The following is a 144,179-nucleotide window of genomic DNA, read 5'->3' on the forward strand; positions in this document are numbered from 1 at the left end:
AGGCAGCCTCTCCTTCTTTGTTGTGGATCTCCCCACTCATGGGTATCTGCGTGCCGAATAGAGCTACCACACACACACACATTCTCTAGGAAGGCGGCCCGGCTCACTTATGGCTCCCGCTCAGAGGAATGACAGTCCCTCCTCCTTCCACTATTTAAACAGGTGAGGGTGCATCTCTGCCCCTCACTTAGCCAGTGTTGTTCTGTCGTGTTTTTTCTGAGGAAACTTATTGCTTGCTTCACAAAGGGAGCTATGGAGCTCACCACTCAGGTGTCTCAGGTTTTTTTCTACCCTTGCTTACTTCGTTACTGGTTGTGTTGGAATTTTTTGTTGTAGTTCTACATTGAGCATTCATCGGTTATTAGTTTCCACAGTAAGGTAAGTATTAAATGTATGTCGGACAATGGCATGGTGGCGGTTTATACCTTGCTCAAAATACCTTGCCTCAGGCGTCTACTTCTTGTGATCATGTGGTGTAAGGACTGGTTTTTTTTGTTACGGCTGTCGTTAACTGTTTTTTTGTCACACTGTGCGCAACATGTGTAAAACCTGCTCCTATGATTGATATGTGGTCTTGGTATTACCATGGTACCTTGGAATTTCTTAGCTTCTGCAGGTTTTTTTCGTCTGCAGACTGTGTCGGTTCATACTGTCTGACTGGTTTTTTTGTAAAATTATGGGGTTGATCTTGGCAGTTTTAACACCGGAAGCATCAGGGACTATGGGATACTGGGCATCTGAGTTGGAACTATGGTTCTTTATCAAGGCTACTCTAGCCGTGTGATTGGAAAATCCCACCGCTCTGGGTTACTAATGTTTAAGAAAAAGGGTTTTTCTGGCACTGAATTGGAAGGTAAGTATATGGCCGCTTGGCTTGACATTTGTATGGTAAAGCATCCGATCTGGGCTTGGAAAGGGGTTACATTTCGAATGTGTATTCTATCCTACAAATGGTACTGTAGTTGATTTGATTGGGTTTCTTGTTGTTTGTCGCTTCTGCAATCTATGTAAAACCTCTGTGTAAGGCCGCGTATGGAATTTTTTGGAAAAAAGAAACCATATACTCTTTTGACCCTTGTAAAAGGTAAGTTGGTTACTTTCTCTAAACCTTGGAGGGAATATGGTTTTGTGGCATTCATAAGACCTGATCAGTATTAATTTGGATTATTTGAGACAAGGTAATACGATATTGGCATTCACTTTCTAGTCGCTATTTTTAGACCGGCTATGCCGCTACCTTTTTGGCTAGCTATGAAATAGTGATCTGTTTTTTTTGGAAGAAGGGAACTCCATTTGATGAAAAACAAAAAAACATTATCAGTTCTTAATTTAGAACCTACTCGATAAAAAGTATTTAGGCTTGGTTACTATTATAACCTCATTAATCCAACAGAGTATAACTCAAGTACTTTGTTTTTTGAAGGAATATACCACTTGTGGTTTAAGAAAAGACGGAAATTTGATACTTGGATTAGAAGATATTTAGGTTCTCTCTGATTAGAAACACTGTGATAATATATATAATTGATTTACTTTGGACTTAGCTTGTAAAAAGTACTTTCTAAAAAAAAGATGGACATGGATAACAATTGATATAGTCCATTAATACCTGTAAAACACATCCAAGGCTAACTGAATTGTTGTCTTGTTTCGATGGATGCAAGTAAGGACTCTATCTTGTCTTGGAAGATTTTTTTTAAAACTTTGGCAAGCTGTCTTACACTGGACGATGGAACACTCACTTATGACTTGGGAAGTTCCTTTACTATCTGCATACTGAAAGGGGATCTTTTTCCCACAAACATTGTACTTAAATGATTCCAATACTGAGTTGTATTTGTACTTATCTATTCCTTGTTCCATTGCCACCTGTCTTTTGAATGTAAAAATTCAATGATGTCTTATTATCTAAGATTTAACAGCTACCCACACATCCTATACATAAGGTTTATCTTTACAGAGAAACTGGGATGCTGGCTTTGGAAGTTTTCTTCGAAATTGAGTTCTAAGTTGGACCCACAGTCTGTAATCCCTTGACCGGTTGACTGCTGTTAGGTGGTCCATCGTAGACTCTTTTTCTGGTCCCCTGCTCACGGCTACTATAGTCTTTCACTTTGCCGGTCGAAGGTTTGCAGGCCCAAAATATTACAGTTACTGTTTCTACTTTTATTTATGTTTACAATGTTCCCTTTTCAGGACTGGTTAACCTATAGAAAGACAGCTTGCATGAGCACTAATCACAACCCTGAGAATCGTGCAAAGATTCTCGAACAGATTAAGCTATACCTTAAGGACTGTAAACCAAAGAATGCTTTGGCAATTAGAACTAGATCCTTCCTCTCTAGGAAGGCCAAAGATTGTGTTGCTTACTATGGTAAGTATAAGTGAACCTCACCACACTCTTTTGAGAAACTGCAGACTCTTGCTCTCTCACAAGGATTGGAATTTTCCTCGGAGCCCCTTTCAGTGGCCACATCTCTTGTACTCAGATGTATTAGTAGCTTGGATGCTTCTCAACTAATATATGATTCGGCTCTTACCTCTGACTAGAAACTATCTGTCTTACATATGCTATCTTTTAATGATTGGATCAAAATTTTGGCGACTTTGGATAAAGACTCCATGGAAGGAGTGAATTTAATTACCCATTACATAGCCCATCTTCCTCTATTATCCTCACAATACCAGCAAGAGCTTGCCCTATTTTCTTCCTCTGGTGTTGATGTGTCTAACTTTCTTAGGAAGTTATGTGGGCTTATCCTTCGTATTTCCTCGCTTAGGAGAACACCCACAACATCATCAAACTTAAGAGTATTTGTGCCAGAAATAGAATTACTTACAGCCATCACAAGGCTGTCCCAATTATCCGGTAGAGATGATAGTATAAGGAGAGCTCGCACTTCGTCATCGAAATTGATTTTCACCAATCGAAGTTGACTTATGTTTGTGTTAAAGTCATTTAGGTGTTCTGCAACTGAACCATTCTCTGCCATCTTTAGATTGAACAAGCGCTTCATAAGAAATACCTTATTGGATGCCAATGGTTTCTTGTAGAAGTCGTCAAGTGACTTCATTAAGTCCTCCGTGGTCTTCATCTCCGAAACATTGAAGGCCACCGTTGTCGCTAAGCTTAACCGGATTGTTCCCAGTGCCTTTCTATCAAGGACAATCCATGCTTCATCTGCCATTGTTGCGGGCTTCTTCGCAAGACCGCCTAGTGGCAAATAGATATCCTTCTGGTAGAGATAGTCTTCAATCTGCATCTTCCAATGTTGGTAGTTTTTGCCGTTGAACTTCTCAATCTTGAGCTTCCCTTCCTTCGCCATAACTCCCACTCAATTCAAGGAATCCTTTCCTTGAGATAATTTAGCTACGAGCAAACCTTGCTCTGATACCAGTTGTTAGGAAAAAAGACGTAGCTAAATAGATAATTGAGCATATTACTTAATGGAGAGAGATAGATTTCACACACAAGAGATTATAGAGTAGAGAGAGAGAGAGAGTACACACGATATACGTGGTTCACCCAATGTGGGCTACGTCCACGGGAAAGCAGCCACTCAATGGCTTTAGCACTTCAAAAGAAGAAGTAGTTTACAAAGGGGTTAAACCCTTGATAGAGCTCCCGCCTTGCTTCACTCTCACCATATCACACTCACCTTGTTGCATCAACTTCACACTATGAAATGTGTGTAGAAATGGCCTTCTTTTATAGGCCAAAAGGGCTGCCCTCTCTTATGAGAGGCAGCCATGTGTAGCCGCCCTTGTGTGAATAAGTCCAAATCGGACCCTCCAATCCGCCCATGTGTGGCCGCCCTTGAGAAGACAAGTCCGCTTTTGAATTCAGCCACCGGCCACCGATCATTGACTTCCGACCACCGGCCACCGGCCATTGACTTCCGACCATCGGCCACCGGCCATTGACTACCGGCCACCGGCCAACCGACCGGTTGTTTTCCGGCCGCCGTCCGGCCATAATATTCCGACGAAAAAGAATCTTCCGGCGAAAAAAAGTCTCGGGGGCCTCCGCCCCCAAGGCCTCTAAAGTTGCCCCTGATTCTTGTCCGTGAAATTTTTGGTTTCCAGTGAGTGATTTTCCTTCACGCACGATGGCTTCTCCTCATAATGGGGGCCTTACAAATGTGCGCTTTTACCACAAAAAAATTACAAGGGTAAATCAGGCTCCATACTTAACACCATCTTCCTCTATTATCCTCACAATACCAGCAAGAGCTTGCCCTATTTTCTTCCTCTGGTGCTGATGTGTCTAACTTTCTCAGGAAGTTATGTGGGCTCAATACCTCTTTTGTCTGTGCACCGGCTACTCCATCTATTTCACAAACTGGTGGAATCTTCTGTCGGGTTAGTGTAGCCCTTGAAGCACTTAAGGAATTTCAGAGTAATCTTTGCTCCCTCAATGACTCGAACCTCCTAGAGATGGTGCCTAAAATATCCAAAGTTTTTCCTGTCTTGCCTGTTAGACAAATTGAAATTGAATCCCTCGGGGTTGACCATTAGCTTTGGGTCCTGCCCAACAAAGTTTCTTAGCACCCATTTTGAGTGAAACTTGGGTATACCTTGCCAACCTCCCTACCTCTACTGTGAAAGATTGCAGACTCAAGATTCTAAAAGGAGGGCAATTTCTGGACACAGGGGTGCTTATCAAAGCACCCTTCAATCTCAATCTCATTGACCACTCCAAGTGCCCCTCCAATACTGGCCTCTACATCCGTACCAAAGGAAACATGGAATTTGCCAAGAGTAATCCTGATTTTTACACTGAGTCCATCTGGAATTTCTTTTGTCCTTATGTAAAATGTGCCTGCAGATTTCATGACCCTAAAGCCTCTTGTGAATCCAGCATCATGTGGTTCAATCATACCATTTGGTTTATTCTCAACCATCTGGAGTTACTTTTCCCGGAAAAACCTATGGACTTTCATCTCTCCCTCATTTGCTCTTGGTTAGGCGGCCAAGCCAAGCAAATTGTAATTGCACAGATTGCGTTCAACATCGTCCGTGGACTAATGCTTGATATCTTGAAGGAGTTGAAATCTGATGAACCCGGAATTTACTTAACTACTTATGCTAACTTTAAAGGTGTTAAGCTTATCAGTAGTCTTCTTAAACCTTGTATTGATGAGGATGACTCCCCTGCTCTCAAAAGGGCTAACTCTTTGATTACCCCCAGCTCCTTCACTTCCTTCCCAACACCTAGTTCATCCTCTAACCGAGGAAGAGTTCGTAGCTTTACAAGAGGTAGAGGCGGGTCTACCCCCATCAGGAACTTCCCTGAATTGTAAACCTTGGTGATATTGCAGGTTACTACAAGCCCTTGCGGAAGAAGAACTCTCAACAAAGTGGATCCGGACAATGGTTTCATCTACATACACTGTCTCTTTCACAATGTATCGATTGGATTCAACCAAAAATTCTTTTTTGTGAGTGCTTTGATCTGATTTTTAGTAATCACAGATTACTCGACTCGACAATATATTCATAGGATGGTCTTCAACATGATTCTGTTCCTCATTGTACATGCTTTTAGTTTATAAGCTTTTCCAGAAATTTTAAGGCTTTTGGTAACCATGTTTGCACTTGTGATCTTAGCATTATTGAAAATACTAAAATACGTAGAATTTTGGCCAAAGGGCTCAATCATATACCTAACTTTTCCAAAAACCTCTACCTTGCTCTATCAGCTATACTAAGCTGTCTCATTGACCTTGTCAGTGCTCTCCGGCTGGAGATGACAGTCCTACCGGACTTAAGGGAAATTGTGAAGGAATGCTTCCTTCATAAAATATCACAACTACCTAGTAAATGGTTACTATCTGATGATTCTTGGCTTACTTCTCAGCTAACTCTTGATTTTCAAAAAACTCTCTGATAAATGGTTTGTTATCGAGCTTGACAAAAGCTCTAACTATCCCACTATCGTATGCAAATACCTTGCCTGGAAGGCCGCTCGTAATCGAGTATCTGGTAAGGAATTTTGTAATATTAAATCTCCACTACAAACAGTTACCAATAAAATTGCTAAACACTTAGGAATTCTAGGCTACTCTGTGCTGAACACTAAGATACCTCTGTTATTTCCCACTTATAAAAATTCATAAGCATAAGTTCAGATGGATATCTGATGCCTCCAATAGTATTTTTATGGATATCACCAAGGATATTACTTTTTGCCTTGACCTTATATTATCTGATTTAAGCTTATTTGTGCCACTAACAGAAAATCTGCCAGGACTTCTTACATATTCAATACAATCCCTTTTGGCTTATGAAAAACTCTACAGAAGTCTCGCTTAACCTTCCTCAGCATATCTTCCACATTTTTACTGCTGACATTACACAATGTTACGAAAACATTCCCCTTGAAGGGGATCTTGGCCTTACGAAAACATTCCCCTTGAAGGGGATCTTGGCCTTAAGACTATTCTTGCCAAGGTGATTAAAATGGTTTTCTCCAATGCTAGAAAGAAGAAGCTTTTCTACATCTCTCTTTCCAAAAAACCTAGGAGGATAAATGTATCTTACTCCGTACACTACTTAGTACCAGGGCTAGAAAAATACCTTTTTCTACTCGATGAAAATAAGGGCAAACTTGAAATTTTCCCGGTTTTTAAGTCAAAATTTGAAGCTTTTGTCGGTAATTACAATAAAATTTGTCTAAATTTCCCGGTTTCTTAAAGGCAAGCTCCAAATTCAACCGGGATTTTACAATTTCAGCCGGTTAAAATACATTGGACCCCGATTTTTTTCTAACACTTCTCCTTACACTTTAATGAAGCTAAACTTTGCTCTTACATCTCCTGGCTGCTGTGTAACTGCACTATAGTTTCAGGCGGTCTTTGCTTTAACCAATGCCCAGGCATCCCCATGGGATTCTCATGCTCTCCACTTATGTGTAATATTTACCTTGCTTTCTTTGAATGCAAGTGGTGTCTCAAAACCCTGGAATCTTACAAAAATAAGTTTTCACAGTTCAGACGTACCTATAGATATATGGATGACTTACTTAGTGTCAACAATAGAGACTTCCCCCATGAAATTTGTCTGCTTTACCCTCATTGCCTAAAAATTGAACCTACTTCTCTCCATGAGATCATCACACCCAATGGGGCTGTCTGCACATCTGTCCAATTCCTTAACCTTTCTATCTCCCTTCACATCCCATCTGTTGGTGGGTATGACCTAAGGTTTGTGTGGAAAAGGGATCTCCTGAAACTACCGCTTATAGAATTCATAAAAAAGAATAGCAACAGGCCTTACAAGGCTGCTATTAGCTCTTGTATCAGCCTGCTACACTTAATTTGCTATTCTTCTTTTAACTCTTTTCTTGCCTGGGAGGAGGTTTTTTTACTAATCAGAAAGTATTGCCTTAACGGGTTTAATAGAAACCAGATCTGTAACACTATTACACAAGCTCTCACCCAACATAGTTGGATTGGGTTACACTTTAAACAAGAGAATCTCATTTCTCTAATTAGGTAGTAGGCCCATACACAATGGGCCTACTACCGACCCATTGTGTATGGCGCCTGGGTTAGGGCGGGTACACAAACACACACACACACACACACACACACACACACCACACACACACACACACACACACACACACACACACACAGTGTTACTATGGTATTCTTGTTGTTTTCAAACAACCCTCCGCCCCCCCCCCCCCCCCCCTTCCTTCCACCGCCACCACTTTGATCTAGCCCGGAAAGAATTGGGTCACTTTAGGGTTACTACTCAAGAATGCCATACTTTTTAGAGACCATGGGGCATAGCCCTTGTTATTAAACTAAGGATCTAAGTAAAGATCTCTCTGGTGTGGCCGAGCATGATTGTGTTCTCCTTCTTCATTACACCGTGAAGGCGACCTCTCCTTCTTTGCTGTGGATCTCCCCACTCATGGGTATCTGCATGCCGAATAGAGCTACCACACACACACACATTCTCCAGGAAGGCGGCCCGGCTCACTTATGGCTCCTGCTCAGAGGATTGAGAGTCCCTCCTCCTTCCACGATTTAAACAGGTGAGGGTGAATCTCTGCCCCTTACTTAGCCAGTGTTGTTCTGTCGTGTTTTTTCTGAGGAAACTTACTGCTTGCTTCACAAAGGGAGCTATGGAGCTCACCACTCAGGTGTCTCGGGTTTTTTTCTACCCTTGCTTACTTCGCTACTGGTTGTGTTGGAATTTTTTGCTGTAGTTCTACATTGAGCATTCATCAGTTATTAGTTGGCACAGTAAGGTAAGTATTAAATGTATGTCGGACAATGGCATGGTGGCGGTTTATACCTTGCTCAAAATACCTTGCCTCAGGCCTCTACTGCTTGTGATCATGTGGTGTAAGGACTGGTTTTTTTTTGTTACGACTATCGTTAACTATTTTTTTGTCGCGCTGTGTGCAACACGTGTAAAAACTACTCCTATGATTGATATGTGGTCTTGGTATTACCATGGTACCTTGGAATTTCTTAGCTTCTGCAAGTTTTTTCCATCTGGAGAGTGTGTCGGTTCATACTGTCTGACTGGTTTTTTTGTAAAAATAAATTGGGGTTGATCTTGGCAGTTTTAACACCGGAAGCGTCGGGGACTATGGGATACTGGGCATCTTAGTTGGAACTATGGTTTTTTATCAAGGCTACCGTAGCCGTGTGATTGGAAAATCCCACCGCTCTGGGTTACTAATGTTTAAGAAAAAGGGTTTTTCTTGGTGCACTGAATTGGAAGGTAAGTATACGGCCGCTTGGCTTGACATTTGTATGGTAAAACATCCGATCTGGGCTTGGAAAGGGGTTACATCTCGAATGTGTATTCTATCCTACAAATGGTATTGTAGTTGATTTTATTGGGTTTCTTGCTGTTTGTCGCTTATGCAATCTATGTAAAACCTCTGTGTAAGGCCGCGTATGGACTTTTTTGGAAAAAAGAAACCATATACTCTTTTGACCCTTGTACAAGGTAAGTTGGTTACTTTCTCTAAACCTTGGAGGGAATATGGTTCCGTGGCAGTCATAAGACCTGATCAGTATTAATTTGGATTATTTGAGACAAGGTAATACGATATTGGCATTCACTTTCTAGTCGCTATTTTTAGACGGGCTACGCCGCTACCTTTTTGGCTAGCTAAGAAATAGTGATCTGTTTTTATGAAAGAAGGGAACTCCATTTGATGAAAAACAAAAAACATTATCAGTTCTTAACTTAGAACCTACTCGATAAAAAGTATTTAGGCTTGGTTACTATTATAACCTCATTAATCCAACAGAGTATAACTCAAGTACTTTGTTTTTTGAAGGAATGTACCACTTGTGGTTTAAGAAAAGAAGGAAATTTGATACTTGGATTAGAAGAGATTTAGGTTCTCTTTGATCAGAAACACTGTGATAATATACATAATTGATTTACTTTGGACTTAGCTTGTAAAAGGTATTTTTTTTAAAAAGATGGACATGGATAACAACTGATATAGTCCATTTATACCTGTAAAACACATGCAAGGCTAACTGAATTGTTGTCTTGTTTGGATGGATGCAGGTAAGGACTCTATCTTGTCTTTGAAGGTTTTTTTAAAAAAACTTTGGCAAGCTTTCCTACACTGGCCGATGGAACACTCACTTATGACTTGGGAAGTTCCTTTACTATCTGCATACTGAAAGGGGGATCTCTTTCCTACAAACATTGTACTTAAATGATTCTAATACTGGGTTGTTTTTGTACTTATCTATTCCTTGTTCCATTGTCAGCTGTCTTTTGAATGTAAAAATTTAATTATGTCTTATTAACTAAGATTTAACAGCTATATGTATAGAGAGAGAGAGAGAGAGAGAGAGAGAGAGAGAGAGAGAGAGAGAGAGAGAGAGAGAGAGAGAGAGAGAGAGAGAGAGAGAGAGAGAGAGAGAGAGAGTGGCTACGTGCTCCCTAGGCCTCCCCTGCTCACCCAAGCATGGCAAAAACACATGCCCTGTTTAGAGAGAGAGAGAGAGCATGATCACAAGAGAGAAACTATCTCCATGCTTACATCATAGAGAGAAACATACGTGAATAGAGAGAGAGAGGACTTTCATTTCCCTCCTCTTCCTTTTCTACTCTCCCCTCAAAGCGAATCTTGTGAAATTCTCACTAAAACTAGTGGTTTCAAAATTTGTCCAATTTACCAATCTATTCTCAATTCATTATACAAAATCTTCATGAGATTCCTTGGCTCCCCCCATTTTCATATGGATTATCCCATCCCCCTTGCTGTCGTCGTTGCCTTATGCAACAGACCATCGCATCCTCCGCCCCTCCCCTCGTTGTCGTGTGAGATCACCTCAGCATGCTAGTCGCGATTATCTCACTGTCCCACCATCGTTTGCGCCTCGCCAGAGCACACTATTGTGCCCCTCATAGTGCCCTTCTCTCTATCACCACGTGCGGACTACTGCTGGGTCCACTTTGATTAATTTGTTTGCCAGATTCCCTTGATTTTGTGAATTGGAAAGAGAAAGTTGTGTCCCCCCCCCGACGCTTCCCGCCATGGCTTCCTTCCCTCCCACCTTTGTCTGCCTTTGCACAACCCTGTTCTAACCATGGCATGGCATCTCTCTCTCTCTCTCTCTCTCTCTCTCTCTCTCTCTCTCTCTCTCTCTCTCTCTCCCCCCCCCCCCCAAGAAGCCCATTGAGGACTCATCTGTCCCCTATCTCTTTTCCTTTGCATAGCCCTGCTGCCACCATCACCTGCCATCTCCCCTCCTCTCTCGCGGCACAACTGTAGCACGACCACATGAGGGCAACCCAAAGTGGCTCCAAGGGAGTCCAAGGCTTCCTCCTTCCATGTCTACAATGGTTGTGCCGACAATGAGGCACACTGATGGATGCCTCAATATTGGTGCCATCAACAAGTTGAAAACGATGGTATCTTGACAAGAGGTGGTCACTTGCTAACAATGTCATCACTAGAGGTCCTCTCCCACCATGCCTCTGCACCCCTTTCTCCTATCTGCACCAATGGTGACGCTGCTCCCCTTGCCATCTCGAGGTCGCGACACAGGGAGAAAGAGAGAGCTGTCTGCACTCGAAGTCGTGAGACAAAGAGAGAGCCGTCCTTGCCCTGCCCTTGTGCACCTACCTTGCGCCTCCAACCTACCTTGCACACAAACAAGAGCGAGAGAGTCATCTTGTAGTTCTATCCCAGGCCTCCTCGACCCTACACACCAGCGCGAGAAGAGGGTTTGCCTCATCAAAAAATCTACCCCAGCCTCTCTCTCGTCCACGTGCCACTTCTCCCCTTTTCCCTTTCAAAGCTTTGCTCCTCAAATCAAGTGAAGGGATCTTTGTTGATTCCCGTTAAGAAGAAATTTGTCCAACTTACTCCCCCTTGGGAAGATGTTACACGTTTTAATGCTGTATTAGCTTTGGAGCTTCTACCAATGTCTGCTTAGGAGACGAGTAGTAGCAATGGTGGACAAAACGGCAGACGTGTTCAGCAACATCTTTGGCACTCAAACACAGGAACTCTCTCTCTTCTCTAACAATGCCTTTCGTCGACCAAAACACACAAGGTCAGTGGTGGGACTAAGCAGCTTTGCTACCATACCCCCGAGTCCTGCTTCCAAAGAGGGGGCTCCAGGACCAGTAAAAGAAGAGGGGAAGAAGACCAAAAAGAAGGAGCAGGTTTCCTTAGAGCTTCTGTCCTCTCACGATGGAGACAATCAACCTCTAGCTGGTAAAAAACATAGCGTTGTGGGGGCTTTTACAGCTGACGAATTTCGGGCAAAGAACGTGAAAGGGCTACATGCGTCCCCTGCAGCTGTGCTGAAGAGAAAGCAGCAGATCCATTCCAAAGAGCCAGTGGAGAATCACGTGGCATTAGCAAATGCTGAAAGCGGTATTAAACATGGAAAGAGAGCTTATCAAGATGTCTTGGAACAGCAGAAGCCTACTAAAAGGCAGAAAATTAGACGCAAAGGTGGCCCTGATGCCCTCATCCCTACACAACATAGCAAGAGCCCTGAAGGTGGCTCTGAAAGGGCAAAGCCCAGGACAAAAAGGGAGAAGGATGATAGTAGCCCTGATGCCAAATCTGTAAAAAAGCTAAGGAAGCTGGAAGATAACCTCGAAGTGAGGTATGAGAAGAAGCTTAGAGGTACAGATGGTATCTCAAATGAGGAATCTGGATTGACTTCTAAAGGCCAGGAGGAGGAGAAGTCGCTGGACAGGCGAGAAGGTGTTGTTACTGCGAAAAGAAAGAGGATTGGAGGTGATGGGCAGGTAGTGGATGCAACTGCTCCACGAACGTTCGATGCGGAAGAGAAGCTGAAGAGGACAATCTTTGTTGGAAATTTGCCCTTGACAACGAAGACAAAGGCTTTGAACCAGGAATTTTCGATATATGGGCCTGTGGAGTCTGTTCGCCTACGATCTGTACCGCTGTTAGATGTAAGAGTTTCCCTTTTTCTCTTTGCATTATGTTGGGCCCAATTTTTTTTGGTCTGGCTTGGTTGAATTAATCTTTACTCTTTGCGGTATTTAATGAATCAATACAGACAAAGATTCCTAGGAAAGGAGCTATTATAACAGGACAGATCAATGAAGCTGTCAACAGGTCTGTTTTTGGACCAATTGAGAGTGTTTTGAGTGTTGCATGATTCCTGAAGTGCTGTCTTTTCTCCTTCATGGATCCTGTATATACTGATTATATTACGAGCATATCAGTATCTCTCAACTTTGAACAACAGTGCCATGCCAGCTATTTGGGAAAGAGCGCCTCCAGGGGTTTGTTGTAGCAACAAGAATTGACTTTATATGTGCTGTGCATGGCCGCCATGGTGATGAACTGGGGCTGATTTGCTAATTTGCACGGTGCATGTGAGAGGACTCTTAAGGGCTGAAAGCTGGCTGCAAAACGCAGATCTGGCTGCACGTTCAAGGGTTGGAAACGCAGCATATCTGACAGTCTCACTCTCTTTACCGGGACTGATGGAAGAGATGATGGCTGTAATGGGCAGCAGCAAGGGGCGCCTACCGTGCCTCCAAGGGCCAAGGATGCAGCTGAATGAAGAGAGCGATATGCTGCCAGAAATGCCAGAGGTAGAGGTTAATGTGAGGGTGATCTGTAAGAGGGCAAAATGTGAGGGTGGATGGAAAAACACCAAAGAGGTCCTCTGATACATAGCGCTAATGAGCGATGATGGGGCTGTTTTTATAGGGAAACTCCTCCTAGAGTTTTGCTGCCGCTGACTTTTGCCAATTTTAGCCACTTAAATATGCTATGTGCACACATAGTTTTTGGCTGTTGCAAGCTCAATATCTTGCAACCGAGTGTCACAAAGGTGATGATGTGGCACTAGGATTTGTCGGAGATAGAAGAGAGGACAGAGAAAGAGATCACAAGCTTATAACGTGGAATCTTGTGAATCACGGTGGAATTTCCGAAAGAGAAAGAGATCACAAGCTTATAACGTGGCATTCTGTGAATTGTGGTGGAATTTCCGCCTGCTGATGTGGTAGTTCCGGCCGGTGGTCATAGTATTGTGGAACGGTGGAACCCTTAAGTTGGGCGTCCTATATATCAGCAGTGGCTTTGGGGGTTAGTGCCAACTTTTTGTAACAGTTTCTTTTGGGCCTCAATGCCTTTAAATACGAGCTTCGGGGGTCAATTTTGTCAGATCAGTGCATGGTTGCATATCTGCAGAGTGACTCCCCGGTAGTTGGTACTCTGTGGATCATTTAATATAAAAGGAATACCAAAAGGGTTGCCAGACTTTGGGCACATATACTCCCTTTGTTGTAACTGGCTTCCTTAGAATTGTCACCAAAACTGTGTTTTCCACTTGTATTGAAGAGAATATACTCACTCAAATCTGCATTCAATATCTAATACACAACGTAACACCAATACTCATGGTAAGAGTAAAGGAACTGCCCAAGGGACCTGACTTGCAATATGCCCACGAAGATCGGAATGGGTTGCCCTAAGGTTGGAGCTCTCCAAAGGGATGTATGGGAGAAGCATCCAGATGTTGTTGATTGTGGAAGTAGGAACCAGATGTTGCCACCAATTGCCGACATTCGGTACTGACAAGCTCACAAAAGGGCAAAAGATTGACCAAATCTATAGGGCCACACTACCATCGGTGAAGAGAGAACATGGAGATAGGGGTAGTCCACACTCCAACAAAACCGCCTCAAATTGTTGGCATAGTTGGCTAAGTATCTGGGCACCACATGCTCCACCGCTAGGCCTTATCCTTTGAAGTTGGATAACCACACAAGAAGTGGTACTGGAGATATAAGAACCCTCCTGTGCCTGTCAAAGCAAATTTCAATACATGCACCTGGTTTGCTGAATACTGGATAAACAAGAGTTGTCATGTGCACATGGCTATGTGTGCCACGTGGACATGCTTCATCGACCTCCAAAGCCAACTTTGCACCTATCCCTAGACAGGAATGTCTAGAATCCTAAGAGGATTAGTACTGGCAATTTTGTATTTGTAAGCTTGTTCGTAGGACTTGCATGTCCGGATGAGCATTGAGTCCATTAGATTAGGTTTTCCAGTTTTGGAAGCCTCTTGCATAAATGGATTGTACAAGCGTTTTGACAAAGGTTACACTACGATGGGCATCTGGCATGAGGTGCATGTAGTTTTAGGTTAGAGAAATCCAACGAGCCATTTCCCGCGTCAATCGGATTCGCATGTGGACAGACGTGCTACAATTTCACATGAAAACTTAGCCAAACTCAAGTTTATTAATAAATCATTTTAATGATTTATTTGTATAATTGTCCTCAACTTTTGTCCTACCTAAGCCTTAAAAAGGGTTTTAACCAATAACTTGGCCGATGAAGGCAGCAGAGGGGCTAGCGTTTTGCATTAGATGAGCGAGCACCAAGTAAAGCCCTAGCATTTTTGCATCTCCATGCCCAACGTTTTCAGTCCTCATTGCAGATCAGCCCCAACACTACCATTGGTAACAGATCAGCCCAGCGTTTTCAGATTTCAGCCCTTTCCCTTGCTGATCGCGGGCCGGATCTGCTAATGTTAGCCCATGTCATTCTCTCTCTCTCTCATTCCCTCTCTTCAGGGAAATAAAAGGAACCATCTCTCATGCTAAGTAGTGCACATTAATGCAAGAAAGAAGTAGAGATTTGTGGTAGTATAAAGTCTAGATCTTCACCATTTCAATTCCGTTGCACTTGACATTGGTATCAGAGAGAAAGAAGTAAAGGTTTGTGGAAGTGTAAAGTCTTGATCTTCACCATTTCAATTCCGTTGCACCTGACATTGGTATCAGAGAGAAAGAAGTAAAGGTTTGTGGAAGTGTAAAGTCTTGATCTTCACCATTTCAATTCCGTTGCACCTGACATTAGTATCAGAGCTTTGAAGGTTTTGCACTAATCTGCTAATCCCTTAAAAGTTTTTTTTATCTCTCGTGTTTTCAATTGTGTTTTGCAGCACTTGGTGCAGCACTTCGGTGATACTCTCCCCACTCTTGGGACAGTAGGTTTGTCATAGCATGTGAGACTGTGCGTCTTGAGTGTCGCAAAATAGCAACCAATTGTATATTGGGTGTTGTATTCGGGGTGCACCAACGAGGGGGTATACAGTCTCCCAAAGATTAGTTTGCGACCTTCCTTGAACCAAGAGTAGAAATGCTTGGAGACTCGTAGCGGTTTGGAGACAGAGCAAGTTCCCCTTTGGATCCTCCCATAAGTCCTCTCCCTACTCCTCCATCCTTACCACCAAATCCCATGGATTCCATGACATGGATGATGATGGAGATGGTGATGCGGCAAGAGGAGGCGTGTCCACAAGAGCGTGTGGAAGCGGCGGAGCGAGAGGAACGTCGATCTCATCACAACTCTGGCGGTCCGTGTAACAGACTTGGACACTCCAAGTCAAGAATCAACCGCGACATCACCAAATAACCACTTCAAAACAAGTCACATATCACAATAGATGTACACTGGCCCGACGGAGTTCCGTGCCTAGAGATATTGGCCCCAAAGACTGGCGCCCCTTTCGGTATTTCTTTTTGTATTAATCAATCATCAAAGTATAAGAGAGCGGTTAGGGTTTCACTCTCAGACTCTGCGTCCAGATGCTCTGAGAAGTGAGGCCCTCACCACTAATTTAAAGATTACAAGGGATGCCCAAAAGCAGAGCCCCAAAAGCTTTTAAAATAAAAAGCATCAGTTCTCTCTCTCTCTCTTAGAGAGTCTTTTCTCTTTTATTATAAAAAAAAAGCAAAATTCGCGTCACTCATCATTTTTCAATTTTTTTTTTTCAAAGCCTCCGCGATTTTCGGAAATTAGGGTTTTTGGCAAAAATTAGGGTTTGCAGGAATTTTAGGGTTTCTGGCAGAAATTAGGGTTTCTGCTGTCCGCCACGTCATCACTTTGTGACATATCCCCCTCTTGAAAGCATTGTAATCGACCACGAGTACGCCTGCAAAACCGACAAAAGCCATAAACTGTCTTAGCAGACACTGACTGTTAGTACCTACGTACTAGGAACACACATCCAGCACATGTACAAAATTGACAGTCACATCACACGACATCACAGGACATCACATGACATTCAACATTCATTCGGATCTTAGACCATGATTTATCGGCAATGTAGCTAGCAATCACATCTAGGTCCAATCGGGACCTCATCGATGTCGATTGACTAACCCCTATTGCAACCATGTCTATTCGAGATCAATCAGACCAAAATGCTGCAGTCATTTCGGCTATCAGTTCTTGCACTGACAAGAAGTCAAGAACAACTCAGTATCATAATCAAGAATTCCATTTCATAAAGTCATCCAGCAGAATAATGTCAGCTCTTAGTATCCCAAAAGCTCAAAGAGACATCAGTCACTTTAGTATCAAAATCAAGGCATCTGTTGACAAGGGAGCGGAGTGACTCCCCTCTTGTGCATCCCACTGCACCAGATCTCCGGCCAAGCTGAATTCTGGGTTCCATTTGGAGTAGACTATGCTAAACCAAAACATCGAGGTAAAGTTTCACAATCCGAGGAGTATCTGCTTGGTCCTCCTCCTCCATCCACTTCGCATCAAATGTAGGAAATTTCTTGAATTTAACCAAGAACCGCTTTCGGACTTTACCTTTCTTCGTATCCGTATGTGCCAAAATCTGTTCAAGAACAAGGGTCTCCTCGTTTTCTTCCACTGCGGGTTGCTCATCAGGCTCCCCATCATCAGGCACATCACCCTTAACAGGGTTCAAGAGACTCACATGCAATGCATTGTGAATCCTCCAAGTATCTGGCAGTTTCAATCGGAAGGAGACATCATTTATCTTTTCAGTAATCTGGAAACGTCCGTAGTATCACATACTAAGCTTTGGAAAAAGCCTCTCCTTTCCCTTTTTCTTTCTTAGGCGTGCCTTCTCAAAAGTCAGAGCACCCAATCATCCTCCTTCAGTTTCAAGTCGCAACGATGGCGATCCGCTACCTTTTTCTGTCGTTCTTGAGACTTCTGCAAAGTCTTGCGAACCTTGGCAAAAGCCGTATCCAAACTCGCGAATATTCATCCGCTTCCAATATCTAATCTTTCGTGCTCAGGAAGGATGGAACCTTCGCAGCACTTTCAACAATCTCACATGGCGTCTTCCCCGTCGAAGAGTGTATCGTGTTACTGTAGGCAAATTCCACCAAAGATAGGTTCTGTTCCCATTGAGTCTTCTGATCCGAGATACAAGACTTCAATAAATCTAAAATCACTGAGTTGGCAATCTCAGATTGCCCGTCAGTCTGCAAGTGGAACGATGACGAGAACTGCAACCGCGTGCCAATGTTCTCCCAAATTGCCTTCCAAAACAGACTCATAAATCTGGGGTCATTGTCGGAGACAATCGTCTCAGACGTGCCATGTAATCGGAAAATCATCGTGATCATTTTGTGTAATCGGGAGATCAAAAATGAAATCCATTTCAATACTTTCCCAGGGGCGGGTGGGTATGGGTAAAGGGTGTAACAATCCCTGTGCCTTATGCCTGTCAAACTTGACCTTCTGGCATACTGCGCACAACTCTTCCACGTCCTTTTTGAATCACGGCCAATAGAAGTATGTCTCTACCCCTTTCATGGTGGTAGCAATGCCGCGGTGACCCATAAAAGGTGGACAATGGCATTCAATCATAACCTTTTTCCTCAACAGCTGTGTAACGCACAACATAGTCTTTTTCATCAAGTAGCCTTCCCGAAGGGAGTATCTCGCTACTGTCTCCCCATCCCGTATCCGTGTGAAAATATCTGCAAAATCTGTATCTGTGGCATACTGATCGACCATATCCTCGAAGCTCCTATGATGTATCGCGGAAATAGCCAGAACCAACGGTTTCCGAGACAAAGCATCTGCCACCACATTCTTCTGTCCCTGCACATGGACAATCTGGAAGTGGAACTGTGACAAGATGTTCGCCCACCGCATCTGCTTTTCCGAAAGTTGCTTCTGTGACAAGAAGTAGCGCAAACTCTGATGGTCTGTAAAGACAGTAAAATCCGCTCCGAGTAGGTAATGCCGCCACTGAGTAAGAGCATGGATAACCGCCAAAAGCTTTCTCATAAATCTGTGTTGTCATCTCCGGCCTAGAGAACAAACGGCTCTCGTAAGCTATGACATGGCCTTCTTGCATCAAGACCGCACCCAGACTACGACCACAAGCATCACAATATACTTCAAATGACTTATGCAAGTCTGGCAAAGTCAAAATAGGTCCCGTAGTCAATTTCTCTTTCAATGTCCGAAAGGCAGTCACCTCTGCGGGTCCCCACGAAAAAGGTACTCCTTTCTGTGTCAAGGTATGCAAAGGGGAAGCAACCTCTGCAAACTTTCGTATGAATACGAACACAGTCCCAAGAAGCTTCTAACTTCATGGACATTCCTCAAATCACGGATAGTCTCTATCTTGGCCGGGTTCATTTGCACTCCTGCTCCTGACACAATGTGTCCCAAAAAGTGTATCTTTGGTAGGAAAAATTAACTTTTCTTTGCATTAATCACTAACGTGTGATCTCGTAATGCCTGAAAGACTTGAAGCAGATGATCTCTGTGTTTTGTCTCATTCTTGGAGAAAACAATGATGTCGTCAAAGAAAGTGCCAACAAATAGCCTGTACTCTCGAAAAATCCTGTCCATCATCTGGTTAAATGTCGCAGGAGCATTGGTTAAGCCAAAAGGCTTACCAAAAACTCAAATAACCCAAAAGTCGTCCGAAAAGCTGTCTTGTAGACATCTCTTGGCGCTATCCTGATCTGATGATATCCACTCTTCAAGTCAATCCTGCTAAAGCACGAGGATCCCTGTAACCTGTCGAGTATATCATCGATCCTAGGAATCGGAAATCTGTTCTTGATGGTGATTTCGTTGAGAGTGTTATAATCGATGCACATTCTCCAAGATCCGTCTTTCTTCAAAACCGTCAACGCTGGAGAGCAATACGGTGAAGTACTAGGCTGGACAAGACCCTTTTCCAAGAGGTCTTTCATTGGGTTCATAATCTTTTCATCCTGTACTCGGCTCACACGGTAAGATGGCCGATTCGGTGGCGTGCTTCCAGATATCAGATCAATGGTTTGATCATTGATCTTCAAGCCATCTGAAAAGCAATCGGCATGAGTGTGGAGAAAAATCTTGCCGTTCTTTTGATCAGGTCAAAACATATTCAACCTTTATCCATCGTTCAGTTCTCTCCCAAAAGAATGAGTAAGAAACTGAAGTTCATCAAGTACAATCTCTAAGCCCTTCATTTATCAAAGTCGCTTTCTCGGCCTGGTAGTCAACCACGGCGTAGTTCTTGTGGTACCAAGGGATTCTGAGTAGAACGTCACTTGCGTGCCCTGAACACCCCTGTCATTGCAAACGAAGTTTACCAATGCTCGGTGTAATGGCAAATCCCATCCGGGTGCCAGTCGAACTACCTCCGCCTGTGGCGTCAGTCTGTCGAGCGTAATTCCAAATCAAGCCGCCAATTCCAAGTGAAAAGAAGTTGGCCTTGGCTCCTTCAAAAGAGCTTCCTGATCCTTCACTTTGCCCCAAAAGCGGCAAAGTTTGTACTTTCATTCATTAGATTCGGTGCAGGTCCCACGCCATGTGGTACCAGTTCTGCTTTTCTATCCGCCTTTTCTGCCACGTTCCTCAGCTGCTCTCGAACTCTCAGGCCTGTCGTCGTCTTTATCATTCTGTTCTTTTGTGCCTTTTCTGCCACGTTCCTCAGCTGCTCTCGAACTCTCAGGCCTGTCGTCGTCTTTATCATTCTCTTCTTTTGTGCCTTTTTGGGGCACTTCGCGGAGATATGTCCATGTTCCCCGCATCCAAAGCACTTCCCCTCTCTGATGAAGCGAGCTCTCTCTTGAGGAGTAAGCTTGGGTCGTGCATCCTTTTTCTCTGGGTTGCTCTTTTTCTTTCTACTTTCATTCCCAGAAGTCTGTTTGGCTCGTTGTGTCATAGCCTCATCTGTGGGGTAGGTCAGACTGCCAGAGTGAATGGCAAAGCCCCGCTTTGCATGACTCGTCAACTCCTGAATAGAAACTGACTTCTGTTCCAAGCAGTGATCTCGGATCTCTGTAGGTAGACCCAAGGTAAACCGCTCAATCTGTTCTCTGAACGAGATCTTCTTGAATGAAGAGGCGGGTAGAAAAGAGCTCCAGAATCGTTCACAATAAGCATTGATTGTATCTTTCTTGGTCATCCGCAGATGGTTCCAAGCAGCTCGTATATCTCGTTCATATTCTTGCGTCAACCAAGAAGAAATAAAAAGCTTATAAAATTTCAGCCATTTAACTGGCGCAGTCTTGTTTAAAAGAAGTGTGGATCACCAAGTACGAGCATTCCTCTTAAAGTAAGAGGTAGCTCTGCGAATCTTGGAGTGCTTTGAATAGCGTCCTCCCGCGAAAGCGATGTCAAACTGCTGTATAAAAGACAAAGCCTTCGAAGCATCTGAGTATCCTGAAAAAGTATCAAACTTGATCGAGTGGCCACCTTCCTTACACTCTCGGACTTTCTTGCTTTTATCTTCGAGAAAGTCATACTGGTTAGCTTTGTAAAAATTCTTCTTGTTCGCATAAAACTTTCCGTCATCGGAATCTGAGCTGTCTGTAGATGAGTCCACAGTAGAACTGTCAGTCTCTGGGCAAGACTTAGACTTCCTTGCCTTTTTCTTGCCCTTTCCGAAGCGTTGTTTCTTGCTTCGCTTTGTGGTTTTCCTGTCTTCTTCGCTCGAGTCTGAAGAGCTAGAAGAACTGTCAGAAGAAGAAGAAGAAGAAGAACTGGGTAGGCCTTCAAACTTGACGCGCTTCTTCAGTTTCTTTGCCTTGTCGAAAGTCGACCGACGACCCAAATATCCCGGGAAGTCAGTGCCTTGCTTCTGCTTTTTTGCCGTGCTTTTTGCCTTTCTTTTGCTCGTCGAAAAGCTAAGCAATCCGTGCATCAACCACGCTCTCTAGTTCCTTCTCCGTATATTTCTTGGAGGCAGAAGGTTTCTTGAGAGCGGGTTTCGGGAGTGGTGTTGTGGTTCTTTGCCACTCCATCTGTACCTCTTCCAACGAGGTCTGGTTCATATATTTTGCCATCTTCGGGTCCTTGGCAAAATTGAGCATCATCTTTGTTGCATCGCCGATCAGGTGGCGACGCTCCATCTCTCGCCGCTCCGCTTGAGCAGGCCAAGGCGGGCCATACTCTCTGCTGGAATCTTCGTTGTGATCCCTGCCCGCATCTCTAGATGCAGAGGGAGTCGACTGATCCTTGCATGAAGCCATAGGTGCCGTGGAAAAAAAATTGGGGATCGGATTTCCCGTAGAAGAGAAATCGGCCGTGCTCTGATACCACTGTAACAGACTTGGACACTCCAAGTCAAGAATCAACCGCAACAACACCAAATAACCACTTCAAAACAAGTCACAGATCACAATAGATGTACATTGGCCTGGCGGAGTTCTGTGCCTAGAGATATTGGCCCCAAAGACTGGCGCCCCTTTCGGTATTTCTTTTTGTATTAATCAATCATCAAAGTACAAGAGAGCGGTTAGGGTTTCACTCTCAAACTCTGCGTCCAGATGCTCTGAGAAGTGAGGCCCTCACCACTAATTTAAAGATTACAAGGGATACCCAAAAGCAGAGCCCCAAAAGCTTTTAAAATAAAAAGCATCAGTTCTCTCTCTCTCTCTTAGAGAGTCTTTTCTCTTTTTTTATAAAAAAAAAGCAAAATTCGCGTCGCTCATCATTTTTCAAATTTTTTTTTTCAAAGCCTCCGTGATTTCCAGAAATTAGGGTTTTTGGTAGAAATTAGGGTTTGCAAGAATTTTAGGGTTTTTGGCAGGAATTAGGGTTTCTGCTGTCCGCCACGTCTTCACTTTGTGACAGTCCGATCCGATACCTCTTCATTGGAGCCGGATAATGAAAAGCTTGCCAAGATCATCGCGGAGGCGACCAATGCTACACAGATGATCAACGAACCACTTCTCGAGAAGGTTATGTTCAATAAGTATGACGGTAAGATGGTGTACGGTGTAGCGGAAGTGAATGTTGAACTTTGCTCAAGATGAGTGCTCTGAACTATGCTCAAGGGTTCCTTTTACTTACGGAAGGGAGAGCCTTCCGTTCCTTTAGTGAGAGAGTGCAATGATCACAATCTAAGTGAATGACACTGAATGAAGGTGCTGCAAGAGTGAGAGAGAGAGAGAGAGAGAGAGAGAGAGAGAGAGAGAGAGAGAGAGAGAGAGAGAGAGAGAGAGAGAGAGAGAGAGAGAGAGAGAGAGAGAGAGAGAGAGAGAAGAATACAACACCAGACGGTTCACATACCCTCCTCCAAGGGCCCCCCTCTCTATGGCGAGAGAGGTCTATGCTATTGATTGCACAAATCTGGTACAATGGTCTAGATGCAATGGACTTGCCGACGATGTTGACGACAATGATGACGACGACGAGGACGGGCTGAAATCTGAAAACGCTAGGACTGAAATCTGCAAATGCTGACTTTCTGCTGAATTCTGACAATGTGTCGGCGAGGATGGCGATTGCGACGATGCTACGATGATGTGTTGAAAACGTAGATGTTGAAATTTGCGGACAGCGGTTGAATCTGGAAACGCTGGCTGATCTGATGATACGACGAGGATCTGTTGCGGATAGGTGAGATCTGCGAGGCTAGGGGTTGATTCTGCGAGGTTGAGTGCTGAAAACTGAAAACGCTAATGATCTGGGGCATATATGACGCTGGAAACTGCAAAACGCTAGGTAGAGTCTGCAAATTGAAAATGCTAGGTGAACTGTAGCAAAAACGCTGGTCTTGATCTACTATCTGCTGAAAACTCTAGGCTGAAACTGTGCCAAAAACGCTATTTGCTATATCGATGGTTGGAAACGCTAGGCCTTCTGCCGGTCTTGCTGAGAAGGTGCATTGCAAGTTGTTGGAACTTCTGCTGCCTCTTCTGCCAGAAAGTGCTTATATAGTCACTTAGCAAATTTGCCCTACTCAGTTTCCCAACAAAGTCACTTATTAAATAATAAGTGAAAAATGGATAAATTGGGAAAATGGGTTCTGTGCACTGTAAAATGCTCATGATGGGTACTGACTGTCATGCTAATGATCATGTTGTGTGTAACCAGAGTATATGCAACTACTTTAAGTGCTTGGACATGCACGGCCTGCTCACGTGCGCACGAAGGTGCCAAAACACTTCCTAAGTTGACATGAACTGTGGACTTGAAGTAGCTTGTCCACATACACATAGGGTTAGATGTGCACGTGGCAGATGGATGCTATTGTCATTAATTCATGGTTTTATCAATTTACATCTTATTTTGCTGTTGTTAAAAAGTTTAGTAATAATAAAGTTCTCTTGGCTTCCATGCATCTCACGGGTGATGCCATCACCTGGAAGGATGAGTGGCATAGAGAAGGAGGAGAACGCCCACAAGGCGTCCCATTCCGAGTCTCTCCGCATTCCCCCTGTTCAAGGAGGATCTAAAGACTCGTTTCTTACCTCCATCATACCCGAAGTGATTGAAGGAGGATTTTCGGGCTTCGTGACAACAAGGTAAACGTGTGACGTTGTATGCTAACCGTGTGTCCTTGTCATAGTCACAGGGGATGCCCATTTTTGAGCTTCCCATCCCCTTTTTTCCGTCCCCACTTGCCGTCCTGCCCTCTTTTTTAAACTAAAATTTCATTTGAGCCTCGTTCCTTGTCCCCTTGCGTGTCCCTTGTGACTATGGGACTCCCAGTTAGGTGGACAATTGAGGAAATCGGATGAGAAAAGGTTGGAGGCCTTTCTCTTTGGATTGGACCACTCGATCAAGTTTGACATGGAAGCCGGTGATCCATACGGTTGGCTCAACTCCAAGAGATGAAGCACAACAAGGGTAAGCTCAAGACGGCCTACGATAATTGTAACTCTTCCTCTCATGACTCCTCTAAAGACAATGACAAAAATTCTAATGGGAATGGTAACAATAAAAAGAACACTCCAAATTCTTTATCTCATCTAATTCTCCATCTGTATCTCAATCGAAGAGTGACAGAGTGACAAAGCTAAGGATAAGGGTAAAGAAAAATACGATAATCCTCAACTCACACCGGATGAGGAAGTTGCTTAAGGAATCGTAAGTGGTCAATTAAGTAATGAAGAACAGACATTATATGCAAAGGACCGTAGGTGTTTTCTTTGTCACGTAGTAGGTCACACGAAAAAGGAAATTTCCTAAGAAAGAATCTAAAGATGAATCTGCTACTCGGCTCTAGGAGTTGATGAAGCATGTTGTCACGTGCGCATCTAACCCTATGTGTACGTGCACAAGCTACTTCGTGTCTAGGGTTCAATTCAGTTAGCTTAGGAAGTGTTCTGGCACTTTTGTGAGTCTGTTCGCAGACCGTGCATGTCCAACTACTTAGAGTATATCCTTTGGTTGCACACAACATGATCATCAGATTACCATCAGAACCCATCAGGAGCATTTTTACAGTGCACAAATTTATTATCCCTATTTTAGCCATTTTTCACTTTAAGTGACTTTGTTGGGAAACTGGGTAGGGCAATTTGGCTAAGCAGATATATAAGAAAACTTAGCGCTAGCACTTTTTGGCAGAAGAGGCAGTAGACCACAATTGAAGTGCACCTTCTCAGCAAGACGGCAAGAGGACTTAGCGTTTTCAAGCCACCAAAGACAGCCAGCGTTTTCCCAAAGTGCAAATCAACCCCAGCGTTTTGCCACTTGCAGATCAGCCTGGTGTTTGCAGTTTTCCTAGCGTTTTTTGCAGCAAATACAGATTCAGCCGTAGCGTTTTTGGACCAGCATTTCAGCCTAGCGTTTTGCAGATTCCCGGTGTCATAACCATTTTCTGCATCAGCGTTTTCAGATTTCAGCATATAGACTCCGCACAACAGCCGCCAAACCTCGCAAATCTCACCTTCCCGCAGCAGATCCTCGCTGCACGGTCAGATCAGCCAGCGTTTGCAGATTCAGCCCGGAAAACGTAGATTTCAGAATCTGCGTTTTCAGCACGTCGTCGTCGCATCGTCGTCATCGCCGTCGTCACCGACACAGTGTCAGAATTCAGCAGATACAAGATTTGCAGATTTCAGCCCCTAGCGTTTTCAGTTTTCAGCCCGTCTCGTCGTCGTCCTCATCGTCGTCGACATCGTCAGCAAGTCCATTGCATTGTAGAGATTTGTGCAATCAATAGTAGACTGCTCTCGCCATAGAGAGTGGGGCCTTCGGAGGAGGGTTTGACAACATTCTGGTGTCGTATTCTTCTTTCTCTATCTCTCAGTCTCAGCACCTTCATTCACAGTGTTTGCCACTTTGTTTGTGAGCATTTGCACTCTCTCACTAAAGGAACGGAAGGTTCTCCCTCTCGTAAGTAAAAGGAACCCTTGAGCACAGATCGGAGCACTCATCTTGAGCAAAGTACAACATTCACTTCCACTGCATCTTACATTGGTATCAGAGCTTTGGCAGTGTTTTGTATCACTCTAGGAAAGAACCACAATATTTTTTTTTTGCTTGTTGCGGTCGCACGTAACCCAAGTCCACTTGGGCGTGTCGATTCTTAATCGTGTTTTGAAGAGTGACAGGAAACCCAAGAAACAAGGGCTTGTCCAGCCTCCCTTGTTCTCTTTTCACTCATTGAGAGCGGACCATGTACTTAGTGGCCGGCCAATCGACGTGAGGTGGGAAAAAGCAACCTTGGCGTGAGGCCGCCAAGGGGTGTGCCCGCAGGAAGGAGTAGAGCTCGGGTAAGAGAAGATCCTTCTTTAACATAGATCGCAAGTGAAAGAAGAACCTCAAGAACCTCAAGAACTCAACAACACCAAGAACCACAAGCTCAAGAGACATACCTCTCCACCAAAAGCTACACTCCTTCGACGAGTGGTCACACCCCTCCACTCTACGGTTGAGACTCTTCGTCCAATGGTTGCAGCCCTTCGCCGAAAGGATGTGTCTTTACGCCTAAAGTTGCGTCTCTTCACCATGAGATGTGTCTTTTCATTTGTGTCTCTTTGTCTCCTATATAAGGAGCCTATTGTACTCAATTTTTAAGCATTCGTTCAATCAATCAAACACACATTTAGTCTCTCGAGTCTCAGTTTGATCTTAAGTATGAAGTTCTAAGTCTTAATTATAGGATTAGCACCACTAATTCTCACACTGGAATCAGAGCAAATTTTTTTCCCAGGACCGAAGGTTGTGAGCCCCTCACCCTCGTCGCTACACTCTATCCCCTTCCCGGAGTTGCATGGAAGCAGCAGACATATACGAGCATATGAGGTAACTTGAATTTTATCCCTCCAATTCTATATAAAAGACAAAAGAGAGATGTGTGTGCGTTGCGTACCCGGAGAACTGGGGGCACCCTTTCATGCGAAAGGGCACTGACTCGGCAGAAGGCCACCCACCTCTCCCTTGCTTGCACCTTTTCCTAAGGCGATGTGCCCCTTCGCGACACCCTTCCCCACACAACCCGAAGAGCTGATTGCTGAATTTAGTGCTGGCTGATTTTCTGGGTTGAATTGCACCTTTGCTCTCGCACCCCTTCACGCGAGCACACTCACAGTAGGTAGCCTGCCCCCTTTTCTTCTGAAGCGACGAACCCCCGAGTTGAAACACTGCCATGCTGAAACGTTGGGCTGAAACGACGCACCCCCCAGTTGAAACGCTGGCTGAATATCTGTGCTGGAAAAAATGGACGCTTGGCTGATTTCAGCGCTGGATAAATTCTCACGGTGGTTGAAGTGTTATGATTCAAAGTTTTTTACGATGGCTGAAAATTTAGCCTTAGAAACTTACTTTTAAGTTTTGTCCGCTAGATATAAATAGGTGCACAGGCGAAGTGGGCTGGCCTGCCCAAAAAAAGAAAAAAAAAAAACAACCTCATATGAACTTACCCTTGCAATTCAACTTTGTACAAACACAAAATATGCCAGACAGCCAGAGATTCCAGAGATTCAATGCTGTCCTTCTCCCGTCTGCTACTCGCGCTGGCAAGTTTCTTGCATGTGTGCCATGGCCGACGATGCCTTTCATGTTCCGATCCCTTTATTCTCGTACATAGACGAGATTCCCGAAGAAATTCTGCCAGAATGCGAAGTGATCGTCATATCCCCTCGGCTCTCAAACTCTGCGGCTAGGCCCCATGCCACTGTAGACGTGATGGCAGGAGGGGGGGAGTGCTCATGGAAGAGTCGCCATGCCTCACCCGAGTCCTCCGAATCTTATCAATCTCCTCCATGGTCAGTAATTTGACCGGGCGTCGTGCATGTCGGGCCAGGGTGACCCGAACCCTCTGATGTGGCCTCCGTCGATGCTGTGTAGTCCTCCTTAGCCGTGGGCATATGGATATCCCTAGTTCGGTCGCTCGATCAATCAGCATGCCTCTGGTGTGAGGAGAATGTGAGCTCTGCTGTGGTGGTTGCTCCTTTGGTTGCCCAGTGTCCTTTCTAAAGAAGTGTGTGATCTGTCTCTGAGACTGGCTAGCCTCTCCTCTCATCAAGCTCTCTTTGTGTCTGCGTAGCTCGAGCAAGAATAGTAATAAACTGGGCAATGCCATATGTAGTGTAATTCTGTCTGAGACTCCATGTGACATAGGGGACATGTCCTGGCCTCTGCTGATACTCCGCTGTATCTGCCAGTCTCGACTCGAAGCTGGTGTGAGGATGTGCGTATCTGGCCAATAGCACACCGTATCCCATGAGATAGGGCCTCGTCACAAAACCATCCTCAATAAGCTGGAGAAGATGCTCTCTATAGAAAGCCATCTTCGTGACCAACTCTTGTGTCGGCTATATCCAAGTCCTCTGGGTATCCAACTGAATCAGGTTCTGGCGGATGAGCTTGTTGATCTCAGACTATGCAAGAGTCAAAGAGGGGGCATCCAATGAGTATTGGAAGGGGGGCAATCTGTCCATGTTGAATCCATGTAACTCAAACCATGTTGTCATCTCCCCATACCAGCATGTCGTATCTCCTTGCATAGCTAATTGTCAAGAGGACTGCTAAGCGGGCATATCTAACTGTGGGGAGGTCCCACAGACGGTGTATAAAAGGAGATTGGTCTGGTAAGCGCCTCAACCACTAGTTTTGGGGGGGGGGGGGGGGGGGGGGGGGGGGCAGCTAGCTCTTCCAAATAATGTCATGTGGTATTTAAGCCCCGGCTCTAATAAGCCGTGCGATCATAGAGACCAAAGGGCTTCTCCATGCCTCCCCATCCATCAATGTGACCCCTCCTCCCATGATGGTCCACAGAAGGTCCCCATATCTGAACTCCATAGAGCAGTGCTGAAGCCACGAGAGTGTCAAAAAGCAAGAGCTTTGTCTAAGGCTCCTGAAACTGAATCTGTGAACACATCCTCTCCAATCCACCCTATGTTGCATAGGCTCTAGTCAATCTAGGCTATGCTGCTCTCAATGAAAATATAGGCCCTCTAAAGATCATCCCAAGGTAATGTAAGCATCCGTATACTCCACTGTCTCATGACCGTATGTAAATGCCGGTGCTGATCTCCTAGTCCATTGTGGGGTGGTGTTAAAACACCATAACCTTGGTTTTACCAAGGTTGACAGACAAACCACTCTTGGCCTGAATTAGGGGAGAGTGCAAACAAGAGCTGCTGAAATTCAGCTAATTAGGCAATGGAAACCAAGAACAGTTCACCTATGTGCAAGTCTCCCCCTGCCGTGACAAAGGCAACATTCATGGTCACCAACAAGAGGATAACACAGGTGAAAACCTAAAAGAGATGAAAGAATGGAAGACATAGATGGAAGGATTGTGGAAAGAGAAGGCCCAACCTCATCCAAATGGTCTTCAACAAAGGCACACAATGGAAGAAAGAGAAAGAAGACCTACAGGCTGAAGTCCAAGCGCTCCGAGAGGAAGTCTCAACCCTCAAACAAGAGCTTGCGAAAGCTAGAGCGGGGAGTGGACTTGAAGAAAAAGATATCCAGCCGTCAATGATAGAGTAACTCAACGACATCAAAGAACAAGTGCGAAAATCAAGGAGGAAGAGAAACATGAGGCAACGATGTCATCATGGGTGGATGCAATCACGAGAACACAAAAGAAGGTAGATGAGGTTGAAAAGTGGATAGAAGTTGCCAAGAAATGGAAAGGGAAAGAACCAAGAGCCATTCCCACTCCCACAATCATCAACATGACCTTAGAGGAAGAGCAAAGAAGGAAGGCTAGTGCCTTACATGTATGAGTGACCGGTCTAAAAGACCGTGATGATTTGGAAGGGGAAGTCAAAGATCTTCTACGTATGATGGGTGGTGAGGCCACTCACATTAAGGCATGGAGAGTAGGGAAGAAAAGAGAAGGAAATGGGGAGACTTCACAGGAGAGGGCATTGAACCCTTCGCTTCCCCTCCATGCAAGCAAAAAAGGACTTCTTGAAGAGGCGTCCTACACGGGGGTATTCCTTGAGGATGAACTCACACTCTCATAGCTTGCTCATATGAAAGAAGTTATGCTGGAGATAAGGATAGCCCAATAGAAAGGAAAAGTGGCATTTAATAGAGATGGACGAATTGTTATTATGAAGAGGCGTTCGGCATGATGGCATGAGACCTATGGGACCATACTCAAACTTGCTGCCCGGAACTGTAATGGATCTCTACGCCTCAATGTGGGTGCTTTTGAGGATAGTTTCACTGGGAGGGACATCATCTTCTACTCTGAGACACATCAGGCCCCGGGGCAATCTATGCCACATGTTAGCAGATGCAAATGGGAGACATGCAGACATGAGACTCGATTAGAGCACAGAGGACGGGCTCGGGGGGAGTGGCAGTTTTATTCAGGGAGGAGTTGCAGCCATTGATACATATAGCCCGTAGAGATGAGCAGGCTAGGTACATGTGGGTGAGATTGAGAGTAGAGACAAGCAGATACCTCTACATTGCTATTTGCTACTTTCCTCCTAGTACGTCTGTCTATGCACCACCCTAGAGGATAGTCCCCCTTTTCTATTTTGGATGATGACATATGGGAGTCCTCTGGATGGTGACATTATCATCCTGGGGGACTTCAATGCCCGGACTGCCCATCATTAGACAATATTTTATGATACTTTAGAGGAGATGCTGAGGGAGATGGATGTTGCAGAGATGTGTCTATCTAGATTGTCACAGGTTGTGGAGAATTCTGAGTATGGACGGCACTTGATAGACATGGGGACTGCACGTGGATTGGCCATTTTGAATGGCCTACAGAGATTTCCCGCTGCAGGCGGTTTTACATGCTTGGCACACAGACATGGAGCCAGCACAGTGGATTATGCCATGGCACAACCCAGCTTTATCTCTAGTATCCAGAACCTTACAGTTGGAACAGACCTGTTGGTGTGACAATAGATCATGCCCTTTTGTCGATGACCATCTCTTTCCAGTTTAGTGCAGCACAGAGGCCACGGGTAGCAGCCCTCACCCGCTACACCTTTACTCGGGAGACTGACTCTATCTACATAGATGGGATCTACAGACGCCTGTGCACTGAGGAGCCAAGCGACCTCTGGAGGAGCTCACTTCTATACTGACATAGACATTGCATGATGCAGCAACAGAGGCATACCCACACAGCCTGAGCAGAGATGACGTTTTGGGAGCATGCCCCAGAACAACTGGTATGATGAGGAGTGCTGTGAGAAGAGAGCCAGACTTCAGAGAGAGGTACGCTTGGGAGACATGAGCCACTGACAGTCACGGATTGCTTTCCGACACCTAGTGCGGCGGAGGAGAGAGAGAGAGAGAGAGAGAGAGAGAGAGAGAGAGAGAGAGAGAGAGAGAGAGAGAGAGAGAGAGAGAGAGAGAGAGAGAGAGAGAGAGAGAGAGAGAGAGAGAGAGAGAGAGAGAGAGAGAGAGAGAGAGAGAGAGAGAGAGAGAGAGAGAGAGAGAGAGAGAGAGAGAGAGAGAGAGAGAGAGAGAGAGAGAGAGAGAGAGAGAGAGAGAGACCTCATTGTTTATCTCCTTCACTAGATCCTCTGCACAGAGACGAGACTGCCGCATCCCTGACAGTGTTCTCACCACTCAAGTATTGCAGCAGCAGATTCGTGACTTATGGTCCACGGATGCTTCTTATTGTGGACCCCCTGGAGAGTTTCTTGCTCATTGCATTGCTCAGTCTAGTATTTACTGCCGTGACCAGACTGCTATTATTCATCGTCAGTTGAGAGTACGCGAGTCTGATCTTCACATCCCTCTTGGTTCCACTCAGCGCTTGCTTGAGGAGTGGCCTCAGGATGCTTATCTCGCTGCTAGACAGACATAGCTCACAGAAGAGATTCGTCGCGTACAGGAGGCTAGGTCTGAGTTCACTCATCATGCTTCAATATCTCATTGGATAGCTAAAGCTGATCGAATGAATAAAGACTTCTTCGCTGCGCATAAAGAACGCCCTCCTGGCACCACCCTGCGGAGTTTGTGCGATGCTCAGGGGACACTACATATGCATCCTGATGTTATTCTTGATATGTCTGTAGATTATTTTGAGACAGTGTTCACTACTGATGTATGCACTCCTGAGGTTTTACTTACCCGTGAGCAGATCTGGCAGCACACTCGACATCGTTGTACAGACACTATGGCAGAGATCTTGTTGGCACCAGTGGTGCACTCATTAACTGGCATAAATCCTATGGGTTACTGGTTGGCAGTGATGACATACCTACTTGGGGGGTAGCTGATGGTTTCATATGGCTGTAGCCGGGTTAGACATGCAGATATCTGGGCTTTCAGGTTGGATTTGATGTTTCCTCACAGCAGCAGTTTGCACCCGTACTACAATCTATTCGCAGGAAGCTATGCCATTGGTCTTCACGTCGTCTGTCGTTGGCTGGCCGTGCATTGGTCGCCAACCAGGTCATTCTGGCTACAGTATGGTATACGGTCTCTTGTTGGATGTTACATTCCGGTGTGATAGCTCAGCTCCGTCGACTAGTGAGGAACTTTTTATGGGGTGGCACAAATGGGACTATTGATACTCGTGCTCGAGTTCACTGGTCCACGATCATTCGACATAGGTCAGAGGGAGGCCTTGGCATTATTGATCCAGAGTTACAAAGCCGCGCACTTCTTACCAAGCTTATTGTTGGGGGTCTTTTTCCCGGCCAAGAACCTTGGAAGATGCTTCTTTAGGCCGCTCTTTGCACAGTGACTCCACGACTCGGCACTAGAGACGGTCATACTTGGCATTCAGGGTATCGTTTTCTCTTTACGGATGCCCCCTTGTCCACCTCCACCCTCTCACCCTTCCTCCGATCGCTCCTTCACATTTGGGTTTCCATGCGACGGGCTATCATACGCTCACCTCCCTCATGTCGTGAGGAGATTGAGCGCCAGCCTCTCATTTGGAATGCTACAGTTCTTGATTCTTCGATTAATCCACCTCGTCAGCTTGGAGAGAGGACTCACATTGATTGGGCTGCTTGGGACACTGGCCCTGCTGCCTCTATGGAGTTGTTTCATGAGACACGTATGCTGGATGCAGATTTTGTGGCGGAACATTATGACATTGGTCGCGGGGTGACAGATAGACTGCTTGAGATTGATTCTGCCGTTCCTTCACAGTGGGATGCAGTCATGCGAGGCACGGTTCACATGCCCCCCCATTGTGGCTTGGAAGGCCTCTTTGATCAGAGCACTCTCTTATTAGTTCGTTTGGACACCATGCTGTTCACAGTTGATACTGACTACTCTCAGGGGACTCATGCTAGATTGACATATGATGCCACCTCTCCACAACTTATCTCCCCTGGCGCTCGATGGGAGGCCATACGAGTAGCTGGCTCACGCGGGAAGCGTCGTTGTGTTGACCCCCGTTTTGCTTCCGCTGATGCTGCACTTTGGAGGCTTTGGGTGTGGGAGGGTCGTGCCCTATCTCAGCTTTATTGGGACCCAAGAGTGGCATTGGCCTCACTCTGACCCCACCGGTGCACCTGTATCATTCTTTAAGTACACTGTCAGGATTGGAAGGTTAGCATTGATGAGACAGCAACCAGAGCAGCCCACTCGTATGCGTTTCTGGTTATATTCAGGCCTCTCCCATGCCTATCTGCAGCAGTTTTGGTCCGCCATCTGGGATTTACATGCGGCTCGTCGTATTTCCTTTTTCATGTGGATGATTGCACATGCGGGACTTCCAGTTGGGACTTGGCTAGCTGCTATGGGTCATGATCCGTTATGTACTTGCTGTCCTTTGCGACTACTTGAGTCACCTGCCCACTGTCTTTGGTCATGCTCAGCTTCCCATGTAGTGTGGCTTGCAGTTTGCTTTCTACTCAGCAAAACAGGTGTTCAGCATGGATTTCTCACTTGGGGATCTGTCTCATGGTTGATGCCGATGCCCGGCCCGCATCTTTTCTACGAGGGCTCAGACACAGATCCAGCCTTCATGCTTACCTCGACTGGTTATCGGCGAGGGACTTTGGCTATGCTACCACAGATCGCTTGGCAGGGGGATTCTTAGACACGTGACGAAGTTTTTTCAGTCATCACTAGTATTACACTATGGAATGTTTGGAGAGCTCGTTGTCTTCACATTCTTAGTGCGGCTCCACAGCTCCTTCAGGATATCCTCATTGCCATTTGGCTGGACATCATTCACACCCTGATTTGGCAGTGGGATTCTTCCTCAGGTACATCTTGAGCAGCCGAGGCTCGTCGATTTGCCTTCCTTCGGCGTTGGGCTCGATCCCCACTCTTCTTCACACTGACAGGTGGTCAGATTACTTGGCATTATGCCCCTCCTCAGTGGTTTCTCCTCCACTCCTCACACCGACCACCATGAGATTGTTCTAGTCGAGTAGTCACTGTAGTGGCTCTCCTCCTTACATTCAGCTTGTACACCCCACGTGATAGGCTATTTTGGCATCCGCTGGGGATTATATTGTACTCAGTAATATACAGCCCTGACTTTTTCCAAAAAAAAAAAAGAGAGAGAGAGAGAGAGAGAGAGAGAGAGAGAGAGAGAGAGAGAGAGAGAGAGAGAGAGAGAGAGAGAGAGAGAGCGAGAGCTCTTTGTAATTTGTAACTTGTACTTGTAGTCAACATGCTTATGTGGTGTTTGAGGAAGCTGCGTTTGCAAATGCTGCTCTTGCTCACAACATGAAAGAGGTACTTCGTCAAATAGTGTTCAAGCTCTAGAGTGCCATGATGTAAACCTAAGATTCAACTCTAGCATCATGTTGTTATGTCATGTTAATTCAATCAATTTTTGGTGCTTTACAGTTCTGTGGAAACCATCTGCGAGTTGATGCTGCATATGCCCCTCATCAAACCTTAAATGGAAAATTTGCTGTTCAGTATGACCCGAAGCGATCGATTTTTGTTGGGAATATTCCATTTGATGTTAAGGTGTGCTTTTATTTAGGTGACCTGCACTATTCCTTCTCATGCTAAACGCGATTTCGGACTTGATTTCTTACCTGTTTGGTAATGCAATTGAGGAAGGCTAAAAGGTTTAGAATGACATTAGGTTATTTGATCCTTTTTGAACTTGAACCTGCAGGATGAAGAACTGTATCAGACCTTTGGTGCAGGGAAATCACCTGAAATGGACATCGAAGCTGTCAGGGTTGTCAGAGATCATCAGACTAGTGCTTGTAAAGGCATAGCATATGTGATGTTTAAGACAACAGTAAGAGCTAATTCCTGTTTTTGTAAATGATTTTGACACTTGTTTATCTGCATTCTGTTCCAATGTTGAAATGAGGCTTTGACATGCAGGCAGGTGCACTTTCCTTTCTGTCAACTAAGCGACAAGTAAAGTTACGAGATAGGATTCTTCGGATTTGTCATGTACGGATCTCTCAGGCTAATAAGCAGAATCAGCCTAGCCGTTGGGAGCGCCCGAGAAGAGCGTCAGACTTGGATAGAAGCCAGTCACACAGAAAACGAGCGAAGCTTTCAGCATCATATGAAGGTATGAGAGCCACTAAGGAAAGTGTACATTCAGGCCAGGAGAAGCGTCAAGGTGCAGGCAGCCAGCAGCTTAAAAGAAGCGCTCGGAAGAAAGGGAGCACAGGGTCTGCTATTGCAGTAGGAACAAAACGGAAGCGCATGGAAAAACACCAAAGAGGAATCTCAAGATCAAAAAAGATACGCAGAACGTAGTTGGATGTGAAGGTAAGATATTACTGGTTCTTTGCCACAATGATACTGGTTCAAGTAGGCTTCTTCCTTGATCACTTTATTTCCATTGAATTACACAGCTTCTTTCTGTCTCCTGACAATTTGTCATAGCAGTGGCATTAATTGTCACTCCTCAATAAGACAGATGGGACCCGTGCTTGAGTTGGGTTCATGAACAGATTCAAGCCAAATTCATGGCGGCGTTTTCTGAGGTGGGTTGCCTCATCTTAATATGGAATCCATCACCATGGAGGACGCTGCTTGGGAGTACTTTACATAATGTGGAGTAACGTCTGTCTCTCATGTTGCTTGTCATCAGAGATTTGAAACAAAGGAGTAAAATACTTTTTGGCCTACACAAGGCCTTAGTAGAGCATGGAACCAACCAGAGCAATTGTGTAAAATATTTTTTAGCCTACGCATGGCCTTAGTAGAGCATGGAACCAACCCATGAGAGCAATTGTGGACTGTTGGATAAACTTGTTGCTTAGTGCCACATCGCGAGTTAGTGATGGAAAACCTTTTTTCTTGCAAGAGGGGCATTACCTAAACATCGTCTTATGTGTAGAGAGAGAGAGAGAGAGAGAGAGAGAGAGAGAGAGAGAGAGAGAGAGAGAGAGAGAGAGAGAGAGATTGAATTATCGTCCATGGAGGTTAGATACAACCCATGGGACCAAAACAAAATGTTACAATGGTTTCTTCTAGGTGAAGGCAATCGATGTATATTAGTTTTGGACTGAGAGTCCATCAATAGGGTAAAAGAAAAAGAACAAAACCGAAGGGGGGGTCCTGTGAGGGGAGACCTAGGAGTTCGACACTCCTGGATGATGGCTTTATCGCCTTGATAAACTGTCCATTTACCTTGTTTGCGGGCTTCGTGCATCTTCTAGAGTTCACTTGTTTTAATCTTGAGTTGATTCATGGTCAGTTACCTCCGTGATCCAAACGCTTTTCTTCATTAAGAAGGCGGGATTAGCATAGCAGCTTCATCCACTCTTCTTTATCCTTGAAAGTGAGGATATAGTGCCAAGGTGGCGCGAGCTTATGTGTGTCGTTGATCCAAGAGACAATTTCGGGCTTGATGTTAACTGGTTGCAGGATGTCATTGAGCTTGGTGATTGCTTCTTCAAGGGTGTCCTCATTGGTGTGCCATGGGGATTGGAGCCCCCCAATCGTGACCTTGAGACATTCTTGTAAGTTTGCTTGTATCTTGGTGCCAATCTTCTTATGTGTTGCCTTGTGCCCTTCTTTCTGATTAGGCATCTCTTTGGATTCGTCCAGTTGGTCTCAGTTTCTCCCAGGGACAGGTGCTAGGGAGTGAGGGCTGTTTTGTGGTTGTGCCTTGCCAGTGTGAGGTAGGTTTCTCATGTCGGGTTTTTCTAGCCATGTTTAGCCTTAGGTTTTGGCTTTGTTCCATGGCCATTAGGCTCCTGCAGGCTGGGGGTATTTTTCCTAGCCTTGCCAATATTTTTTCCTATTGCCCATATGGCTTCGCGGTGGGTATTTCTGCTATTTCCCCATTTTTCCCAATCATAGGATCTGGTGGACAGCTGGTCGACCTGGACTGTTGGGGGCATATATGTGTGAGTAGGGGCACATGAGGAGCATATGGTACACATGCCTAGGGGTCCAGGGCGCCCCTAGGGGGCAGCTCTAGCATGGGCGATGGGCAGGAGGGACAGTTCAGCCCTAGCGTTTTTGTTTTTCTTAGATCTGCCGAGCGTTTTTCCTCCCCAGCAGAAGGGCAGCACCTCGATGCGGTTGATGGATCAAGAGATCAGCCTAGTGTTTTTCGTTCTCAGAGCAGATGCATGGAGGCGCAATGATCATGTAGATGCAGTGAAACCGGCCCGTAGGTCGGTAGACTTTGGCTTTCACCCGAAACTTTAGTTTAGACTTTAGGACATAGAGAAACTTTGCAAATAAAAACCTGTAACAGGAAGAATTGACACGTCAAACACACGGCTTGGAAGCTAGAGTGCTACCAAGCAAACGCCGACACCTGTTGGCCCCAAAGACTGGCGCTCCTTTCGATATTTCTTTATTCTTAATGCAAAGAAACGATCCGATCACTTTCACCTAACTCCCACTAGGCTGTCTGGACCTGTCCATGGCTGTAATCACAGGTTTTTGACCCAATTTCGCCAGCACCCCTAGGACGCTTTTCCTCGCATTCTAGAAGCTTTACGGTGAGTTGCAGATCAATTTGAGTGTGCTGTAATTTTTTGTTTTGCCACTATTAGGTGCCTACAACCTTGTTCACGCATCCCAAGGCCTTTTCGAGGCTCCCCTGGCGATTCCCTGCTGTTTAGGTGCGAAACCCTAAACTTGCAGAAAAACACAGTAGATTGTAATTCTCTGTTTTGGACCGTTTCGAGCGGAGCGAACACGTTTAGAATAAAACCCCCTATTTTAAGACCTTTAAGCTGTGGACGAGCGGAATTTTCCTGAGGTGCTTCATTTTGGGCATAGAAGGGTGCAATCCATAGCCAATATCAAGACCGAGTTGCAACAAAAACTCTGGCGCAAATAACCCTTCACAGGCTGCGATCGTCGACAGTCTTTGCAATCGTGAGTATCAAAAACCGGTGCCATTAGCAAAAGTGTCGCGTCCCAATTTAAAAACCAACTTGCCAGCTCGATTTGAACCAGGATTCTACGGACAATATCTCATTTCCGCTTTGCTAACCATGGAAGCATTCACTTTTCGGTGTCTCTAAAGTGGTCCTAACATTACTTATATTTTGGGGAGTCGCCTGTCCCAGCAAAGGACCCCGACCCATAACTGACCCCCGTACCCTACGTGTGTCTCAGATGCTTCCGCACGCAATGGGACAGTTCCCCTTCAAATCAAACGAGTTTTCACGCGAGAAGACTCTTCGATTTCGCGATCCTTTGCGATGGAATTGTGCGTACCTATGGGGGATTAGCAATTAGCTAATCCGGTTTCTGTTCAGAAGGCTCTTGCCTTGGCAAACATGCATAAACCCTCAGATTGTACATGGTCAACTGAGTAGCCCATCTAGTGGGGCATTACCATACATGCCAAAGGGGAGAGAGAGATACGCAAGCGCAAGTCATCGTGTTGCATAAGACAAGGGAGAAGGCAAGCTTTCCATTAAAGCTGTGATCACCTGCACCCACTACTCACCCACACTGTAAAGCACAATGAGCTGCAAATCAGCCTCCTCTCTCAATTTGGGCGCCCCCTCTTCTCGCTGAAAGTGGCAAATTGGTGCAGAGTCGCCATGTGTCCAATTTTAATTCCTAGTACCCACCGACTTATAAGTGTAGCGAGGGGGCCTAAATGACTTTGAACTGAGCCTAGACACCCTTTTACTGCTTGGATTCCCGACTGGCCACGCAATGTCTGGCCATTTGTGACTTCAAAAAGAGGGTCCCAAAAATTAAATAAAAATCATCGGAAAGAAACCAACAACTAAGGTTAGCAGTTGCCACATCCTCGTGACATACCCCCCTCTTGAAATTGCAAACGTCCTCGATTGCATGCCATATATACATGCCATTGATGATCTTGTGTTGTTAGCACGCTTTTATCATTTTATCATTGCATGTACACACAAGAAAGGTCATAACACATAGATACAAATGACTTAATGGGACCTTCATGCTTTTGTTATTTCCATCTATGATAGAAGTGAGCATAATACCTTTAACACTTGAAGAGCGATGCACACTTCTTGCACTGAATCCGTATGTACATTTGATTTGCTAGCTCCATCATTACCCCTCCTTTGAACATGTTGGGTTGGGGCATAGGTAGGCTGTTACCCAAAGGCCTCAAGGTAAAGCTGCAATACATTTGGTGACTCTTACAATTCATGCTCTTCCATCCACTTTGCATCCATAAGTGGATAGTTCTTGAACTTCACCAAATAGCGTCTTGCAACTTGTCCCTTAACTTTTCTTTCTTTATGTGCCAAAATCTGCTTAGGTACCAAGATCTCATCAAGTTCATTGACTTCTGGCTGATCCTTCTGTGGCATATCTTGTGGCACATCACCCATAAAGGGTAACGCATTATGAATCTTCCAAGTGTCAAGCAATTTCAGCTTATAAGCAACATCGCTGATCTTATCAAGCACTTGAAAAGGCCCATAGTAACGCATGCTGACTTTCGAAAACAACCTTTCCTTGCCCTTCATCTTCTATAACCTTGCCTTTTCAAACCGTAAAAGTACCCAATCGCAAGGTGAAAACAATAATTCACGACGGTGACAATCAACATCCCTTTCTGCTTTGCCCCAGTCTTCACCAAGGCAAGCTTAATCTTCTTATACATTTCATCCATGTTCTCAACATATCGATCTGTCTCAAAGTTTTTGTCCTTTGTATGCAAAGGAACCTTTTTGCCACCTTTAACAATCTCAAAAGGTGCCTTGCTTGTGAACGAATGCACCGTATTGTTGTACGCATACTCAAGCATATGCAAATACTATTCCCACTTGCCCTTATTATCTGACACCTAACATGTCACAGATCGAAGACAATAGAAGTAGCCTCTTCTGACTGTCCATTAGTTTGTGGATGAAATGAAGACGAGAACTTGAGTGTAGTACCCATGTTCTCAAATAACCTTCTCCAAAACAAACTCGTCATCCGAGGATCATGATCACTGACAATCGACTATGGCATACCATCGTACTTAAACACATTGTACATGAACAACCATGCCATTTGGTCGAATTTTATCTTCTTCGTGACAGGAATAAAATGGGTCTGCTTGCTGAACCTGCAAATAATGGTCCATATACCATCATTCCCTGTTGGCGTTCTTTCCCCCCCCGAAAAAGAGATCCTTCTATTAGTTAATGAAACTGCCCATAGGGCTACAACCACCTCTACAAGAGAGGGCTACAACAATCATGATGGGGAGACTCTCCCAATGAAAAAATAACATACAATGAGGCTAAATCAAGAGATGGGAAGAGGGAAAAGCCACAAAGGTGGACAGTAGTGCCATCTGAGCACACCTTGGACCATGGTGAAAAAAGGCCCAAGGCGCCAGAGTCAAAGGAAAGCCTCTCTGCGCTCCCGCATGCAATTGGAGCTGCCCTCGAGTCTCTCGAACTGTCCTTTGAGAGCATGGATCACTCTAGCCAAAGATCCCGTACAGTCTTTGCAGGTGATACAGGGCGAACCTCAAAGATGCGGAAGCAGCGGGCCCGCCAGATGAACCAGAGTGTTAGGCCAGAGATGAACTCTCAACACTCCCCTCTCTCATTGCACCACTCCTGTGGAGTAAGCTCTATAGTAGGTTGGAGTGTAGGTCGACCCCCCTGCATCACTATCATCCTGCTGGTGCAGGATAGCTCAAACTGAAGTGCCGGGCCCATGAGAGTGGACCAAGCAGCTGCCCCCTAAGTGTACTGCCGAGTTGTGGAAAGAGCTGGCATCAACCGAAGAACACGAAGCCAAACCTCCTATGCCAAAGGACAGTCCCAAAGATAGTGACGCCGACTCTCCACAAGATGGTCACAAGCTGCACATGCTGCCGACAGACCACTATGTACAAGCCAGCTCCCAACTGCTGTAGCTTGGTGCGCAACCAGCCACTGGAACAAGGTGACTTGCCGCGACTGTCTGGAGTCCCACAACCTCTCCCAAAAAGCTTCCAAGAACTCAGCTATGAGACCCCTCTCTTGCCAATGAGGTGCTGCAGCAGGACGAGCCTCTCTCTGTGCTCCCAGTATGTGACGTCCCAATCGAGCAGTGTACTGAAAGAAAGGGGCACTTGGATGGTCTGATGAGGAGAAAGGGTCCCTCCAAAACCACTCTCCAGGATCCCACTGAACTCGTGCCAGTGGACAGCTCTCCCAAGCCCACAATCTCCAGTGGCCAGTCTCAAGAGCTGCTGGGTCAGGATCTATGACATAAGTCCTCCCACAGATGCCCACCACTCGAATCCTCTGAAAACAGCACTCTTCCACTTGTGGGGCCTCTATTGAAACTCGGTGTAAGTGTCCCTCACCCTGTAGCTCGAAAAACAAGGAGGGTACAGTCTCTGAGCAGGCCCGAACTAAGATAAGAACCTCCGGTCGCGTGAAGGCCCCCATCCATCTGGGCGCTGCTAACTCGAGAGGTGTGAGCCACTCAGCTGGTACTGCCTCTGAGATGCCGTGACACATGCTTTGCACCCCTCTCATGCCCTGTAGTTGGATGCCCTTAAGCTCCTTTGGCAAGCCTGAAAACTGTAGCCAGTCACCTAAAGTGCCTGCTGGACCCTCTGCCATGGGACCCCAGGAAACATGAGGCCGACTACCAACCAAGTTGCCTCTCTGAGTGCTAACCATGGGGTTCCAAACAAGGGGTTGTCTCAAGCGCTCCTCCGTGCAAGTAGGCTGACGTTGCTCCAGGCCTTTCCGCAGCTGCTCCCAGGATCGGAGCAGACTCACAGCAAAGCGGTCCTCCAGTCTCCTGCTCAAGCCAACTCTACGCATCTCTGTGAAAATCCATCCGGTCGAAGGTCGCCAGGGGCCTCCAACTTGAGGCACTCTAGCACTAAGCCGCTGAAGCAAGAACTCCTTCCCGGGATCCTCTTTGGAAGAAGTCCTCTGACGATAACGATAAACTTCCTGTCACAAGACGGACACCACGTGCCAATAGAAAAGAACAGACTGAACAGATTTTTAGCACTTCAATAAATACAAAACTGAGAGAAAGAGAGAGACTACACGCGACACGGAGTGGTGGAATTCCACCCCAGAGAGTATTGGCCCCAAACCTTGGCGCCCCTTTTGGTATTTCTTTATATTGCATCAACACTGTACAAGCCGGTACTCTAGACTCTGCATCTTTGCCGGGAAGCATGCCAGAGAATGAGCCCTAACCTCATATTTAAAGACCTTTGGCCTGAAAAGCAGTTACAGTGAAAAGCAGTTATAGTGAAAAGCCTTTAAAACTCAAAAGCTCCTGGTCCAAAAGCAATGCCAAAAAGCTGCCAACGTAATTTACGAAAATCTGTACAGTTGCCACTTCAGCAGTCAGTGCAAAACGCGGAAATCCGTACAGCTTGCCACATCATCAGTCATCGTATTTTTTGAAATTCTACCAAGCCATCTGCAGCTACGCAATTTGTGTGTGTGTGGATCCTGCTTTATTTCCTTTATGTCACTTGGGGCCCCATCAGATGGGGTCCCCAGAAGTTGGTAGGACTTCTTCTTCTGTTACTTGTTCTTCTTAGGGTTTAGGCCCCTCCGCCAGCATCTGCAAGTTGGCTCCATTCTTCAGGGCTTTGACACGTCAGCAGTTTGTTACATTTCCCTAGAAGGGCTCTGCCCTGTTGTGTTGGGTCTATAATCCCCAACCCTCCCTGAGAACAAGGAAGAATGATGACCTGCCATGCCACTTTGGCCCAAGCTATTTGAGTGTCATGCCTTGACCAAAGGAAGTTCCTGATCAACCTTTCTATTTGGTTGATGCAAGAACTCGAAAAGATCCAACAAGAAGTGATGTACGACATAGTAGCCAACAACACTTGGTTGGCCACTACAACTCTGTCTGCCAAAGAAAGTCGTGCGGAGCTCCAATGTAACAACTTCCTCTTGATGGACAGGAGGAGGGGAGCAATCTGCTGCTCGTGAGACAAGTCCAAGCCAACCTGACAGCCCAAGTATCGAACTGCAGTCCCTGGGGGAATCCATGTGAAACCCTCACCTGGCATCCAATCAGGCGTAGGAGCACTACCAGCCGAGAAAGCCACTGTCTTTCTCCAGTTGATCAGTGCGCCTGATGCACAACAATAAGTCTCAAGAGCCTGCTCACACTTGTGAAGGTTGGCCTATTGGCCATCCAAGTACAAGGCTGAGTCGTCTGCAAACTCAACATCCAGTAGCTCATCTCCTCGAATAGGGAGCGCTAAGCCACGCAAGCCAACCTGCTGTGAAACCAAAAACCTGCTCATCGCCTCAGCATAGAACAGAAAGAGGAAGGGGGCAAGAGGGCACCCCTATCTGACCGAACGTGTGAGCATGGAACGATCACCTCTACCTCCTGACAAAAGTACCTGATTGTGTGCCCGTCTGTACATAGCTGACACACCTCTGATCCAAGCATCTGAGAAGCCCATCCTGCGTAGAGTGCCCTTTAAAAAGTCCTAGTCAACTCTATCGTAGGCCTTCTCAAAATCGAGAAGAAGTATCACCCGGAGCCGCACGAGGGCAGAAGCCTCCCAAAAAGTAAAGATGTTGTCAAGGATACTACGCTCCTTGACAAAACCTGTCTGTGTCCCATGTATAATGCTCTCTAGAAGTGGCTGAATCCTCAAACTCAGAGCCTTGGCAATAATTTTGTAGGATGAGTTGAGGATGGTGATGGGTCGCCACTGTCGAATCTCATCCAAGGAGCCACCCTCCTTGGGAATGAGGTAAATGAGGCCCTCACTCATGTTGTCAGGCATCTCTCCTGTCTGCAAGATGTACTAAAAAGTGCTGCAGAGATCTGAGCCAAGCAAGTCCCAGTACTCCAAGAAAAAGCTGGGAGTCAAACCATCCTTACCTGGACAGCTACCACGGGGGAGTGCTCTAAGAGCCGCGTGTAGCGTCTCTAGCTGAAGAGGTAGCTCAAGCCTCTGGCGCATCTCCTCAGTCACAAGACAAGGCATCTGCGCCCACACCTGCCCTTTGCATGCATCTTGACGCTCTGACTAAGTCTCTGCAGACAGTAGATCACGGTAGAAGTCAGTAGCAATTGCACGCATGTCCTCTGGCTCTTAAGCAACTGACCCGTCGGGCCTCCTCGACCGACTGACCTTGGCATGCGTATGCCGGGGTCCTATTGCATCAAAGAAAGCGCCTGTCACTCTGTCACCCACCTGGGTTCACTGAGATGCCTGTCGATGGAAAGCAAACTCATGGCGCCTCTCCTCCTCTATGCTGACGAGCTCCTTGCGAGCCTGTTGCAAGTGCTCCTCGAACCAAGGATTGTCTGGATGTTGCTCCTGCATCCTTTGCAAGGAAGCAACGCCTATCGGAGACGTTGCTCCTCTTTCTCTGTAGCCAGGCGAGCGGTAGACTCCTGAAAAAGAGACGACTAAGTTGAGCCAGTCCTGAGGCCACACTATCAGCAGGAGAATCCTGCATGTCTAAGCTCTTTGTCCAAAGAGCCACCATACGCTCCCTGGCTGCAGAGTCTAGCAAGACCCTCTTAGGGATGCGAAGCATCGTTCTCCCCCTCCTCTGCCTATCAATCACTGTGAGGATCATTGGTGCATGGTCCGAAAAGGAAGTCCCAGCCAGAATGCCAACAGTCCCACCCAAGTCACAGAAGTGGTCACTAGTGTAGAAGCGATCTATCCGAGATAGATTCACTCCTTCCACTCTGCGGTCCAAACGAGAGAAGGCCAGGCTGTCTGGGTGCCTCACAAAGCTAGAATGCTGCCACACATGTGAAACCCGCAGTCATACAAAACCTCTCTCAAGCTGCCAACTCAACTCCATGCACAGTAGTATGGCTACCACCAATCTTGTCAGAGGGGTCCTCCAACATGTTGAAGTCACCCCCCATGCACTATTGCTTTGCCTGCGGCACAGATTGAACAATCTGAGACCAAAACTCTACACGTGCACTCGCCACATTGGGCGCTCGCCACATTGGGCGCATAGATGTTCAAGAAGTCCACGAGGCAACCCTAAACCTGCATAGTGATCCACTATGCCCTGCCTGGCACATATCCCTCTGTCCACAATGGCCTGCTGCAAAGAATCCACAATAGTCATACATACCCCGCCCTGGATGCCTCCAGGTCCAAATGCAGCTGACCAAAAAATCTCATATCGTCCACGCAAAAGCTGACAACAATGTGTAATGCGGTTCTCACACATATGATGCTCCTGTAGCATAAGAAGGTCAATCTCTCCTCCCACAAGGCATTGCTGAAGCTCCTGACGCAGTCGGCCCCTCGGACGTTGAAACTGGGGCCCACCTAATCCTTGTACGTTCCATGAGACGATCCTCATGGGGACCGAGAGAGAATTGATGCTGCAGCAACAGCTAACCGTGCTATCTTTGAGGCAGGCTTGGATGGGGAGTAATTTGTATCCAAGCGTCCTCGAGATAGGCGTGACTGCAAAGAGTATCTAGCCCAAGTCCAAGTGGAACGAGCCGTGCGCAAAGCCCCCTCTGTCTAGGAGTCCTCATGTATGTGTACATAACATGGCAGGCTCTGCATGTCAGCAAAGAAGTGAACCACATTGTGTCTACATCCTGCTGCGTCTGGAGGTGTCATAGAAAACTTGGCCAACGGCCATAGAGTCTGAAGCAAGTCTGTAACCCTAGGTCTCCCATGTGATGAGAGAACTCTAGGGCCTATGTCTGCAGCCACTCCGACACTGAGTCTATAGTCCACTTAGCCTGGTCCTTGCTGCATAGGGGAAAAGAGAAGCCAACCGCTGAGTCCAAGGCCTCTATTCCCTTAGTTGCAAGGAACAATACATGGACTCTGAAGCAGGCTGCCTCAAGGTGTGGTGAGGGGTCGCCGAGAAACCGTGTAAAGTCGTAGGCAAAGAAATCCCAACGATGACGAATGTTGAAGCTCATCTGACCACGAGGAACTGCTGCAAAGGGGGGCGTCTGCACCAGAAGAGGGGGTCGCAAGAAAGGCTGTCACTCTCTCGCTAAGCGACTCGTGGCAAAAGTGATGCCAAGAGATCTCCTAGCAGCCGAGGAAGGCCTTGCCCCTTGGGATGGCTGCGGGACTGGAGCAGGAGGAGATGGGGGAGAAGGGGGGCGAGGGGGAGCGGCAAAGGGAGAAAGGGGGGAGCAAAAGAGGGGGGAAAACTCAGGGGGAGGAGGGGCTGTTGAGGGTGAGGCTGGAGTATGAGCCTCGTCCTGTTGGAGAGGGTCGAATCGGTTTCCCGTGGGAACCCACTGTTGCTGGGCAGGAGCGTGGGGACCACTCTGAGTGCCAGGCTGGCGCGGTGGCCCCTGCCTACGTTGACCACGAACCTGCTACTGCCAGCTCTCCTGCGCTTGAGCCCCAGGCTCCGAGGGTGGCTCTGCCTACAACTTTGTGACGCTGACTGCTCTTACTGACCAGTCCTTAGGGGGCTGGGGCTGGGGCTGGGGCTGGGGCTGGGCCTGTGGTGTAGGTCGGGGTCTCCTCCGTGGACAGGCCTTCGCAAGATGGCCCATCTATTGAAAAATGAAACACTAATTTGGGAGGCCCGAATACTCCACGCTCTGTTGGAACCAACCCCCACTCACCCAAGGAAGTAGGATTACCTTCGGGAGAGTGTGGGTGTCCCTAAACAGAACACGTATTGAGGGGATGCCGGCCGCCTTGGCAGCTACCGAGGGTGCCGTGCGAGGTGTCTCCAGGACAGTCCCAATCTTTGAGCCTATCCTGGACAGAAGTGGTAGGTACTTCCTCCTCAAACCAGGAAAGCAGACGGAGATGGGAAGGTCTACCTCCTCTACGAGAACATCTGTAGCTGGGTCAAACCCATGCCTCCACTGTCGAAGGTAGGCTCGAACTGCTCGGATGGCCAAGGGGCTCATCGCGATGACCTTAGATGCCATCTCGGAAGTCTCGAACTCTATCTGATAGTAGCCGCATCCGAGGAACTGAACATCCAAGATCTTGCCCACCTCTGTGAGAAGGTGGGCCTGGAGAAGATCATGTAGCTCTTTTTTGCTGGGTCTAGTGCTGAGAGCCTTGCAGATGACGGAAGTCGCCCGAAGGCGTTCCACCCCTGTGGCTAGGCTTGCTTGCTGTGTCGGTGAGAAAGCAAGTCGAATGGTGGGCTCAACGGGGTCGGGCGAGGGGACTTCATTGGAGTCCCTCTGTCGTGGAGCTTGAGCCTCCATCTGTGTCTACTGCTGTGAAGAAAAGACAGAGAAGCGTCGGCGAGCGGAAAACCTCCTGCTGGACCAAGCACGTCGAGAGTGCTATCGAGGCCAGTCAAGCAGGATTGGAGAGGCGAAGGATTAGGGACAGTGTGCAGGCGGGCGGGGCAGTAGGCAGGCAGCAGCAGCAAGGCAGGGCCCGATGGCGAGCAGGGGGCGATGGCGAGGAGAGGGGGGGAGGGAGAACAGCAGGAGCGAGCACCTTTTTTCCCCCTGTCGTCGTTCTTGGAAGATCAAAGATAAAATCCATAGCAATGCTTTCTCATGGCTTATTCGGAATCGGCAATGGCTGTAATAACCTTGGTGCCTTTTGCCTGTCAAACTTATCTTGGAACCTAATTCACTTGAGTGATAATCTTGCTTACACAGACTCACACACTTGCACTTTGTTTCTCTTTCATCCACCCTAGCCAGCAGGATCCCATCCCATCACAAAGTAGGCCAATAAATAATGTCTCTACCGCTTTCACTGCCACATCAATTCCACGATGACCTGTATACGGTGGGACATGGTTTTCTACCATAACCTTATGTCGCAATGGCCTAGAGACACACAGTCTGCCATGCATCATCATAAAACTGTCTCTGAGGAGGTAGTGCTCATAGCATGCCCATCTTGCAACTTTCAAAGATCCTTGCAAAATCTTTAGTAGCATACTATTCCTTCATGTCATCAAGCTCATAATGATAAGAAATCGACATAGCTGAAATTTGTGGCTTTCTTGATAACGCATTAGCCACAACATTCTTCTTGCCTTCCACATGCATAATTTGGAAGTGGAACAATAGAAAGAATGTTTGCCCATCACATATGCTTTTCGGATAACTTTGATTGTGTCAAGAGGTATTGCAAGGTCTAATGATCTGTCTGGACAACAAAAATAGTACGTAAGAGGTAGTGCTTCCAGCTAGAGAGCGCATGAATGATGGCCAAAAGCTCTTTCTCGTAGATTTGCATAGTCTTCTCTGGCCCTTGCAAGATTCTTCTCTCATAAGCTACTACCCGACCATCTTGCATCAACACCGCTCCGATGCTATTTCCACACGCGTCACATTGGACCACAAATGACTTCATGAGGTCTGGCAAAACAATCACGGGATTTGAAGTCAACTTTTCCTTTAAGAGACTGAAAGCTGAATTCTCTTTTTGGGTCCATCTGAAAGTGACCTCTTTCTTTTGCAAAGCGTGAAGAGGTGAAGCTATCTCTGCAAAATTCTTGTTAAACCTTCTATAGTATGAGCACAATGTCACAAAGTGATGACGTGGCAGATAGTAGAAACCCTAATTTCTGCCAAAAACCCTAAAATTCTTGCAAACCCTAATTTCTGCCAGAAACCCTAATTTTCGGAAATCGCGGAGGCTATTAAATTTTTTTTTTTGGGAAAATGATGAACGACGCAAATTTTGCTTTTTCTCTACAATATGAGAAAGAGAGAGAGAATGCTTTTGCTTTCAAGTTTTGACTCTCTGTGAGAGAGAGAGAGCAATTGCTTTTGATTTGAAGCTTTTGGGGCTCTGCTTTTGGGCATCCCTTGTACCTTTAAATATGTGGAGAGGGCTTCACTTCTCAGAGCATCTGGACGCAGAATCTGAGAGTGAAACCCTAGCCACTCTCTTGTACTTTGATCTGATTAATATAAAAAGAAATACCGAAAGGGGCGCGAGTCTTTGGGGCCAATATCTCTAGGCACGGAACTCCTCCGGGCCAGTGTACATCTACTGTGATCTGTGACTTGTTTTGAAGTGGTTATTTGGTGCTGTTGCGGTTGATTCTTGACTTGGAGTGTCCAAGTCTGTTGCAATGGTATCAGAGCACGGCCGATTTCTCTTCTACGGGAAATCCGATCCCCGAATTTTTTTTTTCCGCGGCACCTATGGCTTCAGGCAATGATCAGTCGACTCCCTCTACATTTGGAGATGCAGACTGGGATCACAACGAAGATTCAGACAGAGAGTATGGCCCGCCTCGGCCTACTCAGGCGGAGCAAAGAGAGATGAAGCGTCGTCAATTGATCAGCGATGCAACAAAGATGATGCTCAGTTTTGCGATAGATCCGAAATTGGCAAAATATATGAGCGAGACTTATTTTCAGGAAGTGCATGCACAGTGGCAGAAAACCACTACACCACCCCCGAAATCTGCTTTCAAGAAACCTTATGATTCCAAGAAATATACGGAGGAGGACTTGGAGAACGTGGTTGATGCACGGATTGCTCAACTTTTCGACGTGCAAAAGAAAGGCAAAAAGCACGGCAAAAAGTAGAAGAAAGGCACTGACTTCCCGGGATATTTGGGTCGTCGGTCGACATTCGACAAGGCAAAGAAACAGAAGAAGCGTGTCAAGTTTGAAGGCTTACCCAGTTCTTCTTCTTCTTCTTCTGACAGTTCTTCTAGCTCTTCAGATTCAAGCGAAGAAGACAGAAAAAGTAAAAAGCGAAGCAAGAAACAAAGCTTCGGAAAGGGCAAGAAAAAGGCAAAGAAGACTAAATCTCGCCCAGAGACTGACAATTCTACTGAGGACTCGTCTACAGACAGCTCAGATTCTGATGATGGAAACTTCTATGCGAACAAGAAGAACTTTTATAAAGCCAACCAGTATGACTTTCTCGAAGATAAAAGCAAGAAAGTCGGAGAGTTTAAGGAAGGTGGCCACTCGATCAAGTTTGATTCTTTTTCAGGATACTCAGATGCTTTCGAGCTTTGTCTTTTATACAGCAGTTTGACATCGCTTTCGCGGGAGGACGCTATTCAGAGCACTCCAAGATTCGGAGAGCTGCCTCTTACTTTAAGAGTAATGCTCGTACTTGGTGGTCCACTCTTCTTTTAAACAAGACTACGCCAGTTAAATGGCTGAAATTTAAGACGCTTTTTATCTTCTTGGTTGACGCAAGAACATGAACGAGATGTACGAGCTGTTTGGAACCATCTTCGGATGACCAAGAAAGATACAATCGATGCTTATTGTGAAAGATTCTGGAGCTCTTTTCTACCCGCCTCTTCATTCAAGAAGATCTCGTTCAGAGAATAGATTGAGCGGTTTACCTTGGGTCTAGCTACAGAGATCCGAGATCACTGCTTGGAACAGAAGTCCGCTTCTATTCATGAGTTGATGAGTCATGCGAAGCGGGGCTTTGCCATTCACTCTGGCAGTCTGACCTACCCCACAGATGAGGCCATGACACAACGAGCCGAATAGACTTATGGGAATGAAAGTAGAAAGAAAAAAAGCAACCTAGAGAAAAAGGATGCACGACCCAAGCTTACTCCTCAGGAGAGAGCTCGCTTCATCAGAGAGGGGAAATGCTTTGGATGCGGGGAATAGGGACATATCTCTGCGAAGTGCCCTAAAAAGGCACAGAAAGAACAGAATGATAAAGACGACGATAGGCTTGAGAGTTCGAGAGCAGCTGAGGAACGTGGCAAAAAAGGCAGATAGAAAAGCAGAACTGGTACCACATGGCGTGGGACTTGTACCGAATCTAATAAATGAAAGTACAAACTTTGCCGCTTTTGGGGCAAAGTGAAGGATCAGGAAGCTCTTTTGAAGGAGCCAAGGCCAACTTCTTTTCACTTGGAATTGGCGGCTTGATTTGGAATTACGCCCGACAGACTGACGCCACAGGCGGAGGTAGTTCGATTGGCACCCGGATGGGATGTTGCCATTACACCGAGCATTGGCAAACTTCGTTTGCAATGATAGGGGTGTTCAGGGCACGCGAGTGACGCTCTACTCGGAATCCCTTGGTACCACCAGAACTACACCGTGGTTGACTACTGGGCCGAGAAAGCGACTTTGATAAATGAAGGGCTTAGAGATTGTACTTGATGAACTTCAGTTTCTTACTCATTCTTTTGAGAGAACTGAACGATGGATAAAGGTTGAATATGTTTTGACTTGAAGAAAAGAACGCCAAGATTTTTTTCTCCACGCTCATGCCGATTGCTTTTGAGAGGGCCTGAAGATCATGCCTGAAGATCATACCAGTGATCTGATACCTGGAAGCACATCACCGAATCGGCCACTTTACCGTGTGAGCCGAGTACAGAATGAAAAGATTATGAACCCAGTGAAAGACCTCTTGGAAAAGGGTCTTGTCCAGCCTAGTACTTCACCGTATTGCTCTCCAGTGTTGTTGGTTTTGAAGAAAGACGGATCTTGGAGAATGTGCATCGATTATAGCACTCTCAACGAAATCACCATCAAGAACAGATTTCCGATTCCTAGGATCGATGATATACTCGACAAGTTACAGGGATCCTCGTGCTTTAGCAGGATTGACTTGAAGAGTGGATATCATCAGATCAGGATAGCGCCAGGAGATGTCTACAAGACAGCTTTTCCGACGACTTTTGGGTTATTTGAGTTTTTGATGATGCCTTTTGGCTTAACCAATGCTTCTGCGACATTTAACCGGATGATGGACAGGATTTTTCGAGAGTACAGGCTATTTGTTGGCACTTTCTTTGACGACATCATTGTTTTCTCCAAGAATGAGGCAGAACACAGAGATCATCTGCTTCAAGTCTTTCAGGCATTACGAGATCACACGTTAGTGATTAACGCAAAGAAAAGTGAATTTTTCCTACCAGAGATACACTTTTTGGCACACATTGTGTTAGCAGCACAGCAGGAGTGCAAATGGACCCGGCCAAGATAGAGACTATTCGTGATTGGCCCGATTTGAGGAATGTCCATGAAGTTGGAAGCTTTTTGGGACTGTGTTCGTACTACAGGCGGTTCATACGAAAATTTGCAGAGGTTGCTTCCCCTTTGCATACCTTGACACAGAAAGGAGTACCTTTTTTGTGGGGACCCACCGAGGTGACTGCCTTTCGGACATTGAAAGAGAAATTGACTACGGGACCTATTTTGACTTTGCCGGACTTGCAGAAGTCATTTGAAGTATATTGTGATGTTGGTGGTCGTAGTCTGGGTGCGGTCTTGATGCAAGAAGGCCATGTCATAGCTTATGATAGCCGATTGTTCTCTAGGCCGGAGATGACAGCACAGATATATGAGAAAGAGCTTTTGGTGGTTATCCATGCTCTTACTCAGTGGCGGCATAACCTACTCGGAGCGAGATGACAGCACAGATATATGAGAAAGAGCTTTTGGTGGTTATCCATGCTCTTACTCAGTGGCGGCATAACCTACTCGGAGCGGATTTTACTGTCTTTATAGACCATCAGAGTTTACGCTACTTCTTGTCATAGAAGCAGCTTTCGGAAAAGCAGATGCGGTGGGCGAACATCTTGTCATAGTTCCACTTCCAAATTGTCCATGTGCAAGGACAGAAGAATGTTGTGGCAGATGCTTTGTCTCGGAAACCGTTGGTTCTGGCTATTTCCGCGATACGTCATAGGAGCTTCGAGGATATGGTCGATTAGTATGCCACAGATACAGATTTTGCAGATATTTTCACACGGATACGGGATGGGGAGACAGTAGCTGGATACTCTCTTCGGGAAGGCTACTTGATGAGAAAGACTATGTTGTGCGTTACACAGCCGTTGAGGGAAAAGGTTATGACTGAATGCCACTGCCCACCTTTTACGGGTCACCGCGACATTGCTACCACCATGAAAGGGGTAGAGAGATACTTCTTTTGGCCGTGACTCAAAAAGGACGTGGAAGAGTTGTGCGCAGTATGCCAGAAGGTCAAGTTTGACAGGCATAAGGCACAGGGATTGTTACACCCTTTACCCATACCCACCCGCCCTTGGGAAAGTATTGAAATGGATTTCATTTTTGATCTCCCGATTACACAGAATGATCACAATGATTTTCCGATTACATGGCACGTCTGAGACGATTGTCTCTGACAGAGACCCCAGATTTATGAGTTTGTTTTGGAAGGCAATTTGAGAGAACATTGGCACGCGGTTGCAGTTCTTGTCATCGTTCAACTTGCAGACTGGCGGGCAATCTGAGATTGCCAACTCAGTGATTTTAGATTTATTGAAGTCTTGTATCTCGGATCAGAAGACTCAATGGAAAAAGAACTTACCTTTGGTGGAATTTGCCTACAATAACACGATACACTCTTCGACGGGAAAGATGCCATGTGAGATTGTTGAAAGTGCTGCGAAGGTTTCATCCTTCCTGAGCACGAAGATTAGAGATTTGAAGCGGATGAATATTCGCGAGATTTGGATACGACTTTTGCCAAGGTTCGTGAGACTTTGTAGGAGTCTCAAGAACGACAGAAAAAGGCAACGGATCGCCATCTTCGCGACTTGAAATTGAAGGAGCATGATTGGGTGCTCTTACGTTTTGAGAAGGCACGCCTACGAAAGAAAAAGGGAAAGAAGAGGCTTTTTCTAAAGCTTAGTATGCGATACTACGGACCTTTCCAGATCACTAACAAGATAAATGATGTCTCCTTCCGATTGAAACTGCCAGATACTTGGAGGATTCACAATGCATTGCATGTGAGTCTCTTGAAACCTGTTAAGGGTGATGTGCTTGATGATGGGGAGCCTGATGAGCAACCCGAAGTGGAAGAAAACGAGGAGATACTTGTTCATGAAGAGATTTTGGAACATAACGATACGAAGAAAGGTAAAGTCCGAAGGCGGTTCTTGGTTAAGTTCAAGAACTTTCTTGCATTTGATGCGAAGTGGATGGAGGAGGAGGACCTAGCATACTCCTGGGATTGTGAAACTTTACCTCGATGTTTTGGTTTAGCATAGTCTACTCCAAACGGAACCCAGAATTCAGCTTGGCCGGAGATCTGGTGCAGTGGGATGCACAAGAGGGGAGTCACTCTGCTGCCTTGTCAACAGATGCCTCGATTTTGATACTAAAGTCACTAATGTCTCTTTGAGCTTCAGGGATACTGAGAGCTGACAGTATTCTGCTGGATGACTTTATGAAATGGAATTCTTGATTATGATACTGATTTGTTCTTGTCTTCTTGTGAGTGTAGGAAGTGATAGCCGAAATGATTGGAGCATTTTGGTGTGATTGATCTCGAATAGACATGGTTGCAATAGGGGTTGTCAATCGGACATCGATGAGGTTCCGATTGGACCTAGATGTGATTGCTAGCTACATTGCCGATAAATCATGGTCTAAGATCCGAATGAATGTTGAATGTCATGTGATGTCCTGTGATGTCTGGTGATGTCTTGTGATGTGACTGTCGATTTTGTACATGTGCTAGATGTGTGTTCCTAGTACGTAGGTACTAACAGTCAGTGTCTGCTAAGACGGTTTATGGCTTTTGTCGGTTTTGCAGGCGTAATCACGGTCGATTACAATGCTTTCAAGAGGGGGGTATGTCACAAAGTGATGACGTGGTGGATAGCAGAAACCCTAATTTTTGCCAGAAACCCTAAAATAGAAACCCTAAAATTCATGCAAATCCTAATTTTTGCCAGAAACCCTTATTTTCGAAAATCACGGGGGCTATTTTTTTTGGAAAATGATGAGCAACGCAAATTTTGCTTTTTCTCTACAATATGAGAAAGAGAGAGAGAGAATGCTTTTGTTTTCAAGTTTTGACTCTCTGTGAGAGAGAGAGCAATTGCTTTTGTTTTGAAGCTTTTGGGGCTTTGCTTTTGGGCATCCCTTGTACCTTTAAATATGTGGAGAGGGCTTCACTTCTCAGAGCATCTGGACGCAAAGTTGGAGAGTGAAACCCTAGCCACTCTTTTGTACTTTGAACTGACTAATATAAAAAGAAATACCGAAAGGGGCGCCAGTCTTTGGGGCCAATATCTCTAGGCACGGAACTCCGCCGGGCCAGTATACATCTATTGTGATCTGTGACTTGTTTTGATGTGGTTATTTGGTGCCGTCGCGGTTGATTCTTGACTTGGAGTGTCCAAGTCTGTTGCACACAATCCCAAGAAGCTTTGAACATCGTGCACATTCTTTAAGTCTGTCCATGTCTTAATAGCTTCAACCTTTGCGGGATCCATTCGGACACTATCATTTGACACTATGTGGCCAAGAAAATGGATCTCTTCCAAGAAGAATTCACTTTTCTTAGGATTGACAAGTAACTTGTGATTGCGTAGCTCTTTAAACATAATGGTCAAGTGACGCCTATGCTTCTCTTCATTCCTTGAATAGACTATCATGTCATCAAAGAATGTGCTAACAAACTTTTGATGCGAGCGGACAATCCTGTCCATCGTCCTATTGAACGTAGCAGGAGCATTTGTAAGACCAAATGGCATCACTAGGAACTCATAAAGAGCAAATGTCGTTCTAAACGCAGTCTTGTGTACATCCTCTGGCCTTATACCAATCTGATGGTACCCACTCTGTAACAAACTGCTGAACGTGTCAAAGCCTAAAGAATGGAGCCAACTTATAGATGCCGGCCGAGGGGCCTAAACCCTAAGAAGAAGAAGTAAAAGAAGAAGTCCTCCGAACTTATGGAGACCCCGTCCGATGGGGCCCCAAGTGACATAAAGGATTAAAATAAAGCAGGACCCGCACACACGAAAAAACTGATGACGTGGCAGATTTCGAAAATTGCGTTGGCATGATGACGTGGCAGGCTGTATGGATTTTTGCGTTTTGCCTTGGCTGATGACGTGGCAGGCTGTACGGATTTTCGTAAATTACGCTGAAAGCTTTTGGCATTGCTTTTTGGACTAGAAGCTTTTGAGTTTTAAAGGCTTTTTACTGTAACTGCTTTTCAGGCCAAGGGCATTTAAATATAATGGCATGCTTCCTTGAGAAGGTGCAGAGTCTGGAGTATCGGCTTGTACTGTGCTGATGCAATATAAAGAAATATCGAAAGGGGTGCCAAGGTTTGGGGCCAATACTTTCTGGGGTGGAATTCCGCTACTCCGTGTCGCGTGTCGTCTCTCTCTCTTTCAGTTTAGTTGTTATTGAAGTGCTAAAGGTCTGTTTAGTCTGTTCTTTTCTATTGGCACGTGGTGCCCATCTTGTGACAGTGGTATCAGAGCATCAAGCGGGTGCTTTTCTGAAAGCATACCGGTCCTATAAAAGAGCAGACAGAGCTATTGGATTTTTATTTGAGGTATCTTCGCCCTCCAACTCGGACTTATTAGCCACTCCCACCCTTACTTCATCGCGCATCGGGCGCGCTCCCGTCTTCATCGCTAATGTCCTACAGGGCATAAGCCAATTAAGATCACTTGCAAGCGAAGGATCCAGATTTGTTTCAAGTCACTGTTTTTCTCAGAAGCAGTGCCATGGAGATGTTGATGTCTACAGCTACCAAGCAGCATACTCCAAGTACTTGGCAAGCTTTCAAGGAAAAAAAAATCTACCCGAAGTTATATGGTTTTGGACATCTTCCTTTGAATGCAACTTTTGGCAGAGTGGGGTATCCTGAAATGCTTGCCATGGAAACCCTAACAGATTATAACTTGAAATTTTCTCGATATCTCTCAGTAAATGTCTCTTCACGAGCAGACGACCTTGGAGGTCCCGTGCGATTGCTATCTTGGGACTACCATCGCTGCCAAAGAAACACTGTTTGTCCAAGAGCTGATGGACCATGCTGTGCTCGGCTACGACCCTATGGGATGAACCTAACCCTAATTTTTGGTGCAGGTTTCAGGATGGAAAGTCAGTCGACTTTTCGAGCTCGATTGATGTCGAGATTGCTTTTTAAGTTTGAGTTCTGTTTGAACTTGTTAGCTGATCCTATTCGGAATTTGCTTGAAATGGATGGTATCTGTTTAGAACCTGTTTTGGTGCCGATTTGAATTGTTTGACGCTGGTTTGATTCTGGTTTTAAGGATTGGTGATTTTACTCCCGGGTGGAGAAGTGAGAAATACTGTTTTGGTATTGTTTTGAACCTTGGAACGACGCAGACTGATGCCTGGGGAGCGTTTGGTTATATGTTTGAAAACCTCTTAACGACGTAGGCCGATGCCTGGGGAGCGTTTGGTTGTATGCTTGTAAAATAATGTTGTTGTGACTCCCGGCCCGGACCTGGATGGTTATGCAGGAGGAGTATTAAGAAGTATGAGCAATGGTTACTCTCTGCACCTCCAAACGATGCAGGCTGCGGTTTGGGGGGCGTTTGGTTGTAGAAGGCCTCTATATCTCCCGGACTGGACCTTTTTAGGTTATGCGGGAGGAGTGATGAGGGAGTCGTTGAATATCTCCCAGCCCGGACCTTGTTAGGTTATGCGAGAGGAGTGTTCATCGGCGATATGAGCAGTGGTTACTCTCTGCATCTCCAAACGACGCAGGCTGCGGTCTGGGGGGCGTTTGGTTGTAGAAGGCCTCTATATCTCCCGGACTGGACCTTTTTAGGTTATGCGGGAGGAGTGATGAGGGAGTCGTTGAATATCTCCCGGCCTGGACCTTGTTAGGTTATGCGGGAGGAGTATTCATCGGCGACTTTATGTTTCTATGTCTTGTAACATGCATATGTAAGCATTTGTGTTGCATTGTGATGTGCCAGCTACTGAATATTCCTAATTGGATGAGGTTGCCTGGGTATGTAATTTTTTAGTGCATCTGCTATCAAGACACCCGTGGAAGATCAGTACGGTCTGGGTGTGATGGCTAATTTTACTACGCCGGAATATCAAGAGTTCCAATTTGGATGAAAGGAGAAGCCAACTCCTTGATCAAAAGAGTAGAAAGGAGAAGCTAACTCCTTGATCAAAAGAGCAGAAACGAGAAGCTAACTCTTGAATAAAAAGAGCAAACTGATTGTCCCTTGGAATGTCCCTAGGAATGACCCTCTAAAATTTTTGAGCTAACTTGAGTTGTTTTGCAGATATGCTGTAATCGCGGACGATTAATCTCTTTCAAGAAGGGGAGATGTAACAAACTGCTGATGTGTCAAAGCCTAAAGAATGGAGCCAACTTACAGATGTCGGTCGAGGGGCCTAAACCTTAAGAAGATTAAGTAACAGAAGAAGTCCTCCCAACTTATGGAGACCCGTCCGATGGGGCCCCAAGTGACATAAAGGATTAAAATAAAGCGGACCCGCACACACGAAAAAACAGATGAGGTGGCAGATTTTCGAAACTGCGCTGGCATAATGACGTGGCAGGCTGTACAGATTTCCGCGTTTTGCGTTGGCTGATGACGTGGCAGGCTGTACGGATTTCCGTGAATTACGCTGGAAGCTTTTGGTATTTCTTTTTGGACGAGAAGCTTTTGAGTTTTAAAGGCTTTTTACTGTAACTGCTTTTCAGGCCAAGGGCCTTTAAATAGAGGTTAGGGCTCATTCTTTGGCATGCTTCTTGGAGAAGGTGCAGAGTTTGGGGTGGAATTCCGCCACTCCGTGTCGCGTGTCGTCTCTCTTTTTCAGTTCAGTTGTTATTGAAGTGCTAAAATTCTGTTCAGTCTGTTCTTTTCTATTAGCACGTGGTGCCCGTCTTGTGACACTAGTATCACATATAAGAGAGAGCACAGAAATAGAACCCTAAAGTGTGTAGAATACACACATGAGATGATGTATATATAGAGGGGACCTGGGTGCTATATATAGAGAAGCCATATATTGAGTGGCTTCACATATAAGCTCAACACCCCCGCTCAAATAAGGGTCTCTAACTGTGGATGAAAAAACCCTTGGGGAATCAAGGGAAAAACCCATAGCTCTATATACACCCACCGTTATATTATAAAAATCATTGAATGTACAAATGTTCATGAGGAACTACGTCACTCCTTTTACAATGAATATTTTATGAGGAGTTACATCACTCCTTTTACAAAGAATGTTTAATGAAAAGTTACATCGCTCCTATCCTATCAAATACAATAATGAAATTCAAAGGTTCAATAAAGAGGTGTAAAGGCTATCGATTAGCTCTTGATCAGAAGTGTCTCCGTGAATCTGCTGTCTAACTTGTCATCAATGTGGCATCACCAAACATGTCTTCATGTTGTCATCAATATGCCATCATCAAACATATCTTCATGTTATCATCAATATGGCATCACCAAACATGTCTTCATAAGTCTTTTATTGTCACCAAGTTTGTCTTCATGAAATCAATTCTTTGATCAATCCTACATAGATCATATACTCAAAAAACATAGTCATGAAAATTTTTAGCATCGTTAGTGAAATATTTACGTTACAATGCCGTAAGAGATGGTTCGCGACGCCACTCTTTTTGACAACATATATACGCACGACAACATATCTGTACATAAAGTATGAACGTAAAAGTACAAGATGCGTGATTACATGATGCAAATGACATGTGTGTATACTACATAAAACGACATTTATCAACGTAGTGATATCAATGAATATCATCAAAGTATTAACAAAACATCATCATTGTATCAATAAAACTGAATAAATCATCATGGAATCAACGAAAAGCATCATGGTATCACCGAGAATAATCATTGTATCAACGAAACAACATCATGGTATCATCGAGAATAACCATGGTATCAAGGAAATAACATCATGGTATTACCGAGAATAATCATTGTATCAACGAAACAACATCATGGTATCAACGAGAATAATTATGCTTTCAACGAAACAACATCATGGTATCACCGAGAATAACCATGGTATCCACGAAACATCATCATGGTATCACCAAGAATAACCATGGTATCAACGAAACAACATCATGGTATCACCGAGAATAACCATGGTATCAACGAAATATCATCATGGTTCAACGAAAATCACCATGACCAAAGTATCAACAAAACATCATCATGGTACCATCAAAATCACTATGGTATCAACGAGAGATTATCAATAAAACAACGTAAACTATATCTCTAGAAGAAGACTAATACCAGAATCAATGAATAAATATATCATATTACATCAGTAGCTCGACGAAATTTAGACGATCGTCAACGGCTCGATTGAATCGGAACGATATCCATGACAGATATCTATGAACAGATATATAGACATTTGATATCTGGAAATATAGGTATCAAAGAAAAAATCATCAGTAAATGTCTCAGACGTATTAGACAGCTTGAAATAGTATAGATTTTTGAGAACATATATATCTATAACAATGATTCGATTTGTATTTTGCAGCAAAGTTACGTCAGTAATAAATATATGATTGATGAAGAGAAAAATATAATTGATAAATTTTCAATTAGGAGGAAAATCAAAAGCAAAAAGCAAAATTTGCTTTTCAGACATGTTCGAAGTCTTAGAACGATAACCCAAAATTGGTGCAGAATTTAGAGAAAGTTTCTTCTGCAAAGTTGTAGACCACATCGATTCCGCTGGCTAAAGCGGTCCGTTTTTGCAAAATCGTTTTCAATTAGGACAAAAATCAAAATCAAAAAGCGAAAGTTGCTTTTCAGACATGTTCGCAGTTTGGAAACGATAACTCAAAATTTGTGCAGAATTTGAAAGAAAATTTCTTTTGCAAAGTTGTAGACCATATCGATTACGGTGGCTCTGCAAAATCGTTGTAGAGCTCATGGCCCGGACCTTTTTAGGTTATTTGGGGGGGGAGTGACGAGGTAGTCGTTGAGTAGCTTCATACCGTAGACCGTTTGTCTTGGAGAAGTGCTCAGTGGCATTGTTTGTTGTGTCTTGTAACATGCATATGTGAGCATTTGTGTTGCATTGTGATGTGTCAATTACTGAATATTCCTAATTGGATGAGATTGCCTGGGTATGTAATTTTAGTGCATGAAGACACCCATGGAAGATCTGTGACAAAGTGATGACGTGGCGGACAGCAGAAACCCTAAAATTCCTGCAAACCCTAATGTTTGCCAAAAACCCTAATTTCCGGAAATCGCGGAGGCGGATTATTTATTTATTTATTTATTTTTTTTGGAAAATGATGAGCGACGCGAATTTTGCTTTTGCTTTTTTTTATAAAAAAAAAAAGAGAAAAGACTCTCTAAGAGAGAGAGAGAACTGATGCTTTTGATTTTAAAAGCTTTTGGGGCTCTGCTTTTGGGCATCCCTTGTAACCTTTAAATTAGTGGTGAGGGCCTCACTTCTCAGAGCATCTGGACGCAGAGTCTGAGAGTGAAACCCTAACCGCTCTCTTGTACTTTGATGATTGATTAATACAAAAAGAAATACCGAAAGGGGCGCCAGTCTTTGGGGCCAATATCTCTAGGCACGGAACTCCGCCGGGCTAGTGCAAATCTATTGTGATCTGTGAATTGTTTTGAAGTGGTTATTTGGTGCTGTCGCGGTTGATTCTTGACTTGGAGTGTCCAAGTTTGTTACAGTGGTATCACAGCACGGCCGATTTCTCTTCTACGGGAAATCCGATCTCCGAAATTTTTTATTTTTTTTTCCGCGGCACCTATGGCTTCAGGCAATGATCAGTCGACTCCCTCTGCATCTGGAGATGCGGGCTGGGATCACAACGAAGATTCAGGCAGAGAATATGGCCCGCCTTGGCCTACTCAGGCGGAGCAAAGAGAGATGGAGCGTCGTCAATTGATAGGCGATGCAACAAAGGTGATGCTCAATTTTGCCAAGGACCCGAAGATGGCAAAATATATGAACCAGACCACTTTGGAAGAGGTACAGATGGAGTGGCAGAGAACCACAACACCACTCCCGAAACCCGCTCTCAAGAAACCTTCTGCCTCCAAGAAATATACGGAGAAGGAACTGGAGAACGTGGTTGATGCACGGATTGCTCAGCTTTTCGACGTGCAAAAGGACAAAAAGCACGGCTAAAAGCAGAAGAAAGGCACTAACTTCCCGGGATATTTGGGTCGTCAGTCGACTTTTGACAAGGCAAAGAAATTGAAGAAGCGCGTCATGTTTGAAGACCTACCCAGTTCTTCTTCTTCTTCTTCCGACAGTTCTTCTAGCTCCTCGGATTAGAGCGAAGAAGACAGAAAAAGCAAAAAGCGAAGCAAGACACAAAGCTCCGGAACGGGCAAGAAAAAGGCAAAGAAGGCTACATCTCGCCCAGAGACTGACAGTTCTACTGAGGACTCGTCTACAGACAGCTCAGATTCCGATGACGGAAAGTTTTATGCGAACAAGAAGAATTTTTACAAAGCCAACCAGTATGACTTTCTCGAAGATAAAAGCAAGAAAGTCCGAGAGTTTAAGGAAGGTGGCCACTCGATCAAGTTTGATACTTTTCAGGATACTCAGATGCTTCGAAGGCTTTGTCTTTTATACAGCAGTTCGACATCGCTTTCGCGGGAGGACGCTATTCAGAGCACTCCAAGATTCGGAGAGCTGCCTCTTACTTTAAGGGGAATGCTCGTACTTGGTGGCCCACGCTTCTATTAAGCAAGACTGTGCCAGTTACACGGCTGAAATTCAAGAGGCTTTTTATTTCTTCTTGGTTGACTCAAGAGTTGAGCGAGATATACGAGCTTCTTGGAACCATCTCCGGATGACCAAGAGCGATATAGTGAATTCTTATTGTGAAAGATTCTGGAGCTCTTTTCTACCCACCTCTTCATTCAAGAAGATCTCGTTCAGAGAACAGATTGAGCGGTTTACCTTGGGTCTAGCTACAGAGATCCGAGATCAGTGCTTGGAACAGAAATCAGCTTCTATTCAGGAGTTGATGAGTCATGCGAAACGGGGCTTTGCCATTCACTCTGGCAGTCTGACCTACCCCACAGATGAGGCCATGACACAACGAGCCGAACAGACTTTTGGGAATGAAAGTAGAATGAAAAAGAGCAACCCAGAGAAAAAAAAAAGGATGCACGACCCAAGCTTACTCCTGAGGAGAGAGCTCGCTTCATAAGAGAGGGGAAGTGCTTTAGATGCGGAGAACATGGACATATTTCCGCAAAGTGCCTTGATAAGGCACAGAAAGAACAGAATGATAAAGACGACGACAGGTCTGAGAGTTCGAGAGCAGCTGAGGAATGTGGCAGAAAAGGCAGATAGAAAAGCAGAACTGGTATCACATGGCGTGGGACTTGCACCGAATCTAATGAATGAAAGTACAAACTTTGCCGTTTTTTTTGGGGCAAAGTGAAGGATCAGGAAGCTCTTTTGAAGGAGCCAAGGCCAACTTCTTTTAACTTGGAATTGGCGGCTCGATTTGGAACTACGCCCCACAGACTGACGCCACAGGCGGAGGTAGTTCGACTGGCACCCGGATGGGATGTTGCCATTACACCAAGCATTGGCAAACTTCGTTTGCAATGACAGGGGTGTTCAGGGCACGTGAGTGAAGTTCTACTCGGGATCCCTTGGTACCACAAGAACTACGCCGTGGTTGACTACCGGGCCGAGAAAGCGACTTTGATAAATAAATGAAGGGCTTAGAGATTGTACTTGATGAACTTCAGTTTTCTTACTCATTCTTTTGGGAGAACTGAACGATGGATAAAAGTTGAATATGTTTTGACCTGAAGAAAAGAAAGCCAAGATTTTTTTTTCTCCACGCTCATGTCGATTGCTTTTGAGAGGGCCTGAAGATCATACCATTGATCTGATATCTGGAAGCACGCCACCGAATCGGCCACCTTATCGTGTGAGCCGAGTATAGAATGAAAAGATTATGAACCCAGTGAAAGACCTCTTGGAAAAGGGTCTTGTCCAGCCTAGTACTTCATGGTATTGCTCTCCAGTGTTGTTGGTTTTGAAGAAAGACGGATCTTGGAGAATGTGCATCGATTATAGCACTCTCAACGAAATCACCATCAAGAACAGATTTCCGATTCCTAGGATCGATGATATACTCGACAGGTTACAGGGATCCTCGTGCTTTAGCAGGATTGACTTGAAGAGTGGATATCATCAGATCAGGATAGCACCAGGAGATGTCTACAAGACAGCTTTTCGGACGACTTTTGGGTTATTTGAGTTTTTGGTGATGCCTTTTGGCTTAACCAATGCTCCTGCGACATTTAACCGGATGATGAACAGGATTTTTTTCGAGAGTACAGGCTATTTGTTGGCACTTTCTTTGACGACATCATTGTTTACTCCAAGAATGAGGCAGAACACAGAGATCATCTGCTTCAAGTCTTTCAGGCATTACGAGATCACACGTTAGTGATTAATGCAAAGAAAAGTGAATTTTTCCTACTAGACATACACTTTTTGGGACACATTGTGTCAGCAGCAGGAGTGCGAATGGACCCGGCCAAGATAGAGACTATCCGTGATTGGCCCGATTTGAGGAATGTCCATGAAGTTAGAAGCTTCTTGGGACTGTGTTCGTACTACAGGCGGTTCATACGAAAGTTTGCAGAGGTTGCTTCCCCTTTGCATACCTTGACACAGAAAGGAGCACCTTTTTTCGTGGGGACCCACAGAGGTGACTGCCTTTCGGACATTGAAAGAAAAATTGACTACGAGACCTATTTTGACTTTGCCGGAATTGTAGAAGTCATTTGAAGTATATTGTGATGCTTGTGGTCGTAGTCTGGGTGCGGTCTTGCTGCAAGAAGGCCATGTCATAGCTTACGAGAGTCGTTTGTTCTCTAGGCCGGAGATGACAGCACATATCTATGGGAAAGAGCTTTTGGCGGTTATCCATGCTCTTACTCAGTGGCGGCATTACCTACTCGGAGCGGATTTTACTGTCTTTGCAAACCATCAGAGTTTGCGCTACTTCTTGTCACAGAAGCAGCTTTCAGAAAAGCAGATGCGGTGGGTGAACATCTTGTCACAGTTCCACTTCCAGATTGTCCATGTGCAGGGACAGAAGAATGTGGTGGCAGATGCTTTGTCTCGAAAACCGTTGGTTTTGGCTATTTCCGCGATACATCATAGGAGCTTCGAGGATATGGTCGATCAGTGTGCCACAGATACAGATTTTGCAGATATTTTCACACGGATACGGGATGGGGAGATAGTAGCTGGATACTTCCTTCAGGAAGGCTACTTGATGAAAAAGACTATGTTGTGCGTTACACAGCCGTTGAGGAAAAAGGTTATGAGTGATAGCCACTGTCCACCTATTACGGGTCACCGCGGCATTGCTACCACCATGAAAGGGGTAGAGAGAGATTTCTTTTGGCGGAGACTGAAGAAGGATGTGGAAGAGTTTGTGCGCAGTTGCTTGGTATGCCAGAAGGTCAAGTTTGACAGGCATAAGGCACAGGGATTGTTACAGCCTTTACCCATACCCACCCGCCCCTCGGAAAATATTGAAATGGATTTCATTTTTTTGATCTCCCGAGAATACAGAATGATCACGATGATTTTCCGATTACATGGCATGTCTGAGACGATTCTCTCCGATAGAGACCCCAGATTTATGAGTTTGTTTTGGAAGGCAATTTGGAAGAACATTGGCACGCGGTTGCAGTTCTCGTCATCGTTTCACTTGCAGACTGACGGGCAATCCGAGATTGCCAATTCAGTGATTTTAGATTTATTGAAGTCTTCCGTCTCGCATCAGAAGACTCAATGAGAAAAGAACTTACCTTTGGTGGAATTTGCCTATAGTAACACGATACACTCTTCGACCGGGAAGACGCCATGTGAGATTGTTGAAACTGCTGCGAAGGTTCCATCCTTCCTGAGCACGAAAGATTAGAAATTTGAAGCGGATGAATATTCGCGAGACTTGGATACAGCTTTTGCCAAGGTTCGCGAGACTTTGCAAGAGTCTCAAGAACGACAGAAAAAGGCAGCGGATCGCCATCGTTGCGACTTGAAACTGAAGGAGGATGATTGGGTGCTCTTACTTTTGAGAAGGCACGCCTAAGAAAGAAACAGGGAAAGGAGAGGCTTTTTCCAAAGCTTAGTATGTGATACTACGGACGTTTCCAGATTACTGACAAGATAAATGATGTCTCCTTCCGATTGAAACTGCTAGATACTTGGAGGATTCACAATGCATTGCATGTGAGTCTCTTGAACCCTGTTAAGGGTGATGTGCCTGATGATGGGGAGCCTGATGAGCAACCCAAAGTGGAAGAAAACGAGGAGATCCTTGTTCCTGAATAGATTTTGGCACATAATGATACGAAGAAAGGTAAAGTCCGAAGGGGGGTTCTTGGTTAAGTTCAAGAACTTTCCTGCATTTGATGCGAAGTGGATGGAGGAGGAGGACCTAGCAGATACTCCTCGGATTGTGAAACTTTACCTCGATGTTTTGGTTTAGCATAGTCTACTCCAAACGGAACCCAGAATTCATCTTAGCCGAAGATCTGGTGCAGTGGGATGCACAAGAGGGGAGTTACTCCACTCCTTTGTCAACAGATGCCTCGATTTTGATACTAAAGTCACTGATGTCTCTTTGAGCTTCAGGGATACTGAGAGCTGACAGTATTCTGCTGGATGACTTTATGAAATGGAATTCCTGATTATGATACTGATTTGTTCTTGACTTCTTGTGAGTGCAGGAACTGATAGCCGAAATGACTGCAGCATTTTGGTCTGATTGATCTCGAATAGACATGGTTGCAATAGGGGTTAGTCAATCGGACATCGATGAGGTCCCGATTGGACCTAGATGTGATTGCTAGCTACATTGCCGATAAATCATGGTCTAAGATCCGAATGAATGTTGAATGTCATGTGATGTCTGTTGATGTCCTGTGATGTCGTGTGATGTGACTGTCGATTTTGTACATGTGCTAGATGTGTGTTCCTAGTACGTAGGTACTAACAGTCAGTGTCTGCTAAGACGGTTTATGGCTTTTGTCGGTTTTGCAGGCGTAATCGCGGTGGATTACAATGCTTTCAAGAGGGGGGTATGTCACAAAGTGATGATGTGGCGGACAACAGAAACCCTAATTTCTGCCAGAAACCCTAAAATTCTTGCAAACCCTAATTTTTGCCAAAAACCCTAATTTCCGGAAATCGCGGAGGCGGATTATTTATTTATTTATTTTTTTTTTGGAAAATGATGAGCGACGCGAATTTTGCTTTTGCTTTTTTTTATAAAAAAAAAAAGAGAAAAGACTCTCTAAGAGAGAGAGAGAACTGATGCTTTTGATTTTAAAAGCTTTTGGGGCTCTGCTTTTGGGCATCCCTTGTAACCTTTAAATTAGTGGTGAGGGCCTCACTTCTCAGAGCATCTGGACGCAGAGTCTGAGAGTGAAACCCTAACCGCTCTCTTGTACTTTGATGATTGATTAATACAAAAAGAAATACCGAAAGGGGCGCCAGTCTTTGGGGCCAATATCTCTAGGCACGGAACTCCGCCGGGCCAGTGCAAATCTATTGTGATCTGTGAATTGTTTTGAAGTGGTTATTTGGTGCTGTCGCGGTTGATTCTTGACTTGGAGTGTCCAAGTTTGTTACAAGATCAGTACGGTCTGGGTGTGATGGCTAATTTTACTACGCTGGAATATCAACAGTTCCGATCTGGACGAAAAGAGAAGCTAACTCCTTGATTAAAACAGCCGAAAGGAGAAGCTAACTTCTTGATCAAAACAGCCGAAAGGAGAAGCTAACTCCTTGATCAAAAGAGCAGAAAGGAGAAGCTAACTCCTTAATAAAAAGAGCAAACTGATTGTCCCTCGGAATGTCCCTCCGAAATTTTTGAGCTAACTTGAGTTGTTTTGCAGATATGCTGTAATCGAGGACGATTACTCTCTTTCAAGAAGGGGAGATGTAACAAACTGCTGACATGTCGACCTACTGAAGAACGGAGCTACCGGCGGAGGGGCCTAAACACTAAGAAGATCAAGTAATAGAAGAAGTGTCATTAAGTTATAAGGTGGTTGCCCGAGAGCAGAAACCCTAACCCTAATTTTTGCCAACAACCCTAACTGCTGAAACCCTAGTTATGGAAACCCTAACCCTAAAATCTATAAACCCTAAACCCTAAAAACCCTAACCCTAAAAACCTGCAAACCCTAATTTTATTGCCAAAAACCCTAAAATTGTAGAAACCCTAATCCTAACCCTAAGGGCAAATTTTCGCGCTGGCTGATGACGTGGCAGGTTGTACGGATTTCCGTGATTTACGCTGACAGCTTTTTGGCTTTGTTTTTGGACCAGATGCTTTTAAGTTTGAAGGCTTTTCACTGTAATTGCTTTTTAGGTCGAGGGTCTTTAAATATGAGGCTAGGGCTCATTCTCTGGCATGCTTCTTGGAGAAGGTGCAGAGTCTGGAGTACCGGCTTGTACTGTGTTGATGCAATGCAAAGAAATATTGAAAGGGACGCCAAGGTTTGGGGCCAACACTCTCTGGGGTGGAATTCCGCCACTCCGTGTCCCGTGACGTCTCTCTCTAAGTTCAATTGTTAATGAAGTGCTAAAAGTCTGTTCAGTCTGTTCTTTTCTATTAACACGTGGTACCCGCCTTGTGACACGGAATTCCACCCCAGAGAGCCCCTTTCGGTATTTCTTTATATTGCATCAGCACAGTACAAGCCGGTACTCCAAACTCCGCACCTTCTCCATGAAGCATGCCAAAGAATGAGCCCTAAATTCATATTTAAAGGCCCTTGGCCTGAAAAGCAGTTTTAGTAAAAAGCCCTTAAAACTCAAAAGCTTCTGGTCCAAAAAGCAATGCCAAAAGCTGCCAGCGTAATTTACGGAAATCCGTACAGCTTGCCACGTTATTAGTCAGCGCAAAACGCGGAAATCCGTACAGCCTGTCACGTCATCATGCCAGTGCAATTTTTGAAAATCTGCCACGTCATCAGTTTTTGCGTGTGTGCGGGTCCTGCTTTATTTTAATCCTTTATGTCACTTGGGGCCCCAGTTGGGAGGACTTCTTCTGTTACTTGTTCTTCTTAGGGTTTAGGCCCCTCGGCCGGCATCTGTAAGTTGGCTCCATTCTTTAGGCTTTGACACGTCAGCAGTTTGTTACACACTCTTAAGGTCTATCTTGCTGAAAATTGCAGCACCCTCTAAACGGTCAAGAATATCATCAATCCTTGGGATAGGAAACCTGTTCTTGATGGTATTCTTATTCAACGCAAGGTGGTCAATACACATGCGCCAAGAGCCATCCTTCTTTTGCACTAGGAGCACTGGGGAGCAAAAAGGTGAAGAACTAAGGTGAATCAACCCCTTCTCTAAAAGCTCCTCAACCTGGCCCATAATCTTTTTCTGCTGAGCCACACTAACCCTGTAGGGAGGTCTGTTTGGTGGGCTACACCCTGGCACCAAATGTATCGTATGGTCCTGATGCCTCTCTGGTGGCAATTGCGATGGTAATGAATTAGAAAAACAGTCATTAAACTTTCGCAAAAATGCTGACCTTTGTTTATCTAACACGTATAAATTTGACTGACAATTATCTGAAACATCACGTGCAAAAATCAAGTACACAGAAAGATGATACTTAATTACAGAAGTGATAGCCGAAGTAGATACAATAGGGATAGACTCCCCTTTGAGCTTTACATCCAAAACATGAGTTTTGTCCCTATGTTGAAGGGTGATCTTTTTGTCGAAGACATCCAGCATGCCATGTATTCGGAACATCCATCCCATCTCTTCAACTCTGATGCCTAGCTTCATTTCTAGTGAGATAAAGTTCACTTTGGCACCTGGATCAAAGAAAATAAGTGCCGTCTGGTCTCTGACTTTACCGCATGCTCTGCATAACTCACTAGCATCCGTGCTTGGTCTGTCACCCACCAGGTCTAGCACTAAACCTGCCGTGGGTTTGGGCTTCTTTCCTTTCTTGTCCTCTTTATTTTCTGAGTCGGTTGGTCTTTTCCTTTGTGAACAGTTCGTAACAAAGTGACCAGGGTGCTCGTATATGACGCATTTATTTTCAGCCATCAAGACCTTCTTTTCCTCGAGCGACTTACGTACAAAAGGCTTCTTTTTCTGTTTCTTTGCCCGTGCTCCAGAAGTCTCGGCTGAGTCCTTGTCCTTGTTGACCTTTTCTGACCCATGTGACGCTTCAGGAGCTGTTTTCACAAAGGGCTTCTTTGCTGAATTTTTCTTTTGTTGGCCCCCTTTCACGTTGCCTGGAAACCGACTATCCTCTCCCTTCAACAAGGCAAGACTAGTGTTCGCAACTTCCATAAGCTGAGTGAGGGTAGCCACTCTGTTCTTTGTACATTAATCTCGAAGCCCTTTAGGCAACCCACCACAATACTTCTCAATCTGCTTGTCAGTGGGCACAAACCTGTGGGAGGTTGTTGAGAGCAGCGCTTTGCAAATCCTCCGATTGTACTCTTGTAGGCTCTTGCAAGTAGCCGCAGTGAGTTGGTGCCAATCCGTCATGACATCCGCTTCAAATTCATTCGACAGCCATGCAGATGCAAACATTTTCTTGAAGTATACCCATGTGGCGGGTCTTGTCCTTGCATCAACAATGTCGTCCACCATGTAAGCGCATTGTCTTTCAAGAAAGTGGCAACTTTCTTGACCTTTGAGGCCTCTGTAAAATTCCCTCCTGCATAAGCTGTATCAAACTGTTGGAGGAAAGTAAGAGCCTTTGCCTTATCCTCAAAGCCGCTGAAAGTGCTAAACGTTATAGTTGCACCATCTTCTTTGTAAGCTTTTGGCTTTTCTAGTGCCCCCAAATTGTCATAGGGAATTGTCTGCAACATGGGCACTGTAGTAGGGGTCATCAACATTCCTTGGCCATGGACGTTTTGCGTTGTAAGTGCCATATCTGATTGCTTCCAGAAAAACCAGCCATGCCAAAATTGCCCCGTGGAACCCAAACTGGCCTTGATTGCTCCGAAAGCCTTGCTGCATGCCGATATTACCATACATGGGGTTTGATATCATGCCTTGCATACCCCCAATTGATGTTCCTGGCGTATATTACTGGCTTCAGGCACATAATCAGCCATACTTTGGAACACAGATCCACCCCCAAAATACCTAGGATGTACCGTGGGTGGTGGAAAAACCTAATGCATTGCTTGGAAATTGGTTTCCTGTCCATTTTTGAATGCAACATGTGGACTCTGAAAGGTGGCAGGTTGAACTGGCAAAACATGTGGAATTGACGTCCTAACCACCTCTATGGACGGAAGGAACCTGTCTTGGAGCCCGTGACTCCGTAACATGCGAGTGCTCCCTATCCTGCTGGGACGCATGAAGAGCCGGGGCCTGAGTCTCATCGGGCTCTATTGGCTGTGTGAGTTGCCTTGTCTGCTGTGGCACTGGTGGCGCTTGCAAAAACTCCATAAACCTTGGGTTCTGCACCAGTCGAGAAAACACATTCACAGTGGCAACCAACTGAGTTCTGAACACATCATATTCAAGTTGCCCGGTCATAAAGCGTGGCACTGGTGGAGCATTCACATCAACAAGAGGTACAAACAGGCATGGCCGTGAACTCTCGCCAACTTCAAACACTAAAGGAATTGCCTACCTGTCCTGTGAAGAGGAACCCCCTTCCATAATGCCTTTCCCTTTGTCGGCCATAGTGTAATCCTGCGTTCCCGTACTCTGTGTCTTCACCAAAAACCAACCGAAGCTCACTTCTTGAGGAAAAAGTGATTCTGTCCGGGCAACAGAACCATGAAACCAACTCGTAGGGCGGTAGACTTTATCTTTCACCTGAAGCTTTAATTTAGACTTTAGGACACGAGGAACTTTGCAAATAAAAACCTGTAACGGGAATTGACACCTTAAACACACATGGCTCGGAAGCTAGAGTGCTACCAAGCAGATGCCGACACCTATTGGCCCCAAAGACTGGCACCCCTTTCGGTACTTCTTTATCCTTACTGCAAAGAAACGATGCGATCACTTTCACCTAACTCCCACCAAGCTGTCCAGACCTGTCCATGGCTGTAATCGCAGGTTTTTGACCCAATGTCGCCAGCATAACGGCTCAAAATCCTTGTAGGTCAAAAGTACCACGCCTAGGACGCTTTTCCCCGCATTCTTGGAGCTTTAGGGTGAGTTGCATGCCAATTTCAGCGTGCTTAAATTTTCTGATTTTTGCCACTGTTAGTTGCCTAGAGCCCTGTACACGCATCCCAAGGCATTTTCGAAGCTCCCCTGGCGATTCCCTGCAGTTTAGGTGCAAAACCCTAAACCTGCAGGCTGTAATTCTTTGTTTTGGACCGTTTCGAGCATAGCGAACACGTCTACGCGTGTCTCAGATGCTTCCGCACGCAATGGGACAAATCCCCTTCGAATCGGAGGAGTTTTCACGCGAGAAAACTCTCCGATTTTGCAGTCCTTCGTGATGGAACTGTGCGTACCTATGGGGGATTAGCAATTAGCTAATCTGGTTCTTGTTCAGAAGGCTCTTGCCTTGGCAAACGCGCATAAACCCTCAGAACTGTACATGGTCAACTGAGTAGCCCATCTAGTGGGGCATTACCATATGTGCCAAAGGGGAGAGAGAGATACGCAAGAGCAAGTCATCGCGTTGCATAAGACAAGGGAGAAGGCAAGCTTTCCATTAAAGCTGTGATCGGTCAATTTCGTGAGGTTCTTCTTCAGTACTACTAACCCACACTGTAAAGCACAATTAGCTGCAAATCAGCCTCCTCTCTCAATTTGGGCACCCCTTCTTCTGGCTGAAAGTGGCAAATTGGTGCAGAGCCGCCATGTGTCCAATTTGCCTCTTTAGAGTTAATTCCTAGTACCCACTGACTTATAAGTGTAGCGAGGGGGCCTAAATGACTTTGACTTGTGCCTAGACACCCTTTTACTGCTTGGATTCCAGTGCCAACTGGCCCGACCATCTCATGGCAACCTGCCCTTCCCAACTATGGTTGAAACTCTCGACTGTTGATCATTTCACATTGGCCACGCAATGTCCGGCCATTTGTGACTTCAAAAAGAGGGTCCCAAAAATTAAATAAAAATCATCGGAAAGAAACAAACAACTAAGGTTAGCCGTTGCCACGTCCTCGTGACATGCAAAGCACCTCCATCTCGGTGCAGGCATAGAGGAGGAGTAGATCCGTGTTCGTCAGGGGGCAGCCCCCATCCGGTTTCTTCTCCCTTCAGATCAGCCTTCTTGCCAGGAGGAGCTCCTGCCAGAGCCTCGCTTCTTCAGGAGGCTTGGGCAACCCATGTGGAGACCGTGTCAGTGGTCTGATGTGCAAGAGTAGTTGGCAGTGTCAATAGCAGTTGCAATCACTTGTATGAGCAGATTGTTATCAACATGGAGAGCCTTTCCCAAATCTCTCTCTCTCTCTCTCTCTCTCATTCTCAAATGTCGTCTCTTTCTACCTCAGTGATCTCTCTTCTCCATAGGTGTGCCTTGTTCATGTGTTTGGCATTGCAGTTGTTCTAGATTGAAGTAGAGGTGCCCATCGGATCAGGAGCCAGTTCTCGTTTTCATTGCATCTTCCGATGCCACCTTTGACATGGTATCAGAGCCCTATGGTGATACGACCACCTGGATGCTCGGCTGATCCGGTATTGTTTTGGACATGATTGAGAGAGAAGAAGCTTGCAGTTTTTTCCTGGTTTTCTCCAATTTTGGGGCAGATTTGGTATGTGGAGACATTGGATCCTTGGCTTGGTTGATAATCTAGCCAACACACACTCTCTTGTGTGCACGATGTTCTCTTTCATCCACCATAGCTAGCACGATCCCATAATTGATCTTGGAACACACACTTTCTTGTGTGCACGATGTTCTCTTTTATCCACCATAGCTAGCACGATCCCATAATTGATCTTGGAACCTAATTCGCTTGAGTGATAATCTAGCCAACACACTCTCACTTGTATGCACGATGTTTCTCTTTCATCCACCACAGCTAGCATGATCCCATTCCCATCATTGAGTGAGACTGTTTGCTCTGTTTTGACGTGGGTTTAGTTAGTTGTTACCCATAACATACTCTTGAGGATACTTCTCTTTCAAAGGGAGCTTCCAGGTTATTATCTTTAGTAGACTACCGGTGCTCCATACAATAGAGTACCATGCACGGTGTCTTCCAATTCTTGGTTTCCCTTGCCCATTTCTTGTGGCTTTAGATGGTGTGCTTTAGCTCATATTGCAATTAGTATCTTGGCGGATATTCTTCCATTTGGGTGGTTGCCTCGTCTTTCGAATTTGCAGTGTGATGGTTCCTCTTCTTAGTGCAATCCAAGCAGTATATGCTATGCATTGTCTTCCAGATTGATCCCTGGAGACTGTACCATTTTGGACACCTACTTCCCTATCCTTAGACCGGCATGTTCTTTCGTATAGGGGGGGAGCTATTCATTTCTAGCTTCTTCATCAGAGGGAAGTGATTGGACAACAGTAGAATCTTCTTCATCACTTTTGGAGGAGGTTACTATGGCCGTACTTTCTTCAAGGAGATCGATTGGCAGATTTATTGTGCCTTTTGCAAATGCACGTCTTTCTTGGAATTGTCGACGGAGCTACCCTTGGTCTTGCCAATTTTGGTCATTTCTTCTCTCAAAATGTTTGAAATAATTTAGAATCAATAAAGATTATGAAAGTACCCGGTTATTGTTTAGCTCAAATTGCACTTAATTATTACTTGATTGTTTTTGAATATTTAGTATGTCATTTCTTAGTCGGGAATCATGGTTGAGTTTGCCCATCACCCTCTCAAATGTGATGAAACCTTAGCTCATTGGTCTTATGAAGCAAGTCGCAATAAGGAACTAACTTACTTTGGCTAATGCTAGTCTTTTATAATGGTTGATCAATTTGGAGGAGTGTTCATTGTTTTTTTAAGAAGGAACTTAGTCTACATTTGTGCAAAATTCATTGAACTCTCTCACTTACTTTGCCCTTCTTTTTTTGTCTTTAATCATATTTAACACTTGTTTGGTACCAAATGAAAATCAGGGATGAAAACCAGGTAGCTCTTATCTTGGATTCATCTAGGTACATATATTTAAAGCCAGTTAAGTAACCTATTTTTTTGGGGATTTGAATAATATTCCATGTGCATTTTCAAAAGAATCTCAAAAAGTCCTTGTAAGAGTCAATCATACATTAATCAAAGCACTTTCCAAATTTATCTCATTAGAGTTTTTACCTCAAATATTACGTACATCTTCAAGAATCCCAAAAAATCCTGTTAAGAGTCTTCTATTCACTATCATAGTACTTTAAGAAATTGTCTCATAAGACTTTCGAGCTTAGCATGATAACAATTGGACCCATAAGAGTCTTCTCTCGCAAAACTTCGAGGTTTTTTAAGAATAGGTACCTTAAGCTTACAAAAAAGTATTGAGGCCTCGTCAAAAATTAGAGATTACTTTTTTATGCTATTGTTGCCTATTTTACAAGTGAAGTAAAATAAATTTCAACGTTTGTGACAAATTGGGATAGATCGCGGGAGTCCGGTATACACAATTAAGCATATGCTTGACGTAAAGCATGTTATTCATGCAGTCTCAAGTTGCATCACATTATGTAGATGTGGATGCTATTCAATTGATACTTGGAATACTAGTTATCGATGTTTATATATTGTAAATTACCATTAGCACATGCAAGGCTGAATTACCTAGTGAATCACTTTAATTGATACACTTTGCAGTATGACAACATTGTCTATTTGAAATGAGCCTCGAAAGACCAAAAATTGCCTTCTAATCGCAATGTTAAGTTACAACATTTTATAGTAGGCATAAAAATTAGGCTTACGAGGATACTTTTTCTTTTTTAATAGTTATTATCTATTAGAGATAATTCATAAAGAGGAGAAACACAATCTTTAAGAAGTTATAGGCCTTAAACCAAATTTTGGAAAACCGTTTAGGATGTTGGTGAAATTTTCAATGTATAATTTTTCATACCTCTCCTAGTACAATATTCAGTTGATATACTAAAGAAAACTAAATATTCTTTATGTTTCAACCTAAGTAACAATGAACAAAACTTTGAAGAAATTAACAACTAAATAAACGTTGAAGTATTCTTTCTTTATTTTTTTCTTTAGTAGCTTTTTTGTCTCGTGATTTTCTATTTTGTGCAACTGTTTAGCCCCTTTTGTAGTTTCTTAAGTTACTGTATGAAATGATTGTTTGTGCGCGTGCGCATGCGTGTGTACGTGTGTACTAGAACTATTAACACTAGGTTTATGTTCGAGTGATAATAGTGGCTTTATACATCATTCTATAGACTTGGCTTTTCAATTGACTATTTCACAAGAGACGATGAAAAATAATTTAGGTTCTATCACATAGAGAGATATTTTGGTATACCATTTTTTTCAAATGTGTGCAAAATAATAACTTATGATTTTCTAAAAATAGTTAAGAGCCTACATATTTTCGAGGCCTTAAATAAGTTGATAGTCTTTTTTCTAAAACTACTATAAGCATGTTTTTCATTGTATACATATCCAAGTATTTGAAATTTGGATATTTTTAAAGTGTCTACATGGATATCAAAAGTTTTGAGCTTTTTTGTCTGATTGTACTTGAGAGATGACCCTTGAAGAGTGATTTTCATATGAAATTATTTATTTCTTCTTTTTATAAAGTTCCTAATTCCCTTGAGAACACATCCTTGAAAGGTTAGAAGGATGGTTTGCATGGTTCATAAGAACAAGAATTCACATAAAAGTTTTTAATCGCCGGGTTTACACAACCCTAGTGTTAATCATGTAAAGGGTTCATACACTTTTTAGAATAATTTCTATTGAAAAATTCAAACCCTTGTTACCTTATGAAGTGGCTATGTGTGTGGATGTGTGTGTGTTTATGTGTAGGTGTGTATCATAACTATTAATGATATATAGTGCTCATACATTTTTTATCAGAATTTCTATTGAAAAGAATCGAATATGCAAGGAAACAAGGATCTAAAGACCAAGCTCAAAGCAATGCTCTAGCCGCCAAAAACCAAGAAGCAGTCACACAAACCAAGTTGATTTTCTCAAAGACTTTGAAATAAAATTGTAGCGTATCTTAGAAGAAGCAATGCTATCATCATTGCCTTCCTTGACATAACTATTTTTAGGTCAGTCAGAGTATGCGGTGTTGATCGAGCTTCATTTTTGTAATGTGAAATGTATGTTATAAGGTTGCCTTCTTTAGTTTCTGTGTACTTTCTTCTAGATTTGAGAGTCTCAATGTCTTCTTGCATGGAATGTGTTATGGGTCTCATGCAAGTTGGGAACCTCATCGCCTTTGGTTCAATTGAAATTTGTAATGAGCTTGTCTTTGTCTTAATCTTAATTTTCTTTTGTCATCATACATGAAAATGTGGTTTCTTTGAGGCCATCACTATAAAAGCCAAGGAAGGATAAAGTCGATAGTTCGGCTCATATCATAGGTTCTCATGCATCATCACTAAATTACTCTACTTGTGCTTACACCAAGGTCATTAAAAATACTCATTAGACATACAATTATATAACTTCAAAAAAAAAAGTTACAAGGTTGTTAAGATTAATGAGTACTAAGTAGCGATTAAGTGGTGTACTTAATAGTGAGAGATAATTCACACATGAGATATGAGAGAGAGAGAGAGAGAGAGAGAGAGAGAGAGAGAGAGAGAGATCACACACACGAGATACATGGTTTAAAGTCCACGGGAGCATCCACTTTATGGCTTTACACTTCAAACTTGAAGTAATTACAAAGGGATTAGAAACCCTTAATGGTCATCCCGCTCAATTCTCTCTCTACTTTGCAATTCTTGCTTCTTCTCACATCTCCTTGATTTACACTGTTTTCATGTGTAGAAGAGACCTTATATAGATACAAAGGAGTCTCTATCGGGAGAGCATCCGTCCATGTGTAGATGCGTTGATGTGTAGACAAGTCCATGTGTAGACAAGTCCATTTAAAACTCGCCCACATTGGTCGTTGAATGCCGTCCATTGGCCATTGAATTTCGGCCATCGGACATCGGTCATGTATTTGTCGATCATTTTTTGGTCCATTTTCAAGTGCCGTCCGGCCAATATAGTTTGACGAAAGAGAATATTTTGTGAACTTTTGGTTTTCGGTGAGTGATTTTTTCGACGCATGATGGTTTGTCCTTAAAACGGAGGCCTTACAAATGTGCTTTTCTACAATAGAAATTACAATGGTTTTTTGCTTTTATGTTTATTCTTCCTCTTGACCACCTCCTTGAACACATCATAACTTGACGTTGTTGTATGGGTACAACTTCATTGATTTCATTCCATATCCTTCGATGTAAATAGTAAAAGTACGTATTGCGAACCTTCCAAAGGAATTTCCAAAAAATGAAGGAGTAGGGAATGGTCATCCATAGTGACCTTTCCCTGAAAGAAAGGGCGACCACATGGGGACCGCCGGTGCCGGGAGCTTAGTGGGAGAGAAATTTTTGAAGGGAATGGTTAGTGGATGACCACTCCTGCTGTGAAATGTCCAGGGTGAGGGTCCCCATAACGCAGCCTACATACACATTGGGAGCATTGAAAGCGACATGGGGACAGATGCTGCGCAATGAAAGTGACGTGGGGGTGGATTTTGCTCAACAAAAACAACCTTGCAATTACGCATGTTGTTACATAGGTCAATGATTGGCTTTCTTAAAAGAAAGTTTTACAGATATTGTAAACTGATGTGGTAGATATCCAACAACTTGAGAAGACAATCCCGTATTTTAATCGCCAGTCAATGGAGGGTTGGGATGTGCTGCCCCCCTCCCTTGGACTTTGACGGCAATTTTTTGGCACGCTTGATGGGACCTCAACTGAAATCTCACTCCCTGGAAAGTCGAGTTGATGAGCTACTGGGTTTAAGCTTTCTGTCTTGGTGTGTTGTTTTGGACTGGGTTGGGCTGCTTGGTCCAGTCTAATTTCACCTTGCCCTGCTTAGTCTAGACGTGCTTGCCTAGTCTCTCATCTTGATCTAGTAGTCTCTCAGCCTAGTCTAGTCCTCTCTCATCCAAGTCTAGCCATGTGGTCCAGTCACTCGTCTTGGTCTAGTGGTGTTTGGCCTGTGTCCAGTAAGCTACAGGTCTTCGTGCCCCAAGCTTGGGTGGGCTTTTGGTTACTATATGACACATACAAGGCAGTCAAAAAAGCGACAAATTCCACTTCTAAGCCCTCTGAAGTACTACCACATGAAGTGTCAATTCTTTATGCCAAGCAGAAGTCCACCAACCCCATTACCCGTACCTTCCCTCTACAGAGGTCGTGTAACAAGCTCCTACACAAACAGCCATGGTGGAGCTCACAAGCATTCTAGCTGAGGTGAATATCAAGTTTCCAACTTTCAAGGGTGATGCCGACAACCATGCTTGGAGGTTTGTTTCCCTCTGTAGAGGTCGTGGCCTCAACCGAGAAGATGCCTAATTAGTACTCTTCCCATCCACCTTGGATGGCTTAGCAGACAAGTGGTACAGTCAGTTTGCAAAAAACCACTTCACTACTTGGGCCACATTGAGACAAAAATTCTGTGAAGCTTTCAGACCAGGGGACTTCCAAGAGAAGGTTTTGGATGAGTTGGCGAACCTGATGCTTCAGTCCAAAGGGACTTTTGTAGAACTCATGACCAAAACAAAGTCTCTGGTCGCCAAGCTTCCTCAACAACCAGGTGAGTTTATGGTCAAGAAATGGATAGAGAAGGCTCTTCTAAAGACTTCTCAACAAAAACTCAGAGAGAATCTCCGACCTGAAGCCACTTTGGAGAAGTTTGTTGTTGTTGCTAGGATAGAGGGGCGAAGGAAGCTGTTTATCGACTCTTCTTAGGTCGAGATTGCCTATGTACTCTTGGAAAGTCGATCTGACCCCTTGACTTCTTTGCTTAGGGAACTTGAAGTCCTAAAGTTACAACGCGCTCTTCATGAGGATAAATCCTTCTCTCTTAGACAGGAGAAGCCTCCACATCATGAGGCTTTGGCTCAAATCAAGAGAAATCTAGAAGAGCTTAGGTCTTAGCAGGAGACTAAGGCAATGGTTTGGTGTAGCTCATGCCGCTCTCCAGGACACCCTTTACAGGATTGCCCCCTTCACGCTTATTGCCACTTCTGCGAAAAGTCTGGACATGAGGAAAAGGTTTGCTACTATACCAAGGGATTGTGGCAAATACAACAAAGTCTTGGTCCTACTCTCCAACAGGGGTTAGCACCGACATTCAACATGGTTTCCCCCTATGGCCATCGAAACTATATGCCACCTTTGCTCAATACCCCTGATGTCCAAGGTATGTCAAGTACTTTTCAGCCTCAGTTTTTATCATGCTAATGCTCCCTTAGCCCCTTTGAGCTTCTACACTTCAGCCTGCAACTCCATGCAACAAGAGCAAAGACCACCTCATCGCCCGTTTCTTCCATCAAATCGGCCCATTTTATGCTACAGATGCGAAGAATATGGGCATTACTAAAGCAAATTTTCTTTACTTGAGGGGTCTCCTCCTTGCCGTCATTGCCCTGTGTCTAAGGACCACTACAATAAGAATTGTCCCAAGCAAAGGGCATCCTCGTCTTCACGCGCGTTTTTAGAGGTATGCAAATGCTTTAGCTTTGGGTTTTGACCATTTGAAGGGTACAATAGCACTGGTGAGCTGGGTCAATGGTTGAGCCACCTGTGCATACATGCATATAAGCCTGCAATGATAGCGGATGTGGCCTACAAATCTCTGAACATCTTTTGGATTTATGGGAGGAGGCAACTTCAAGATGGTTACCATCTTCTTTGGGTCATGCCTATTAGAAAGAAAGATCTTCATGTGTTACGTCATGAAATCAGCAGGCCTCCTCAATCCAAGAGTCAAGCAGAGTTTACATTGAATTTTCGCCTGCAACTACCCCATCCTTCTCTCAAGGATGTCCTATCTAAGGACCAAGTGTAGACCCTCGGTCTCACTGCATTAGCAAATGCGGATTTATCCACGGTTGTGCCAGGAGCTATGGTGCATGGACTTTTGAACCGTTTTCCCAAAGTACGGAGACACAGCCTTATAGCTATGCGGATTGGCCATGCTCTTGGGATGACAACCTTTCTTTCTTTGAAGCCGACTACTTGCACTCCAAAGACATACCCCACTCTCCAAAGATGCCACAATTCAGGCCTATCAAGAATTACTACAGATTGATCACATACTCCCAACTCTCCAAAGATGCCACAATTCAGGCCTATCAAGAATTACTACAGATTGATCACACAAAATATTCAAGAAACATAGAGTTGTGGGCTATCTTCAAGTATTATTTTTTACTTAGAGATGCCAGAGAGTTGAAGAAGAAGCGTTGTGATGTGCCCTCTCTGTTTTTCCAATGTGAGGGCCTCTACTGTCCTGATCCACACTATACCTTGTGCTTGTGGATTTCACCAGATTCTGTACACATCCTTACAAACCAGGGCGAAAAGATTTTGAGCACAGGTGCAATATGTTCAGTCGAGTTTTCAATGTTTTGTAGCGTTGATGTTGGCTTGGGTAATCAATATCGATGTTAGCCCGAAGATGTAGATGCAACCAAAAAAATTGTATTTATTTCGAGTATTCAAGAAATCTATAAATAAATACATGTCAAAGGAAAATGCTCACTCTTGCACACGGGAGATTGCATCCAAGGAAAAAACTTAAAAGGAAGAGGCAAATCTATGGCCAACATGGCCAACCCAATAGTTGAGACGAAAAAGAAGAAAAGGGCTAAAGTGGTGAAGGATACATCAGAATCATTAATATCATTGTCAATATCAGAAAGTCAGTAGCCTCGATTGAAGCACCATGTACGCCGATATTGATCTACTCCCGCTCCTTCTTCTGCTATTGCTACTACTAATTTTGGGTCGGTGATATGCTCAGGTGTTTCGAATGACCCTATGTATATGTCCTTGTTACACATGTCCCATCTCGCCCTCCCTCTCCCATTTTCACTCCTGCCACAGTGACTACCTTACCTATCCCCGCTGCAGTCGTCTCCTCATCTATACCCATTTCGGTTACACCCACTCCACTTGTCTCAGCTCTACCTCCTAGCCATCCTACAAGTTCACCACTAGGGGACCCTATCCAACCAGACGCTGCTATGGGATCTTCAACAATATCGGACTCTACCTTACTTTTTGGGCTATCTGAGGATATACTGTAGGAGTCCAGACAAGCCATTGCTACCGTTGAGCTTGGAAGAGAGTGGTTGGCTGCTACTCACCAACGCCACTCCGCTACATACGCAGCTATGGAGGGATCTTTGCATATCGCATGGAGCGGGAGCGCGATTGCGGATATAGACACTACTATTTTTGCTTTGCGACACATATTGTAAGAAAAGTCTAAAACTTTTGAAGACCTAGAGCTTAGATGCAGGGACTTTGGGAGGTTATACTCCACAGTGATCTCGGATTCCAGGCTCCGGTGAGTAGGGGATATGGCTAGACAGGGTAGGGGATACATGTACAGACTTCTGTTGGATATGCAAAGCCAGGTAGCTCTGCACAATTCATGGGACCCTCCACACACACTCTTTGTTGGTTACAACCACCCTCAGCACTTTACCTACCATCCTTAGGGGTTTCAACACATGGCTGGCTTCCTTACCACATATGCCGTCAACACATAGCGTTCCTTGCAACGGCCTTGTTGGTGCACACCGACATGGTTGTGTTAGTCGACAACCTGAGTACACTTCAGGCGAGGTTCTTCCATCAGCTGCATTGCAGGTGGTAGCTCTAGTCAGAGGGAGTTAGTTCGTTTAGAGCAGCAGGCCTCAACATTAGCAACCTCCCACCATCGATTCCCCTAGAGGCAGATACTTCAGGTGCAACAATGGCGATGACTCTTTCTCCCGATTGACATGACCACACTGCTCTGCTCAGTCTTCTTTTGTACGTATAGTGACTTCTCGGTTCTCTTTGCAGCATAGTGTTACTCTCATCGAGACGGTGAGTGGTTTTGTGGTGGGCAACTTGTAGAGCAGGGCTACAATGTCACATGCATTGGACAAACAATTAGTTGCAATTGGGCTGTGTCCACATTGGACGGACTTTTGCCTGGGCAGTGACACATGGCAGACATACGGGTGGTGGTCTAGCGGACGTGGGGCCAGACCACCACGATCACATTTTTGAGATAGTCTTAGCTGGATTAGATATTTGTGAGCTGTTGGTGGCTCTTTATAGTTGTATATATCCGTAGCTGTTTGGGGGTTATCAACATATCTACTTTGTGTGGTCAATAGTCCAGAGTCTTATCATCTTGAGTTATACACAACACGTCTACACCATCCCTACACAGTTGAACCTCGACACCCCATTGTACCTATGCGTTCTTGGCTGGAACTGAGTGTGCTGCCATTGCCAGAGTTTGTACTTGTTTCTTTGGGTTGACTTCTAGTCCCATATGTTCAGGTTCTACTATTGAGTTGCTGTGTTTGTTTGCTCTGTAATCCATTGTTACTGTGTTTTCATTCTGTTAGAGTGAGATGTTACGCACATTGCATTGAGGAGCACCACTGTAGAGAGCACGACACATTATCTTCGCTACAGTCACCTTTTGATATCTAAATTGTCATAATAATCAATATCTAATTCTCCTAAATGATTTTCTCATATTAAACTGATCATTTAATGTGGGGAAGTGCCATGGGAGAAAAGGCTAGAATATTGGTTAAGCTAGCAGACCGGCCACAGTAGGGATCCAAAGGAGGGAAAATAGGGATCCAAAGGGGGGGCCATCTGCAAAAGAGCCATGTGCAACAATGGGCTAAAAAGACCCTAAGGTTCAGCCCATTAAGACTTCCAAAATGCTAAGGTTCCAAAATTCAAAGGTTGTGTCCAAAGGGTTAAAGCTTAGGGGGAATTGGATGCTTTGTGTGCTCTCCAAAGTCAACACATATCCCTACATGGGAGGGGACGAGCCCTTCTTCTAGGGGATGAGAGAGAAAGCCACACACACACAGGCTCCCTTTACACAAAGGGAAGGAGGGACACATGTCAGCTCCCTAGGCCAGATGCCCACAAGGTGTGCCCAGTTTCTATTGGATGACCCTTGAAGTGGACCAATGAGGAATAAGCTAGAGTAAATCTAGTTTAATTAATTTAAAAACATTTAATAAAAGAAACCAATGAGAATTAAGTCTCCTAGAAGACTATTGGGCAGTCTCACAAGGGGTCCAACGAGCATTCAGGAGCCTAATGGCTTGCCTGATTCCTATTGGCCAGGAGGCAAAGGGGTCCAATGAGAGTTTAGTTTAATTATTTAATTACCTAAAGCTCTCACAAAAGGGGAAAGGGGGACACATGTCAGAAGGCTATCACTTATGCTGCTTAATAGTCAGCCAATGAGGGCTCAGCAAGAGCAAATAGCAAGAGGGCTCGCCCAAGAGAGAGAGGGGGCTGATTTTTTCAAGGCATTATCACACACACACTCACACAATCTCATGTGTGAAGAAAGAGAAGACTATCTCTTCCCAAGCTTTAATGGAGAGCTCATCACCTACTCCAAGCTTGTGAGATAGAAGCCTACATCAACACACTCTTGGCATGTGGATGCAAATCCAACCAAGAGCCAAGCTTCAATGCATGCGCATCTCCTCTACCAAGCTAATTACTAAGCTAAGCTATGCTAATATGAGTGATTATGTGAGGAGATGTACATTTTTCTCGTAAGATACTCCTTCTTCCTCTCAATCTACTCTCATACCCTGCTAGCTCTCACCATCTTCGAAGGTGTGTGAGGTCTTGGGTCTGAGAACGGGGATAATTCAAGTTGTGTTTGCTAAGTGTTTTGCTTAGTGCATGAAGCTTTCATCTTCATTGCACTAGCTAGTCTTGAAGGAACACAAAGAATGGTATTGTACAATGTCTCTCTTGATGGGAGAAACCATAATACAAAGCCTTTTGGAGGGGGGACCCGCTCCATGCAAATCCGGTCCTCAAATGTTGTCATTAGTTTAATTTCTCTCTCTTTTGAAAGTATTGTCGATGATATCTAACTAGGTGTTATGCTTTTTGTTGCTCTCTCCACCCAAGCACTCTTGTAATTCTCATTAGGAATCTATTCTAATGAAATGCCCACTATGTTCATGCTCATTTCCGCTACACACAAGTTATTTGGCTATTAAATGTTACATTGGTTTGGAGATGAGGGCTTCACGGAGTCCTCTAAGCTACGCCATGTAGCTATGCAGTTTCAAAAGTCCGCCAGACAATGGTGGTCTAGCCTACGAGCCAACGGTGAAGCTCCACGAACATGGAAAGATTTAAGAGCTTCCATTATCAAGCAGTTTTTGGCCACCAATGCAAAAGACAAAGTACTCACCGAATGGCGAAGCTTAAAGCTCTCTCCCAATGAATCCATCCATAAATATGTAGACAAGTTTTGGGATCTACAACTCAAAGCCACTGTCTTTAAAAAGTTGGACTTTGGAGAGCAAAAGCAACAATTTTGTGCGGGCTTAACCGAAGAAATGGCGGAGTATGTCAACTCCCAAAGGCCACGTACCATATCGGCGGTAATACACCATACTATGGTGGCCTCTCGAATCAATTTCCAAACGGGGGCTAAAAGAAATAATAAGCCCCTGGAAAACAAGGGTTCCAATGAGCCTAAGGGAAGGACAATGTCCAAAAGTCTCCTAAGGGCAACTCCAATAAAGATAAAGAGAAGGGAGTTTACAAAGGTAAGAATAAACTCTCTCCTGAAGAGCTTGAGCGTTATCGTAAGGATAACCGGTGTATCAAGTGCGGCGAACAAGGGCATGCGTACCGCGCTTGTCCCCAAAAGAACAACCGCCAAGATCCTCCTAGAGCTTCCTTGGTTGAAATCCAAGAGGAGGAGACTCACCAAACTCACCACAAAGGATCGCCTCTATGCCATGCTTGGGGAAAGGTAAGAGAACATGATGCTTTTATTCTCTTTGACCCTGGTTCTACTCACAATTTTATATCTATGGAGTTAGCCACCAAGCTAGGCATACAATCCTACGAGATGGGAGATGTCCTACCCGCAGACAGTGCCTTCAAGGGGCAAGAAGCTTCAGTCACTCCCTTAATTGGGAAATTGAGGCTTCATGTCCAAGACTATGTGGACAAAGAGGACTTCTTTATCTCTCCTCTCAAGCATGAGGATGCAATCCTAGGGGCAGCATGGTTTGACCGCCTGGCTGCCGATGTCATAATAATCAATATCTAATTCTTCTAAATGATTTTCTCATATTAAACTGATCATTTAATGTGGGGAAGTGCCATGGGAGAAAAGGCTAGAATATTGGTTAAGCTAGCAGACCGACCACAGTAGGGATCCAAAGGAGGGAAAATAGGGATCCAAAGGGGGGGCCATCTGCAAAAGAGCCATGTGAACCAATGGGCTAAAAAGACCCTAAGGTTCAGCCCATTAAGACTTCCAAAATGCTAAGGTTCCAAAATTCAAAGGTTGTGTCCAAAGGGTTAAAGCTTAGGGGGAATTGGATGCTTTGTGTGCTCTCCAAAGTCAACACATCTCCCTACATGGGAGGGGGCGAGCCCTTCTTCTAGGGGATGAGAGAGAAATCCACACACACACACACACAGGCTCCCTTTACACAAAGGGAATGAGGGACACATGTCAGCTCCCTAGGCCAGATGCCCACAAGGTGTGCCCAGTTTCTATTGGATGACCCTTGAAGTAGACCAATGAGAATTAAGCTAGAGTAAATCTAGTTTAATTAATTTAAAAACATTTAATAAAAGAAACCAATGAGAATTAAGTCTCCTAGAAGACTATTGGGCAGTCTCACAAGGGGTCCAATGAGCATTCAGGAGCCCAATGGCTTGCCCGATTCCTATTGGCCAGGAGGCAAAGGGGTCCAATGAGAGTTTAGTTTAATTATTTAATTACCTAAAGCTCTCACAAAAGGGGAAAGGGGGACACATGTCAGAAGGCTATCACTTATGCTGCTTAATAGTCATTGGCTTGACTTGGGGAGAGCCAATGAGGGCTCAGCAAGAGCAAATAGCAAGAGGGCTCGCCCAAGAGAGAGAGGGGGCTGATTTTTGCAAGGCATTATCACACACACACTCACACAATCTCATGTGTGAAGAAAGAGAAGACTATCTCTTTCCAAGCTTTAATGGAGAGCTCATCACCTACTCCAAGCTTGTGAGATAGAAGCCTACATCAACACACTTTTGGCATGTGGATGCAAATCCAACCAAGAGCCAAGCTTCAATGCATGCTCATCTCCTCTACCAAGCTAATTACTAAGCTAAGCTATGCTAATATGACTGATTATGTGAGGAGATGTACATCTTTCTCGTAAGATACTCCTTCTTCCTCTCAATCTACTCTCATACCCTGCTATCTCTCACCATCTTCGAAGGTGTGTGAGGTCTTGGGTCTGAGAACGGGGATAATTCAAGTTGTGTTTGCTAAGTGTTTTGCTTAGTGAATGAAGCTTTCATCTTCATTGCACTAGCTAGTCTTGAAGGAACACAAAGAATTGTATTGTACAATGTCTCTCTTGATGGGAGAAACCATAATACAAAGCCTTTTGGAGGAGGGACGCGCTCCATGCAAATCCGGTCCTCAAATGTTGTCATTAGCTTAATTTCTCTCTCTTTTGAAAGTATTGTCGATGATATCTAACTAGGTGTTATGCTTTTTGTTGCTCTCTCCACCCAAGCACTCTTGTAATTCTCATTAGGAATCTATTCTAATGAAATGCCCACTATGTTCATGCTCATTTCTGCTACACACAAGGTATTAGGCCATTAAATGTTACATACATCCTTAATCAAGATTGGCTGCAAATTTTACTTGATGGGTGCTCCCAACTTGTGCATGGCATAATGCACTCTAAGAATCAACCCAAATAAAAAATTTATCAATTTCAAGGGCTACTTGACATCGCAAGAGATCTCTAGATGCATGGACCATCATTCAAGAGGTCTCTTTATGCAATGGACTATCATTCAAGAAGGCAAACGCCCTTTTCTTTAGATTAGACATTGTATGCAGGAATCCCTTATTGGCGGGTGCTAGCCAAGGGGTGATGCATAAAATACTACAGTGTTCAGGAACTTACAACTAAGTTTCAAGGTTGGTGTACATCCTATCTGCTAACTCTAAATACTCTTGCAAATGACAAGATTTAGGTTCCATCACGAGAGATCTTCTAAGAGTTTGGTTAATTTTCTATATTAGCCTTGAGACTAGCTTTGTCTCTAGGCATAGGCTTCATTGTAGGTGCTGCATCCTGAACTCTTACATTGCTCTCTTCCAATTGTGTTACCATTTATTGTGTCTTTTGATATTCTTCTTATACTCAAGCTTGGAGAACAATGATATGCCCTTCTTTTCCTAGCAAAGCTCTACAAATGTAGTAGTCTTGATGTAGTTGCTGCATCCAAAGTCATTGACTTTAGCTCTAGAGATCTTAAGTTTCATCTATAAGTGCTTTAAGGTAACCTTGAAGTACAAACATTGTAGGCTTAACCTTTGCAGTTCAATGTATTCTCTTGTTTGCTAGCTATTTTAACATTTTGATCATGGTGGCTATGTCGCTATCTGTTTAGTGAGCTCCATCACTAAACTTTGGAGTTGCGGTACTAGATTCTATTGAATTGGAGCTTGATTTCTCCTCCAAGGGGGATCATAGCCTGGAAAGATTTTTCAAGACCAACTCTATTCTTCCTTTGCATCAACTCTAGTTCTCATAAACTCAAACTTTGGCTCCTCCTCTTTGGCATCTTCCTTTTTTGTTCTTCTTGTCCTCCTTATTGGGAAAAAAATTCACTGATGGAATTCATACATTTAGTGGATTATTGTCCAATTACATTACTTATGCAAAGTTATTCCTCTAGTGTCATATGCCATGCCACATGAGGGGTTAGCAATAATGGTTTACCCAAATATGTAATGAATTGCTCTTGGGATTGGTGGTGCAGTTAACATAACCTGGCCTATTGTATAGAAAAAGTAAGATATTATAGAGGGTGATCAATCCATCCACAAGAAAAAGTAAGCCAAAAGCATGGAGAATGCTTTGAAATTCTTACAAGGAAAACCTTTAGTGAAAAAAATCAATAGGGTTGTCCTCCATTGGCACATAAGTGAAGCTAACCTCTCCTATACAGAATCTCCTTATCGCACAATGATAATGCCTCTCAATGTGATTTTTCAATTGTCCAATTCTAGGTTCCTTGCAATTGCCAATGTGCTATGAGTGCTCAAGGGATCCACTATTAAGAACCCCCTACATAACACGTGTTTGCAGTGTAATTAAAAACCCCTTTGTTAAAGTGTTGACGTGAATGGATTGACCCCTCATTTATTATGAATTAATGTTTTTTTTCCAAAATGGATTCAACAAACCCCGCTTGTGAATGTATCTCTACATAATTGCCTCTCGTCTGAGTGTTAGCAAAGATGATGGTGGAAACACCCAAGTCAGTCATCAGGAATCTGGCCCCAAACACGCTCAACCATAGTTGTGAAAGTTGCCCTACACTCACTCTGACAACTAGAAGTGCCCAATCTATGCTACTTCTTGCTCAACCAAGATATACATGAACTTTCAACATGAAACAAAAACCACTACTGTTGAATAGTTTTGTGTCAGAGTAAGCCCAATCCAAATCTAACTGTGGAGCCCTCTTCATCCTTCAAGCCCTTGCAGAAGAGAATATTATTCCCCTACTTTTGTAGACTCTCTAGTGAGCGGTCAAGTGTGTCACCATTCCAATACTTGAAGATCAAAATGGGATGCTTCTTGGGGTGTTGATCTAACCTCAATGTGGTAATAACACCACTATGTGTGAAAGCTTTCATACCACTATGTGTGAAAGCAAGAACAGTGTCAAGCGTTAACATGTCATTTCTTGTCCTCTCGGTGCTAGCTTTAATTAGCTTCCCCGTGGAGAACTTGTCCATCCAGCCATCTTCATTGACTTAAATTTGATGACATGGCCATAGTGCTTTTCTCTAATTTCTGCAACCTCTATGAAACCAATGCATGCATGTCCTAGTACATGAAGCACTCGTCAGCCTAAATGGACCATATTCGGTGCCATCGGGACAATGGTATATGTATTCGCTTCAACCTAGGTAGCAAAGGCAAGCGATTCTTGAGTAGTGGTTTTAGTCGGGTCGGCATAATTGTTTTATGTCCGAGACTGCCTTCCTTGAATCTTCATGTTATGATACAAGAGCTCCAAAAGCTTTGTGCCAACCACAATGCCTAGTAAACCCTCACCATTGGCTTGAGGGATGTTGCAACTTGGTACACTCGAAAAAAATTATGTAGCACTCAAAGGCCATTTGACCTGCTGCTTTGACTTCTATCCTTCCTGAAGCCTTCAAGAACCTGGTGGTGACGGCTTAGTAAGTTTATTGGCTTATGCCATCACCCATTCTTCTGTGTGCCATCTGCTAAACAAAGGATCACTAAAGGAAGTCCTCCCTTGCCCGATACAGGCTCATGCAGAAACACTCTTTCACAAAGTGATGCTCCACTTTTCTCACCTTGCCAATGCCATCCATGAGGTAGGTGTAGCCTCGGCCTGGATGCATTAATCAAAATCAAGACAATGTTGGGGTGTAGGTCAGGTGGCTGTGGGAAACCACCCTTACTTACTATTTTCTTCCTATTCAATATAGGGAGAGAAAGTGAGAGAGTTGACCAATCTCTTACTTTCCTCTCCACTAACCCAACTCCCCCTTCTCCTTCCCTCTTGCACACTCCGCACACGCACACTTCGTCCCTATCAATTGGTATCATAGCTTTGCCTATCCCGAGCCGGCTTCCTGTTCCCCACTCGGTGTGTGTAGGTCCTCCAACTTGGAACTTGTCTTGGAGGTAATCTCTGCAGCGAAGTCGAGCAAGCTTGGCAGTTCAAATCTGCAGGTGAATTGAGCAAGGGAGAATTGGGAAAGCCAGTGCAAAGTCCAAGGCTCAGGGAGAGGGAATTTTGAAGAGAATCAAGGGAAGCTGAGTCAAGATCTGCAGATTGAGGAGATTGAAATCATCCAAATAATTGCAGCGCTAGGCAACCGGGGTACTCGCCAGGCAAGCAAAGCAGGAGATCTTGAAGGAAATGGAGCTTGAGCTCAGGCAGCGAGTTCAATATTTTTGCAAGAGATTGGAGCATCGAGCATAGCCTGGAACCCCTGTAATCGGGCATGTCGACAACAAATTACCTCAAGGACAACAAATTGCAATCGGACAGGTCAACAACAAATTGAGAGTTGAGGCCAGAATCAAGCAACGGGTAGCAGGGCCGTGACACACGCACACACACGCACACACACACACACACACACACACACACAATGTGTGTAAAGGCAGCTCAATAGCACCGTGAACTGCCGTTGTGGTACTCGAGCCTAGGCACTATGAATAGCAGACTGGAGAGCAGGCAGCGCTGTCGATTACACACACACACACACACACACACACACACACACACACGCACGCACGCACGCACGCGCACACACACACACACACACACACAGAGAATTATATGAGTCCTCTCTCATGCTTCACCACTTAAATTGGAAAGAAAAAGCATGGATGGTTTTTTATTAAAAAACCCCTCCCTTTCTTCACGTCTACATATCTATTAAACCATCCATTACATGATCACACAAGCAGCTGTCACAATAATAACACGTGTTCGGACGCTCGGCCAAAGGTAAGATACGGTTAGCCAAGACTACACCATACTCCCTGGTGTGTGGTGTGTTGTTAAAGTATTCTCTGAGTGGCTGTCGATAAATGCGATACAAAAAAATCTTATGGTGTGGAAGAATCTACGCTAGCAGATATAACCGTTTTGAAGACCCTCGCTTCATTAAATGTTCTACATAATAATATTGTGGCCCTATGCCCATGGCTTCAGTTACCATCGCCAGACGGATATTGTTCCTAAAATTCTCTCGACCCCAAAGGGTCACCTACGTCACTCTGTCCTAATATATCCACCACTTCATCTTAGTAACAGATGTTCCTAATTGCGGAAATAGATGACGCTCATAATGGAGTAGTGTGGTTCTCCTAGTAGACTCACTTGACTGCTGAAGATGTGCAATGGTTATGGCTACACTGATCTTGATTATAAGTCATGACAAAGTAAGTTGTAGGTTGTAAACTCTTGGAAAGCAAGCTACTCAAGGCAGATACTGTGCACTCTGTTTTTTAAAGAAAAACGTCTGTCTTTTATAGACCTACGTTGATGCCTGAACCAAATGGGTATGGGTTAGAATTACCCAAACTAATTGACATCTCTTTTATATTATCTCACCTCTTAGTGATTGGCTACTCTATTGGATAGCTTACTGACTATGGTCTCATTTGAGATACCGGTCTTATGTGTAACTGATTGTTTATGTACATCCAGTGCTGGGGGCAATAGTTCTTAAGTAATTATATGGACCGTATATCGACCTTGCGAAAGCATGCGAAAAAACCTTGCTAGCTACTACCATATTGATAAGTGTGGCTCATAAAAAGGTTTTTTTTGTTATGTTTGTGATACTATTTTTTAATCTTCTTTCTGCATTGGGCACAAATGGGTCTTTTTTCATCCTAATAATGCATGACACTTTTATTAGATGGTGTCTGAGTAGGACCTCTGCAATGCTTTTCCTGTAAATGGCTGTCGCATGTTAGCTTCTGCATACTATGAGTGGGTGTACAAGCGTGTGTTGTAGCGAATGGATCTCAACACGGGCTTTTCTCATCCGGATCTTGTGCTGAGTAAAATCCCTGGAAATAGGGTCTTTAAGGCCGACCTCGATGACGGGAATACCTGGCTGAATTTGGGTCCCTTCTGCTACGGAGTGGCATCATCATCTATTAAACCCTCATAAGGTGAGTACTTTATTCACTTGGCATCGTGTTCTGTGACTACTGTTGTGCGTTCAAATCTGGTTTGCTATTGTGACTTCAACATGCCGAAAAATAGTGAGAAAGTGTTGGTGGAATCATCTTCATCTCCAAGTCTACAGGTTAACTATTTATTCGGTTCTCTTGAAGCCTTAAAAACATTGTGAGTTGGACTGTTTTGCTAAAATGAAGGTGCTTCAAATAGATAAATTGTAATCTTTTAAGCACTGGTTTATTAGACAGTTTTTTCAAGTAGATCTATGGTTCTGGGAAGTTGGTTTAACTAGTTTACTTTAAGAAATTGTGGAACTTTTTCTGTTGCTAAAGGCTGCCAGATCTTGAGACTATTATGTGGTGTCACCGGTTGGTTACTGTGGTATAGCCAGTTATGGGAAAATTGGATGAGGTATTTTGAGCATCTCTTATCCGAATAAGGTGAAGTTTCTGTTAAGATGCTTAAAACTTGAAAGCTTTTTGCATTACCACTTACAACGTGTAACTTATGGATGCGGGATGCATCTTACCTTTAATGGGTTGGGTCACCAACTATATAAAGTCCTAAGCATGGCTATTTCTAATCTGCCCTTTACTTCCTCTCATTGTATCAGTGCGTGGGAGAATGATTGCGTACCTGCATGATGGTGTGTGGAAAAATATAAAAATGGATTTTCTAGCTTAATGTGTAGACTTCGAATGAAATTCTGATGGTATATTATGTACTCCCTATTATGTGTGATGGTCCTTTTTACTAAGCCGGTGAATGTCTCTACCCTTGTTTTGTTTTTCTGGCTGATTGCCTATCCCTGGGAAGTAGACCTTCCAGATTGGTCTTACTATGATTGAATCAGAACATATTAGGAACTTAATATGTGGGTTACTCTGGGAAAGAGTGTCGGCTGGTCTCTGGTCTTTCTGGCTTGTACTGGCTGTGCTATTATTAAGCCTGGTATTATGAGCTGCCCTAATGTACAGGTCGGCTTCATCTCCAAGTCTACAGGTTAACTATCTATTCGGCTCTCTTGAAGCCTTAAAAACACTGTAAGTTGGACTATTTGGCTAAAATAAAGGTGCTTAATTTAGAAAAAATGTAATGGTTTAAGAACTAATTAAATGGACAGAATCTTTAAAATAATCTATGCTTCTGGCAAGTTGGTTTTAGCTGGTTTACTTGAAGAAATTAAGGAACTTTTTCTGTCGCTAGAAGTTGCCAGATCTCGAGATTATTATTGTGGTTTCACCAGTTGGTTAATGTGGTACAACCGGATATGGGAAGACTGGTTGAGGATTGTTGAGCATCTCTTATCCGAATAATGGGATGTTTGTGTTAAGATGTTTAAAACTAGAATGCCTTTTTGCCTGCATATATTATTTGCCCGGTTTATCACCTATGACAGTTTGTAATGTATGGATACTGATGCATCTTGCCTTTAATAGGTTGGGTCACCAACTTTATAAAATCCTAAGCATGGCTATTTCTAAACTTACCTTTACTTACTCTCATTGTAGGAGTGCGTAGGGGAATGATTGCATACTTGCCTTAGGATATGTGGAAGAATATAATAATAATATCTCCAGCTTAGTGTGTAGACTTCGATGAAGTGCTGATGGTATATTTTGTACTCGCTAGTATGTGATGGTCCTTTTACTAAGCCTATGATGGTCTCTACCCTTTTTTTGGTTTTGGCTAATTGCCTATCCCTAGGAAGTAGACCTTTTCGGCGGGTCTTACTGTGATTGGATCATACTAGGAACTTAAAACATGGGATGTGGGTTACTCTGGGAAAAAGTGCCGGTTGGTCTCTGGTTTTTTTGGCTGGTACTGGCTGAGCTAGTATTAGCCTGTTATTATGATCTACCCTGTTGTGCATGTATTCTAAGAATGGCATGGTTGGACTGCACTAAAAAATCAATTGTTTATCTGTCCGATTTCTGTTTTTTCATCATAAAAGGAACAAATCCGTTGTTGCTGGATATATATTTTTTGAAAATCTGATGGTGTGAGTAATTATTTCGACTAGCGAGTTTAAAGACAAATATTTGGTACTGGATTTTAGGAACAATATGTCGAATATGACATTGGAAGCGATTCAACTGTTAATATGGCTAAAAGTATTTTTTAATTCTGATATTAGTGTAGTTTGTAAAATCCAAACATTTTCCTCTGGCTGGTCTACTAATCATATTCATTACTATGCTGACCTGATGTTTATTGGCTTTGCTTTCGCTGATATACTACAGAGTTCCTTTTTTGGAGTTGTAAGTGGGATAAAATTCAAGCCCGAACTGTGTGCAAACATAAACTGGATGCTACTTTATCTCCTCGAGAAGGTTTTTTGCCTTTTAAAATCTAATGGCTAGTATAAATTTTTTGACTCATGCTAACTTGGACTTGCACCTATGGGGTAAATTCTCCCCAACTTAGGTAAAGAATATGTTGAGGGTTGGTACTTTAAAAACCTATATAGTTTTGATATTCTTTTCAAAGTTCTTGAAACTATGGTTAGGCATTGAATAAATCTCGAAGGAAGATAATATATAGTAGCTATGATGGGATTCTCACTCTCCTGGTTAGATTGGCTAAAAAAGGATTCTTATTATGGTTTTATATAAAAAAACAAATTACTTATAGAAGAACTGTTTGTTTTTTCATTGTGACATGGATAACAACTGGGATGCCCAGCTTCACCTACGTACAGTCACTTGCTAACGAATTGTTTTCTTGTGGCTATGGATGCAGGTGAGGGCTACCTTCTTTGATAAAAACATTCTGTTCCATGTGGTAGATGACTTGTGGTAGATCTCTTACCTTGAAGCAACATCACCCCAAAATTTGGGATTACTGTTTCCCATGTTATACTTTGTTATCTTCATTACCTTGTACAAAATTTATTTTCAATTGCAAATAAATTATTGTACAAACCCATTCTATTTTCCTAGAATTGTTGGTTTGTGAACTGGTATGATTCATTTGCGTGTCTATATATATATATATATATATATATATATATATATATATATAGAACTGCTACACACACACACACACACACACACACACACACACACACACACACACACACACACACACACACACACACACACACAAACTCTTTCACTGGACAAAAATGCCTAGGTGATAAATATTTCAGGAGCCCTTCATCTACATCTCTATTATGCCACCCATTACATGATTACACAAACAACTGTCACAGTAGAAGCAAGTGTTTGGACACTCAGCTAAAGGTAGGATACGAGTCGCCAAGGCTACCCCATATTCCCGAGTGTGGGAAGTACTGTTAAAATATCCTCTTAGTTGATGACCATAACTACGGTACAAGAAAATCTTATGAGAAGGTGGAAACTGGGCTAGCAGGTATAACCGATTTGAAAAACCTGTCTTTATTGAATGTTCTATGTAATAATACTGTGGCCCTAGGCCCAATGCCTCAGTAACCATTGCCAATCGGATATTGTTTTTGAAATGCTCACGACCCCAAAGAGTCACTCGCGTCACTGGGTCCTGATAGGTCCACCACTTAGTTTGGGAAACAGAGGTTCCTAATTGCGGAAATAAATGAAGTTCATAACGGAGTAAGGTTGCTCTCCGAGTAGATGTACTTGACAGATAAAGATGTGCAGTGGCTATGGAAAAAACCTGTTCTTGACTGTATGCCATAATTTGTTAGATACTATGGGTAAGCAAATTAGCTGAAGATGCTAACTCCGGAAATGTTACTCTGGACTTGGTTTTTGTAAGAATATCACCCATCTTTTATAGACCCACTTTTTATGACTCCTAGACCAGATTGGAAAGAAAATAGATTACCCAAAACTCATTATACTCTCACCGTTAAGATCGGCACATATTTTACCCTAGTGGATAGCTGAATGACATAAAGCTTACTATAGGGTTGGGAAGTAGGTGTAAACCTGCTATTTATGATCATCCGAGGCTTGATACAATAAACTCTTAACAAATTTACGGACCAGGTATCGACTATGGGAATAGATTGTTATCTATTGCAATTGGGTATGTGGTGTACAATATGAATTGTCCTTGCATTTAACTTAATACTATCTGTTCATTGTTCAGAAAATGCTATGTAGCAGGGTTTGTTACACTGGGTGTACAATGTAGCTGGAGTTGCTCCGGAAAAGTTACTCTAGACTCGGTTTTTTGTAAAAATATCACTTTCTCTTTTATGAACCCACTTTACGACTCCGAGACCAAAATGGAAATAATAAAAACTACCCAATAATGTTTAAATCTCTCACCTTTTAGCATGACATGAGCTTACTGTATGGTTCGGGGAATTATATGAGAGCTGCTGGGTATGGTCTTCCAAGGCTGGATGCAATAACTCGGACCGGGTATAGACTATGGGAATACATTGATATTTGGGGCCATGAGGTGGCGGACAATATGGCCTGTCCTTGCATGTAACTTAAAACTATCTTTACTTTTTTTAGGGTAAATGAAAATGCTCTGTGGTTGGTTTTGTATTCCCTGCATTAATTGATCGTGACTCCTGCTGCACGCTATCGCCTGTACTGGGGTGTGGGTTTGCAGCCGATTAGGGTAAGTAGAAATAGTGCGAAAGGGCCTGTAACTGCTGGATCTTTGGCTGGGGGTAATCCTTGAGGATTTTCCCTCATTAGCGACCTCGATTGTAGGTGACTGGTACAATTGGGTGTCGCGTCTTCTGCAGATGGGCATCAACATGTATAAATGACTCACAAGGTGAGTATTCATACTCACTTAGCAGCGTTTTCTGTTTTCACCTCTCTGTGTGTGTGAGTTCAATACTGTGTGAGTGATTATCTGCTGAATGCTGTTGGCTCAACATGCCGAAAAAATCTGAGAAGACGATTGTGGAGGCTTCCTCGGCTCCTAATCTACAGGTTAACATAAATCTGTTTTGCTCTTGAGTCTGTTGAAAGATTGTCTGAGCCGGAAGATCTGGCTGTAGCTTATTTCTTTGGAAAATGAAAATTTTGGAAATTTGCTCAATCTGTCCTTTTGTAAAAAGAACCAGGCTCTGAAAATCCGTTTCGTCCTTGTTTATGGTATGTAGCTCATATTGCTAAGAATCATTGGGAATTTTACTATAGGTTTACTTAATAACAGATGTGAAGTAGTGATTCTCTAATAATGTTAGATTTTCGTGGAAAAAGCGGTGTGGCGAATAATGTCTGGGTTCTGAAAACAGTTTTTTAGCTGAGATTACTGCCAGGTTTCGAGGATATGTTAATGAATGACTGTACTGATTACTATGGCATGGTGTCTAAATGGAAATTGGTACTTCTATGAGGTTTTTTTAACTTCTCAAAAGAAGGTAAGCACTTATGTAGTGGGTACTTCAGGGCTCTGAATAAATGCTGGAATTTCATAGAAAAATTAACTTAAAAATAAACTCAAAACAGTGAGCCTGATGGTTTGGTTACCTTGGTAAGTTGGAAAACAAATTGAATTGCAGTACTCTAGATAATGTAACAGATCTTGGATTGATTTTTTTAGAAAAGGCGTCTATTTTATTGATTTAACTAAAAGACATTCTGGAATTACTGAATACTTCGGGTGTATTGCCCTAGTTTCGGATATTTTGTAGGAAATGAGTGGCATCATATACAGGAGTGTGGTAGATAGCTGGTTTCAAATTTACTTGGACTTTTTTTACCATAGTACTCCACAAGCTGGGAATATTAGTGAATTTTTCCTGTTATTGCTCACCAAGTCAGCATATACACTGATTTTTACTAGCCATAGTTCGTTGGACCCTCGAAATATTCAATAATATTTGCTGGCCATTGACTGCAAGCTTTTTATTTTTCTCTCAAGTATATATTAACTGGTCTTTTTCTAACATCTTGCTGTTTATACCACAAAATGCTTCTAGTAGGTTGATTAAAAAAGGTGCTTGATACGATGAGTATGTCATAATTTCTCCCTTTAGCTGAGCCTAGCCGGAGACTTTTAAGATATTTCTTTCTTGGACGGTGTCTGAGCTGGCTCTAAGTGACTGAGTCGTCTAGTGTATTTTGGTATACAATTGTTAGCTGACATGAGGCAGCAGTATGTTGGACATGACATAATAACAAGGTTATTTGTTGATAAAGGTAGTGAATTTATCTAAGATGGGGGTATCTCAGGTATGTAAAGTGGTAAATACTGAGTTTTTTTTTTGTGGGATATTTCAGCTTGGTTATAAAAGTGGTTCCAAAAATAGGACGAGTTTCAAAAAGTTGTGTATATACAAGGAATTGGTAAGATTAGGTATGGCTTAAGATTGCTTGTGCATAAATCTATAGAATATAAGTCGCTCCAATATGGTTAGGGATGAAGTTCTGGTTAAATTTTGATATTGTCCTTAACTCCTAAAATCTTAAGGATTGGTAAAGAAAGCTTTTTATAAAAAACAATATAATCAAGAAATAAACCAGATTTATGGCTGCTCTATGGGATTTGTCACTTTCCGTATCAGATTGGCAGAAAAGCCAAGAAACTTTTTTATCTAAAAAACTTTTTTTATCTAAAAGAACAAATTACAAGTTAAGAACTATGTTTTTTTTATGGTGACATGGATAACAACTGGGATGCCCAGCATCACCTGTGTACAGTCACGTGCTAACGAATTTTTTTCTTGTGGCTATGGGTGCAGGTGAGGGCTACCTTCCTTGATTAAAACATTCTGTTCTTAACAAATGGTGGATCTCTTAATGTGAAGCAAAATTTCCTAGACTTTGGGTTTGCGGTTTCCCGAGCTATATTCTGTTATCTTCATTACCTTGTACAAAATTTATTTTCAACTGCAAATAAATTATTGTACAAATCCATTGTACTTTTCTAGAATTGTTGGTCAGTGAACAGTTAGTGTTCGTTTGCGTATATATATAGATTTAGAACTGCCCCCCCCCCCCCCCCCCCCCCCCCCCCCCCCCCACCCCCCCACCCAACCCCCCCAACACACACACACACACACACACATAGTGATTGCAAGCTTATGTGGTAACAGACATAGAACCCACATACACCCTCACTTCCCAATGCTCATGCTCGTGAAGCTCGTTAGTACGATAGAGCCAGGCTCGACTGAAATAATTTTAAAAAATATTTAATTTCATACTTGCTTGTGTGCAAGGTTAACTTCCCATGGAGCCCCACCCGACTCTTCGCCATTCCTCGACTCCTCTTCCCGAACACCGAGTTGCTAGCAAAGCGAGTAGTTGATTGTGAGATAAAGGTGATAGAAAGAGAGAGAGAGAGAGAGAGAGGAGAGAGAGAGAAGAGAGAGAGAGAGAGAGAGAGAGAGAGAGAGAGAGAGAGAGAGAGAGAGAGAGAGAGCAAAACAGCGGTTGCAAAATCCGGCTCCGAAATCGTCTTCGATTTCCCATCTCCGCCTCCGGACTCTCTGATTTCCACACACACACACACACACACACACACACACACACACACACACACCACACACACACACACACACACACACACACACACACACACACAATGTGCACAAATTTTTTTCGGTATTGATATCAGCGTCGACCTCGGCGTCTGCGGCTACTCGGCTAGCCACTTCCGTTCGACGACGAAAGGCGACATCGACATCGACATCGTCATCACTCTTAGGCGCACACACACACACACACACACACACACACACACACACACACACACACACACACACACACACACACACACACACACACACACACACACACACACACACACACACACACACACAGAGAGAGAGAGAGAGAGAGAGAGAGAGAGAGAGAGAGAGAGAGAGAGAGAGAGAGAGAGAGAGAGAGAGAGAGAGAGAGAGAGCTCCGACTTTCCAACATCAGCAATTAACTGCTCCGCATTTGCACATCGATTTTCAACACCATTCTAGCACACCGGCTCGACATTCTTACAAACTGCGACGGATTCCTAGATATCCGATCCGACACCGGTTTCATGCGGATGATATTTTTTTGCAATTGACAGCTGTGCAAGCACATGTGAGATACCTTTACAATAGAGGAGTGACACCCGGGATCGGCACCGAGTGCACCGATCGTGGTACACGACACAATTTTTGGCTATGACAGCTTTGGCGGCTATTCGACTAGCGCATTTCTACTCGACGACAGAAATCAGTGACATCGATACACATGTTACAGTTTATAGGAGGTTTGTCAGCCTGCCACTATACACAAATTCTCCAAGTTCCCAAACACGGCGCTTTCACAGGCAATTTGAAAGTCATTTCGACAACAGATTCTCTGCGGATAGATGCGTTGATAGATGCATTTTTGTGTGAGCACACCTAGTGCTACTAAGCTCTTTTGAGAGCAGATATCCCCACAGGGATCACTCTTACTGCATATAGCAGTTCTTGGCGCCTGTTTGAGGGCGGTTCACTCATGTATGTTGAGCTGCAGACACTGCCCACTGTACTAAGTGTGGAGCCATTTTTGGCTATTTTGGCAGTTTTTTCCGGTCGTTTTTGAGATTTGTACCGAAAGAGTCCTTTCTAAGACTGTGGCTAGTCCATTTGTGTCTGCATTAGCCTTTTGGAGGGTCGATAGCATTAGGTTTTCTTTGAGTTGGGTCATGCTCGAATGTTGAGACACCTTTGGTGATACAGGTAGTTGGAGTTCTCCTTTACGGTACCCTTGCCATAGGATATGTATCTGGTCTTTGTGCTTTTGACGTCGAGTTGGCGGTCACACAGCAGTGGTTTTGTGCAGTAGATGCCCAGTTAGTGTAGTTGGAAAATTTATGCGTATTTTGAGTTGAGTTTTGACTCTTCATACAAAAGAGACTCTGCCGGATTTCTTTCCCGCGAGTAGTGACTTTGATTATTGGCACTTTTGAGCCTATTTTGGTTGAGATTTTACTCCCGATAGAAAGGTTAGTCTGCCCAAATTTCTGCAGCTTCTCGCCATAGTTTAGCACCTCTCAAACCCTCTTGTGAGTGATGGCTTCTTCTTCAGAAAAGGAGTATTTCATTTGCAAGTTCGATGCCAGCAACTTCATCATGTGGAAAGAGCGCATGAAAGATGTTTTTACAAACAAAGGCCTATCAGAACCATTGAAAGTGCCTGTAGAGGAGGATGATGACTATAGGCAAGCTCTGTGGGAGCTTTTGGATGCGAGAGCCATGGCTACGATATGTCTACATCTAGCCGAGTCAGTGTTCTTCACTATCATAGGGAAGACAACAACCAAGGAACTTTGGGATAGCTTATGTTCAACATGGAAGAGCAAAGTGCATCCAACAAAGATTTTCTCATGAAAAAGCTTATGAAGCTCAACATGAAAGAAGGTAGCATAGTTTTTGGTCACTTAAATGAGTTCAACTCCTTGTTCAGTCAGTTGACATCTCAAGGCTTTAAGAAGTTTGACGACAAACTCAAGTCTATATTTTTGTTATGCTCTCTACCCAGTTCATGGGACATTTTTTGCACAGCCATTAGCAATTGGGCTCCGAATGGCAAGTTAGTGTTCAATGCTGTCACATATGTGTTTCTCACTGAAGAAATTTGTCGTAAATATCTCGACGGTGCTAGTCATGGAGATGCATATATGGCTGGTAGTTCAACGAAGGCAAGAGGCCATGACATGAAAAAAATACAAAAGCAACAAAAGTAGAGAGCAAAATCCTCGTAGTCCAAGCAAACACAGGAACTCAAGTAGAGACCGCAGTGCCAGAAATGTCGAGTGTTACTACTGCCACAAGAAGGGCAATTACAAAAAGGATTGTCAAAGTTTCCTAAGAGATCAGAAAAACATGCAAAAGGATAATTCTGGCAAAGGCAAAAGTATGGTAAAGATTGAGGAGCTCAATGTGGTTGAGTCTCCCATACCTACCACTGCAGTAGAGGATGCTCCTCCTCTAGTGATGATCATTATGCGAATAGAGATTAATGCAGAGGTGACAACAGATTCCTCACATGCTCTCATTTTCACTTCATAACTCACTCCAAATGCTTTGGTTACACAGGATGAGGGTTATTCACAGAATTGGATTCTTGATTCTGGTGCAAGTTTTCATGTCACACCCCATAGAGAGTGGTTGTTAAGGCGGTTACTCCGCTAGCGGAAGCTAAATAGCGAGAACTCAACCAACAACAGAATTTGTCAGATGAGGACGGAGCTTGACCCGCAGGCGCATGGAAACAACTAGGTGGGTGTCAAATCACCTACTCGACCTTCTAATGACAATCACTACTAAGGAAATCAAATCTAAGTTCTAAAATACGCAAGTGACTGAAATCCGTACTACGAACGAATGCTATACGAAACAGGATCTAGAATCATTGAATTGATCTCAAACTCAAGGGGAAGTCTATACACTAGGTAAGAACAACACCCTAAAGACTTGAACTGAAAAATCAACCTATAACCACTCCGTGCGGTAAACGCGTATGAAGGCAGGCCGAAAAATACAGGTGATCAAAACTTGACCCCGATGGTACTAATGTGTAGCTCTACTCGTTGTGGTTCTATAGATATGCTGCATGCTCCATTCCGACACACAAGTTGGAAGAAAACTCACACCGAAGCTCGTAGGAACTTACCACACATAGAAGCCGATAGCGCGCACTCTTGGTATCTGTGCGTAGCTCTCGCCGTTGCTAACACAATGGCGGTGTCGCTTCTCCAATGGCGGCTCCGTAGCTCGCGTAGCAAGTAGATAAGACTCTCTCTCTCTCTCTCTCTCAGACACAGTCACGGCGCTCAAAAACTCACTTTGATTAATAATCTGAATCCCCTTAGGTTACAAAAACTTTGGCTTATATACCTCAACCTTGGAGGTGAGAACATCTCTAACTAATTACATCAGCAAGTGAAATTACTTCGGGATTACAAGCTGGAAACTCAATTGAGTCCCGTTACTTAATGAATGGCTCAAATCAAAATTAATGTCGGAAAGACATTTATTACAATCAATGGTTACAAAATGATGAGTGTGAGCAAAAATGTGGGTGTGATCCTCTGCTGGCTCAACACTCCCCCCCCTCCGCGTTCATGTCGTCCCTGACATGACTTTTATGCTTGGTCAATAAAGTCCTGTCGTCTTGAGCATCTGCAAATGTGATTCCTATCGTAGGTTGTCGATGGTCAAGGTTGGGCCGAATATTTTGCTTTTGTGGGTGAAAAAGCCGGTGTAGAAAGCTTCTTCGAATGTTTGCATGTGGAAGCTAGGCAAAAACATAATCCTTTGGTATAGGAGGTGTAACACTTTTGGAGAAGGCTGCAATGAAAGATCGTACATCATATCAGTCACTGTGTCGGCCGTCGATAGTAGACTCGAGGTCGTGGCTTTATCTGGCGCGAACACTTCAATGCAAGCTAAGAGAGTCCTGCAGATTTTCTTGAGCATCTGACATGAAAGGTCAGGAGAGCCAGTAAAGAGCTCGATGGTGCCCGTTAGGGTTTTCACCATGTAGGCTTTACCTATTCTCTCTCCTGTCTTTGGTCCTGGCATCCTGGGATAATTAAGCCAATTTGGCTTCTTTTCTGCAATCTTGCCATGCTCTTTCCAGTTTCTGACTCTTGGCACCGGGCAGAAGGTTGCATCCTCCCGAATCTCCTTTGGTGCCTCCACCAAGTAGATGAGGTAGGCTGGGTATTTGTTCAGCCAACCTTTCCTCCATCTAGGTTGTCAATGTGGCTTTTCCATCCTTCTGAATGGATGTTGCCAACTCGTACACTCTTCTTGTATCCACACCTGATGGTCTCGAGGTGAAGAAACTGTGCAAGTCTGCCCTTTCCAGGTACCTGCTGATGTCTCTTGACCTGCTATAATCTACCAATTCCTGTGGGATCATCGGTACATCCACCGCTTGCCCTTGGGGATCTCTGAAAGTCCCCTGGTAGATCTTTATTCCCTCTTTCTCCAATACTGCTTCCTCCACCCAAGTTTTGGTTGGCTTGAGGGTTTCTGCTGGAATGTCAAAGGGTTCCGCTTCTGCAATAGCATCTTTGATTGTCGGTCTTTTTCTCTTCGTTGCCGATGACTTGGTGGAATCCATGGATCCTGTAACTCCAATTTCAGAAGTTAGCATCTTTTTAGTACTGAAAGCCGAAGTGAAGCTTTTAACTATCCAAATGACTTGAAAATTGAAACATGAGCTATTCAGGGCCTAAGGATGCAAGGTAGGTGAAAAAATATGCAAAATGGGCTCAAAATCATGCTGGAGACATCATACGCGTATGATGTCTTTTGTGTCAAAATGACTTCATATTGGTTGTGCTTGTAGCTGATAGTGTATACATGATTATCATATGCTTGGATTTGAGTTTGGATCCCATTTGGTCAAGTTTTGGCCAATTTAGTCCAGTTCCGGCTCTTGGCAAAATTTTGAAAGGGAATTGGATTTTATGATCCAAATTGGATAAAACTTGGTGGTTCACTTTCAAATGGCATGTAGATCACTTCTGTTTGGTGGTTGAAGCCCTGAGGTGCCAAAATCACATAGTGAGACATCATACGCGTATGATGTCTTTTAGTGTATTTTTGGACCAAATTTCTCTATAAGCTTGGATTTGGCTTTAGATAGGCTTATTCAGTGGATTTATGAAGTTTGGATAGATTTTGGGCTAAAAATGGCTCTGGAGACATCATACGCGTATGATGTCTTTTTCATCAATTTTGCATGGGATTGGTTCTGTGGACTCCCCATGTACTAGTGAAGGACTGTCTCTACTCAAATCTTGGTTTGGACTTGAGTATGTTGGATTTGGGCCAAAAATAGGCTTTAGGTGAAGGATTTTCCCTCAATTGGGCTAATGGGGTGATCCTCTTGACCAAATGGTTCCAAATTTCATATGTAGCATGTATTAGATATATATAATGGATGTATGATGACAAATGAGCAGTTTTGGCTCTGTAAGTGCAAATAGACATCATACGCGTATGATGTCTTTTGTGTCAAAATGGTGCTTTTTGGTTCCAGATAGCTTGTAGATGTGTTAATCAACAATCCTACAAAGTTTCAATGAGTTTGGAGTTATTTTGACAAAATTAGGACCAAAAATCAATTTTATGGCCTACTTTGCGTCTTTTTGGTTTTCCTTGGGTTTTCTAACTCCAATTCTCATGATACTTGGTTCATAGGATGTGATTAACATGTGGAATGAGGCTATGCACTCAAATGTTGAAATGGATGTGAAATTCATGCTGTGAGACATCATACGCGTATGATGTCTTTTCTTGAAATGTTGGTCTTTTTGTGCAAAGAATGCTTTGTGCTAGTGCCCTAAGCCCTGCTAACTAGTTTTCAACTTAAAAAGTCATCAGTTTAGCTAAAAAGCCCCCTTATAGGCATTTCAGTCTCCGAAGTCGTCTTTTTGCCTTGGAGTTGAATTTCTTCAACTTTTCTTCTCGAGAGTTGCATTTCCAGCTCATTGGATATGTTGTGAAGCCATCTATTTGGTTGAACTTGACTTTGGCTCCCCGTTCTCCATCTTTCTCCTTTTGGTTGCCCGAAAGCGTCTTTTTCACCATCGGTAAGTGAATCAGCTTTCTTTTGGGTTTTGCTTGCAAACATAAGTCATCCATGTATATTTGAAGCTGCTTGTGAAGTTTCATTTCATTCGGTCGTCAATTTCAGCCGTTATGCCAAAATGACGCTTTGTGTGTCCGCAGCCGAATCGGTTGTTCCGACCTACTTTTGGTGGTCCAAACCTGGAGATACTCCATGGTTGCATTGCCCTCGATGTTGTTAAGCTTCCAGAGAAGTTTTGTGTCGTTTCGACAACTTTTTCCTGTTTGCCTCTTGCAGGCTCTGTCGACCTAGGGTTTTTCCAGTCGTTCTTTCTCGAGCTTTGAGTGTTAGAAACCCATCTTCTATACTAGGGTAACCCACCTATAAGTTCTTGCAAGGTTTGGTTAAGCGGTTGTGCCACTACCTAGCATTCTACCGCATTCCCCGTCTGCTCTTGTTTCTTGGTTTTGGTCAGTTTTCGCGATAAAAGTTAATGATAAGCATCAAAAGCTTATGGCAACGAGTCTACCTCTCATGTCTAGTGTCCTCTGAGCTCTTGTAGCAGTCGTAGAAGGCTGTAGAAGGTTGGATGCTCTTGTGTGCTCTTTGCTCTCTCCAAGAAGGTAATAGTGGAAATGAGCTTGAAAGTGATGTGAAAAATACTTAACTTCGGACTTACCGGATCACTTGTTACCAAATTTGACATGTGCTCCTATCTCGTCGTGAAATGCACTTTAGGATTTGAAATTTCTCAATTTAGACTCCGTTCGACCTGTTTCTGAGAAATCTGTCCACTTTGCCAAAATTCTGTCATTTCGGGCTTTCCGCAACTTTTCCAGAATTGTACCCAATTTTTACCATGGGTTGCCCTTGTCATTAGGACCATCACGGTCTATTCTTTTCTTTTTTCCGATCTCATTTCACCTGCTTTTTTTATTTTTCTTTTACTTTTATTAAGAAAATCATAAAAAATAAAGAAAAATAGAAAATTGAAGCCAAAAAATTCCAAACATACACAATAAATAGCTGGTAACCCTGTGTATATGAATATACACTTATTTTTGATTTCTGGACTTGGATTACCACTTTTTTCCACTTTTTAGCTCCAAAAACACTCTTATTTAGTGATATTTACACGTCTAGAGACCCAAATTCATCATTTGATCTCTTCTTGTTGCAAAACAAGGTATATAAGGGCATAAATATTATCAATATCCGCAATCAAACATAAAAATTGCAAAATCATGTAAGACACTGCCCTTGTAATATAATTTTTGTTTTTCTTTGTTTTTGTCGTTTGTAGCTGCTTTGTAGCTCCTGTATACCTGTATACCTCCCCCCCTCCTAGTCTGAGTCCTCCTGGACGACTATGAAGTGTCTGTGGGCGAAGCATTGTAGTTGTTTTGGTCATAAGTTCCCAATGCAATTGTAGAGCGATGATACAACAGTCTTTCCAATAAAGCTGCTCTTTGTTTGATTGAAGGATTGGTGGTCGGGTTTTGGGTTGGTTTTGGCACTTCGGTAGTAGAATCAGTAGATGGATTCTTCTTTACCTTGTTGTTCTTTTTCACAATCCAAATCTGCTTCCGCTTCGCTTGTGCTTGCCACAAACTCTTTGCGACCCAAACCTGCTTTGTTCTTTGTGTTGATTTCCTCGCCTTGAAATACCTAGGAGTTTCCGTGGATTGTACTGAAGGGAGTTCCTGTTTACAAATCCTTGGGATCCAAATTTGCTTGCTATAGCTTTGTGCCGTCATGAACTTCTTTGGAATCCAGATCTGTTTCACTGTCCTTGATTGTCTGGAATCACTCTGTTGTCTGGTATTGAAGACTCTGTTTTCCACCTTTGTGTTCTCTGGCACAACCTTTTTTGGTCTCCATACCAACTTTGACTCCGTTTTTTCCCAAGGTTGAGCTGTTATATTATTGCTTGTCTTCCTTATCCAATGTTGAGAGTTCCTCGTCGAAGAGCAATCCAGTTGTATAGAAACTTTTGGTTGCCATTGCTTCTTCTTTTTCTCTGGTTGTTGTTTACCTTTGTTCTTGGATTCTTCCTTTGGAGTTGGCTTGCTCCTTTGGTGAACTTAACTGATTGACTTTCACCTTCGTATTTGATAAGCACTGATTTAGAACTCCAGTCAATCATTGCATTGTATTGCTTCTGCCATGGTTGTCCTAGCAATAATGGATGTTGTGTAGCTTGGTCTTCAACCACGTAAAACATATGAGGATACACATACTGGTTAATCTGTATATGTAAAACTGTGCATCCGACAGTTTTGATTGAATTCTCAGAGTAACTCTTTAACTCTTGCTTGGCAGTTTGTAATTTAGTGTCATTTGTCAATTGTCTATACAAACTGAGTGAAAGTAGGTTAGTTTGAGCTCCTGAATCCAATAGTGCTCTGGCTTTGATTTGGTTGGTTCCTACTTTGCATTCAATGATGGGTTCTTCTTTGTCATTATCCATTTCTGTTATACTGACTGCGTTTATTCGTATTGCTCCTTCATTGCGCTGTTTCTGACGTAGTAGTCTTCTTTTCTCCATTCTTTCCTTCGCCTCGGCTTGCGCTTCCTCCACAATCTTTTTCTTTTTCTGGACACGCAGCTTTTCTTGATGTATTTTGAGAAGCATGTCTTGGGTTAGCGGCAAAAGATACTTTTTCACTCTGCATCCACTAATCCAATTGGGCATTTCTTCTCCGTCTAATGTAGCAAGCTTGACGGCTCCACTTGGTGATAGATCTTTAATCACCAGAGGTCCCATCCCTCGCTTTTTAAGCTTCTTAGCATGCTGTTTCAGAGTGTAAACTAGGACATAGTCCCCAACCTTAAACTCTTTAGTCCGCACATGCTTATCAAAAAATTCCTTTTGTCGCCTTTTTTGAGCGTAGATAGAAGCTACTGCTTTTAGGCGAAGCTCGTCTAGCTTTTCCAGGTCATCTATTCTATTAAAAAGCTCGTGCCCTGTCCACTCTAGATCCTTAGCCACCCTTAAGGTTGAAATCAAGAATTCTATTGGTAAGATAGCATTTAGCCCAAAAACCATGTTATATGGGGTCATTCCTATTGATGTTTTATATGCTACCCTATATGCCCATAATGTTGAATGCAACTTCTGGTCCCAGTCAGTTCGCGACTCAGAAACAATCTTCGTAAGGACCGTGCATATGGTTTTGTTTGTTGCTTCAGCTTGTCCGTTTGCTTGTGGATGATACGGGGCTGATTTCCTATGGATTACCATGAATTCATCTAGAAGGATCTCTATCACATTTATAAAATGTGTGCCTCGATCACTCACAATTTCTATTGGCAATCCATATCGTACAAAGACGTATTCATATAGAAATTGTGCCGTGGTCCTGGCATCTGCTTTTTGAGTTGCCTTTGCTTTGACCCACTTTGTTAGATAGTCTGTAGCCACAACGATGTATTGTGCATGAGTCTTATATGCAGGAGTTGAAATGGGTCCGACATAATCAATCCCCCATTTTGCAAAAGCTCTTGCCCCCATCATTGGTCTAAGCGGCATATCATCTCTTTTAAGTGGTACTTTGGTCCTCTGACAGTCATCACACCGTTTAACGTATTCCTCAGCGTTCATATGTAATGTTGGCCACCATATTCCTGCGGCTAAGACAAGTTTTGCTGTCTTATCACCTGAGAAATGGCCTCCACCTACTCCTCCATGAGCTTGCTCTAGGATTATCACATACTCAGACTCTGATGCGCAAATCCTAAGCTGGTTGTCTTTACCTCTCTTATAGAGTTGATCTCCTATTAAAGCGTAATCTCTAGCTTCTGTCTCTACAGATTTCTGACGAGCTTTTGACGTTCCTTCTGGGAAAGTTCTATTTGTGAGATATTCAACAATATACTGACTCCATTCCGGAGCGATCATTATCTGATATAATGTCGAATACTCTGCTGGCGGTTTTGATGAACATACAATACATACAGTGACATATTCATGTACGCTTTCTTTCATTCCTGGCCAATAGACTCCCAATTGTAACAAATTCCTATATGTGTTCCTTCTTGAACAATGAAATGCACATTCCTGAACATGTGCTTCGCACAGATATATATTATATTCCTCAGGATTGATGCATAGTCGTAAAACATGATCATTTCCCAATTGATACAACCTTCCTGCAACCAATTGAAGATTCTTGGATTGCTGAATAGCAATATGTTTCTGGTTGTATTCTCTTCTATCAAACTCTCCTCCATAGGTTAATAGGCTAACGACATTTTGAGACCACTTCGGTATCATTTCTATGTTGAACAAGTACGCGTCTGGCATGTCGTCATCTACTCCTATAGGGTCTTCTCCATTCGTCAATCGCGAAAGATGATCAGCTCTAAGATGTGTTTTTCCTTTCTTTACTACTACCGTGAAGTCGAATTCCAGTAAGATAATGAACCATCTCACTATTCTCCCGGTATTGCATGGTTTATTCACTAGGTAGAGCAAGGCTTGGTGATCCGTAAAAAACACAAACTTGTTGGCTAGAAGATAATGCCGAAATTTCTTCACAGCATATATCATTCCTAATCCTTCTCGCTCTGTTGTGGTGTAATTCTTCTCTGCATTGTTGAGCTGTCGACTGGCGTAACAGATAGGAAAATCCATGTTTCCTTCTTCTGGCTGAGCCAGAATGCATCCTATTGCATATGCCGAAGCATCTATATGCACATGGAATATCTTCTCCCAATCTGGTGATTTCAAGACTGGAGCAGTAATGAGTGCCTCTTTCAATTTCTTGAATGATTCCTCACACTCCTCTGTCCATTCAAAGTTCACTATTAGCCTGTAAAGTGGTTGGCCTATTATAGCGTACATGTAAATGAATCGTCTATAATATCCGCAATGTCCCATAAAGCTCTGTACTTGTTTCGCATTGGTTGGTCTAGGCATATCCACTATAACTTTTATCTTCTCTAAATCCGTGGATATTCCGTTTTGTGAGACAATATGTCCCAGAATTCTGCCCTGTCGGACCATAAACACACATTTCTCAGGATTGAGACAAATGCGATATGTCCTACATTTCTCAAATACTTTTCTTAGGTGTTCTAGATGCTCATCTCTCAGAAGAGAATGTACACATAAGTCATCCATGTATATTTCTAGAAACAACCTTAAGTATTCTTTGAAAGCATGCGTCATCAGCCTCTGGAAGGTTGCGGGAGCATTGGTTAGACCAAAAGGCATAACCCGATAAGCATAAATTCCCCACTCCGTTGCAAAAGCTGTTTTATGTTGATCTTCCGGTGCTATGGCTAGCTGGTTATATCCTGAAAAACCATCAAGAAAGGAGTATGCTGTTTTCCCTGATACACGCTCAAGAACATGATCAGTTATCGGCAGGGGATAATTGTCCCTGATTGTTGCAGCATTCACTTTCTTTAAGTTGACACACACTCGGAGTTTTCCGTTCTTCTTGGATACCACCACAATTGGAGATACCCAATCGGTGTGTTCAATCTCGTATATGAATTCAGCTTCCATTAGCTTATCTATCTCTTCTTTGATTCGCTTAGCAAACGTATCATTATATGTGTATGGTCTCTGTCTGCTAGGCTTTGCATCTTGTTTTAGTGGGATTGTGTGTTGGCATATCGATGGGTCAACTCCCTTTAAGTCCTTATAAGACCATGCAACACATCCCTGTACTCTCTGAGAAGACTCAAAAGTCTCTCTTCCTCGCTTGGAGACAAATCTGTGGCTATGTACACCGGTCTAGGTGTCTCACCTGAAGCTGCTAAATCAACTTTTTTTGCATCCTCCGGTCCTTCATAAGATTCGTTCGTCTTTCTCTCTTGAATAGGTTGGGTTAATACCACCTTCCTATCCTCTATTGTGAATTTCCTGTAGTGAGAGGGAACATCCATGTTTTCCTTGATTTTGGCATTTTCGTCCTCTCCACTCTCAATTTCTGTCGTCCAAACTTCTTTCAGAGTTTTCTTGAGCTCTCTGTACTTGTTTCTACGTTCTAACTTGGACTTCGTGTGTTCTCTGTTGCGCTTGTTCTTTTCTGATTTTTCTATTTCAGTTTTTGTTTCATTCCTTTGAACTTGATTTCTTGAGCTTCTTTTGTCTTTTCGTAAGCTCTTTTGATCATTGCCTCTCATTCTTCCAGAAATCTTGTCCTTAACACAATCTTCCGCCTTTACTAGCATTAGGAATTGATTTTTTCCTCTTATTCTAGGCATCGGATTGGTTCTAACCCCCTTTGTTTTTCTCTTTGCTCTATAGCGTTTCTGGCGTTGTTTAGTTTAGTTCGGAAAATCATAAAATCGGACATCCGTTATAGTTTCTTCGTTTCCACTTGAATTGTCCGTTGACTCGTTGTCTGCTTCATTTCCCCACTCTGGATGATCGGGAATGTCGTGAAACACCTCTTCTTCATCTTCCTTTTCCAATGTATCGTTCTTTTCAGTTTCTTTTTCGAGTACAGTTCTCAACATGAAGTACGGAACCACGTCGTACCCGTCCTTGTCGCAAAATTTTGTTGTGGGACCATCTGGAATTGCATAAACATCTAGGGTTGCTAGAATGTGTGTCCATTCTAATGGTTCAAGCGTGTCCTCTGGAAAGGGTTCTCCTATATAAGTTTCGTCTTCGATAGCCCTTTCTAAAACATATTCTTCTCGCCTCAGACTTCCACATTTCGAGGCTCCACACATCCATAACTCCTTGGGCTTACCTAACCAAACTGGAAATTCGGATCCCGCCAAAGTAGCTGAATCAAACTCCTCTACCGGTGTTCGGTTCACATCTTTGTAGCTATGGTCTCTCAGGTTCACACGTGTAGTGGTTTCCATATTTCTCAGGTATATGTGATCGTAGCCCCAATCCTGGACCATTTTCAACTGTCTCATGAATGGTCTTCCCAGTATGATATCATAGTTATTCTCCTTGCCAAAATCGACAATAGCAGAAGTATGTTCGTATTCAATGCCGCAAGAAGTCACTACGACTTTCTCTAATAACCCCATAGGTTTCTCCATGTGTCCATCTGCTAATTGGAGTTTCAACCTAGTCTTCCTTATTGCTAGTTTCCCCCGTTTTTTCCAGATTTCTTTTGTAGCAATGGCTACCCCAGCTCCGCTGTCTAGTATTGCCATCGTGTTCACGCCTTGGAATTCAACTGGTAAGGTTGTATTCCCCTCTTCACCTTCGCAATACTCTCCGACCTTGTTTAAGGGTACAAGCTTAGCGTTCTTTTGTGGTTTGCTCAGCTCTTGTATACCCTCTTGCAGTCTCGATGTTGGGTCTTTTATCCCAAATTTCTCCAAGCATTTTCCTACAGTGGTCCACATATGTGGTCTTAGCCTCAAAAGCTTAGCTAGAGTGATAGTGCATGTCACTGGTGTTGACAAGATCTCTATCAATCCTTGCGAGTCCATGACTTTTTCTGATGAGATTCTTCGTGAGGGAAGTGCTCTAATCTCGGATTTTGCTTCATACTCTCCTAAGTATGAAGGTAAGGTATTCAGTGAATGAGGTTTGCTCTCCATTGTTCTAACAGAGCCCCCATCTCCCCAGTAAGATTGCAGATCCAAGTCCACTTGAGATCCTGCCTCAAATTCCACCATGGGAGGATTCCTGATGTCCTTTTCCCAATTTGTCTGATTAGCTTGGCAACTTAGCTCGTTTGCAAAGTTTGTCTCTCTCACTTGTTTCCAAAATTCATTGTAATCCTCATCTCTTCCGTAAGACCTCTGTATGACTGGATGAAAACTCTCTATCTCCTGATCGGTTGTGTTCAATACTATGCGGTCATCCTTGTGTGTATTTTCAGGCTTTTGTGCACTGGGAGTCTTTTCAGCTACCCGTGAAATGATAGTCTCTTGCTGAATTGGGTTTCCCATTCCACAATTCATTGTTTCTCTTGGTGGTTCTAATAAGGCTTGTGAAGTCTCGATCATTCTCTGGCACATTTCAAGTCTCTGCTTTTCCAATTCCGCGTTTGGGTATGTCATCCACCTCTGTTCTTGTGTTTGGTTGGTCTTTAACCTAGCTTCGTAAGCTCTCATCAGTGCGTCCAATGGTTCGTGTACTTTGTTGACTAGCACTGATCCCCCTGAGCTTAAGCTCGTTGTCTCTTTGATACTCTTTTGTTTCGTTCTTTCCGGGCTCATCTTTCGTTTCCCGTTTTGACTCTCAAGTTTTTCTAATCTATCTTTAGTTTGCTTTAGTTCCTCAGCTAGAATAGCGTCTTCACGTTCTTTTCTCAACTTCATGCGTGCTTTTCTAGCTTTCCATGTGTTTCTCTGACTCCGCGGTCCTTGACTAACCACTTCAGTCGCTAACTTTCCATTCTCAGGTTCTCTAGTGGTATTCTTAGCTTGAGCTCTAGTAACAACTTGCGTTGGTATCAGAGTTTCATTTTCAGACCCACTGCTGGTAGGAATAGTTTCTAGCATATTCAATGTCGTCTTTTGCACTTTGTTTGGATTCTTTGAACAATCCTCAATGAAGTGAGTAACCCCACACTCAGTGCAATAAGCGTATGTGGACAAATATTCATCAGATGGTCACCTCCACACTTGTAACAGGGTCCTAGTGTTGGTCTTGGTCCCACTTGATTCGTCCTTTGTGGATAGGATGGTCTTTGTCCTGTTAACCCTCCATGAGCTATGAACATCAATGTTCTTGCGTCCAAATTGTATCTCTCTTCATCAGAAGCACTTGTAACTGTTGGTGTTCCAACATTCCCAATCATGCCCCATGGTTCTGGTTGTTTGCATTCTTCTGGTGGGTAATACACAATTGGAGACATGTGTGCACCAGATTCTTCATAATAGGCTTGAACAGGCACTAAGGCTTGTTCTTCCTGATTCTCTAAGGTTGGTGCATATCTAATGCCCACTGGTCTTGCTCCTGGTAAAGGTGGTTGTTGTCCCAATACCGGTTGCGGTCTTTCTATCCCCATAGGTCCTGGTACATTTTCCGTTGGGTATCGAGGTACTGGATGTACCTGAGGTGGTGCTAATTGAGCAGGAGGTGCATATTGACGCTCCCTTACATACCCTTTGTTGTAATAGCACTCCTTTGTTGGATGGTTTGTCCATTTTTGTTCAATAGCACACCATTTCAGTGGTTTTGGCAATGGTTTTTGGTATGGTGCCATCCTTTTTAGAGCATCTTCTATCATTTGCTCTACATTTGGCATGGTTGTTGTTTGAACATTCTTTTTAGTGGTAGTCTCGCTCGCTACGGAGGAAGAGCTACTGGATGCAAAATCTATATCCGCTGATACCTCTCCATAAACCGTACAGTTATCCACTAAGTACAATGCTTCTCTCGTTACTTGCTCGAAACTTGTACAAGCTTTCAAGTGCAAGTCCTTCTTGAGAGTGTCGTTTCTCAATCCTTCAATAAAGAGAACACATAGTCTGTCATCTTGTGGTCGTTCACGTACTGGACATCTCTCAATGTATTGTTTGAAGCGAAGTGAAGCTTCCTTCACTTTTTCGTGTTCTCTCTGTTTAAAAAAATATATTTGTGAGACCGTATTGTGCTTAATCCCTCGTTTTGAGAATTCCTCAGCAAACTCTCTTAGCAAATGGTCAATGTCATGGAATCCCCCTCTGTTCAGTGGTTGAAACCATGTCAATGCCGTACCTTCTAGAGTAAGACCAAATCCCTCGTATTGTGTATGGAAATCTGTTATCCGCTCAGCTCTTAAGACTTGCTTAAAGAGTGACACATGTGCATACGGATCTCCTGAACCATCATACTTCTTTGTCATACACTTGGCTACTTGAGATGGTCTCATACGTCTAGGGTCTGCTACCAATCTCATTGCTCCTGTGTCCCGGCTAAAGCTTTCTCTAGCATCATGGACTTCATGGGTTACCCTTGTCCGTTCCCCTGCCCTGAGTCTACTACTAGGAGGTAAATGTGATGGTTCCGCTTCGAACCTTGGACCTGGAGTGGTATATGTGGGGATTGGAACTGCACTACCTCGATTCGTATCCATTGACTCTCTGGAATGTAATGATCCCATTGGTCCGGGCTTCGAGTACTGAGGTTGATTGAAAGAGTCAGCAACCTGAGTTCTTTGTCCTCCTGTTGTCATTGGGTTTTGCACTCCATTTGTTGGTGCTGGTCTTTGTGAGCTAGAAGTAACATAATATTGATGTAGTGGTCCCCCAAAGTATGTATATCCTTCTAATTCTTTCTTGCCCATTGTTGAGTATTGCCTCCCATCCTTGTCGTAAGCGGCAATTTTCACTTCCGATCCCTCTGTGTAGGTAAAGACATAAAGTATTTTTTGGTCTGTCAACTCTCCGGTGTAGGGTTCTTCACATCTATAATAGAGATCTTGCTCCCCATTATTATATTTGTATAGCCCCACATAGATGTTATCAGTGTTGATCTTTGTAGTTTCATTCTCTCTTCTTAACCTCGCATCAGGGAAGTTCATTATTGGTGATTTCTCCTCAAGTTCTTCATCTACTTTGGCTTTGGTGCCTATCAATCCCCACTTGTCCACAATGTTAGGGTTTAGGACTACCAAGTACATGGTACCCTCGTCATCTAGATATCTATCTCCGCTATAGCTCACAGGCACTAAGTCCTTGAACTCACTAGGTCTATCTTCTATCTTTACACAAAAGCGGTCCATTCCATCTTTGTAGATCTTGGCACCTTGCTCATTGTCTTACTGGTATTTTATGAACAATAGCTTCATTGTGGCGGAAGGTTTGATGATCCTGCTGCCATATTTTCTCTGTTGTTCAGGTTCAAGTGTTCCAAGTGTTCGGTGAAAATCTCGTAAGATCTCTCCGAAGAAGTATCAGAAACACTTCCTTCAAAGATCGGCTCTAATGGTTGCACCCAACTTTGGTTCACACTTCCCTCGGTTAATATGACACTTGCTTGTTCCCCTTGTTTTGGTTGGTTATTCTGGAGATTCCTGCCCGATCTCAAATTCATCAATTCCCCTAAAGGACTTTAACTTTTTCGTCTCGGCAATTTGTTTTCCCAAGTTTTTGTGGTCAGAATTGATCCAAACTGATTGATACTTGGTCAATTGTTTAATCTTGTCAGTTGGACAACTTCTATTTCAACAAGTGAGAATTTTGTTGCAGTTGTGCTGAAAAAGACATTATACGCGTATGATGTCTTTTTTTCACAGATTTGGACTATTTTGGTTATGCTCACTCTCAGTAGCCCCCTTATGCTCTGTCCACTCACAAAATTCAGTTTGAACTCTGTTTGAGCAAGTTATGGCTAATTTAGGCTTTTCTTGGCAATTTTCCGCTTTTGACTTGTTTTGGGTCAATTGTGATCCAAATGGGATGAAACTTGAAATATAACCTCTAGACAGCTATTACAATGGATCTGTGTTGGCAAAGTATCAAAATATGTCCAAAATTAGGTCAAAGACATCATACGCGTATGATGTCTTTTTCATCAATTTGGGTCAAGACTTGATATTTATGCTTTCTACAGTGTTTGTAACACTCTTGTCAGGTCAAATATAAAAAATAAGCAGTGGATGTGCTAAAAGACATTATACACGTATGATGTCTTTTGTCCCAGATTTTGACTATTCTTGGTTTTAAGCCTTCTCCAATGTTTATAATTGAGTTTCAAGTGTTTTTGTCAGGTTTGAATGTAAAAACAAGATCTGAATCCAAAATTTCCTGTTCTTTGCGTTTCTTGGGCTCCGACTTGTCTTTTTGGGTTTCTTTGAGTGTTAATGCTCTTGTTTTAAGTTGAAATTAGGGTATAACCCCCCTTTTGAACACTCTGGTAAAGTCAAAATTTCTGTTTTGGTCTTTGTTTGGTCATTTAGACATCATACGCGTATGATGTCTAAAGTTGCAGATTTCTGGTTTTTTGGCACGGAATCCTTCCTAAAGCTTTCTCAAGTGCTCAGCAACTCCCAGATACACAGAAAATTTCTCTGACTTTTGTTTATTGCAAGTTTCACTACTAACTCGACGGTTTAGTGATCTAACATGCAATCAACCATATCAAGCAAATACTCCAATGATTACTAGCTCTAGATCAGGATCAAATGAAGTCCTACCTAAGCTATTCCTAATCATAAAATGGGTTTGGTAATTGTGATTTTAAAGAGATCCACTGCCACTCACGGACTAGCAAATTCTTCTTCTATCAACAACTACTCAACACCAACAAAACAACAAACAAATCTAAGCTAAACTAAAAATACTATCAACAAGGAAGACCCAGGAATACCCCACTTCCTAGTATCTTTCGAGATCTTCGGAGTCCACCACTGCTAGATCTTTTCTAAATAAAGTATACAAAGTAGTTTATACGACTCACCTCGTAGGATTAGTCTAAGGTCACCTACTTAGGGCTCTCGTCCCCGGCAGCGGCGCCAAATGTTAAGGCGGTTACGCCGCTAGCGGAAGCTAAATAGTGAGAACTCAACCAACAACAGAATTTGTCAGACGAGGATGGAGCTTGACCCGCAGGCGCATGGAAACAACTAGGTGGGTGTCAAATCACCTACTCGACCTTCTAATGACAATCACTACTAAGGAAATCAAATCTAAGTTCTAAAATACGCAAGTGACTGAAATCCGTACTACGAACGAATGCTATACGAAACAGGATCTAGAATCATTGAATCGATCTCAAACTCAAGGGGAAGTCTATACACTAGGTAAGAACAACACCCTAAAGACTTGAACTGCAAAATCAACCTATAACCACTCCGTGCGGTAAACGTGTATGAAGGCAGGCCGAAAAATACAGGTGATCAAAACTTGACCCCGATGGTACTAATGTGTAGCTCTACTCGTTGTGGTTCTATAGATATGCTGCATGCTCCATTCCGACACACAAGTTGGAAGAAAACTCACACCGAAGCTCGTAGGAACTTACCACACATAGAAGCCGATAGCGCGCACTCTTGGTATCTGTGCGTAGCTCTCGCCGTCGCTAACACAATGGCGGTGTCGCTTCTCCAATGGCGGCTCCGTAGCTCGCGTAGCAAGTAGATAAGACTCTCTCTCTCTCTCTCTCTCTCTCTCTCTCAGACACAGTCACGGCGCTCAAAAACTCACTTTGATTAATAATCTGAATCCCCTTAGGTTACAAAAACTTTGGCTTATATACCTCAACCTTGGAGGTGAGAACATCTCTAACTAATTACATCAGCAAGTGAAATTACTTCGGGATTACAAGCTGGAAACTCAATTGAGTCCCGTTACTTAATGAATGGCTCAAATCAAAATTAATGTCGGAAAGACATTTATTACAATCAATGGTTACAAAATGATGAGTGTGAGCAAAAATGTGGGTGTGATCCTCTGCTGGCTCAACAATGGTTTTCCTCTTATGCATCCATGCATGGCATAGTCAAGCTTGGTGATTCCTACGAGCTTGACATTATTGGCATTGGTGATGTGAAACTTCAGATGCATAATGTCACTACTTTTGTATTGCAGAATGTCAGACATGTGCCCAAGCTTACCAAGAGCTTGCTTTCTGTACGACAATTAGATGATATTGGCTACACTACAGGTTTTCTTAATCGTTCTTGGATGATTTGCATGAACAACCTTATCATGATGAAAGGCCGTAAAAATGGATCCCTGTACTCTATGTTTGTTTCGAGTGTCGATGAACACTCTATCTATGTTGCCGAGCCGCCGTCTACTGAGTTGTCGCATAGATGGCTAGGGCATATTAGCCAAAAGGGAATGAAGACACTTCAACGTTTTGGCTACTTACCTGTGTTAGATTATACGGGCTTTCCATTGTATGAGCATTGTCTATACGCAAATAGACTAGGTTGACATCTTGGCCATTGAACAAGAAACTAGGCGAACTTCTAGACTTAGTGCACATTGATTTGTGTGGTCCAAATTTCCAATGTCACATAAAACTCTAGGGGGGAAAACTACTTTCTCATCTTCATAGATGATTCTACCAGAAAGGTGTGGGTGTATCTCCTTAAGTGTAAGGAAGAGGACTTTTCTGAGTTCCAAAAATTCCTCGCCATGGTTGAGAACCAATTAGGAAGAAAGCTCAACGCTTTTCGCAGTGACAATGGAGGAGAATACATCTCCACACAGTTCAGGGAATTTTTGCAATCGAAGAGGAATTCATCGGCAGTTTAGTGCTCACATACACACCTACACAAAATGGAATAGCTGAAAGAATGAATCACATGATTCAAGAGTGAGTTATCTCTATGATGTCTATGGGGTGAAGCTTACTCCAAAGTTTTGGGGGGAAGCTGTTCTGACAGCAGCGCACATCATCAACAGTTCACCTAGTTCTCCTTTGAATTTCAAAATTCCAAAGGAATTATGGACTGGGAAAACGCCAAGCTATGAGCATTTACGTATATTTGGATGTGAGGCATATGCACATGTACCCAAAGAACTTTGTCTCGCAAGTTAGATCCGAGGTCACACAAATGCATTTTTATCGGCTATGGTGCAAATGGAGAAATGGGCTATTGTCTCTGGCACTCAGAATCCAACAAAGTCATTCATAGCTCACACGTGATTTTCAATGAATCAAAAATGCACAAGAAGCCCATTAAAGAAGTTCAGTACAGATGCGTTTGTTTTGAAGATGTATCCTCCGAACCAACTCCGTTCAGTAGTGTTGCACCTAATCCTCAAGTGCAAGATGCTACTATTGCTCAGGAGAGAGCAGAGTCCAACAATCAAGCACTGAGAGTCTCTGTAAGAGTATCACGTACACTCGAGCGGTTTGAGCCGGGTATACACCACATTTTGGTCACTGACAGTGGTGGAGAGCCAACCTGCTACAAAGAAGCTATACAAATGGACGATACCGTTAAGTGGAAGCAGGCTCTGAAATCAAAATAAAATTTGATTGTGGCTAATGAGACATGGGATTTGGTTGAATTACCAAAAGGCAAAATGCTTTACCTTGCAAGTGGGTACACAAGAAGAAGTATACATCGGAAGATCCCGAGCCTAGGTACAAGGTTTGTCTAGTTTCCAAAGGTTTCAAGCAACAAAAAGGTGTGGATTTCGATGAGATTTTCTCTGCAGTAGTCAAGATGACTACACTTTGCACTGTGCTTGGCTTGGTTGCTATCCATGACATGCAACTTGTCCAAATAGACGTGAACACATCATTTCTTCACAGGGATCTAGATGAAGATGTCTACATAAAACAAGCAGAGTGCTTCGTATGTGAAACCCAAAAGCCAACGAGGGAAGAATTGGTTTGTAGACTTAAGAAGGCACTCTATGGACTCAAGAAAGGTTCAAGGTAGTGGTATAAAAAATTCAACAAATTCATGCAATCTCAGGGTTACATAAGAAGTCAAGAGGATCACTGCTTTTACACAAAGAGATTGAATGACGATTCTTTAATCATCTTGATCTTGTATGTAGATGATATGCTTATTGCAAGCAAATCAATTGATGAGATCAATCAGTTGAAAAAGATGCTAAACACTCAGTTTTCCATGAAATATTTGGGAAATGCCAATCACTTTCTTGGTATGCAAATCAAGAGAGACAAGCAACGTGGAATTCTTGAATTAGTATCTCAAGAAAAGTACATCCACAAAGTCTTGCAACATTTTATTATGCAGGGGGGAAGTCACTGAGTACACCAATGCAAGCATACTCCAATCTTAGCAAGGAAGATTCTCTCAAAACAGTGGCTGAGAAAGAGGAAATGGCGAAAGTGTCATATTCTTCAACAGTTGGCAGTTTGATGTGCGCTATGGTAGCTAGAAGACTAGACATTGCACATGCCGTGGGAGTGGCTAGTAGGTACATGGAAAACCCTGGCAAGAAGCATTGGGAAGCAGTGAAGAAAATCCTCAAATATTGAAGGGTACAACTAGCAAGTGTTTACGCTTTGAAAACAACGATACATCTATTGTAGGTTACACGGATGCGGTATGCATGCTGTGTAGATCGTAGAAGATCCACATCTGGCTATGTGTTCATGTTTGTAGGAGCAGCTATCTCTTGAAGATCGCGTCTCCAAGACTGCACGTATTCATCTACCACTGAGGCATAATATGTTGCTGCATCTGACGCAAGCAAGGAAGCCATATGGTTAGCTCATCTAATAGGAGATTTGGACATTCACAAGGTTCTAGTACTACATTGTGATATTCTAAGTGCCATTGCTTTGGCACAGAATCCGGTGTTTCACTCAAAGTCGAAACACATAGAGGTCAGATGCCATGTCATACGAGATGCATTGGCTGGCAAGCACATCGAGCTTGTCAAAGTCCATACTGACAACAACCCCGCAGATTCTCTCACGAAGAGCCTAGCCTCAGAGCGATTTACACATTGCATAGAACTTATGGGTGTAGGATGAATCCTAGGCGATGCTTCATCAACTTTGTATAGACTAACTATATTGATGCCACTATTGGCCACCATGACCTTCCAGTGGGAGGTTGTTGGGGTGTAGGCCTGGTGGTTGTGGGAAACCACCCTTACTTACTATTTTCTTCCTATTCAATATAGGGAGAGAAAGTGAGAGAGTTGACCACTCTCTCACTTTCCTCTCCACTTACCCAAGTCCTTGTGCAACTTCTCCTTCTTCCCCAATTCCCCCTTCTCCTTCCTTCTCTTGCACACTCTGCACACGCACACTCCGTCCCTATCAGACAATATGGTGTGTGTAGATGTAGGTGCTAGATAGTAGTCCATTGATATATCCATTTTTTTTGTGCAGACTTTGATTGAAATTATAAGAAATCAACACTTTCATGATGCACAATTGCATGAAATTGATGGAAATTTATGGCTTACCTGCAATGTAACTCAAAAAATAAATACAATGCACATGTTTACGCGCACGCGTGCGCCCGCGCGCGCACACACACACACACACACACACACACACACACTAAAAGCAATTCTCAACGTATATTACTCCCCTTGTAATCTAGGCCCACCCAAGATTAGAACACCCCTTTATAAGAACTTTGGGATGATTCGTCAATTTGAACGTCAAGAGGGAATAGTTTGAAAGTTCACTAGAGAAAGGTCTAGGATCTACCTCTCCCATTGTAAGAACCAAGGATCATAACGCAGGGATAGGATCATAATGCAAGAATCATAACATAGGTAGAGGTTAAACATTTGCAAGCTCACATTGAATTGGATCTATGCTATCCTAGAGCCCCACATAAAAAATCATAATAAGAGTTTTTTTATGTAGTTTTTTCCTAGATTTCTATGAGAGTAATAAACACAATTGGTGCAAATCATTACAATCATAGTAATTTTCACCCCTTCCCCATACCCTACTCCTCGAGTAAGAAATGCCATCAAGTGGATCATAACATTGCAAGGTTGTTTTCTACCTACTCTACCATGTACATACAGGTTACAACCCATTTGCAAGGAGACAATGCAATTAACAGATCAGATATGCATATGGGCACGCACAATTTTTATTAACAAAATTATTAAATATCACTTTTTGTTATAAAGGTGTAGAAAACCACTTGCAAATTGACAACAATGCACTGAACACTCTATTGAAGAGAGTGAGAGGGTGCCGCAAACATAGCAAAACGAAGAGAGAGAGAGAGAGAGAGAGAGAGAGAGAGAGAGAGAGAGAGAGAGAGAGAGAGAGAGAGACTCACAAAATCTAATATCTAACTTTCCCAAATGATTTTCTCATATTAAGTTGGCCATTTAAAATAGGAAGATAAAGGGAACAAGAGTTAGAATATCAAATGTGCTGCTGGACTTATTTCGGTAGAAGACCAAAAGGAGAGACAACCTACCAAAGAGCAATGTTAACCCAATGAATCTTGAAATGAACTTATGGTAAGCTTCATAAAGCCTCCAAAGGTTAACGCTAAAGTCCATTTAGGCGGCCTAAGACTAAAGGGGAAGGCCATTTCCAACACTAGGTATTCTAACCATTAAATGAGTGCACTAAGGTCATCTTGAGGTGGCAAGTGGCCAAGTGGGGGGTGCAACTTGCATGGGGTGAGACCTAATCCTAGGAAGAAGAGAGAAGACACTCACACACACTACAACAACTCATGTAAGTGCTAAGCATTTATTGAGAGTAGGGGTTGGTGATGATTTACCAGATATTTTTTGTCTTCAATTGAGCTCATCCCTAGATGGTTTGAATAGATAGTTACATTAATGGCCATTACATAACTCGACTTGCATGTTCCTTTATCCATCACAACTAGATTGATAGAACAAACTGCTATGCATCACTTACTGGCAGGATGGCTGTAAAGAAGGATACTTAAAGGAATTCTTCTTTTGTGCATAGAATCCCATGAACATGCCCATATGACTATAGCAAGTCTTCATCACACAAGAGATCAAACCCTGGAAATGATGAAATGGTAGGAGTCTATTGGATTTCTATGATACGAGATGCTACAACATTTAAAGAGACTTGCAAGAATTGTCAAAAGATGACTCCTATACCACATGTTACTCTATTCTAGGTAATGTTAGTACCCTCATGGAGCGAACATTTAGTAGAGTATGTTTTAAATAGGATAGTTCCAAAAAAATGAGCAAAAGATACCAAAGACCAATTGAAGTAGAATCCCAAAGCTATGCTTTAATTGGAAATCAACCATATAGAAGAGGACAAGACCAACATCTTTGCCTCTATGCAAATGAATCCGATATTAGAGCAAGCACATGTAGGGTTAGTAGGAGGACATTTTTATTGTAGAAACCACTCCTTGATCAATCATTGTTGTAGGGATTCGGTGGCCCATTGTAACAAACTTGGACAACCTAAGTCTAGATTCGACCGCGACACAACAAAGATTCACTTCAAAACAATTCACAAAAGATGACAGGGCCCGGCATAGTTTTGTGCCCAGAGGTATTGGCCCCAAAGATTGGTGCCCTTTTTGGTATTTATTTTTATATTAATCTTTGAGAAAAGTACAACTCCCGCGGGTGCTCGCTCTCAGACTCTACATCTAGATGCTTTGCAAAGTGAGCCCCCTTGGGTTCTTTATAAAGGTTACAAGGGATGCTAAAAGCAGAGCCCCAAAAGCTTCAAACTCAAAAGCAAAGTTCCCAAAAGCAATTGACTTCCAAAAGCTACTAAAAATAGCCAACACAATTTATGAAAAATCCCTACAGCTGTCAGCGGATTTCACGGACGTATGTACGCTGCCATGTCAGCATGTCAGCGTAATTCTTGGCTATCCGTACAGTGCCACGTCAACCTATCGTCGCATTATTCAAAAAACTGCCATGTCACCAATTTGTGACATAATCCCATCTTGAAAGAATTGTAATCGCCCTCGAGTAAGCCTGCAAAACAGACAGAGGCCATAAACTATCATAATAGACACTAACTGTTAGTACCGATGCACTAGATGCAACACATCTAACACATGTACCAATTGACAATCACATCACCGGACATCACAAGACATCACTTGATATCACATGACAAATCACATTCAAATTCATTCCAAATCTCAGAACATGATTAATTGGTAATGTAGTTAGTAATCGCATCTAGATCTAGTTGGGACTTCACAAATGCCCGATTAACTAATCCATATTGCAATCATGTCTATAGAGATATATGAAACCGAAATGGTGCAGTCATGTTGTCTTTCAGTTCCTGCACTCAAACAAGTCAAGTACAAATCAACCAATATCATTTTTGGGAATTCCAGCTCATAAAGTCATACAATAGAATACTGTTAGCCCAACAGTATCCCTGAAACCCAAAGGGACATTAGTGACTCTATATAAAAAATCGGGGTAATGTGTTGACAAAGGAGCGGAGTGACTCCCCTCTTGTGCAAGCCCGCTGCACTAGATTCACCCATGTTGAAATCGGGATTGTATCAGAGTAGACTATGCTAAATTGAATTCTTTAAGGTAAAGCTCCAAAATCTGAGGAGTATCTGCTAGGTCCTTCTCCTCCATCCACTTGGCATCCAATGCAGGATAGTTCTTGAATTTTACCAAGAATCGCCTAATCACTTTACCTTTAATCTTTCTATCTTTATGTGCTAATATCTGCTCTGGAACAAGGATCTCCTCACTTTCCTCCACTTTGGGTTGCTCATTTGGCTCCCCATCATCATGCAGATTGCCTTTAAAAGGCTTCAAGAGACTCACACACACATGAAAAGCATTGTGAATTCTCCAAGTATCGAGCAGCTTCAGTCTAAAGGAGACATTATTTATATTTTCTTTTATTTGGAAAGATCCATAGTATTTCATACTAAGCTTTGGAAAAAACCGCTCCTTTCCCTTTTTCGTTTGTAGGCGTGCCTTCTCAAAAACGTAAGAGCACCCAATCATCTTCCTTTAATTTCAAATCGCGACGGTGTCGATCTACTGCCTTCTTGTGTCTTTCTTGAGATTTGGATAAAGCCTCCTGGACCTTGGCAAAAGCAGTGTCCAAGTCCCTCGTGTACTGCTCGGCTTCAAAAATCTTATCTTTCGTGCTAAGGAAGGGTGAAACCTTTGTAGCACCTTCAATAATCTCAAATGGTGCCTTCCCCGTCGAAGTGTGGATCATGTTATTGTAGGTAAATTCCACCAAGGGCAAGTTTTTTTCCCATTGAGTCTTGTGATCAGAAATGTAAGACTTCAATAAATCTAGAATGACTGAATTTGCAATCTCATACTGCCCATCATGTCTATTGGTATGCAAGGTTTTGTTGCATCTCTTGTGTGAACAACCCCTTCCACCTCATGTGTCAAGCCATGTGAAGAACCTCTTACAACCTTTGTGCAAAGTAGAACCACTTGTATTTGTGCATAGGTAGCCACATCTTGTGCTCATGTGTCAAAAGGCTGTCTATTTGTATATACCTATATAGAGGCATAATATGCTAAAAACAATCTAATATTAATCATTTGAAATTATACTCTATTGTATTGTGCAATAGTCTCTCTCTCAAGATGTACACTAACATCTCCAAAGCATGCTAACATGAATGGCACACTAAACTACCCTCCTTAACCCTACAAATGGTATCAGAGCTACGACTTCACTCTCCACCATCAAGGTGTTATCTCGATCGACATTCTCTTGTGACGCTAGATCACCTCATCAACGATCTCTCCATCAACAATCCATTGTTTTGTGAGCTTCTTTCTTTGATTGCTTTTATCGATTTGTTTTTCTCTTTTCTTTTCAATTTGTGTCTGTTTTATTATCTGCATGTTTTATACTTTGATTGAGTACATGTGCAGCATTGCATGTATGTGAGAGAGTGTGTGTTTAAAACAACGAGAGAGAGGTTTTAAGAATGCGTGTCTGTGTGTGCTGAGAGGAAAGAAGTGTGTGTGTGTTATACATAGAAGAAAGCAAAGAAATGAGATAAGAGAGGTGTGAGAGATAGCTTGCTTTCGGCCCAAGCACCCTCATCATTTTCAATTGGGTCTTCAACAACACATTCAACAAAATAGCTAATGCAACCAAAGCCAATACCAATGAGGATTATTACCTTTCTTGATTCCATACAGGAAGGAATGGATGTCTAAATTTAGCGTGGTTCTTTAATAGGTCATATAAGGAAAGGGGACTTGTTGATATATGAACCAGGGAAAATGCTATGAGCTACACTACCTATTTCAGGATGACCACTAAAGAAATGGAACCATATAGAATGAGTCTTTGGACGGCCAATCATTCTCTATTCTACACAATTGGAAAGGTGTATATTGATATTATAGTTTAAAATATTATATGCAAAAATTTGTTTTATGTTTTGCCAGATGATAAGTTAGCTGAAAAGATAATGGTTAGGACACTTTGGATTGAGACTTACAACGTAGTTTTGAACTGGGAAGATAACTCATTGTAAGTATGAACACCGTAGGAGATCCACAAGATTGAACTTTGCCCAAGTGATTACCCTTATACAAAACAATTTAACGAACTGCTAACCCAATTAGAACAACCAACCAAGCCACTCAAGAGATGCATGTAAGGAATTTGGTTACCTAAGAAGGTTCTCTAGAGCAAAATTCTCTCTCTCTCTCTCTCTCTCTCTCTCTCTCTCTCTATACACACACACACACACACACACACACACACACCATTCCCCCAAACAACAAACCAATCAACCTCCAACGACCCTCTTATAAATCTTTGCAAAATGAAGTCAATAGAAAAGATTGATATGGCAGAAGAAACAAACTCTAGTAGCTTGTCAGCTAGGTGTCGCTGCACCAACCAACTATAATGCTACTATTTCCACCAACGCCAACAAAATCAAGCAACAATTTAAGAACCCAAATCAATGGATCTAGCATCCCAAGGCGCTTGCCAAGCTAAAGTCTACAATCAAGGCAAGGACATGCCAATTCTACTCTCTTGTTTGGAATTGATGGCAAGAATGTTTTATATATATATATATATATATATATATATATATATTCAATTATGGCTGTGCATCGATGAGTCTTATCATAGCTTGAGTGAGATTTTTTGAGCAAACTAAAACTCGAATGAAGATCTAAATGGAATGGACCCATGTTGGGCTATGTGGTGCATTCTATATTGTGCTTACAAGTCATTCTCTAATTTGTATGAATATTTGAAATTAATCAAATAAGCTCAAATTTTCAATATTATTTGGAAGATACCTAAATGCGCCACAACAATGTTTTGCACTTGAAAAGTGTTTAGATACAATGAGAAGAATTACATCTAATATACATTTAATCCAATAGAGAAATGGATGCACCAATGTAAGGTAAGATATAGAACATTAGGATAAAAGTTAAAATCTTGCATGCTAAGGCTTATCAGCTACAATTTTTATAGTCACTATCACACTACGAAGATCCACAGTTATGCTCATTGAAGATATCACAAGAAGTTTTGGACAAATTCTCACAATAATTCTCACATTGTGACTTACCTCAACATCATGAGCTTCTGTGAGGGAGGCATTGCATACCTAGCTAGGTACGCGATGCCTTTCGAGCAGAAGCTCATGATGTTATGCATTGTATGAAAAACACTGAAAAAGACTCTGTTTTCCTACATGAGAAAATTTCTAAATCTTCTTGTGATATATATCGTGCCTTGTCCCTTTGACACTTTGCAAATGTCATAATTGGATTACCACACTTGGGTGATAGAAAAAGAAAAACCTGGACTTGTATGCAATTTTTGCTCACTAAAATCACAAAATTTTGTGCACATGATTTCAAGCTTGTCGTGAAAAACCAACAAATTTTAATACATTTTAGCGCAAAATCGAATGCAACCTTTATTTTTGACACAAAGGCTAGGATAACTTAAGATGGATCACGGTTGGATTGAAAATTTTCAATGGATAAATCTTAAATAGGTTTTTTTCTTGCTTGTGGAAAAATGTTTCTGGTGATAAATTACGGGTCACTTAACTTAGTATTATGTAGGGACTGCCCTCAGCAGAATCGACGTTGTAGTCGATAGATTAGTGCCAAGTCAGCACGTGTAAAAACATCGGCCACCGGTAGTCTTCCATGCAGACGTGAATCAACCATCCGCCAGCCATATTAGCACATGGAATAGCATGAGCATGTGACACATCAACAAGAAAAATCCGTGAAAGCGACAGTTATAGGCATGTGCATGAGACACATCAGCAAGCAAAATATCTGCACAACTCTGTTGCTGACAAGTCAGCTCTCGAAACGCGTGTGTGAATGAACCAATGGGCTCCATGTCAGCACTGGGAACGTTGATGGCGATGCAGACAACCTCCAATGCCCTCGATGCTCCACACAGAATGATCAGTGATCACAGTGTAGCCCCCTCCTCCCGACACTTGACGATCGGGTGTCCTTTCCCACATAATAATGGCTCCCCGCCTCCGTCGACTCGCCAATGGGTGCCTTATTAGGGAGCGTCCGCACGGGCATCGTTTGACCCCTGCCTGCATACATTAGCGAACTATGCCTGCTATTCTCAACTCTGTCGAAATCGGCAGAGTTGAAAACTCATTGCTACCCCCCTCAGCACTAAGGGGCACGGGAGCTTTATTTAAGCAAGCCCGGGCGGTGGGATCAAGGGCGCGGAAGTGGGGCGCGATGATTGATGGCATCGGGGCGCTACACGTGGCAAAGAAAAGTAAACTTGGACGGGTTTTGGTAAACGGGGGCGCCGGGAGGTAAACTCGGACGGGAGGGTGACGTGGACAGGAAACGTGGCGCGAATGGGCTGAGGTGGAGTCCCAGGTGGCAAATGGTGGTGGGGGTGGGCTGAGGTGGGCGGCCTGCACTTCATGATACCTCGTACGTCGCATGCATGCGGATGGAAGCCCGAGGATGGGGGGTGAGTGACTGCGTTTAGGGCATTCAAGCAGAGGGAGTTTTGCTGCTAGCTGATGCGAGAGGGCCTGCATTTCGTTAGACGAGCCATCTGGGACCTCTAGACCAATCTACACAGACGAAGATTGGATCCAGGTGGAGATTGTGGCGCAGGTACAGATTGGGACGATAGGCGGGATTACCAGGTATGTGTGTGTGTGTGTGTGTGTGTGACACCGCCCCAAAACCACCTCCAAGAAAATATGTTTTTATCGTCTGTTGCTTGTCATGTTGCATCACACACACACACACACACACACACACACACTCTCTCTCTCTCTCTCTCTCTCTCTCTCTCTCTCTATGAGCCCACGGACAACAACAATTTTGTAGAGAACCGGGCAGCAGGTTTGTGTGTGTGTGTGGAAGAGAGAGAGAGAGAGAGAGAGAGAGAGAGAGAGAGAGAGAGAGAGCTGTGTCCCGATGCCTTCTGCTTCATGCATATTTTTGCCAACATGAGTCGTCCTGCTTGTCCGTTATGGTGCTTGCAAGCATGTTGCCATGCTATGATGAATGGCTACTGGTGTTTCTTACAATAAAACGTTCATTGTATGGTGATCACCACAGGAAAAACTATGGCACCAAGAAGGCCACATCAAGAGGTGCAGGCAAAGAAGCTAGTTGGAAAGAAGCATGGGTCAGATCTCGGGAGGGACACGGGGGAGGCTTCGCCTGTAAAAGTTCCTCGTTGTAGCCCTCGGCTAAGGGAGAAGGAGTTAAAGCAAACGAAGAATCAGCCTTCTCCATGCTCAGGCAATATGGCCCAAGTGGAGACACCAAAATCAGCGAATCCGCGCCTAAGAAAGAAGTTGGAAGTCATGTTTGAAGAGCCTGATCAGAATGAAAACGAAGTGGATGAGAAGAAGGCTGGAAGAGCTAAGGCAAACGAAAAGAACCTTGATAAAGAAAAAGAACCTTGATAAAGAAAAAGTTGGTGAAAGCAAGAGGGATCAGCCGTGTGTCGAGACGGTGGGCGACGGAGCGCAAAACAATATGGATTCTTTGAAGGGAGAAGGAGATAGAGGCATTGGTGCATCCTCAGCCATGGTTGAACCCTTGCCATATGTTGAGGTCTTCTTGCCTGATGGAAGGCTTGCACGGCAATGTCAGGCGAGCGATCATTGCTCTCAGCAGTTCCACTTTGAGTTGGTTCGATTGCGGATGGAGAGGCATCTAAAGACAGAGCATGGGCTTGATATGGTCATTCCCCTTCGCAAGGGAGGTAGGCGTTCCAATGCTGAATTGGGCTCAAGAGCAAAACCGCCAAATGCAAGAGACAGTGCACAATGGCACAAGCAAGCGAAGATGCGCTTCGAGGATAGAGATAGGAAGTTTGCATTAAATCTGAAAAAAACAAAGCGCCTTCATCGTCTTCTAGCAACTGAGAAGTGGGATAAGCTCAGGCCTGAGTTTAGAAGAGTCTCAAAGGTAGAGTTTGTTGAGAAGATTGTCAAAGAGCGCATGGCAGCCTACCTCGCGTCCTCAAAAGAGCGCATGGATCGCATCCAGCAACGAATCGACGAAGGCTATGAAAAGAATGTGAGTACCATGGCCACTCCTTCGAGTTTACATATTATTGCATCATGCTTTATTATTACATTTGGTGTTGCATGTTTGCTTTGTTAGTCATCGTTCATTTGAAGGTGGATTGTTTGCCCGAATGCGGTCCTAGTTTATTGAGATGGGTTTAGGTCCACATTGAGATTTCTCCCGTTAAATGGATGATTTAGGCATAATGACCTTGGAGATTATCCTTGCAAACCATTTACCATTAATGAGTTGAGGCATGTTTGCTTGCCTAGTCCCAGCTTATCTTAAGGTGCATTGTTTGCTAGAAGTTGTCCTAGCTTATTGAAAAACTCATGGCGACTCTACCAAGTTTTTATATTATTGCAGCATGGCTTATTACTACATTTGTTGTGGCATGTTTGCTTGCATGGTCCACTTTGTTGTGGCATCCTAGTTCAAGGTGGATTTTTTGCCCAAAAGCGGCCTAGTTTACTGAGAGCAGTTTAGATTCACATTGCACTAGATCCCGTTTGAATGGCTAATTTAGGCCCGATGAAGTCTATGACTACTTGTATTAAGGCATGTTTGCTTTCTTGGTCCGAGTTTACAAGGCAATGCATTAATTACTTGTGGTTGAGGCATGTTTGCTTTCTTCGTCCTAGTTTACAAGGCAGTGCATTGTTTAGGGGTAGTTGTCCTAGTTTACCGGTGGCTTTCGGAGGGATTTTAAGCTAATTCTCGACGTCTTGATTGAAATCATTTTATGTAAAATTGCGTGTTTCTTACAGGCTTCTTGTGGTTTTATTTGGTGCCGGTTTTTTGGCTACATTCATTTGAACATGCTGGGTTCAATGGGGGACAAACTTGTGGTTTTATTTGGTGATTGAATGCAGAGGCGGCTCAAGGTTTTACCTCCTTGGTTAAATGTCATGATGGATGACATTGAGCACAGCCAGCCCATGGAAAACTTCAAGGGCAAGGAGCTAGAGGAAGAAGAGGAGGATGCGGATGTTTTTCAGTCGGACCGAGAAGATGAAGAGGCTGGACATTATGAGTGGATGGAGGATGAAGACATCAAGGAGGATAAAGATGGCCAAGAAGACAAAGAGGAATGCAGGGAGGAGGATGGGGGAGCAAGCAACGCGAAAGAGGACTCCGCCGACTCGACTTCCCTTGGGCTTGGAGATACACCGCCCTCACTACCTCTTGAGATTGTGGACACAAAGGAGGTGCCTGCTGCAAATACAGATACATTTAGCCGGTTTGCATCCATGACGCTCAACGTTGATCTTGTGCACGAGGAGGTAGTGGGACATCTTCCTAATTGCAGTAGTGGCATGCATTATTTGGTTGTTATTCTTGGCAGGTTTAGGGTGTCAAATTTGTTCGAATGATTTGGCATAAAATCTTCTTTTAACCATGCAGGGAATTGTGAAACAACATAGACCAAAGCTGCAAATTTGTTCGTCAATGAAGACCCGGGTTGTTGTTGATGTCTCATCCCCACCTGGTGCACCGGCAACCACACATGTGTCTCTGAATTTTGCCATACAAAATGGCCAGTTAGGAGTTATGGAAGAAGGGGGAGGTAGGTTGTCACGACACGAGGAAACATCGCAGCTGCCAGGTGGGTACAAGTCATGAGCCAGTTCTTACTGTTTGTTTGCTTGCTGGTTTTTTGGGCCTCTTCTTCTTCTATAAAACTTGCACGCTAAGCCTTGATTGTTATCGCATGTTAGGCTTGGCTCTATTGCATGCATTACTTTCACCTCCGACCGGTTCAAGTTATCAGTTAATGTAGATCAGCGATTAGTAACTGACATATTGTGTGGCGAGGCCAGTAGTAGGACTATTGACTTGTTTGGCCAGTAAGTTCTCTCTTTCCTTGATCATTGTAAATGGCTATACGAACATATAGGATTGCATGTGTTTTAATTTGGAAACTGAAATCTTTGCACAGGTGGATGGAGCACACCTTGCCTCCGACCATCCTAAGGAAAGTATACTTTGTCGATTCGCTTTGGTTTACGATGGAGGGACGTATTCTGTCCAGTTTTCTTCAGCGGCAATTTAGCGGTGTTGACATGTCAGAGCTGGTCTTTTGCTTTTGGCCAGTCATTTGCAGGTATTTCAGGGTGACATAATGCTTTGTATGGTGAATTCTGAACTACTTCTCATTCGTAACACTAACAATGTGTGCTTGAAGGCATCACTGGACTCTTTTTGCTCTCTACCTGAATAGGGGAGCAAGGCTCCTCCGATTGCCTGGCAAGAAGCACTATCTGATTCATTTTGATTCCCTCAAGGGTTTGACAAACCCTTTCGAGGGCCTAGAGCAAGTGCAAAGGTTGGTTTTCATCATGTGATTGTTGTGCCCAACAGATGTGGTTAAATTCAGCTAACCTGGTTTGTTGTATGGCTGTGTCTTAGTGGCCTTCGAAGCCTGGCAGAATTTGTACATGACAACGATATTCGACGTGCTTTGGCTGATTCCAAGGAAGAGATTGAGCTCAAAGTTGTGGATGTGCCTCAGCAGACAAATGCGATCGATTGCGGATTTTATGTCATGAGGATCATGAGGTGAGATCATGCTACATTGTGCAATAGTGTCGATAGGTTGTTAGGGAGGGTCATTGCATGGACTAACATACGGCATTGTTCAGCAGGGAACTGATTGCAGGTGGATTGGAAGACCGGCCTGGGCGACATTGGCTTACAAAGGATTGGTTCGAGGACGTGGACGTATGCACTCTGAGGGTGCAGCTGCATGATTGGTGCTTACGTTGTTTGGCGGAGGTCTAGAGACGCATGAGCAATAGCACGCTCGGGGGCTGGTGTTTTAGGAGCATATCCAGCACATGAACTCAATTGACACTATACTTATACAACGGTGTACTTTATGGATTTTGAACCCTCCGTTTTGAGCGGATCTAAGTGAATGTTTTTTTTTGTGGATGGCTTACCTAGCTACACATTTATGCGCAATGTAGCACACCCTTTGGATGTTTTAATTAAGTCTACGTAATGATTAGCCTTACGTTTCAATCTCATTGTCAATTGATCAGTCGTAGTGCTGTTATTTTGTCAATTTACAATTGCTCATTATGGGTTGTGGTATGTGTTGGTACCATTATGAATGTGGTTAAGTTGAATCAACTGAAATGACCCGGCTTAGGTGTTGTGGTGAGATGTTATTGGTGGCTGTTAGTATTGCTAAGGTGTTTGGAGCATGCATATATTCTATTTTTATATCTCTTTAAGGATGGTTGTTGGCTCGGATTGCTTTGTGGGTGTTGAGAAGCTCCATGAGTGGTGAGAGCGTGACATTGTCATAGCCTTTATTGTAGTCCAAGTGGGGTGTTTGTTGAGTTTACACATATGGATTTCCTTTGCTTCAGATTTAGCAAGCAGAATGAACACATTTTAAGCTCGTCGTAGCTAAGTTTTGTATACATTTGTTGGAATCTCTTTCTTGTCAGAATGTCAGCGATTGAAACTCTCCCTCTCTCTTTGTAATGTTTTAATAATCTGATTGCTCATAGAGAATAGTAACTCTTAACTTCCAAATTTTATCTTTGGTAGATTTATGTATCCTCGGAAAAGCAAAGGTGCTTGTATTAAAAATGACAAACTGACAACCCTTTGTTGGCATACCATGTAGGCACATTGTGGTTGCAAACTTAAAGGACGATACATAGTATTTGTGTGCATTGGCAGAGTATTTATTTTGTTCAATGGATTAAATTGTCACCTGACCAATCAAACAAATGCATGGCCAGATTATACATACGAATATTGATTATACATACGAATAGTGCAACCAAGGAGTGAAGTTCGTCGCAAAGATGTTAGTGCTACAAGCCCATGATGCAGCACAAAGTTCATCTCGGCATTGGTGAGTGAAACATGCATTATATAAATGCAAAGGCATTATTCACTACATGGTTATGACACAAAGCCTAACAGAAAAACATCTCAAACCTTGCACCTTGAATGGTCAAAATACGGTGAAAGTATACGAAGGAGCCACTCTTTGCAAGGGTCTATGCTGCCCAACATAAGTCACTGCAGTAAGCATTCACTTTCTCTAGCCTCTTAAGCATGAACCGGCTTCAAACATGCCATAATGCTCACCAAATCTAGTGGGAAACTAGCCGCAGTGCCCAAGAATGGTCAAACAAAACATCAGCCTTCCATCCCCAGTAACGTAAATAGTCGGTGACCGTAAATGTCTTGATCTCTGGTGCGGAACACACCTCATATATGGGCGGCAAAACAACTCACTCGCATGTATGGAAAGAATCCAAAAAACATCAAAAAATCAAAAAGGAAATCAACCCTCTAACCCAGAAACTGTAAATTGTTGGATGCCATAAATGCCATTGATGCTTCGGATACCAAAAACTGTAAATAATGAAATACCAAAAACGTTAAATGTTTGCAAGTGAAATCAGATCAGCCTCAATGCCATCCAATTAGGGCAGCCCTAGTGCTCAGAGATCATACACAATCGGATAAGAAAAATTGGCTGGCAAAACAAGACACATTTAACAACAACCCATCCATGACTCTCACAAAAGGTCAGTTTCAATGCCATCCACTTAGAGCAGTCGTAGTCCATAGAGATCGTACACAATTTATAGGAGAAATGCATCAAGTTGGTATCTGAAATGAGCTCATGACAGATTGGCAGAATAACTTTTTGAAACCCAGCTGTAACGCTCACGCACGATCAAGCAAGATGCCATCCAAAAAGATCGGCCTAATAGCCTAAACAAGGTAAATAGTCATCAGCCAAACATGTTGGAAGTCTGTAGATGGAATCAGCTCACAGCTTGCTCCCAAAACAACCCACCCAATCAGTCCAAAGATAGTTGCAAATGGGCTCACAAGTGCTTGCCGAACGCTCACAAATTGGTCATCAAATCAGCCCAGCAGATTGCATAAGGGAGAAAAAAGCTACATGTCTCTCATGTAGAGAGAACCATTCGCTGCTGGGACGCAAGGACTGCCTCGAGTACTAACCCATCAAGCAAGCAGATTGTGAAGCTTCTCTCTTCTGTGGGAACCTCGCCAGCTTTGCAACAGACAATCATCCCTTTTTGGATGCTCTCACCAAAGAGGGTGACATGAAGATTAAGCAAGCTCGACTCTGCTCCACCTGGGGCATGTTTGAGCAATAACGAAAGGAGGGCATGGCATGCATGGCATGAAATGCTCTCCAATGGATCGAGCATGAGAGTTTTGCTGCAACAATGAGGACAATGTATTCGAGGCTTTCTTTGAAAGCGGACTCGACTCCGTCCACGCTGATGCTTGCGTCGCAAAACACCAATAGTTGGACCTTTAGATGGTGGCAGGTCCGCCTCGAGAACCTGTTCCTTGCTGGCTCCACTTGCTTCTACGGGCATCCCATGCCCGAGTCGAGTTAGAGTAACGTGAGCTTGGACTTGCTTGATCGAGCCGTTTGCTGGTAGCTCAATCTCCTTTGGGATGATCAAGGCGGCGATACTATTTCGTGAAAGATTTAGTTGCATTAGTATGGATGGCTTCAAAGAGCTATCACATTGCACCAACTGCTCTTCTAGACTCTGCAACATGCTTCTCATGTCATAGATGCAGCTACCAATCTCATTGTCTATGTTGTTGACAACAGTCTCAGCTACATCGAAATTGTCATGCTCTAGTGCTATATTATCTTCCCCTGCTCCAACTATGGGTTGTAGGTCCACATGGCTCAAAGCTTGAACGCTATCTACGATGGGGAGAACTTCATGAAGATGAGGAAAGTGCCTCTCAATTATCAGTCGAAGGCCATATAGATGCTTACATTCTGATCCCCAATCCGCACAATCGCAGTAGTTGGATTGCATGCTCACATGATACCAGTTTGAGGCCGAAGTAGTGCTAAGGACTTTGAATCGCATGTGTCCTTCCTCTATCACTTCGAGGGTGCTTGGATCTGCTTCAAATTGTTTAAGAATCGATTCGTCTGCTGCTAGCTTGGCTGTATGTTGCTTGCTTGATCCAAAACGACTAAAACGCCCGGAATCAGCTGAACGGTTGTCAAATTGAAACAACATGAGCTCAACATTTGGCAACAGCAAAGGCATACTCTCAAGCGAAAGAGAACCGCTCTTACCAATCTCCTGCTTTTGCTTGAAGAATTCGAGAAGTGTTCCCCCAATATATGTCCCATGCATTGAATCGCCCACCAATGCATTCAACAAGACCAACAGAGACCTGTTTATCTGTGCATTTAGCAAGGTATACTTGACATATTTCCATAATCGCTCAACCAAGTTTGTAGTATCCACATTCCCATGCTGAAATAGACGACCGAATCTTGGCCAACGGCTTCGCCACATGCATGTGCTGCCACACCAGCCAGTGGATACATACCGTCAAATATTTTCATGTGCCTAATACACCTACAATAGCTCATCGCACCTTGCATCAAATATATCCTCACTTGTTGCATGCATCAAATTCAACATGCGATTGTACACATCATCGCGCTTGTCCTTAGGGACCTATGCACAACAACTCCATGTGAGTACGACAGTCAATTTGTAGACATGAGCTGACACAAAGAACACATCAAAGAAATGACCAGCTACCTGGGGAAATAGGTTCTCAACCCATGCCTTCTTGACATGAAACTAGCATAGCAAAACTTTGCATGCAACTTGTTGCCTCCTTCCATCCTCGTTTTCTCTCCAGCAAAAAGAATCTTGATCCACAACCTTGAGGATGGCTTCGAGCTCTTGCTGGCTCTTATCAATGACAATGGCTGCGGGCCGAACGTCACCTAACCTTGCAAAAATCATCTTGAACGTGAGCTCTAGGGCCACCTTTTCTTGGCTGGTACTCACATCATTGCTGCATAACATCAGCCATATCGGAATCCCTATGCCGTTTTGGTTTGCCAAGACTGCACCATAGAGCGGTAGACCATAAATGTTTGTCTTGAAAGTGCTATCCACGGCCCATGAGTTCCGACGAGAGAAATGAAGAGCGACTTGTAGCATCCACTCGTCTTGAATGAGGAGGATGAATGGCCGCTTGTTCTCATCAGGGTTTTGGGGACTATAAGGCTGCACAAAGATTACCTGTCCATACGAGAAGTATACTTGAGGATGCATGCTCACCCATCCAGCTTAAGAAGTTGAGAATGTAGTATTACCTTCTTCAATTCTTGTAAACGTAGAGCCTCAACAAGCATCGTACCGCATTCAGTACCTACAGAGTTACCTACAGTAAAAAAAAATGTTGGATCAAATGCTATCAAAAACTCAGCAGAGAAAAGGCTTCTTAGAAATTCCAATGGCAAGCTAAGTACCACGAGTGCACATTTGATGAAATAGCATTTGCACCTCTTTTGATATCATAAAAAATATGTAGATTACACGATCCAGCTTAGATGCATTTGCCATGTGAAACCTTTCCTTGGAGATCGACATTTTGGCGACATGGCGGCACATCCCAACATCAAACAAATCATCCATACAGCATGCTAGTACAGTTGAATGCACCGGCAAGTGGTAAAGGTCATCACGTGAGCCAGGTATGTGCCCGGTGTGATCGCCATGGATTGCGATACTCACCCTATCACCATCATGACAGTGTTGAACCACCAGCCTAAACAAGCACCCACACCTCTTTGACTGTCGTTGTCGCCGTTATCCACACCTCTCCGATCTATGCTTCCACCTCGATGTCAAATGTATTCTTGTAGCCACTTATATGCTCTATGCCTCTTTGAAGATCTGACTAGGACCAGCCGTGTGTGATGCTTTATCGTGATTCTTGTCAACTGTTGCTCGACTTGAGATGTTGTTGTCTTGATTGAAGAGGTTGGGCAATTTACGGTTCTGCTACTAATAGGCATCGCAGCTACATCACAATCAATAATCTTCTCTTTTAGTAAGCATCCACATGCAGTGATTGAGTCTTTTATGTAATAAAGAGGCAACCCATGTTGTCTCTTGTCTGTACACCATTCCTTCTGGACGGCCTTGAGAGTGGCAGCCACTCCAAGATGATTGTCATGTGTCAAAGGGCAATGGGTTGCATGAACAATATGTGCCCAATCTTCCATAAAGGCAACCTTTAGGCCAGTAGATTTCAAGTGCATGCAGCCTATTTCCAGCCCTATACCTGGACAAAGCATCAAGGAGTCTTTCATCCTATTCCACTTCTTTAAATCAAACAATCCCCGAACACCGATCGCTTGAAGCATTGCTAGTGACATGGTCTCTGTCCCTCCAAAATCTTTGGCCATTAAGGAGTATGTCATCTCGTCGAAGGAGAAAAATTGTTTTGATGTGTATGAAGACGGATCTAAGGCAACCCAAGAGCATTGCGAATGCCAACATGTGACTGAGCTGGGACTAGCTCCATTGTTTTGTGGCGAGTAATCCATGCCATTATCCTCGTTGATTGGCCAATCATCTGACGATTCTCCTTCAGTCGTTGTTTCACCATTGAAATATCCACTCAATGGCCGGTCTTCGATTACATCGATGGGAGGCATCTAATACACAACATCTCTGTCTCTCTCTCTCTCTCTCTCTCACACACACACACACACACACACACACACACACACACACACACACACACACACACACACACACACACACACACACACACACACACACACACACACACACACACACACACACACTCACACACACTACCTGGTTCAAATCCATGTTGCCTTTGAGCTTCCAATCTCGTACAAAGTCTTCATCTGATTACTGTCTCAGATACCAGCCTCCCCTTCTCCTGCTCTCATCTCACCTCCGATTATCTCTAATTACCCTGCATTCCCGCGAGGGAAAATTTGAAAACGGGATGCCCGCGTGAAAGTAATGCCATGTTGGCCCACCATTTGACACCTGGGACTCCACCTCAGCCCATTCGCGCCACGTTTCCTGTCCACGTCACCCTCCCGTCCGAGTTTACCTCCCGGCGCCCCCGTTTACCAAAACCCGTCCAAGTTTACTTTTGTTTGCCACGTGTAGCGCCCCGATGCCATCACTCACCGCGCCCCACTTCCGCGCCCTTGATCCCACCGCCTGGGCTTCCTTAAAGCTCCCGTGCCCCTTAGTGCTGAGGTGCTACCCCCGCCTTGCGCACGTTTCATGCTGGCAACAGCTAGGAGAAACCGACAAGTTTGCTGAGTGGCGGGGGTTCTACCCCCGTCCGTGCGAATCTGCCCTTATGTGGAAAGGATACCATGTAGAAATCGTCCTTGTGGAGGTGAGCAAAGCAAACCATGCCATTTGTCAGATATTTGCCATACTTTTGTGTTTTTCCGATCAGGAACGATTCATAAGGGCCCCAAAAGTGGCGAGTGCATCTGAAGTGGTTGGTTTGCACAGGTGAAGCACGTTGGCTTCTTGCAGGCAATAAAGACAAGAAGTTTTGGACAAATTCTCACAATAATTCCCACATTGTGACTTACCTCAACATTATGAGCTTCTGTGAGGGAGGCATCACATACCTAGCTAGGTACAGTTGGGGGCAGGGGACCGCCGGTGTGGTGGGGGGGCTGGTGGTCCCCTGCCCCTAATCGTACCTATCTAGGTATTGGATGCCTCTCGAGTAGAAGCTCATGATTTTATCTATACTAATAGATAAAGGGGAAGGGGATTCCGGAGCCTCCCTCAGACACGTGTCTGAATGAGATCCACCCGGCTGGTGTGGACTGAGAAAAACGGGAAGAGGAGACTGTGCCCGACTGGCGGGGGGAGAGAGAGAGAGAGAGAGAGAGAGAGAGAGAGATAGCATTATCGTCCACGGAGGTCATATATGACCCATTGGACTGGAGAAAAAAAAAACATTACAACGCAGCCTTTTAGAGAGAGAGAGAGAGAGAGAGAGAGAGAGAGAGAGAGAGAGAGAGAGAGAGAGAGAGAGAGAGAGAGCCTTCGTCCTAGCTCACCCGATCGCCTCGCTGATTGCCTATGAGGAGTGCGTCTGATTACAGCGATGAAGGTAGTCGCAACTTACCTGTGCTGGCGCTGCTGGGGGCCTACTGCTTGCCTTTCGCTATCGACTGAGCAAAACGGGAAGAGGAGACTGTGCCCGACTGGCGGACGGAGAGAGAGAGAGAGAGAGAGAGAGAGAGAGAGAGAGAGAGAGAGAGAGAGAGAGAGAGAGAGAGAGAGAGAGAGAGAGAACCTTCGTCCTAGCTCACCCGATCGCCTCGTTGATCGCCTACGAGGAGTGTGTCTGATTGCAGCGATGAAGGTAGTCGCAACTTACCTGTGCTGGCGCTGCTGGGGATTGCTGCTCGCCTTTTGCTGCCGACATTAAGAATATTCTTGGCTTAGTTTTGTGCTGAAGCTGATGATGACATCGAAAAGGAGAAGCTTGCTTCTGTCCTTGGTGCAAGAGATGGTGGTGGTGCAGGTGCTGCCGCAGCAGTTGAGGAGAAAAAGGAGGGGAAAGAGGAAGCTCGAGGAGGACTCCGATGATGATATGGGATTCAATCTGTTTGATTAAGGTTGTTGCAAAGGGAGTATGTTCTCTCATAGAAGTATATTTTCAAATGGCAGCGAGAGAGAGAGAGAGAGAGAGAGAGAGAGAGAGAGAGAGAGAGAGACCGATCAACTCATTGCTGGTTTTATGCCCCTCCTTTTGTCAAGTAGGCCCCTTGAAGCTCATCTGCTCTGTTCATGAAGGCGCCCTTCCTGCTGCTTCTACCTCTCCCTCGCCTGCCAGTAATGTGTAAACAACCTCTTGCACCTTCGTCATCTTCCGTGCAATATGCAAAGGAGTTTGTTGAGAAGGTTTGTCCTCAGTTTGTTGTCTTTATTTCATTTTCATTTACGGGGTTTCAGAAGGAATAGGATCATGCAGACATTCTCTCAACTTTCCATTGATTGTTTTATGTGCAGTCCAAATTGCGAATTTCTTACCCTAATATCGTGGGCTCCCTTATTGGTTGTCTTATGCTTCCTTAAGGTGAGCTTCTTTCGCCATGAAATTGTTCTCCACCTTTTATTGTGTAATATCTTTGCATTCATCCAACGAATGCAAGTCATCCTCCAACATTTTTTTGAAATTTATGATTGTTTGTTTTTTATCAAATTAGTCTTAAGACGCATTCCATTGGACTTTAATGCTACCTGTCCAGTTTAAACATTGTAGAATGGTCTGCTTTGATCTTATCGTTATGGAGCTTTTGAGCATTGCCCTTTCTGTTGGCACTAATGTTTATATTTGCAACACTTTGGGTGATGACTTACAAAGAACTTCTCATTGGAACTTCTCATCCATCCGGATTGCTCTTAGCCAGTGTGCTCTGCAATTCGGCGAACGGCACACAATCATTCCCTCTTTTTCAAAATCTTAAGCCCTTTGTGGGCCTCCTAGCAACACTCTCTAACTCTCTCTCTCTTCACATTCCACAGAGTCCAGAAGCAATTCATCAGCAGCATATTGATTGTAGCATACGTGGAAGCTGTAGTTGTTTTCAACGGATGCATAAGATTGGAGTAGGATTGTTTCTAGCAAGTGTAGAGTTCGGGGTTTCCTTCGACGCAAGCACCAACCACAAAAACAGTGGCATTGTAGGCTCCACCATCATCTGTATCTATACTAAGTATAATTGGGGGAGGGATTCCGGCCCTCCCTCCCTGCCACACGTCAAAAGCTACTTTATCCGGCCCCTTCCGACGTCGCTCATTGTGTGAACAATGACACAGTGTGCGCGCGAGTGTTCACTGAACACATGCCAGCATGTCCTCATTCCGACGCCTTCGAGCAGTTCTCGCTGCGTGAAAAGAGAGAGAGAGAGAGAGAGAGAGAGAGAGAGAGAGAGAGAGAGAGAGAGAGAGAGAGAGAGGATATTTGGGCTCAAACCACATACATGCAGATGGAGCATGGCGGCCATCAGCACATGGGGGATTGCGGCATTGCATGATAGTGGAAGCAATCCATGCGTCA

The 144,179-nt window shown here is 43.7% G+C and overlaps 2 protein-coding genes and 2 pseudogenes across 6 annotated transcripts; 3 read left to right on the forward strand and 1 right to left on the reverse strand.

Moving 5' to 3' along the window:
* The first annotated feature begins 11,373 nt into the window (after positions 1 to 11,373).
* Positions 11,374 to 95,787, forward strand: LOC147438837 (uncharacterized). 4 transcript variants are annotated; one of them, XM_086484806.1, is made up of 7 exons: positions 11,374 to 12,435; positions 12,543 to 12,601; positions 34,552 to 34,621; positions 34,736 to 34,861; positions 35,016 to 35,144; positions 35,234 to 35,632; positions 95,665 to 95,787. In XM_086484806.1, the coding sequence occupies exons 1-6, from the start codon at positions 11,455 to 11,457 to the stop codon at positions 35,618 to 35,620; spliced, it is 1,752 nt and encodes a 583-aa protein (XP_086340932.1). In that variant the 5' UTR covers positions 11,374 to 11,454; the 3' UTR covers positions 35,621 to 35,632; positions 95,665 to 95,787. The 4 variants fall into 4 exon arrangements, with proteins under 4 accessions (XP_086340932.1, XP_086340930.1, XP_086340931.1 ...); XM_086484804.1 differs by lacking the exon at positions 95,665 to 95,787 and adding an exon at positions 76,963 to 77,238; XM_086484805.1 differs by lacking the exon at positions 95,665 to 95,787 and adding an exon at positions 35,719 to 36,189.
* Positions 95,788 to 131,284: 35,497 nt separating this feature from the next.
* LOC147438838 (uncharacterized) lies at positions 131,285 to 132,400 on the forward strand (annotated as a pseudogene).
* Positions 132,401 to 133,147: 747 nt separating this feature from the next.
* LOC147438839 (uncharacterized) lies at positions 133,148 to 135,030 on the forward strand (annotated as a pseudogene). The gene is made up of 7 exons (XR_015184453.1): positions 133,148 to 133,522; positions 133,644 to 133,845; positions 133,958 to 134,086; positions 134,179 to 134,343; positions 134,425 to 134,565; positions 134,649 to 134,798; positions 134,885 to 135,030. The product of XR_015184453.1 is annotated as an uncharacterized LOC147438839 (transcript).
* Positions 135,031 to 136,988: 1,958 nt separating this feature from the next.
* LOC147438840 (uncharacterized) lies at positions 136,989 to 141,050 on the reverse strand. Its single transcript, XM_086483932.1, is given in 12 exon segments — positions 136,989 to 137,114; positions 137,204 to 137,729; positions 137,796 to 137,973; positions 138,262 to 138,273; positions 138,361 to 138,751; positions 138,839 to 138,868; positions 139,241 to 139,315; positions 139,405 to 139,472; positions 139,561 to 139,596; positions 140,100 to 140,754; positions 140,921 to 140,973; positions 141,044 to 141,050. Coding segments are annotated over 12 exon segments (2,157 nt in total).
* Between the last annotated feature and the right edge of the window lie 3,129 nt (positions 141,051 to 144,179).

This window comes from Adiantum capillus-veneris, chromosome 16 (genome assembly GCF_014529385.1).
Source record: "Adiantum capillus-veneris isolate H3 chromosome 16, ASM1452938v2, whole genome shotgun sequence".
Taxonomy (NCBI): Eukaryota; Viridiplantae; Streptophyta; class Polypodiopsida; order Polypodiales; family Pteridaceae; genus Adiantum; species Adiantum capillus-veneris.

Bases quoted from the DNA above. Each gene is read 5' to 3' on its own strand.
- LOC147438837 (XM_086484806.1), top strand. From the start codon at position 11,455: ATGGTGGACAAAACGGCAGACGTGTTCAGCAACATCTTTGGCACTCAA. The intron at 12,436-12,542 runs GTAAGAGTTTCC...GAATCAATACAG, and splicing joins GATCTGTACCGCTGTTAGAT to ACAAAGATTCCTAGGAAAGG. The intron at 35,145-35,233 runs GTAAGAGCTAAT...TTTGACATGCAG, and splicing joins ATGTGATGTTTAAGACAACA to GCAGGTGCACTTTCCTTTCT.